Source organism: Oncorhynchus nerka, linkage group LG16 (assembly GCF_034236695.1).
Source record: "Oncorhynchus nerka isolate Pitt River linkage group LG16, Oner_Uvic_2.0, whole genome shotgun sequence".
NCBI classification, from domain to species: domain Eukaryota; kingdom Metazoa; phylum Chordata; class Actinopteri; order Salmoniformes; family Salmonidae; genus Oncorhynchus; species Oncorhynchus nerka.
In genome coordinates, this window is record NC_088411.1 from 20,238,203 (window position 1) to 20,382,381 (window position 144,179).

At 43.0% G+C, this 144,179-nt stretch overlaps 2 protein-coding genes across 2 annotated transcripts; one reads left to right on the top strand and one right to left on the bottom strand.

The window, feature by feature from the left end:
* Window positions 1-23,703: 23,703 nt before the first annotated feature.
* On the bottom strand, window positions 23,704-73,152 carry shisa9a (shisa family member 9a). The gene is made up of 4 exons (XM_029685540.2): window positions 72,076-73,152; window positions 70,539-70,645; window positions 31,167-31,295; window positions 23,704-26,340 (listed from the first exon to the last, which is right to left on the bottom strand). The coding sequence occupies exons 1-4, from the start codon at window positions 72,591-72,593 to the stop codon at window positions 25,136-25,138; spliced, it is 1,959 nt and encodes a 652-aa protein (XP_029541400.2). The 5' UTR covers window positions 72,594-73,152; the 3' UTR covers window positions 23,704-25,135.
* Window positions 73,153-82,331: 9,179 nt separating this feature from the next.
* Window positions 82,332-116,888, top strand: cpped1 (calcineurin-like phosphoesterase domain containing 1). Its single transcript, XM_065002313.1, has 5 exons — window positions 82,332-82,387; window positions 82,659-82,817; window positions 103,769-103,948; window positions 109,479-109,627; window positions 116,839-116,888. Exons 1-5 carry the CDS (start codon window positions 82,332-82,334, stop codon window positions 116,886-116,888), a joined length of 594 nt encoding a protein of 197 aa, XP_064858385.1.
* Window positions 116,889-144,179: the final 27,291 nt, after the last annotated feature.

A 144,179-nucleotide genomic window follows, 5' to 3' on the forward strand; every position in this document is an offset into this window, starting at 1 on the left:
TGTCTGTGTGTGTGCGTGCGTGCATGCCTGTGTGTGTGTGTGCGTGCATGCATGTCTGTGTGTGCGTGCGTGTGTGTGTGTGTGTGCGTGTGTGTGTGTGCGTGCCTGTGCATGTGTGTGTGTGTGTGTGCGCCTGTGGAGGGAGTGGGTTGGTAAGAGATGCATGCGATTCTGTTTGTCTTCTCCACTAAGCAGTCCCTGTGGAATAACACTTGATTATCACTCTGTGCTGAGCTTCGCTTTAGCTGCAGAGCAAAAATTAAGAGAGATAGGGATTGTGTGTGTGTATTTACATGTATGTGTGTGTGTGTGTTTGTGTGTGTGTGTGTGTTTGTGTGTGATAGTACCTGCATGTGTGTGTTTGTGTGTGGGGGGCGAGGGGGCAACAACCCATTCGCTAATGTCTGTGTAATGCCCACAATAAGGAGCATGGCTATATTGATTGAACATAGTGCTTTACCTTCTATTCTATGGTCTGGCTTATAGATAAAGGTAGAGGGCTGGCAAACCCAGTTACTGCATTAGCCTTGTGCCTGATTAAACCCCAACAGTCACAGTTAAAGGAGGAGGAGTGGGATGTTCAGAAAGATGCCTGATCCTGGGGTTTAAGTGGTGCAGTACCCTCATAGGGTATATGTAAATCTCCCTGAGATAACAGGGTTTACCTGACAGTTTAATTTTCATCGCCTCATTCAGAATATTCATGGTGAAGAGCTTCCCATTCCAAGGCTGCCGTTGGGTGCTGTATGTGTCTCTGTAGAGAGAAAACAACCTCACATGGATAGAAGCCGGGGGAACAAACTAATAAACGGCCCCAGGAGATTTTCTGAAAAGTTGGAATTGAGTCTTCAGCCCGTTCAGCTCTCTCCTAGGGTTTTCTCTGCAAGTTATTGTGCTAATCATGTCATATAATACCAGACTTGGATAATATTCACCCAGAGGTATAGATCCATCTTCCCCTGAAGATCTCCTGAATTCTGGTGTGTGTGTGTGTGTGTGCGCATGTCTTTATCCACTCTTCATTCTTTCTCCACACATGTACAGTACATTTGTAGATAGTGAGAAACTAAATGGCAAAAACGTTCAATCTAATCCACACCATTATCTAAATGAAGTCATACATACTCTATAATCAAGTAACAAATCACTGGACCTGAACAAAACGTAAGTTATATATTATAGAATAGATTCTACTGAGGAAAGAAGGAGTGTCTTAGTGGAATCTGTTGGTACGGGTAAACCAGTTTTATATGCGAGAGAAGAACTCACAACATTATTAATCAACTGTAAAATCACTGCTAAATTTATGCAATAAATTATCAAACAGCAGAATCCATTTCCTCTCTATATTAAAGAGCTATTGTAATAAAAAATTAAATAAAATAAAAAAATTGTCCCAATTAAAATCAACAGCTGTTCAGGCTTAATAAAGTTTTGATATGAGAGGTGCTTTGCCAAATGTAGGACGATGTCCCTTTTCCATCTACTAAAGGCTATATCATGACATTTTCTCAGAATGGTTTATGACGCATCTGTGAAAGTTTTATAAAGGGTTTCATAAAGGCTTCATGAAGCTTCTAAAGTTGTTTGTTTAAAACGTAATAATCTCTAGGGCTGTTGCAGTGACCATATTACCGCCACGCTGGCAGTTATGATTCATGACAGCAGTAAAATTCTAAGTGATGCTTGAGTCACGGTAATCTCCTTTTATGCACATAGTAGTAGCCAACTCGCTAACGACCATCAGGTCCTAATGGTCTGCTACTCAGGGCTCTATTGTCCCGCTAACCACTCTGACATCAATGCAAATACAATCTAAAAACACAAACACTTATCATCAAAACAGTATCATGCTTTTAAAACTCACCTCACTGTGATTGATCAATTTGAAGAAAGAAGTTCAACAACAGGCCGAAACTGAGTGGAAAACATGGTCGTTGTGGATGTTATTTCAAAGCCTAACACAACAAAAATATATTGTCCTATGCATAAGCACAGGCCTCTAATATGCATAAGCACAGGCCTCTAATATGCATAAGCACAGGCCTCTAAATGAGCCCAAGACCGATAAATATGCATAAGCACAGGTCTCTAATATGCATAAGCACAGGCCTCTAATATGCATAAGCACAGGCCTCTAAATGAGCCCAAGACCGATAAATATGCATAAGCACAGGCCTCTAATATGCATAAGCACAGGCCTCTAATATGCATAAGCACAGGCCTCTAATATGCATAAGCACAGGCCTCTAATATGCATAAGTACAGGCCTCTAATATGCATAAGCACAGGCCTCTAAATGAGCCCAAGACCGATAAATATGCATAAGCACAGGCCTCTAATATGCATAAGCACAGGCCTCTAATATGCATAAGCACAGGCCTCTAAATGAGCCCAAGACCGATAAATATGCATAAGCACAGGCCTCTAATATGCATAAGCACAGGCCTCTAATATGCATAAGCACAGGCCTCTAAATGAGCCCAAGACCATAAATAATGATAAATAATGATGGTGATGTTATACAATACTAGACATATTACACACGGCATAAACACATCAAAAACATGTATTTAATATCTTTGGTACATAATTGATAGCCTAAATTAAACACATTTTGAGTTGGCATACAATTAAAGTGAATTTGTATTTGATTTTGAATATCCTAGTAATAGCCCCCCCCATAATTAATATGCTGACACATTACCTTTAGCTACAGAATATCTCACCACGGTGCATTTCCATCTCCTCCCCTCTCTCCTTCATTGCTTTCTAAAGCGGACAGAAAGAGCAGCTGTCAACAGTTCAATGAAATATGTTTTGTTGTGAAAACATGCTACTGTCAATATTCCCAGACAGATTTAACTTGGTTTCCCAAATGAAACACTCTGCAGGAACAGGGTTGGCGAGACCATGGCAGAGTTTGGGTGGGGATATCACCTGTCACACAGCCAGAGGCTGCATGCTCCTGAAACAGTGGTTGATGCATGGAGTGAAATAACCGGAATAGCCTACCTGACATGAGTGAAAAATGAACCGGGAAAGTGGCCTCCATTCGCTATTCCAATGCATACAGATGACGGATTTTTTTCTCCTGCTCCTCTTTCTGCCCATTTGATAATGTGCCATTCTAAATCAAAACTAATTGTACATATTATTCAAGAGAAGATTCAATTGAGAATAGTCTGATTGGTGAAAATATGAGAGAACAACGTGTACAGCCTGAGGCAACGAACAGGCAAAGCTTTCTTTTGCGACTTTCTCAAATCAATAAGCTAAAGCCGCGTCACGCAGCACATACAGCTTTTGATTTCTGAGCCATTCTAAGGTTTGTATCATTCACAACTAAAGTTGCCAAATAACTCTAAATCTGGCATATAGGACCTGTTTCAAATGATCCCTTTAACGCTCAACATAGCCACTTCATATGCGTACTCGCTCTGGTATGGGAAAAATATCCTTTCTATTTTATTCAGCTCAGTTCAATTATACTTCTTCTTACTATAAAATCATATAATATAAAATAATGGCATGGGACTTCTAAGCATATCTTGTCTGCTGAATGAGCAAGCCTACAGCTGATGCCATGGTGCACAGCCAGATAACATACAAGCCATCTCATAATCTGTTCTTATAAAAACAAAATGTTCTTTATATCATAATGTTTCTTTAGACTTTTTAAAACGTTTGATTGAACCTTTATTTAACTAGGCAAAGCCAGTTAGAACAAATTCTTATTTAAAATGACGGTAGGAAAAATATCTCCTGCAGGGACGGGGGATTAAAAATACAAAAGAAATCAAATATAAATATCGGATAAAACACACATCATGACAAGAGAGACAACACAACACTACATAAAGAGAGACCTAAGACAACAACATATCAAGCCAGCAACACATGACAACACAGCATGGTAGCAACACAACATGACAACAACAAGTTAGCAACACAACATGGTAGCAGCACAAAACATGGTACAAACATTATTAGACACAGACAACGGCACAAAGGGCAAGACGGTAGAGACAACAATGCATCACGCAAAGCAGCCACAACTGTCACTAAGAGGGTCCATAATGGAGTCTTTGAATGAAGAGATAAAACTGTCCAGTTTTTGAGTGTTTGTTGCAGCTCGTTCCAGTCGCTAGCTGCAGTGAACTGAAAAGACGAGCGACCCAGAGATCTTAGACCTGCCTAAAGTAAAATAGATTTATTGTGATGGGACAAGGACATCCCATCCAGCCAAACCCTCCCTAACCTGGACAACGCTGGGCCAATTGTGTGCAACCTCATGGGTCTCCCGGTCGCGGACGGCTGCAACACAACTTTTTTAAATGTTCCAAAGGCAGACATCAGCTGCTTGTACGTGTGGAGGCCTGGAGCTGCTAAACATGTTTATGTTCTTTAACGGTCAATTACCGTGAGACCGGAGGTCTTTTGCATGACAATAAACGGCTGACAAAATGTCACAGCTCTTATTTTAATCATCCCCACAATAAATCTATGAAGGTTTTATCATGTTTTTTTTAAAGGTTTCATAAAGACTTTGAAGTTGTTGTTTGTTTAAAACGGAATCATCCCCGCAGTAAATCTTGTTTTTCATGTCCTATTCTATAATCTGGAAAGAGCTTTTGGGTTGACAGTCTCTTCAATAACTGCACATAAAAACACCTCAAACATCGTCAAGAACCATTGTATCTTACTCTTTCCCTCTGTAAGCTATATCATTGCACCTGACTTAATAGAATCTGCTGAGTTACGTTGCTTTGGGGGGTTGCCCACGCAAACAACTACTGAACATAAACAACACAGACATGGGAAGAAAAATCTAACCAAACCCAATAGCTCTACCCACTCTGCCCTCAGCCTCCTTCTCTCTCTCTCTCTCTCTCTCTCTCTCTCTCTCTCTCTCTCTCTCTCTCTCTCTCTGACTCTCTCTCTCTCTACAGTTGTTGCCTTGGAAACAATACAAAGAGATTTCTTCACAGGAGGCACAAGTTCGGTCACCCTGGCAACGGCTGGCTTTCATCCAGGAACTGTTGAGTCCTGCAACCCCTCTGGCTCCTCAAATTCAGCTGTCAAATTGACCACCAGCAGACACTCACACTTGACTGGAAAACACGAAAGAAGCAGTGGTATCTCTATTGATGAGGTTATAATTTAAGGGTTTGGAAACACTAAGAAACGCTGTGGGGGTAGGAGAGATTGATGGGGTAGGCTTGCACTGTACAGTTGCAGGGTATGAGTAGAGAACCACATTTAGCCACATGATTCTGGCCACTTTACTGTATATGTATAAGGTATTTAAACCAAAATGGAAAGATACACACAAAGTACATTTCCAGGTTTAAAGTTCAGCGTGGATAAAGACGGAAAACTGCACATGTTAGTATCACCCCCAGGTGGCTGTGTTCTCAGAGTTGTGTCTGTATGCATACATCACCCTCCACCCTGTCATAAAACCACAGTTAGCGTGACGCAGAATAAGTAGAGAGGCACAACATGAGTGCCTCCTTTAGAAATATGGAGTGTTCAGTCTGCTGACACGAAGCCAGCACAGGGGCACCTGGGTACCCTCGTCAGAGCGGGGTGAATAAACGATGCTGTCACCGTGACACTGAAAAGGGCACCACACAGGTGTGTCTGTGTGTCTGTGTGTGTGTGTGTGTGTGTGTGTGTGTGTGTGTGTGTGTATAAATAAAATGTGCTGTCACGGTGCACACAGGGCACAGTGGTGGCTGCCACCAAAGGACTTTCCCATTAGCTCCTAACTATACAGAGTCATTCAATATGTACTATAAGAGGGGAATAAATGCAGAGGCCTTTGGCATCTCAGTTGGGAAAATAGGTGTTGAAAATAACATGCAGAAAACTAGTGATAATAGTTTTCAATGGATTTAAGGCTTTAAAGAGCATTTCCTAAATAATTTCGCTGGTGTAGAAAAATACACTGCTCAAAAAAATAAGGGAACACTTAAACAACACAATGTAACTCCAAGTCTATCACACTTCTGTGAAATCAAACTGTCCACTTAGGAAGCAACACTGATTGACAATAAATGTCACATGCTGTTGTGCACATGGAATAGACAACAGGTGGAAATTATAGGCAATTAGCAAGACACCCCCAATAAAGGAGTGGTTCTGCAGGTGGTGACCACAGACCACTTCTCAGTTCCTATGCTTCCTGGCTGATGTTTTGGTAACTTTTGAATGCTGGCGGTGCTTTCACTCTAGTGGTAGCATGAGACGGAGTCTACAACCCACACAAGTGGCTCAGGTAGTGCAGCTCATCCAGGATGGCACATCAATGCGAGCTGTGGCAAGAAGGTTTGCTGTGTCTGTCAGCGTAGTGTCCAGAGCATGGAAGCGCTACCAGGAGACAGGCCAGTACATCAGGAGATGTGGAGGAGGCCGTAGGAGGGCAACAACCCAGCAGCAGGACCGCTACCTCCGCCTTTGTGCAAGGAGGAGCAGGAGGAGCACTGCCAGAGCCCTGCAAAATGACCTCCAGCAGGCCACAAATGTGCATGTGTATGCTCAAACGGTCAGAAACAGACTCCATGAGGGTGGTATGAGGGCCCGATGTCCACAGGTGGGGGTTGTGCTTACAGCCCAACACCATGCAGAACGTTTGGCATTTGCCAGAGAACACCAAGATTGGCAAATTCGCCACTGGCGCCCTGTACTCTTCACAGATGAAAGCAGGTTCACACTGAGCACATGTGACAGACGTGACAGAGTCTGGAGACGCCGTGGAGAACGTTCTGCTGCCTGCAACATCCTCCAGCATGACCGGTTTGGCGGTGGGTCAGTCATGGTGTGGGGTGGCATTTCTTTGGGGGGCCGCACAGCCCTCCATGTGCTCGCCAGAGGTAGCCTGACTGCCATTAGGTACCGAGATGAGATCCTCAGACCCCTTGTGAGACCATATGCTGGTGCGGTTGGCCCTGGGTTCCTCCTAATGCAAGACAATGCTAGACCTCATGTGGCTGGAGTGTATCAGCAGTTCCTGCAAGAGGAAGGCATTGATGCTATGGACTGGCCCGCCCGTTCCCCAGACCTGAATCCAATTGAGCACATCTGGGACATCATGTCTCACTCCATTCACCAACGCCACGTTGCACCACAGAATGTCCAGGAGTTGGCAGATGCTTTAGTCCAGGTCTGGGAGGAGATCCCTCAGGAGACCATCCGCCACCTCATCAGGAGCATGCCCAGGCGTTGTAGGGAGGTCATACAGGCACGTGGAGGCCACACACACTACTGAGCCTCATTTTGACTTGTTTTAAGGACATTACTTAAAAGTTGGATCAGCCTGTAATCAGCCTGTAACTTTAATTTTGAGTGTGACTCCAAATCCAGACCTCCATGGGTTGATAAATTTGATTTCCATTGATAATTTGTGTGTGATTTTGTTGTCAGCACATTCAACTATGTAAAGAAAAAAGTATTTAATAAGAATATTTCATTCATTCAGATCTAGGATGTGTTATTTTAGTGTTCCCTTTTTTTGAGCAGTGTATATTCAGAACAAGTTGAGAAAAGGCGAGACCAGATTGACGTTCATTTCAGAGGACAGACAATACCAATACAGGTCTTTGTATGTCTTTAGAAAACTGGGATTATTAGAAAAAGGTGTTTCTAAACAGCCTTTATTGATGTCATCCTGTCTCTGTAGCTTTTATGAAAGTCTCGGTCTGAGTGGTGTGAACAACAGCTGAACAACAGCTGGTGCACGAAATCTAAGGAAGTCTCTAGATTTTGCTCGCCTGAAGTAGAGTATCTTACGATAAACTGTAGACCACACTATTTGCCAAGAGAGTTTTCATCTATACTTTTCGTGGCTGTTTATTTGCCACCACAGACGGACGCTGGCACTAAGACCACACTCAGTCAGCTGTATAAAGAAATAAGCAAACAGGAAACCGCTCACCCAAAGGCGGCGCTAGTGGCCGGGGACTTTAATGCAGGGAAACTTAAATCAGTTTTACCTAATTTCTAACAACTTGTTAAATGCGCAACCAGAGGGAAAAAAAATCGAGATCGCCTTTACTTCACACACAGAGACGCGTACAAAGCTCTCCCTCGCCCTCCATTTGGTAAATCTGACCATAATTCTATCCTCCTCATTCCTGTTTACAAGCAAAAATTAAAGCAGGAAGCACCAGTGACTTGGTCTATAAAAAAAAGTGGTCAGATGAGGCAGATGCTAAACTACAGGACTGCTTTGCTTTCACAGACTGGAATATGTTCTGGGATTCTTCCGATTGCATTGAGGAGTATACCACATCAATCACTTGCTTTATCAATAAGTGCATCGAGGACGTCGTCCCCACAGTGACTGTACGTACATACCCCAACCAGAAGCCATGGATTACCGGAAACATCCGCACTGAGCTAAAGGGTAGAGCTGCCGCTTTCAAGGTGTGGGACTCTATCTTATAAGAAATCCCGCTATGCCCTGAGACGAACCATCAAACAGACAAAGCACCAATAAAATAAAGTGGTGATCTTAACTGACCTAAAACAGGGAATTTTTACTAGGATTAAATGTTAGGAATTGTGAAAGACTGAGTTTAAATGTATTTGGCTAAGGTGTATGCAAACTTCCGACTTCAACTGTACCTTTATTTTAAGAATGTGAAATGTCAGAATAATAGTAGAGAGAATGATTTCTTTCAGCTTTTATTTCTTTCATCAAATTCCCAGTGGGTCAGAAGTTTACATACGCTCAATTAGTATTTGGTAGCATTGCCTTTAAATAGGTTAACTTAGGTCAAATGTTTTGGGTAGCCTTCCACGAGCTTCCCACAATAACTTGGGTGAATTTTGGCCCATTCCTCCTGACAGAGCTGGTGTAACTGAGTCAGGTTTGAAGGCCTCCTTGCTTTGTAAGTATGCTTGGGGTCATTGTCCATTTGGAAGACCCATTTGTGACCAAGCTTTAACTTCCTGACTGATGTCTTGAGATGTTGCTTCAATATATCCACATAATTGTTCCACCTCATGATGCCATCTATTTTGTGAAGTGCACCAAGTCCCTCCTGCAGCAAAGCACCCCCACAGCATGATGCTGCCACCCCCGTGCTTCACTGTGTACTTCGCCTCGCAAGCCTTCCCCTTTTTCCTCCAAACATAATAATGGTCATTATGGCAAAACAGTTGTATTTTTGTTTCATTAGACCAGAGGACATTTCTCCAAAAAGTACAATCGTTGTCCCCATGTGCATTTGAAAACCGTAGTCTGGCTTTTTTATGGCGGTTTTTGAGCAGTGGCTTCTTCCTTGCTGAGCGGCCTGTCGATACAGATACTTTTGTACCTGTTTCCTCCATTATCTTCACAAGGTCCTTTGCTGTTGTTCTGGGATTGCACTTTTCGCACAAAGTATGTTTCTCTCTAGGAGACAGAATGCATCTCCTTCCTGAGCGGTATGACGGCTGTGTGGTCCCATGGTGTTTATACTTGCGTACTATTGTTTGTACAGATGAACATGGTACATTTGGAAATTGCTCCCAAGTATGAACCAGACTTGTGGAGGTCTACAATTTTTTTCTGAGGTCTTGGCTGATTTATTTTGATTTTCCCATGATGTCAAGCAAAGAGGCACTGTATTTGAAGGGAGACCTTGAAATACATCCACAGGTACACCTCCAGTTGACTCAAATGATGTCAATTAGCCTATCAGAAGCTTCTAAAGCCATGACATAATTTTCTGGAATTTCCCAAGCTGTTTAAAGGCACAGTCAACTTAGTGTATGCGAACTTCTGACCCACTGGAATTGTGACACAGTGAAGTATAAGTGAAATAATCTGTCTGTAAAAAATTGTTGGAAAAGTACTTGTGTCATTCACAAAGTAGATGCTTTAACCGACTTGCCAAAACTATAGTTTGTTAACAAGCTATTTGTGGAGTGGTTGAAAAACGAGTTTTAATGACTCCAACCTAAGTGTATGTAAACTTCGGACTTCAACTGTACATACTACCTCAATTAGTCCAACTAACCAGTGCCTGTATATAGCCTAGCTACTGTTATTATTCATTGTCTTTTTACTGTTGTTTTTTATTTCCTTACTTATCTATTGTTCACCTAATACCTATTTTTTTACTTAAAAATTGCACTATTGATTTGGGCCTGTAAGTAAGCATTTCACTGTAAGGTCTACCTACACCTGTTGTATACGGTGCAGGTGAATACGGGCAGTAAGGACCATGGGAGTGTGTCAGTGCACCTGGATACCACATGGCTCATCAGTGGGCCTCTCTCCCTGTCCTCTCTCTCAGGAAATGAGCCACTGTGAGCCAGGCTCCGACACAATTACTCCAGGTCGACTCGTGGAGGACCAGACATCAATAAAGACATGAATGAATGGCAAGAGGGAGAGAAATCCCTGTCTTCAGCGACATATTGCATAAACAGTTCAATGTTGTGTTATTTGGTGCATTGTAATGTTATTTACCTCACTGCTGTGTTATTTGGTGCATTGTTATGTTATTTACCTCACTGCTGTGTTATTTGGTGCATTGTTATGTTATTTACCTCACTGCTGTGTTATTTGGTGCATTGTTATGTTATATTTACCTCACTGCTGTGTTATTTGGTGCATTGTTATGTTATTTACCTCACTGCTGTGTTATTTGGTGCATTGTTATGTTATTTACCTCACTGCTGTGTTATTTGGTGCATTGTTATGTTATTTACCTCACTGCTGTGTTATTTGGTGCATTGTTATGTTATTTACCTCACTGCTGTGTTATTTGGTGCATTGTTATGTTATTTACCTCACTGCTGTGTTATTTGGTGCATTGTTATGTTATATTTACCTCACTGCTGTGTTATTTGGTGCATTGTTATGTTATTTACCTCACTGCTGTGTTATTTGGTGCATTGTTATGTTATTTACCTCACTGCTGTGTTATTTGGTGCATTGTTATGTTATATTTACCTCACTGCTGTGTTATTTGGTGCATTGTTATGTTATTTACCTCACTGCTGTGTTATTTGGTGCATTGTTATGTTATTTACCTCACTGCTGTGTTATTTGGTGCATTGTTATGTTATATTTACCTCACTGCTGTGTTATTTGGTGCATTGTTATGTTATTTACCTCACTGCTGTGTTATTTGGTGCATTGTTATGTTATTTACCTCACTGCTGTGTTATTTGGTGCATTGTTATGTTATTTACCTCACTGCTGTGTTATTTGGTGCATTGTTATGTTATTTACCTCACTGCTGTGTTATTTGGTGCATTGTTATGTTATTTACCTCACTGCTGTGTTATTTGGTGCATTGTTATGTTATTTACCTCACTGCTGTGTTATTTGGTGCATTGTTATGTTATTTACCTCACTGCTGTGTTATTTGGTGCATTGTTATGTTATTTACCTCACTGCTGTGTTATTTGGTGCATTGTTATGTTATTTACCTCACTGCTGTGTTATTTGGTGCATTGTTATGTTATTTACCTCACTGCTGTGTTATTTGGTGCATTGTTATGTTATTTACCTCACTGCTGTGTTATTTGGTGCATTGTTATGTTATTTACCTCACTGCTGTGTTATTTGGTGCATTGTTATGTTATTTACCTCACTGCTGTGTTATTTGGTGCATTGTTATGTTATTTACCTCACTGCTGTGTTATTTGGTGCATTGTTATGTTATTTACCTCACTGCTGTGTTATTTGGTGCATTGTTATGTTATTTACCTCACTGCTGTGTTATTTGGTGCATTGTTATGTTATTTACCTCACTGCTGTGTTATTTGGTGCATTGTTATGTTATTTACCTCACTGCTGTGTTATTTGGTGCATTGTTATGTTATTTACCTCACTGCTGTGTTATTTGGTGCATTGTTATGTTATTTACCTCACTGCTGTGTTATTTGGTGCATTGTTATGTTATTTACCTCACTGCTGTGTTACTGCTGTGTTATTTGGTGCATTGTTATGTTATTTACCTCACTGCTGTGTTATTTGGTGCATTGTTATGTTATATTTACCTCACTGCTGTGTTATTTGGTGCATTGTTATGTTATTTACCTCACTGCTGTGTTATTTGGTGCATTGTTATGTTATTTACCTCACTGCTGTGTTATTTGGTGCATTGTTATGTTATTTACCTCACTGCTGTGTTATTTGGTGCATTGTTATGTTATTTACCTCACTGCTGTGTTATTTGGTGCATTGTTATGTTATTTACCTCACTGCTGTGTTATTTGGTGCATTGTTATGTTTATTTACCTCACTGCTGTGTTATTTGGTGCATTGTTATGTTATTTACCTCACTGCTGTGTTATTTGGTGCATTGTTATGTTATTTACCTCACTGCTGTGTTATTTGGTGCATTGTTATGTTATATTTACCTCACTGCTGTGTTATTTGGTGCATTGTTATGTTATTTACCTCACTGCTGTGTTATTTGGTGCATTGTTATGTTATTTACCTCACTGCTGTGTTATTTGGTGCATTGTTATGTTATATTTACCTCACTGCTGTGTTATTTGGTGCATTGTTATGTTATTTACCTCACTGCTGTGTTATTTGGTGCATTGTTATGTTATTTACCTCACTGCTGTGTTATTTGGTGCATTGTTATGTTATTTACCTCACTGCTGTGTTATTTGGTGCATTGTTATGTTATTTACCTCACTGCTGTGTTATTTGGTGCATTGTTATGTTATTTACCTCACTGCTGTGTTATTTGGTGCATTGTTATGTTATTTACCTCACTGCTGTGTTATTTGGTGCATTGTTATGTTATTTACCTCACTGCTGTGTTATTTGGTGCATTGTTATGTTATTTACCTCACTGCTGTGTTATTTGGTGCATTGTTATGTTATTTACCTCACTGCTGTGTTATTTGGTGCATTGTTATGTTATTTACCTCACTGCTGTGTTATTTGGTGCATTGTTATGTTATTTACCTCACTGCTGTGTTATTTGGTGCATTGTTATGTTATTTACCTCACTGCTGTGTTATTTGGTGCATTGTTATGTTATTTACCTCACTGCTGTGTTATTTGGTGCATTGTTATGTTATTTACCTCACTGCTGTGTTATTTGGTGCATTGTTATGTTATATTTACCTCACTGCTGTGTTATTTGGTGCATTGTTATGTTATTTACCTCACTGCTGTGTTATTTGGTGCATTGTTATGTTATTTACCTCACTGCTGTGTTATTTGGTGCATTGTTATGTTATTTACCTCACTGCTGTGTTATTTGGTGCATTGTTATGTTATTTACCTCACTGCTGTGTTATTTGGTGCATTGTTATGTTATTTACCTCACTGCTGTGTTATTTGGTGCATTGTTATGTTATTTACCTCACTGCTGTGTTATTTGGTGCATTGTTATGTTATTTACCTCACTGCTGTGTTATTTGGTGCATTGTTATGTTATTTACCTCACTGCTGTGTTATTTGGTGCATTGTTATGTTATATTTACCTCACTGCTGTGTTATTTGGTGCATTGTTATGTTATATTTACCTCACTGCTGTGTTATTTGGTGCATTGTTATGTTATTTACCTCACTGCTGTGTTATTTGGTGCATTGTTATGTTATTTACCTCACTGCTGTGTTATTTGGTGCATTGTTATGTTATTTACCTCACTGCTGTGTTATTTGGTGCATTGTTATGTTATTTACCTCACTGCTGTGTTATTTGGTGCATTGTTATGTTATTTACCTCACTGCTGTGTTATTTGGTGCATTGTTATGTTATTTACCTCACTGCTGTGTTATTTGGTGCATTGTTATGTTATTTACCTCACTGCTGTGTTATTTGGTGCATTGTTATGTTATTTACCTCACTGCTGTGTTATTTGGTGCATTGTTATGTTATTTACCTCACTGCTGTGTTATTTGGTGCATTGTTATGTTATTTACCTCACTGCTGTGTTATTTGGTGCATTGTTATGTTATATTTACCTCACTGCTGTGTTATTTGGTGCATTGTTATGTTATATTTACCTCACTGCTGTGTTATTTGGTGCATTGTTATGTTATTTACCTCACTGCTGTGTTATTTGGTGCATTGTTATGTTATTTACCTCACTGCTGTGTTATTTGGTGCATTGTTATGTTATTTACCTCACTGCTGTGTTATTTGGTGCATTGTTATGTTATTTACCTCACTGCTGTGTTATTTGGTGCATTGTTATGTTATTTACCTCACTGCTGTGTTATTTGGTGCATTGTTATGTTATTTACCTCACTGCTGTGTTATTTGGTGCATTGTTATGTTATATTTACCTCACTGCTGTGTTATTTGGTGCATTGTTATGTTATTTACCTCACTGCTGTGTTATTTGGTGCATTGTTATGTTATTTACCTCACTGCTGTGTTATTTGGTGCATTGTTATGTTATTTACCTCACTGCTGTGTTATTTGGTGCATTGTTATGTTATTTACCTCACTGCTGTGTTATTTGGTGCATTGTTATGTTATTTACCTCACTGCTGTGTTATTTGGTGCATTGTTATGTTATTTACCTCACTGCTGTGTTATTTGGTGCATTGTTATGTTATTTACCTCACTGCTGTGTTATTTGGTGCATTGTTATGTTATATTTACCTCACTGCTGTGTTATTTGGTGCATTGTTATGTTATTTACCTCACTGCTGTGTTATTTGGTGCATTGTTATGTTATTTACCTCACTGCTGTGTTATTTGGTGCATTGTTATGTTATTTACCTCACTGCTGTGTTATTTGGTGCATTGTTATGTTATTTACCTCACTGCTGTGTTATTTGGTGCATTGTTATGTTATTTACCTCACTGCTGTGTTAGTTGGTGCATTGTTATGTTATATTTTCACTGCTGTGTTATTTGGTGCATTGTTATGTTATTTACCTCACTGCTGTGTTATTTGGTGCATTGTTATGTTATTTACCTCACTGCTGTGTTATTTGGTGCATTGTTATGTTATATTTACCTCACTGCTGTGTTATTTGGTGCATTGTTATGTTATTTACCTCACTGCTGTGTTATTTGGTGCATTGTTATGTTATTTACCTCACTGCTGTGTTATTTGGTGCATTGTTATGTTATTTACCTCACTGCTGTGTTATTTGGTGCATTGTTATGTTATTTACCTCACTGCTGTGTTATTTGGTGCATTGTTATGTTATTTACCTCACTGCTGTGTTATTTGGTGCATTGTTATGTTATATTTACCTCACTGCTGTGTTATTTGGTGCATTGTTATGTTATTTACCTCACTGCTGTGTTATTTGGTGCATTGTTATGTTATATTTACACTGCTGTGTTATTTGCATTGTTATGTTATTTATTTGTGTGCATTGTTATGTTATTTACCTCACTGCTGTGTTATTTGGTGCATTGTTATGTTATTTACCTCACTGCTGTGTTATTTGGTGCATTGTTATGTTTATTTACCTCACTGCTGTGTTATTTGGTGCATTGTTATGTTATTTACCTCACTGCTGTGTTATTTGGTGCATTGTTATGTTATTTACCTCACTGCTGTGTTATTTGGTGCATTGTTATGTTATTTACCTCACTGCTGTGTTATTTGGTGCATTGTTATGTTATTTACCTCACTGCTGTGTTATTTGGTGCATTGTTATGTTATATTTACCTCACTGCTGTGTTATTTGTTATGTTATATTTACCTCACTGCTGTGTTATTTGGTGCATTGTTATGTTATTTACCTCACTGCTGTGTTATTTGGTGCATTGTTATGTTATTTACCTCACTGCTGTGTTATTTGGTGCATTGTTATGTTATTTAACTCACTGCTGTGTTATTTGGTGCATTGTTATGTTATTTACCTCACTGCTGTGTTATTTGGTGCATTGTTATGTTATTTACCTCACTGCTGTGTTATTTGGTGCATTGTTATGTTATATTTACCTCACTGCTGTGTTATTTGGTGCATTGTTATGTTATTTACCTCACTGCTGTGTTATTTGGTGCATTGTTATGTTATTTACCTCACTGCTGTGTTATTTGGCTCGGTTGATCAGGAGGAGAAGGTAGCTTCTATGGTGGGATGAAACTCAGGTCTTCTTTTTTCCTGATTGATTGGAAAACCCAGGATTGCCTCTACAGCTGTTATTTTATAGCTTCGTAGCGCTGGCAGCATGCTGTAATTAGTGCATTGGAAATCTGGCAGTCTCCTACCTGCAAAGGTGAGGACAGTATTTGTTTTCTCATGAATCGCCGGTTCATTTGAAGGTAAAAGCAATGTTTATAACCAAACAGTATGGTTTGACTGTAGCTGGCAGCAATCAGCAGTTTTAATTCCAAGGACACATTAACTGACTGGCATGGACTCAGCGAGCTTGAAGAGGAGAGGAAGAGAGGAGAGACAGGGATAGTGGGAGAACCTCTTGGGGGACGATTAGGACAGAAAAACAGGACGATAAACAGAAAAAGAAACAGGCAGAATGCAGTGTTTTCAGAAGTGATGTACTCATATTTTTATTGCCACATAAGAAAGTTGAATATAGAACACTGATAGTAATCTGTAGATGACAAATGAACATTTTTCAACATCAAATGAGTTGTTGAAAAAAGAAAAAAAGAAGAAACTCCAGTCAATCCATAAACTAAAAAATACAAATTCATAGCAACACTATAGTAATATATTCTCGGACAAAACTTTGCTATATTTTTATTTTTTATTTTTATATATCTATTCATAATTTAACAGTAATACACCTACCCCATAACTGAACCTCACAAATCATAGGTCAGGACTGGCAACAGTGGGGCAGCAATGCATTCTTATAGCTACTGTTCAAACAAGAGTATGGGATAGGCCCTATAATAAAATATGCTTGACTAATAGTGGGCAGCACATACTATGCAGTGTTCAGTCCAATGTATAAATATACACATATGTACACTACTGTACAAATGTTTGGGGTCACTTAGAAATGTTTTTTTTTTTTAAAGAGAAGCACATTTTTGTCCATTAAAATAACATCAAATTGTTCAGAAATACAGTGTAGACATTGTTAATATTGTAAATTAGTATTGTAGCTGGAAATGGCAGATTTTTAATGGAATATCTACATGGGCGTACAGAGGCCCATTATCAGCAAACATCACTCCTGTGTTCCAATGGCACGTTGTGTTAGCTAACCCAAGTTTATCATTTTAAAAGGCTAATTGATCATTAGAAAACCATTTTGCAATTATGTTAGCACAGCTGAAAACTGCTGTTCTGATTAAAGAAGAAATAAAACTGGCCTTCTTTAGACTAGTTGAGTATCTGGAGCGTCAGCATTTGTGGGTTCGATTACAGGCTCAAAATGTCCAGAAACAAAGAACTTTCTTCTGAAACTCATCAGTCTATTCTTGTTCTGAGAAATGAGCGCTATTCCATGCGAGAAATTGCCAAGAAACTGAATATCTCGTACAACACTGTACTACTCCCTTCACAGAACAGCGCAAACTGGCTCTAACCAGAATAGAAGGAGGAGTGGGAGGCCCTGGTGCACAACTGAGCAAGAGGACAAGTACATTGGAGTGTCTAGTTTGAGAAACAGACACCTCACATGTCCCTAACTGGCAGTTTTACCCGCAAAACACCAGTCTCAACGTCAACAGTGAATAGGCGACTCCGGGATGCGGGCCTCCTAGTCAGAGTTCCTCTGTCCAGTGTCTGTGTTCATTTGCCCATCTTAATCTTTTATTTTTATTGGCCAGTCTGAGATATGTCTTTTTCTTTGCAACTCTGCCTAGAAGGCCAGCATCCTGGAGGCACCTCTTCACTTTCAAAAACAAGGACATTTCCAAATGACCCCAAACCTTTGAACAGTAGTGTATATAAATATCATAGAATGAGTTGAACATCAAAAACAGACTTTTATTGATTAATGCATGATTACAATTCAGATGATCTAATAAATGTAAGAATCTATTAAAGCATGTGGTTTCTATGGATTATATTTATATATTGTAGTTTATAGAAAGCACATGAATCATTCCATGGTAACTGTATCCATTGGCCCTTGATTGCAATAGAGTTCAAACCCCAGAAATATCAAACACACAGATTGTATGGGTTTGATACCCTTCCATTGATTCTGATATCAGCTAATAACTTAATGAGATACCTCCTATTGGAACAAACCCCTTAATCAGATGTAAGAGAAACTGCAGATGTTGTTTGATATCTTCCCCCTCATGATGTGTATACAGTACAATATTTAGTTTAGAAAGTTTTTGATAGAAGGCAGAATGACATAAAATCAACAGGTTGGCAGAGCAGACAAAAGCATGATTCAACATAGTTTCAATGACAGGGTGGAACTGGAATTAACTGGAATTTATTCAGCTCACCTCTTCTGGGTAACCAAATAAATAGTGTAAAATGTGTTATAGAAATCAGACCTGCAGAAGTCCTTTAATATCAGCCCATTGTATGTATTCTTTTTTTACTGCTTGATAAATACAGTTATGTTTCTCTGTCATACAGAATGGTGTAACAATAATTGCTGACATCCCCACCTGGTTTGCGTATCTGGTTAGTACAGAACGGTGGTAAAGAGTTCAGAATCTAATACACTTCCAATTTCTGTTCTGAGTATAAGCCTCCGTTATGTTTTAAGCTCGATGTAACCTGTGGAACATACTCAGTACAATCAAATCATACAAACATAACATTCACGGACAAATACATTTTTCAAAATACATTTGGTTGGGTAATCTGCTAAATTGATGCCGGTGACTATATTGCTCATTTTAATATTTTATAAGAATTTAGAGAACTTCCATTATTTTTCAGTGCTCACAATCCTGATACCTTTACTGATGCTGATTACTGTGGGAGTGTGTGTGTATGTGTACGTGTGTGTGTGTGTGTGTGTGTGTGTGTGTGTGTGTGTGTGTGCGTAGGTTGCAGATGTTTTCTGATTTTATATTATAAATGTCAATAATGGTAAGTAGTAATGGCAGGTATTTTAAGGTCAGGTTTAATCTCATCTGGTTTGTTTATCTTATTGGTTGAAAAAGTCCTCAAACCCCCCCCTACACCGAGTTTCCAAGATTAGTTTTATGTTGAGTTTCCAGGTGGAGTTTCTCCCTGTTACAGCAGGCAGCTGAAAGAACGCGAGAGTCTGATGTTGACGGTTTAGAGAGGTTTTTATTTTCTCCCTCTCTCTCTCTACAGATTCCCTTCAGTCACTTCTTTTCTGAGATGATAGGCGCAAGATTGTAATTATATGTAATTATCTCAACTTCCTCACTTCAAGGTTGTAGGAGGAAAATCAAATGAAACCACCAAATTAAGTTTGACAGAGAGAGAGAGAATAACGGTGTAGTGGCTTCAAACATCGTCCCAACATTCTAATGAGTCACTTCCTTTAGACACCTTTACAAGAATGGTTTCAACACGTTTTCAGGTTTCCAAGAAAATGAACAAAATCACATTTATTATACACACAAAATATTTCCGGGTTCACACAGGTCCTCTTTGAGTGACAATCGGTACTGTACACTTTTCCCTCAATTGCTCCCTCAATCAGGGGTAGTTTATGTTAATTGCTCCCTCAATCAGGGGTAGTTTATGTTAATTGGTCTCTCAATCAGGGGTAGTTTATGTTCAAGCTATATAGAAATCCAGGGTGATTGTTGTTATTAACGAGCAACACCATACTACACAATACTAAATCATATTCAGCTAGGCAGTTAATACAAGACTTCAGCTGCATGCCTGGCAGCCCTGATTGTATCGACCACCCGACTCCTTCGATCAATTTGCTACCGTGAGGCAAGAGCAGAGCGGGGGAACGGGAGGGTCTGATTCCACTAATTAGGCCACTTGCACCATCCAGTCTTAATTTCGCTCCTTTCAGCCGAGCAGAAACAATTTTCTTTGGCAGCAGGTCAATCAGGAACTAGGCTGGGTAGGCTGGAGCTGGCTGGCTCGGCGATCTGCTAATTTCAGACACCTGGCTTTAGAGGGGAAGAAAGGATCAGATGTGATGAGGGGGAATTAGGCTCCATTCCAATATCCAGACTGGCACACTTAGAATGAGGGAATGCATTGGCATGGCCATGCATTCTAAATGGTGTGCCAGTGTGGAATGGTCTGCTAGGGACCGTCACTTTGTCGGAGTGGGCCGAATCAAGCCAGGTAAAACTATGGAAATGATAAAGCTATGATATCATAACATTACTATAAGGACAGTCATGAGAAGGCAATCATTGACAAAGTAGTAATATACTACACTAGTAATACTCCAGTTTCTCCTGCCCTCTCAGTGTCTCAGAGCTGTATGACTGCTACTTCAGAGTGAGTCCCGCTGACCAACTGTGCTCTGAATGCACTCCGAGTCTGCTGCTGGGAAGAACACAGTGTGAAGGATGACTCTTCTCTATTAAGTTATGCTGAGTGCAGAATGCTGCTCAGACAAAATATGTTATGCTTGAGCTGCTTTGCCTCCCTGGTTTGCCTGCCTGCCTCTTCCTCTGCCTATAACCCTACCTGCCCGCCTGCCTCCCTCCCTGCCTCTCTGCCTGCATCCCTACCTGCCTCTCTGCCTGCCTCCCTACCTGCCTTCCCAGTGCACTGCTCAGACAAAATATGTTCTGTTTGAGTTCCTTTGCCTGCCTGGTTTGCCTCCCTCCCTGCCTGCTTCCCATCTGCCTTCCTGCTGCACTGAGAGCAGTGTGAACTATAATGTTGATGGTTTGGGGTTCATATTTCCAGATTTCCGCATAGCTGGATTAATTCAATTGAGTATTGTGATAATGCATATCCTGAAAACATTGATGTTATTTATCATGGCTTACACAATGTAGCACATGGGGATGTGTGAGACTTACTCCTAATCCTGAAGTGTCTCTACATGCGCCAGCGAATAGCTAGCTTTTCACGTGGAGCTGACTTGTAAATCGCTTCTAAGAGGATGGTCAGGTGTGAGGAGGATGGTCAGCCAGGCAGAGGTCCTGAGTTCGCGCCAGGTATGGGCCAACTTGGGAGGAAGTGGTACTGGCTAAGCAAGCAGCGTGACGTCCTTTACAGTGGTGCCTAATGACTCGGATGTACAGTTACGCTGGGGTCGCAGTTGAGTAAGTTTGGGGGTGAATGTAGCACATGGAGACGTGTGAAACTTACTCCTCAGCCTGAAGTGTCCCCACTTTCACCAGTGTATAGCTAGTTTTTCGAGTGGCGCTGACTGGTAAGACGCTTCAGGAGGGTGGTCACGTGTCCTAGCAAGGCAGAGTTTGCACTAGGAATTGTTTTTTTATTTGATTTAACTAGGCAAGTCAGTTAAGAACAAATTATTATTTTACAATGACGGCCTATCCCGGCCAAACCCTCCCCTAACCCAGACGACACTGGGCCAATTGTGGGACTCCCGATCACAGCCAGTTGTGATACAGCCCGGGATCAAACCAGGGTCTGTAATGACACCTTTAGCACTGAGATGCAGTGCCTTAGACCTCTGCGCCACTCGGGAGGCAACATGGTATGGGACCAATTGGGAGGAAGTGGCACTCGATAAACAAGCAGTGTGACGTCCTTTACATGAGCAAAGAAGAGAGAAGAGAAAGAAAAGAAACAAATGAGGGGTTTGTTTGCAATCAGAAACACATGGGGGATGTTTACAATCAGAAACACATGGGGGATGTTTACAGTCAGAAACACATGGGGGATGTTTACCATCAGAAACACATGGGGGATGTTTACAATCAGAAACACATGGGGGATGTTAACAGTCAGAAACACATGGGGGATGTTTACAGTCAGAAACACATGGGGGATGTTTACAATCAGAAACACATGGGGGATGTTTACAGTCAGAAACACATGGGGGATGTTTACAGTCAGAAACACATGGGGGATATTTACAATCAGAAACACATGGGGGATGTTTACAATCAGAAACACATGGGGGATGTTTACAATCAGAAACACATGGGGGATGTTTACAATTAGAAACACATGGGGGATATTTACAATCAGAAACACATGGGGGATGTTTACAATCAGAAACACATGGGGGATGTTTACAGTCAGAAACACATGGGGGATGTTTACAGTCAGAAACACATGGGGGATATTTACAATCAGAAACACATGGGGGATGTTTACAATCAGAAACACATGGGGGATGTTTACAATCAGAAACACATGGGGGATGTTTACAATCAGAAACACATGGGGATGTTTACAATCAGAAACACATGGGGATGTTTATATTTACAATCAGAAACACATGGGGGATATTTACAATCAGAAACACATGGGGATGTTTACAATCAGAAACACATGGGGGATGTTTTAGAAACACATGGGGGATATTTACAATCAGAAACACATGGGGGATGTTTACAGTCAGAAACACGTGGGGGATGTTTACAGTCAGAAACACGTGGGGGATGTTTACAGTCAGAAACACGTGGGGGATGTTTAAGTCAGAAACACAGAAACACGTGGGGGATGTTTACAGTCAGAAACACATGGGGGATGTTTACAGTCAGAAACACGTGGGGGATGTTTACAGTCAGAAACACATGGGGATGTTTACAGTCAGAAACACATGGGGGATGTTTACAGTCAGAAACACGTGGGGATGTTTACAGTCAGAAACACATGGGGGATGTTTACAGTCAGAAAACACGGGGGGATGTTTACAGTCAGAAAAACATGGGGGATGTTTTACATGGGGGATGTTTACAGTCAGAAACAATGGGGGATGTTTACAGTCAGAAACACATGGGGGATGTTTACAATCAGAAACACATGGGGGATGTTTACAGTCAGAAACACGTGGGGGGATGTTTACAGTCAGAAACACATGGGGGATGTTTACAGTCAGAAACACGTGGGGGATGTTTACAGTCAGAAACACGTGGGGGATGGGGATGTTTACAGTCAGAAACACGTGGGGATGTTTACAGTCAGAAACACATGGGGGATGTTTACAGTCAGAAACACGTGGGGATGTTTACAGTCAGAAACACGTGGGGGATGTTTACAGTCAGAAACACGTCAGAAACACGGGGGGATGTTTACAGTCAGAAACACGTGGGGATGTTTACAGTCAGAAACACATGGGGGATGTTTACAGTCAGAAACACGTGGGGATGTTTACAGTCAGAAACACATGGGGGATGTTTACAATCAGAAACACATGGGGGATGTTTACAGTCAGAAACACGGGGGATGTTTACAGTCAGAAACACATGGGGGATGTTTACAGTCAGAAACACGTGGGGGATGTTTACAGTCAGAAACACGTTTGGGATGTTTACAGTCAGAAACACGTGGGGGATGTTTACAGTCAGAAACACGTGGGGGATGTTTACAGTCAGAAACACATGGGGGATGTTTACAGTCAGAAACACGTGGGGGATGTTTACAGTCAGAAACAGGTGGGGGATGTTTACAGTCAGAAACACGTGGGGGATGTTTACAGTCAGAAACACGTGGGGGATGTTTACAGTCAGAAACACATGGGGGATGTTTACAGTCAGAAACACGTGGGGGATGTTTACAGTCAGAAACACATGGGGGATGTTTACAATCAGAAACACATGGGGGATGTTTACAGTCAGAAACACGTGGGGGATGTTTACAGTCAGAAACACGTGGGGGATGTTTACAGTCAGAAACACATGGGGGATGTTTACAGTCAGAAACACGTGGGGGATGTTTACAGTCAGAAACACGTGGGGGATGTTTACAGTCAGAAACACGTGGGGGATGTTTACAGTCAGAAACACATGGGAGATGTTTACAGTCAGAAACACGTGGGGGATGTTTACAGTCAGAAACACGTGGGGGATGTTTACAGTCAGAAACACATGGGGGATGTTTACAATCAGAAACACATGGGGGATGTTTACAATAAGTGAATGCAGTATGCTTTCTATAGGCTGAAATGGGACTATAAATTCAGCTTGTATAGATTTGACTGTTCGATTTGCTTGAAAGGTTTTGTCTTCTACTTTTAGACCATTATATATTTGGATACCCTAGCAACAGTATTTTCCACAAACGCCAGAGTGAAGAGATGGCCAAAGGTCAAGAGGACACAGTCATACAAAAATACAAACAGAAATACAAATGTTGGTACATTATATAAATCACAATACTGTGTCGCAATAATACAGGTGAGGGATATTTCTCAATCGGGTTTCATAGTTCTTATCAAGGGACTCGCCATACACTGTAGAACAGAACCGATTCAGAAACACTTTCTCTCTCTTTACCTTGTCTTTACCTGAAGGTTGCCTTTTCTCAGAGGGATAGAGAGAATGAAAGAGAGAGAAAAGGGGGAATATAAAAGCTTGCTGGTATCACTACAGATGGCCATGGTCTGTAGTCACATCTTTAAATATTGGATCACAGATTCTCTCTGATTCTATGTGTGAACAGCATTGGGACTGATGAGTCTTTCAGGAGTACAGTACTATCCTCTAGATGATGCTTCAGCCTCCTTGCCTTCGGGTCAGCTGTGATCAAGTACTCTACATCAAATATACAGGACAACAGCCTCCATTCTCTGTGTTGATGACCAAGAGACTTCTCAAGGCTACAAGCACAGAACAAAGCCCATAATGTTCGTAGCCATATCCCATAACCCTAAAACTGTGGCTGATTCAATGGCTTTGTAGGAGAGAGCCTCCTTAATGAATGTCTTTTCCTTCCCCCACAGTTTGTTGTTTCCCTGCTCAATGTTTTAGCCCCAGCCGTTGTGGTGTCCATAGATCTCATATTGCTTGTCAGATTTAGTAATGCAATCCATGGCAATCTCATGTTTCCTTTTGCTGTTGCTGGATTCACGTTTCACTGTCATTGGTCGATAATGTTGTCATTACACAGGAGATATTATAACACACACAATGAATTTGATACTTCTGTTGGACGTTGCCATGGTTATACAATCCCGCCCCCCGTTGCCCTCTGACTGAGGATCTGTGTAGGATTGACTGACAGTCACATGTGCAGTTACACACTCATACTGGACGGCACACGCAAGCACACTGCCACACCACCAGGGTGCACTATTCTGGCCCCCGCTCCCAGAAAGACACAAAACAACCTGGGCCTTACACACCACCATCTCTGTCCTCTCCCTCTTTGTCTATTGGGTGACTCTGCTTTGGGCAACCTTCGTCCCCTTCTCCCACTCTCTCACACAGTTACCTCCGTCTTACTGTTGGTCACAAAGTAAGGCTGAGTGGGCAGGAAGTGCTGACTGTGGCTCTGGGAGCGGGACTGACTGTGCAGCTTGTTGATCTGCTCCACCGTACACTGGGGCCTCTTGGAGCCGTAACCCTTCCTCCTGCCTACCGTCTCAGTCCCGTCCCAGCCCTTCAGACCCACCCCTCCCCCCATCCCCCTGGGGGCTGCGATGGTGTTGGAGCTGTAGGCCAGTGGGTGGTGTTGTTGCTCTTGATGTTGGTGGTGGTGTTGTTGTTGGTGGTGAGGCCCGGGAACCGTCCCGGTGTGGCGGTGAGGCCCCGGGAAAGTCCCTGTTCTAGTCATGCTGGACATAGTCATGGCTCCTGAACCTTTATTACTGACTCTGTCGCCGCCACAGCCACTGCTGCTGAGTCTTTGGGGCTTCTGTGCATTCTGCTTGGGCAAGGCTGGCATGGTGGAGCCCTGGTGGGAGCTGGATAGAATGGGCAAGCTGCTGGGCATCTCTGTGATGTAGGTGGCCACGGGCTCTGGGCCCAGGGAGCCCAGGGGGCTGATGGTATTCATGGGATTGTGGGCCATGGGGATGTTGTGGGCCATGGGGTTGTTGTGGGCCATTGGGTTGTTGTGGGCCATGGGAATGTTGTGGGCCATGGGGTTGTTGTGGGCCATGGGGATGTTGTGGGCCATGGGGTTGTTGTGGGCCATGGGGTTGTTGTGGGTCATGGGGTTGTTGTGGGCCATGGGGTTGTTGTGGGCCATGGGGTTGTTGTGGGTCATGGGGTTGTTGTGGGCCATGGGGTTGGTGTGAGCCATGGGGTTGTTGTGGGCCATGGGGTTGTTGTGGGCCATGGGGTTGTTGTGAGCCATTGGGTTGTTGTGGGCCATGGGGTTGTTGTGGGCCATGGGGTTGTTGTGGGCCATGGGGTTGTTGTGGGCCATGGGGTTGTTGTGGGCCATGGGGTTGTTGTGAGACATGGGCTTGATGTGGGCCGTGGGGTTGATGTGGGCCATGGGGTTGTTCATTGGATTGTGGGTCATGGTGGGGTTATTAATTGGGTTGTGGGAAATAGGGTTGTTGGTCATGGCGTTCATAGGTCGCATGGCGTTCATGTGTTGGAGGGGGAGACAGCCTTCAGATGGCAGTTCCACCATCAGACGCCGCTTGTTGTAGAAGTCGCCGTTGGCCTTGGCCGCTGCATGGAGATAGAGGCAGATGCACATGTTTAAGATGTTTTGTTGTTCATAACACTACAGTAATACTGCCCTATAGCACCTTTAGTAGCCTATGCTCCCAAAAGTCATCTCTGGTTGTGCACTTACCTTTACATTTGCACTATTGTAAAGTGGCTGTTCCACTGGATGTCATAAGGTGAACGCACCAATTTGTAAGTCGCTCTGGATAAGAGCGTCTGCTAAATGACTTAAATGTAAATGTGAATGTAACTCTTGGTCTTTCCCCTACTGTAATATCATACCAAAACAAACATGGAGCATTGTTCAGATCATAAGGAATCCACATACTTCAGCCATGCCGTTCAAGGTACATTCATCACATTCCAAACTTTATTACCAATGTTAGTTCCTTTATCGAGCACTGAGTCTGAAATAAAACATGTTTTCTACTTCACCCTGTTGGAGGAGAAACTTGCTCAGAAGGAATTATATTTCGCTCAAACTTTCCAACGGCCCAGGAATCACCCAGACAGCCTCCAACCATCAAATGAACATAGACTGCTTGGTTGAAACCCTATGATATAATACAGACACAGGCTACTACTTCTACACATGTAATGTAAATACCGTAAATGAGGAGAATTTAAATTGAACTTTGCTGATCAATTGATATGAGGACACTTCTAGGCAGGTGAACATTGTCTAGGCTATAGCATTCTCTGCCTCATATGCTTCCTGTCTCCCGAGACCTGTGCCCTCCAGCTAGCCTACATCAATCAATTTATTCACGTTAAATTGACCTCATTCATTTCTCTGTCGTTCATGTCGGCAATCTGTAATCGCTCTTATCACTGAGAAATGTGTCCTTTTTACTGGGTGATTCACATTCTCCGGTTCCCTCATTCATCTTTAACCTTAGCTGTTGAGAAATGAGCATCCTAGTGTGACTCTTAGGTTAAGGTGGATGGCCTTTCGCTTTTCACATCCTTGAAGATAAAGTTAACATACTAGGGGAGTTTGACTTGCCGCTGCAACTATGCATCTAGTTTATCGCTCTGCTCTCCTTCCAGTGCAGGAAAACGAGCCAGGAGGGCATGGCGAGGCACTGTGAACGGTGAGCTCGCCTCCCGTCTGCCTGTCTGCCTGTCTGCCCTGGTCTGCCTGTCTGCCTGTCTGCTTGGCTGCCTGTCTGCCTGGCTGCAAGAAAACCGCCTCTGGGATCAAACTCAGTCAGGCGACACATAAATCAATCTAGCAACAGTCAGCTCAACGGCACACACACATTCACAGGGAAACGTGATGAGAAACAGAATAACTACAGACAGAGAGAGTAAGTTCCACCGTCACAAAAGGCCACAGACGTACAAAAACAATTCAAATGTGGATGCTTGGCGTCGGGACTGTAGGGACTAAATTATGTGTCAACTCCAATTAGGCTACAATAGTATCTGAGAAATGCCAGAGATAGCCTAACTGTTGGTCTCTATGGTATTGGGGTGGTGGAGTAGTGAGACACAAATGCATTTGCAATGCCATACATAGTAATTGGCCATTTGCTCCAGTGAAAGATAGAGATATCCAAACCGTCTTCAGGGTTACGTTTTGGGTACCCTTTTATTAGTCCGTCTCTCCATGTCTGGTTTTAAAATCCAATAGCGTGACCTTATAGATTCGCTTGGGGACACTACAGATAGATATTGATTTGCAGAATTGTGGCTTATCAGCTCTCAGCCTAAGGATTCTGTAGCTTCCGTTGGGAATGTGACAGAAAGGCAATTAAAGAAAAAAGGGGAAAGCAACACTGTGGTTTCAAACTAGAGTGTTTCTTTCCTTTAGGCCACTTGTGATGAGTGGAATAAGGGCAGAGCAAGATGGAGGAGAGAAGAAAAAGTGCTCAGTTAAAGTTTCGCAATAACACAGCTCAAATGAAGACACCATTCATCGTCTGTCTCTGTGCCTCTCTCTTTCTCTTTCTCTCTCTCTCTTTCTGTCCCTCTCGGCTGCCCTCGTTATTGTGCGTCTCAACGTGCATATCATCGGTTCATGACTCCAGGAGATGGAGATGGTCTCTTGGGACTGTGCGTCCATTCCTTTCTAAAGCAGATTAAAATAGCTCCCGTGCCATCTCATTGGAGAGCGGCTCTAGAATGAGAAGCTATCAGTTAGGCTGTAGTCAAGGCTCTGAATACTGGGGGTGGGAGACCCTCTATTACAGACATTAAATCAGATAGAGTCCTGGGGAGCGGAAAGGTGAAGATGAGAAAAGGAGAATCAAATTGAGATTAGGCTTGGAGGTAGAGGGAGAGGAGCACGGGAAAGAGGGGGGGAAAGGATGATGAGGGGGAGAAGGAAGAGGAGGGGGAGGAGGAGGGGGAGGAGGAGGAAGAAGGGGAGTAAAGAGGAGGAGGAGAAAGAAGCAAATATAGGTGTCTCTAAAAAAGTTGCTGGTATTGTGGACCTCCTCCAGTATGCAGATAGCCTCATGAATACCAAGCTACCAAGCTCACTTTATTAGTCAAACATAGGAGATATGGGCCATATCAGTCAACATTTCCCATTCTTAATTGTCTCAGATTGAATTGCTAATGGTTATATAAACTGTGTGGCATAAACAGAAAACAGAAAAACACTTCATCTTCTCTACTCCCTCTGAATGCCCCAGCATAATGGAGTGCCTTTGTGTAAACAATCACAACAATCTGTTCAAAATGAGTCAGGGACGGAATGGTAAAGTGATGGATTGGGAATTGCATTTAAAATTAAGAGCTTTACTCCTACATTTAACATCTCAATGAGATGTGGGTATTTTGCATTCCCGTGATGTTGTGTTTTCTAGAGGTAGTGACTATGATTATACAGTACTCAGAGCCAGATGGATCCTATCATTTTGTTTCTGGGGGAGCTGCCTTTAGCATACCAAAGAAGAAGACTCAGCACGACTTCTACTCAAATAAATTGTTGTTTGCTTGGCTCGTATGTATTATGGTATTGAAATTGAAAAGTGGTTTAGGCTCTATTCAAATCAAATATGCCATCAGTGAATGGAATGTACAGAATGTCAATCACCAAACAAGTTGATTCTGTTTTGGACTGTGACTGTGAGACTTTTATATTAGACACCCACCGGTCTTTAACTCCAGCGAAAGTGGGCAATATACAGAAATGTAAGTGTACAGTTGTGGCCAAACATTTTGAGAATGACACAAATATTAATTCTCACAAAGTCTGCTGCCTCAGTGTCTTTAGATATTTTTGTCAGATGTTACTATGGAATACTTAAGTATAATTACAAGCATTTCATAAGTGTCAAAGGCTTTTATTGACAATTACATGAAGTTGATGCAAAGAGTCAACATTTGCAGTGTTGACCCTTCTTTTCTAAGACCTCTGCAATCCGCGCTGGCATGCTGTCAATTAACTTCTGGGCCACATCCTGACTGATGGCAGCACATTCTTGCATAATCCATGCTTGGAGTTTGTCAGAATTTGTGGGTTTTTGTTTGTCCACCCGCCTCTTGAGGATTGACCACAAGTTCTCATTGGGATTAAGGTCTGGGGAGTTTCCTGCCCATGGACCCCAAATATTGATGTTTTGTTCCCCAAACCACTTAGTTATCACTTTTGCCTTATGGCAAGGTGCTCCATCATGCTGGAAAAGGCATTGATCGTCACCAAACTGTTCCTGGATGGTTGGGAGAAGTTGCTCTCGAGGATGTGTTGGTACCATTCTTTAGTCATGGCTGTGTTCTTAGGCAAAATTGTGAGTGAGCCCACTCCCTTGGCTGAGAAGCAACCCCACACATGAATGGTCTCAGGATGCTTTACTGTTGGCATGACACAGGACTGATGGTAGCGCTCACCTTGTCTTCTCCGGACAAGCTTTTTTCCGGATGCCCCAAACAATCGGAAAGGGGATTCATCAGAGAAAATGACTTTACCCCAGTCCTCAGCAGTCCAATCCCTGTACATTTTGCAGAATATCAGTCTGTCCCTGATGTTTTTCCTGGAGAGAAGTGGCTTCTTTGCTGCCCTTCTTGACACCAGGCCATCCTCCAAAAGTCTTCGCCTCACTGCCATTCCTGTGCAAGCTCTGTACTGGTGGTGCCCCGATCCGGCAGCTGAATCAACTTAAGGAGACGGTCCTGGCGCTTGCTGGACTTTCTTGGGCACCCTGAAGCCTTCTTCACAACAATTGAACTGCTCTCCTTGAAGTTCTTGATGATCCGATAAATGGTTGATTTAGGTGCAATCTTACTGGCAGCAATATCCTTGCCTGTGAAGCCCTTTTTGTGCAAAGCAATGATGACAGCACATGTTTCCTTACAGGTAAGCATGGTTGACAGAGGAAGAACAATGATTCCAAGCACCACCACCAAGCAATTCCTTTTGAAGCTTCCAGTCTGTTATTCGAACTCAATCAGCATGATAGAGTGATCTCCAGCCTTGTCCTCGTCAACACTCACACCTGTATTAACATGATGTCAGCTGGTCCTTTTGTGGCAGGGCTGAAATGCGGTGGAAATGTTTTTTGGGGATTCAGTTAATTTACATGGCAAAGTGGGACTTTGCAATTAATTGAAATTCATCTGATCACTCTTCATAACATTCTGGAGTACATGCAAATTGTCATCAAACAAACTGAGGCAGCAGACTTTGTGAAAGTTCATATTTGTGTAATTCTCAAAACTTTTGGCCACGACTGTATACATAATGGTATACACTACTTAGTCGTTGGGCCATTCTGGCTCGAACAAGGCTTACTCGTCCTCGGCTTACTTACTTAGTCGAACCCAGGCCTCTACAGACACAGACAGCGTCAACAAAGCAGATAGGAGCAGACACTCACCGACGAGCTTGAGCGAGGCATACTTGTTGAGTTCCTTCCCAGGTTGTTGCTGTTCATAGACATGAGCCAGCTGGCTCAGAGCAGGGTAGGGGTGTGGCTGGCCCACGGTGTTGTTAATCTGACCTCCCTCTGAAGAGACAAGACACAAAATGGAGTAAGACACAAAATGGAGTTATGTTAGAGGGCTTTGGTACCAACATAGTCTCATTACAATAAGTCAAGATAGTGACATTTAACCATTGTAGTTATATGTCAATGACACACAAATATTAGGTATGTCACTTGTGGGGTCATATAACACATCAATGAACAGCTGTTCTCACTTTACAATACACATGCCTTGTCCCGGTATCAGCCCACCATGGGCCGAAATAATGAACCAATGGTAATTTTGATGTTTTTGTTGGGTAAGTACATGACAGGTCTGGTAGTGTCTTTTTTCTCGTGATAATGACAGTAAAAAAGAGCAAGCTCTCATTTAGAACCATCCTCCTACTGTAATGGAGATTAACGTTAATTGCCATCTTACTCAAGGTAAAGTGATACTTTATAAGAGACTACAGCCCTTGAAAGCCGGATTAAGAGAGGGAGAGGGAGAAGGAGTGGAGAGCAAGCGTGAGAGAGAGAGAGAGAACGAGAGTGTGAGAGAGAGAGAGAGTGAGAAAGAGCGTGAGCGAGAGAGAGCGATAACGTGAGAGAGAGCGTAAGAGGGAGAGAGAGAGTGTAAGAGGGAGAGAGAGCGAGAGAGAGAGAGAGAGCGTGAGAGAGAGAGAGCGTGAGAGAGAGCGAGAGAGAGCGTGAGAGAGAGAGAGAGCAAGAGAGAGAGCGAGAGAGATTGCGCAGGAGAAGGAGTTGAAGAGAGCGAGAGAGACAGTACATAGAGAGAGAGAGAGAGCGAGAGAGAGAGCGAGAGAGAGAGAGCGTGAGAGGGAGAGAGAGAGAGCGCAGGAGAAGGAGTGGAAGAGAGCGAGAGAGATACAGTACATAGAGAGAGCAGAGCAAGAGGGAAAAAATAAAAGAAGGGGAGAGGCCCGATAGAGAGCAAATACAGACGGAAAGAGTGAATGAGACAGAGAGCAGAAAAGAAAGAGCTTTGTATGTCTGATCGGAGGATTTACCCAGTCCTCATATTAATATTCCCAACCGACTCCAAGTAGCTTCGTCTAGCTTAAGTCTCAGAATCAAACAGAGAGCCCCACAGAGAGCTAAACGCTGCGCCGCCCAAGAGAGAGGAGAGAGCGGCAGGGGTCTTATTTACTTACGGCAGCGGCGACATCACCCTTTTGTCTTCCTCCCGTGACAGAGAGACAGACAGAGGAAGGGGAGCCATGTCAGCAACAAGCGCCTATTGATTCAGACAGTTGTTTCCCTCTGTTTCATCTCTTTGGGCTGTCAGAGTGGCGGAACAATCAAAGCACCTGTAACCTCCACGTCACACCTGTCAGACAGGCAGCTAAAGCTGTGACTAATTAATCATCTACCCTTGATGCAGTGTCTGTGACAGAGAGGGAAAGAGCGAGAGAGAGAGAAAGAGAGAGAGGGAGAGGGAGAATGACTGATTGCAGTCACACCGTAACTTCAAGCCCACTCACACACACTTCAGCAGAACCCCTCATAGTCAGAGGTTAAATCAGGATGAATGCTGTGAGAGGAGTAAACGCTTTTTATACCTCAATGTAAACAGCAATGTTTTCAATTTCCAGAGTGTACCACCGTATAGAATGGCTCAATGGTTGCTTCTGATCTGGCTCTAATCTACACACAACAGAGAACACAGGAGACTAACATTTACATTTTAGTCACATGAACGCACGCACACACACACACACACACACACACACACGCACACACACACAGTAAGTCTGTGACCTTGCAGTACCGTCCCACCTCGACACACATGTAGTCAGTAAGCATCTCAATCTCATCCACTGTGTATCCAAACCCCCATCTGAGTGACAGATGTCAGCCTGTCCATCAGCATGACGAGTCGGCCCAGTTAGAAGGCTGAGTTCAAGGGGAGTACAGTAACAGCACAACACATTCACATGGTCTATAGGTAGTAACAGCACGGCACATGATGCACTCTGCAGTATGAGAGCATTACTTTTCGTATCTGTACTCCTCTACTTGCCTCTGGGGTCTGTATGGAGTATCGAATGACTCACCTTCACACTGTTTCTGAATTGCATGAATCGCGGCACGAATACAACAGTACTCAGCAGTACTCAGTATCTGGACGTTTGCTCCGTCTCCGCTGAAACAGTAGCAGTGCAGTAAGAACATGTACATACTGAAGAAACTGACAGTTTAACAGCAGCCCAGTACATATGATCCATGTACATGGGAGTTATTTACATGCTTAGTGCTTGGCATGGCTTCATGTCGACTGCATGTGGAATTCAGTGTTTGTTTGGTTTGGTGTTTAAGAGCTGTGTCATAATAAACCTCCTCTCCAGGATTCAGCTACTGATTGCTTTTATGTTCTCCTGTTCTCACGCTTTCACTTTGTCATGGCAACATGAAGTGTGTGTGTGTGTGTGTGTGTGTGTGTGTGTGTGTGTGTGTGTGTGTGTGTGTGTGTGTGTGTGTGTGTGTGTGTGTGTGAGAGAGAGAGAGCTCTTTTCTGTCTTGTGTGCATCGCCCACACATACCAACAGGCTACAGTGTAGGCATACAGTAAATTGAGAACTCACGTAACTAAACTAAACAAGGAGAAGGAACTATACTATGAAACAAAGATAAATGACACAAAGAATGCTAGAAAAAAGCTCAGGACTACTTTAAGTGATGCTTCATTGAGGCAGATGGCTTGTTCATAACAAAACCCTTTGATATTGCCAACCACTTCAATCACTGTTTTGTTGAAAAGATCAGCAAACCTAGGCATGACATGCAAACAACAAACGATGAGCCTTCATATTCACGCATAAAGACCAAATAATGAAAGGCAAACACTGTAGTTGTGAGTTCCACAATGTGGGTGTGGAAGTGGTGAGAAAATTGCTGTTATATATTTTAAATAATATATATAAATACTTTTTTTAATTTCACCTTCATTTAACCATGTAGGCCAGTTGAGAACAAGTTCTCATTTACAACTGCGACCTGGCCAATATAAAGCAAAGCAGTGCGACACAAACAGCAACACAGAGTTACATACCACCCTGCATACCACTGCTGGCTTGCTTCTGAAGCTAAGCAGGGTTGGTCCTGGTCAGTTCCTGGATGGGAGACCAGATGCTGCTGGAAGTGGTGTTGGAGGGCCAGTAGGAGGCACTCTTTCCTCTGGTCTAAAAAAAATATCCCAATGCCCCAGGGCAGTGATTGGGGACACTGCCCTGTGTAGGGTGCTGTCTTTCGGATGGGACGTTAAAACGGGTGTCCTGACTCTCTGAGGTCATTAAAGATCCCATGGCACTTATTGTAGGGGTGTCCTGGCTGAACTCCCAATCTGGCCCCCAAACCATCATGGTCACCTAATAATCCCCAGTTAACAATTGGCTCATTAATCCCTCTCCCCTGTAACTATTCCCCAGGTCGTTGCTGCAAATGAGAACCTGTTCTCAGTCAACTTACCTGGTAAAATAATGGATAAATATATATATTTTTTTAAACATATGGAATAAACAAACATACAGTCAATAACACAATGGGAAATTATATATACAGAGTGTGCTAATGAGGTAAGATAAGGGAGGTAAGGCAATAAATAGGCCATAGTGGTGAAATAATTACACTTTAGCAATTAAACACTGGAGTGATAAATGTGCAGAAGATGAATGTGCAAGTAGAGATACTGGGGTGCAAAGAGGCAAAACAAATCAATAACTGTATGGGAAGGCATGACTCCAACACCCTCATTATAGATTGCAGACTACACAACAGTGGTAGGCCTGATCACCTATAGAGAGGAGGTCAGAGACCTGGCTGGGTGGTGCCAGAATAACAACCTATCCCTCAACGTAACCAAGACAAAGGAGATGATTGTGGACTACAGGAAAAGGAGGACCGAACACGCCCCCATTCTCATCAACGGGGCTGTAGTGGAGCAGGTTGAGAGCTTCAAGTTCATTGGTGTCCACATCAACAACAAAGCCTATTCCCCCTCAGAAAACTTTAAAATATTTGGCATGGGTCCTGAGATCCTCAAAAGGTTCTACAGCTGCAACATCGAGAGCATCCTGACCGGTTGCATCACTGCCTGGTACGACAATTGCTCGGCCTCCGACCGCACGGCACTTCAGAGGGTAGTGCGTACGGCCCAGTACATCACTGGGGCCAATCTGCCTGCCATCCAGGACCTCTACACCAGGCGGTGTCAGAGGAAGGCCCTAAAAATTGTCAAAGACCCCAGCCACCCCAGTTATAGACTGTTCTCTCTACTACTGCATGGCAAGCGGTACCGGAGGGCCAAGTCTAGGACAAACAGGCTTCTCAAAAGTTTTTACCCCCAAGCAATAAGACTCCTGAACAGGTCATCAAATGGCTACCCGGACTATTTGCATTGTGTGCCTCCCCCAACCCTTTTACGCTGCTGCTACTCTCTGTTCATCATATACGCATGCTCACTTTATCTATACATTCATGTACATACTACCTCAATCAGCCTGACTAACCGGTGTCTGTATGTAGCCTCGCTACTTTTATAGCCTCGCTACTGTATAAAGCCTCACTACTGTTATTATTCATTGTCTTTTTACTGTTGTTTTTATTTCTTTACTTACCTATTGTTCACCTAATACCTTTTTTGCACTATTGGTTAGAGCCTGGAAGTAAGCAGGCTCTAAGGTTGGGGGAAAGTAAGGTTGTATTCGGTTGTATCCTGTTGTATTCGGCGCACGTGACAAATAAACTTTGATTTGATTTGGGATGAGGTAGTTGGATGGGCTATTTACAGATGGGCTATGTACAGGTGCAGTGATCTGTGAGCTGCTCTGACAGCTGGTGCTTAAAGTTAGAGAGGGAGATATGAGTCTCCTGCTTCTGCGATTTTTGCAATTCGTTCAAGTCATTGGCAGCAGAGAACTGGAAGGAAAGGCGGCCAAAGGAGGAATTGTCTTTGGGGGTGACCAGTGAAATATACCTGATGGAGTGCATGTTACGGGTGGGTGCTGCCATGGTGACCAGTGAGCTGAGATAAGGCAGGGCTTTACCAAGCAAAGACTTATAGATGACCTGGAGCCAGTGGGTTTGGCGATGAATATGAAGCAAGGGCCAGCCAACCAGAGCATACAGGTCACAGTGGTGGGTAGTATATGGGGCTTTGGTGACGAAACGGATGGCACTGTGATATACTGCATCCAATTTACTGAGTAGAGTGTTGGAGGCTATTTTGTAAATGACATCACCGAAGTCGAGGATCGGTAGGATAGTCAGTTTTACGAGAGTATGTTTGGCAGCATGAGTAAAGGATTTTTTGTTGCGAAATAGGAAGCCGATTCTAGATTTAATTTTGGATTGGAGATGCTTAATGTGAGTCTGGAAGGAGAGTTTACAGTCTAACCAGACACCTAGGTATTTGTAGTTCTCCACATATTCTAAGTCAGAAGCGTCCAGAGTAGTGATGCTGGACGGGTGGGCAGGTGCGGGCAGCGATCAGTTGAAGAGCATGCATTTAGTTTTACTTGCATTTAAGAGCAGTTGGAGGCCACGGAAGGAGAGTTGTATGGCATTGAAGCTCGTATGTAGGTTAGTTAACACAGTGTCCAAAGAAGGGCCAGATGTATACAGAATGGTGTCGTCTGCGTAGAGGTGGATCAGAGAATCACTAGCAGCAAGAGCGACATCATTGATGTATACAGAGAAAAGAGTCGGCCCGAGAATTGAACCCTGTGGCACCCCCATAGAGACTGCCAGAGGTCCGGACAACAGGCCCTTCGATTTGACACAATGAACTCTGACTGAGAACTAGTTGGTGAACCAGGCGAGGCAGTCATTTGAGAAACCAAGGCTGTTGAGTCTGCCGATAAGAATGTGGTGATTGACGGAGTCTAAAGCCTTGGCCAGGTCGATGAATACAGCTGCACAGTATTGTCTCTTATTGATGGCAGTTATAATATTGTTTAGGACCTTGAGTGTGGCTGAGGTGCACCCATGACCAGCTCGGAAACCAGATTGCATAGGGGAGAAGGTACGGTGGGGTTCGAAATGGTCGGGGATCTGTTTGTTAACTTGGCTATTGAAGACATTAGAAAGGCAGGGGAGGATAGATATAGGTCTGTAACAGTTTGGGTCTAGAGTGTCTCCCCCTTTGAAGAGAGGTTGAACAGGCTAGTAATAGGGGTTGCACCATTTTTGGCAGATCATTTTAGAAAGAGAGGGTCCAGATTGTCCAGCCGGGCTGATTTGTAGGGGTCCAGATTTTGCAGCTCTTTCAGAACATCAGCTATCTGGATTTGGGTGAAGGAGAAATGGGGAGGCTTGGGCAAGTTGATGTGGGGGGTGCAGGGCTGTTGACCGGGGTAGGGGTAGCCAGGTGGAAAGCATGGCCAGCCTCAGAAAAATGCTTATTGAAATTCTCAATTATTGTGGATATATCGGTGGTGAAAGTGTTTCCTAGCTTCAGTGCAGTGAGCAGCTGGGAGGAGGTGCTCTTATTCTCCATGGACTATACAGTGTCCCAGAACCTTTTGGAGTTTGTGCTACAGGATGCATATTTCTGTTTGAAAAAGCTAGCCTTTGCTTTCCTAAATGCCTGTGTATATGGGTTCCTAACTTTCCTGAAAAGTTGCATATCGCGGGGGCTATTCGACGCTAATGCAGTACACCACATGATGTTTTTGTGCTGGTCAAGGGCAGTCAGGTCTGGAGTGAACCAAGGGCTATATCTGTTCCTGGTTCTACATTTTTTGAATGGGGCAAGCTTATTTAAGATGGTGAGGAAAGCGCTTTTTTTTTCAATTTAAAGTTTTATTAAGTTTTCTTGTTTTTCAATCAACCAACAAAACACATTCCACATTCACAGATGTGACAGGCTTTAAAAAAATAAAAAGTCAAAAAATAATAATACATTTGAAAAAATAAAAATACAATTAAAATGAATGATAAAGTCAAATAAAAGCATTTATTTTTCTTAATCTATATATTTTCCTTGGTACATATATATATACATACGTACATACATACACACATATACATACACACACACACATACGCACACGTACTCAAAAACTAAATTAAAATAAAAACACACAAAAAAACATATACCACTTGCAGCAGCACTATCAAGGTTCTTATCAGCTATTTCTAGCATTCGCTGAGACGACGGGACAATAATGAGTTTTAGGTTTTACAGTACCTTACACAACATGTATCTGCGCATTTCCCTAGTCACCCCGTTCACTCTGTCCAGTTTGAAATATAGTTGAATAGTGGAGACCAGAGTCTATCAAACTTGGGCTGTCTCTTGTGGAGGTCATAAGTGAGCTTTTCAAGAGGAAGAAAGTCAACAATCTGGTCAATCCACATTTTAAATGTAGGAAGGGTATTAGAGGCCCACAATAGAAGAATACATTTCTTAGCAAAGTATGTAATAGTCATAAGCAAATTTTCTCTGTCAGGATCAAGAACAAAGTCCTGCTGGGCATTAAGAAGATAGATACATGGGGTCATATCAAACTGTACCTCTAGTATTTTCTGTGCAGCAATATGTACAGATTGCCAGAATCTGGCAATCTTCCTACAGCTCCAAAATACATGCATATAGGTTCCACTTTCAGAGGTACATCTTTTACAGTTAGGAGACATATCTGTTTTCATTCTATGGAGTCTCAAAGGAGTATAATAAAATTTGTACAAAAATTTGTAATTAGATTCTTTCATTTTTACATTGGTAGAGGAGCAGTATACCTTGTCGCAAACCTCCGCCCATAACTCATCACTGATAGTCAGACCAAGGTCCTTTTCCCAGATTATTTTCAAAGGAGTAAAGGAGGAGCTTCCTTTCTCCGAAAGGAGTCTATAGATGTAAGATATTTTGCCTTTAATGGATTGTGCTGTGACAAGAAGGGTTTCAACTTCATTCAACTGAGTTCTAAACCTCCTCTTGGAGGTAAATGAGGAAATTACATGTCTAATTTGAAGATATTTTAAAAAATGGGCACATCGAATTCACTGCAGAGCTCTTGAAAGGATTTCAGTGTAGTGGTTTTCTGATGAAATAGGTCTGAAAAGGTCCTGATTCCTAGAGTATGCCAAAGATTAAAGTTGGCATCCCATCCCTCAAGTCTGGGTTGCCTACTATAGGCGAGTGAGAACATATTTGGGAGGAAATGCCCAGGTATTTCTTACAGTCCCTCCACGCTAGTAGGGTGCTGTAAATCACAAAGGTTTTGGCTATGTTGCCCACTTCACTAAAGTTATTAATGAATATAATTGAGCTTAAGGGCAATGAACCACAGGATTCAGCTTCTATCTGAATCGACATTAACTCTTGTCTGTTTGTGATCCATGTTAGCATGTTGCGGATTTGGGCAGACCAGTAGTACAATTGAAGGGAGGGAAGGGCAAGACCACCTTTAGATTCAGGTTTTGATAAAGTGGAAAACTTGATCCTAGGTTTTTTATTGCCCCATATAAATTTGGTGATGCTTTGGTTAGTTGTTTTGAAGAAGGAAACTGGGAGATAGCATGGGAGCATCTGAAATAAGTAGTTCAGTCTAGGGAGGACGTTCATACGGATTACATTCATTCTTCCTACTAAGCTAATTGGGAGGGAGATCCAGGTTTGGAGATCGTTCTTGATTCGATCCAGGAGTGGAAGATAATTTTCCTTAAAAAGGCTATTCAGATCTGGTGTTATGAAGATCCCGAGGTATTGAAACCCCTGTGTTTTCCATTGGAAAGGACAAAGTGTCTTCATAGAGCTGGTGAGTGTAATATTGAGAGAGCAGACAATGGATTTGTTAAAATTGATCTTATAACCTGAAAACTTGCCATACTGAGCAATTGTGTCTAACATGAGAGGGAGGGATTTCTCAGGGTTGGATATGTAGAGCAAGACATCATCCGCGTAAAGCGAAATCTTGTGCTGCAGGCCACCTGCAGAAACACCCATAATACTTGGATTGCTCCTTATCAGCTCTGCCAGAGGCCCGCCCCCACTGGCTTTTATAACCGTACAAGACCATGGTGCTTCCGCCCCAACAAGTAGAGCAGCGGGGACAGCGAGCACCCTTGTCTTGTGCCCGTTCCAGAGGAATCTGTCAGAGTTCAGTCCATTAGTAGTCACCATGGCATTTGGATGAGAGTATAGTGATTTGATCCATTTAATAAAATTTGGGCCCATATTGAACTTTTCTAAGACTGAAAACAGAAAGCTCCACTCCATCCTGTCAAACGCCTTCTCAGCATCCAGTGAAGCCAGCAGGACAGGGGTCTTCTGTGCGTTTACTTGATCAATAATATCAAAAAGACGGCGAATGTTATCAGAAGAGAATCTGTCTCTAATAAATCCAGTTTGGTCCGCTTTTATTATTTTGGGAAGAAGAGTGTTTAGTCTTTTGGCGAGCAATTTGGTAATTATTTTATAGTCGAAATCCAACAAGCTTATGGGCCGGAAGGACGAGCAGGATAGGGGGTCCTTGTCCTTTTTTAGCAACACTGTAATGCGAGCTGTGTGCATTGAGTCTGGGAGAACTCCGTTTTTGCAAAAATCCTCCAGCATTGGCATGAAGATAGGGCTGAGCTGGGGCCAAAAAGCTTTGTAGAACTCTCTGGGGAATTCATCTGGGCCTGGAGACTTATTAGGTGGCATGGAGGTAATTGCCTCCAGGATCTCCTCAGGAATGAAGGGGGAGTTGAGATCTTCCTGGTCGGTCTCTGATAGTTTAGGTAGCGAGATTCCCTCTAGGAAAGAGTGGAGTTCTGCCTCTGTGTGTTTTCTCTCAGAGGTATATAGTTTGCAGTAAAAATCATGAAAAGTTAAATTGATCTTTTTTGGGTCATATGTGACCTCGTCCTCTGCTGTTCGGATAGCCATGATTGTACGCTCTGACTGCTCCTTTTTTAATTGGTAAGCAAGCAATCTACTGGGCCTATTGCTATACTCATGGTATTTCTGTTTAGTAAAGAAAACCTTTTTTTTTATCTCCCGAGTGTAGTTCAAATTCAGTTTGGCTTTGGCTGCTTTAAGATGACTCCAGGAGGTGCTGTCTAGGGATTGTTTATGTATTTTTTCACAGCATTCCAGCTCCCTCTCAAGATCTAGCCTGTGTGCTTCCATTGCTTTTTTCTTAGAGGAAGCATATGCAATTAGATGACCTCTTAGTGTGGCTTTAGCAGCGTCCCACATTGTGGCCGGAGAAACAGGAGAATCTTTATTGTCTTGTGTGTAGTTGTCTATCCATGTAGTTACCAATGTATGGAACACGTCATTTGATAGCATGGAGGTGTTGAATTTCCAGCTCTTTGACCTCGGGATGTTTTTGCAGAGGTCAAAGCGGAGGTGGACAAAGGCGTGATCTGAAAGTGCTATGGGTCCGATTGTACAAGTGGCTGAATTTATGAAACTCTTTGGGATAAAAATGTAATCTATACGGGAGTAGGTGGTATGGACATTAGAGTACTATGTATAGTCCATCGATGAGCTATTATTCTCTCTCCAGATATCTATCAGTCCCATCTCTTTAGTAAGAGAGTTCAACATCTTTGCAGATCTAGGATTTGTGGTGGGGACTTGAGATGATTTGTCTAGGGTTGGGTTAAGGGTACAATTAAAATCTCCGGCCACCACGCCAAAGGAGACACAATGCTCATTGAACAGGGTTATAATTTTTGACATGAAGGCAGGAGTATCTGTGTTAGGGGCATATATGTTTAATATAGTAATTGGTTGACCATATAGTGACCCAGTTATCAAAATAAATCTCCCCTCCGGATCAGATATGTTTTTGTCAATTATGAATGGAACATTTGTATGGATAAGTATGGCTGTGCCTCTACTGTTTGATTTGAAAGATGAGAAATAAACCTGTCCCACCCAAGCTCTGCGGAGTTTGGCATGTTCAGCATCACAGAGGTGTGTCTCTTGTAATAGCGTGATGTCTGCTTTTTCCTTTTTTAGAGCACATAGTATCTTTTTTCGTTTTATTGCATGCCCTAGACCATGGCAGTTCCATGTCAATAGATTTAAGGTACTAGTCATCGTCATCGAGCAGTAATCGAACTTTAGTGCAAGTCATCGCTGGGTAAAAGTGGATAGTAATTACAGCTGCGTTCACATAAAAGGAAAATAAATGGTGTACATAAAATAATAATCTCTGAACACCCCAGCCGAGTTCCCAAACAACTCGACACATCCCGTTGGATCTATTACCCCCCCCCCGCTCAGTCTCAATTCTGTTCCGAATAAAACAAAAACCAGGAACAGTTAGCAACGCACAACGTCTCCCTCTCCCCACCAAAGAAATGCCTCATCCTCTCCACCCCGCATTGAGTAAATAACACAGTTGCCCTCGTCCAGACCACAGTAAAAGAGGGGAGAAAATCAAATCAATAGCCCAGCCTACATATACCTCCCCCAAGGAACATAGGGAACCCCAGGTAATAATAGCAACAACAAAAAAAAAACGGGAAATAAAAGTAGGCTGAAACATTAGTAGGCCTAGGTTAGGCTATACAGCCCATCCCTCTCAGTTAAAGGAAAATAAATATAAATTGGACGGCTATAATGACATTTAGGGGGTGGGTCTCTGGATATCGGCTATATGTCGTCTTACCTCCTTTAGTAATGGCATTAATCGCATTTAGTCATTGGTCTGTTTCTCATTGGCCAGGATTGTCTTTCAAAAAACGTTTTGCCTCTTCGGGAGTTTTGAAGTGTCGCAAGGCTCCTTGGTGAAGAATCCTGAGCTCGTTTGGGTATTTGAATCCCCTGAAGATGCCTCGGTCAATGGAGTATTTCTTCACTTCGTCAAATTCTCGGCGCTTTCGGCGTATTCCAGCTGACAGGTCCTGGTGTAAAGCGAGTTTGGCGTTTCCCACTGTGATGGTGTTGTTTTTCGCCGCCTGTAGGACTCGTTCCTTGTCGGTGAATCTCAGGAAACGTATGGTGATTTGGAGCGGTGGTTGTCTGGCTGCTGGTGGGGGCCTCAGTGCTCGGTGAGCTCTCTCGAGTTCTATGGGCCTGTCGGTGAACATGTGGAGCCACTCGGGAAGTTTGTCTTGTAGGTAGCGGATCAGTGGCATGTTTCCCTCTTCTTTTTCGCCCAGATTGAATAGAACACAATTATTCCTTTGCCCACTGTTTTCCAGGTCCTCTGTTTTCTCTTCCAGATGCTCGATTTTCTTTTTAGCATATGCTATTGTTTCCATGGCATCTGTCAATAAGTTTTCCATGGATAGGATTCGCCCCTCTGCCTCATCCAGGCGCCCCGCGTTTATGGTTATCTTGTTGTTGATGTCAGGCAAAGCGTTTTCCAGGATTGTCCCCTTGCCCCCTATCGCACTGAGCTGAGAGTTAATGGCATCTAATTTGGTGTTTAGTTCTGTACGTTGGGATCTCAACTCAGAAAGGATGTCTTCAACAGAGTGCGAGGTTGGCATTCATTGTGCCTCGTGGGGGAGCGGGTTCTCTTGCTCCTGGCTAATGGCGCTAGTTTTTTCTGAAGCTAGCTTCTTCTTGGAGGCTTTTTCCGTCGCTAATACTCGAGTCCGGGTAAAAATGTCACCTGTAGTGTCGCCTTTTGTAGCCGCCATGACTTTTTCTTACTAAAGCTAAATGAGTTTGAACTTGGAGTGGAGGTAAGATTAGGAATTGGAAACTACTTGTGCGGAGCTCTTAGTTCATGCGGCCATCTCGTTCAAGGGTCACGTGATCCCCCTAGGAAAGCACTTTTAAAGAATAACCAGGCATCCTCTACTGACAGAATGAGATCAATATCCTTCCAGGATATCCGAGCCAGGTCGATTAGAAAGGTCTGCTCGCTGAAGTGTTTTAGGGAGCATTTGACAATGATGAGGGGTGGTTGTGGGTTGTACCTGGTAGATTGTAGGATGGCTGGGATGTTAAGCATGTACCAGTTTAGGTCACCTAACAGTACAAGCTCTGAAGATAGATGGGGGCAATCAATTCACATATGGTGTCCAGGGCACAGCTGGGGGCAGAGGGTGGTCTATAGCAAGCGGCAACGGTGAGAGACTTGTTTCTGGAAAGGTGGATTTTTAAAAGTAGAAGCTCAAATTGTTTGGCCACAGATCTGGATAGTAAGACAGAACTCTGCAGGCTATCTCTGCAGTAGATTGTAACTCCACCCCCTTTGGCAGCTCTATCTTGTCGGAAAATGTTATGTTTAGGGATGGAAATTTCAGGGTTTTTGGTAGCCTTCCTAAGCCAGGATTCAGACACGGCTACGACATCCGGGTTGGCAGAGTGTGCTAAAGCAGTGAATAAAAGAAACTTAGGGAGGACGCTTCTAATGTTAACATGAATGAAACCAAGGCTTTTCCGGTTACAGAAGTCAACAAATGAGAGCACCTGGGGAATGGGAGTGGAGCTAGGCACAGCAGGGCCTGGATTAGCCTCTACATCACCAGAGGAACAGAGGAGCAGTAGGATAAGGGTACGGCTAAAGGCTATAAGAACTGGTCGCCTAGTACGTTCGGAACAGAGAGTAAAAAGAGCAGGTTTCTGGGCGCGGTAGAATAGATTCAAGGCATAATGTACAGGCAAAGGTATGGTAGGATGTGAATACAGTGGAGGTAAACCTAGGCATTGAGTGACAATGAGAGAGGTATTGTCTCTAGAGACACCGTTTAAACCAGGTGAGGTCACTGCATGTGTGGGAGGTGGAACAAAAGGATTAGCTAAGGCATATTGAGCAGGGCTGGAGGCTCTATAGTGAAATAAGACAATAATCACTAACCAGAACAGCAATGGACAAGGCATATTGACATTAGGGAGAGGCATGCGTAGCCGAGTGATCATGGGGTCTAGTGAGTAGCTAGGCGAGCTGGAGGCACGGTGATTCAGACAGCTAGCGGGCCGGGGCTAGCAGGCTAGCAGAAGGGCATTAGAGGGACATTGTGACAGAAAAATCTGTTGTAGCCCCCTCCTGTGGTTACATCTGCAGACCAGTCGTGATGGATTGGCAGGGCTCCGTGTAGTAAAAGGGTCCAGTCCAATTGTCAAAATAGGCATTGTAGCCCAAGGAGTGGCTGATGGACCTCTTCAGCTAGCCGGGAGATGGGTCTAGCCTAGGCTAGCTCCAGGATAATTGGTGCTTGCTTTGAGACAGAGACGTTAGCCAGGAGTAGCCACTCAGATACCAGCTAGTTAGCTGCGATGATCCAGGTGAAAAGGTCCAGAGCTCGCGGTAGGAATCCGGAGATGTGGAGAAAAATAACTCATGTATGCTCTGGATTGAATCGCGCTGTGCAGACTGGCAGGAGTTGTCCGGGCTAAAGGTTAGCTGATGACTACTAGCAAGTAGCTAGTTAGCTGGCTAGCTTCTGTTGGGTGTTCCGGTTCTAAAGTACAGAAAATAGCAGATCCATACCACATTGGGTGAGGTGGGTTGCAGGAGAGTATGTTGAAGTTGAGGTTAAGAAATAAATAAAAAATATATACGAAATATATGCGAAGAAAAATATATATACACGGGAGACGACAAGATGAAGACAAAGACGCCTGACTGCTACGCCATCTTGGATTCAGATAAATAAGGACAAGCCACCTGGTACCAACAACTGAACACAGAGGGTTTTCTTTAATTTAAAATGTTTACCCCTTTTTCATGATATCCAATTGGTAGTTACAGTCTTGTCCCATTGCTGCAACTTCCATACGGACTCGTGAACTTCTATACGGACTCGTGAGAGGCAAAGGTCGAGAGCCATGCGTCCTCTGAAACACGACCCTGCCAAGCCGCACTGCGTCTTGACACACTGCTCGCTTAACTCAGAAGCCAGCCGCACCAATATGTCGGAGGAAACACCGTACAACTGCCGACCGAAGTCAGCATGCAACAGGAGTCACCATCCAATAGGACAATGACCCTGCCAGAGGACACAGTCAAGACAACGCAGGAGTGACTTCGGGACAAGTCTCTGAATGTCCTTAAGTGCCCCAGCCAGAGCCCGGACTTGTACCCGATCTAACATCTCTGGAGAGACCTGAAAAAAGCTGTGCAGCGATGCTCCCCATCCAACCTGACAGAGCTTGAGAGGATCTGCAGAGAAGAATGGGAAAAACTCCCCAAATACAGGTGTGCAAAGCTTGTAGCATTATACCCAAGAAGACTCGACGCTGTAATCGCTGCCAAAGGTGCTTCAACAAAGTACTGAATAAAGGATCTGAATACTCATGTAAATGTGATATTTCTTATTTTTTGTATTTTATTTTATTTTTGCAAAAAAAATCTCAAATCCTGTTTTTGATTTGTCATTATGGGGTATTGTGTGTAGATTGATGAGGGGGGAATGCAAGTTAATCCAATCCAACAAAATGTGGAAAACGTCAAGGGGTCTGAATACTTTACAAATGCACTGTATTTGTATACTAAAACTTGTCCTCTAAGCCGGTTTATCTGCTCTGAGAAGTGTGAGGTCAGTGTGAGCGTGTGTGTGTGTTTGTATGTGGATTTATGTGTGTTTTCTCTATCTGTAAGAGTGTGAGTGTATACTTTATGTGTGTGTACGCGTGTGTGTGTTCGGCATTTCAGATGCCGTATCTTAATTTGAGCCAGTTTGATACAGCAGGTAAATAACCATACAGCATCAGGAAATGTGAATTCTAATGTGGATTATACATAATTTACATATTTTGTAGGGGTTTATACACTTTTTGTCTTAGGAAAATCAGTCTGACATTTTTAAGTGGAAATTACAAACTTTAGAAGCATTTTTAAACCTTGAATACACTACAAGTTTGGATTTTCTTCTGTGCAGGAAAATTCTCAGCAACAAAAGAGTGATCAAATTAAGATCCTACATCTGTATCCGTAAATGTGTGATTGTACAAATTGTGGTATTACTGTGTGTTCTATTTCTCACATAAAGGTGGCCATACATTGTTTTTGCGCATTTGACGCTGAATCTGTAATTTACAGTAGCCTCCTCCTGATATACTGTATGCAATCATTTGGAGTGTTGTTCAAGAGTGCACTTAACCGGACTATGCAGATACCTGTCTCTGCACTTATTCCAAGTGTACACTTATCCAGTAAGTGCCAACTGATCAGGAGTCTGCATAGGTGCTGTATAGCTTAAATTCATAGGTTCGGCAGTAGTCATAATGTACGTTGGCGAAGACAATGTGTGAGATCCACAGTACGGTGCTGTACAATACATGGCTTGTTTTCGAAACATTGTGGTGCTCATTATCGTCACCATATGTACATCTCTTCATCATCTGTCATTAGCAGGACAGGATGTATTCATGAATGAGAATACAGTTAAAGGAGACTCAGAGGGGAACAAGATACAGAACCTGACTGTGTTTTAAATTGCACCCTATTCACTATATAGTGCACAACTTTTGGCCAGGGCCCATAGGGTCCTGTCTTCTTTGAAATGATTTTCATCTCTCAGATTGCCACACATGTTCAGTTTTAGCTAATAATAAAAAAGAATCCAGCTTTTGTGGAGTGGTAGGTAATGATGTTTCGAGGTTGACTTGTCGATGTGTTTCGAGGGCCCCTGCTTCGAGCCCAGGTTGGGGAATGGAGAGGGACGGAAGCAATACTGTTACAGGAGCATACAAAATGTGCAGGGTTTCATATATTTGCTTAGAGTGAGATGATCACAGATAAAGCACTGGCTTCTTTTGCTTTCATTGTCCTGCCCGCACCTTTCATGCTATGATTAGTTGTCTGTGTCTTTTATGCTATGATACGAAGCGTTGGATCGCGCTATGAATTCCCCTTGGCTCCTGTCATAATATTCCACCCCTATTCTGTAGACCACATAATTATCTCCATTGTTCTACTCACTCACAATTGAATATCGTCTTCCCAGATGGATTCACAAACAAGCAGCCTTCTTCACCATTGTCTTGTCTGGTGAATAAGGAATTGGATAATGAGGGACCTAACCTAAATATGAGGGAAAGAAATATTATCTCTCAAAAAGGATGGTTTATAAATTCCAACAGACATTTTGTTATGAAATGTACACATCCAGTTTCTGTCATGCTAGGTGGTGACAAGTTTGCTTTCTGTCTCAGGTCATACTCTGGTTTCCGGGCAGGTAGGACACTGAACAGGAACCCCCTTCTTGTTTCCCCTGTGACTAGCCTTTGTGTCTCCTCCTTGACAGCCTCATCAGTCAGACAGATAGATAAACAATGGTCCACTAAACAATAGGATTGACAAAGAGCAGCTCGTTTATCATAGTGATGGACCACCACAGCACCACAGAGACCTGAGCAACAACTGTCCAGTTCGTATTGTTCAAGGTGTTCTCTCCAGGCCCTACATGTGTAGAAAAGGTCCATGGTTGTTTCTGTGAGTTTCTGTGAGTTTCTGTGAGTTTAAAGGGGGCCAGCCTGGCTGACAGTCACCCCTGTTCAGTTTTTCATCTTTGGGTTTCCCTGAGTGGTCTGCTGAGAGCATTTTGTTTTGGCCTCTTCTGAGTAGCTCTTTGCCACCGTCAGGGCGAGTTATATTCCCTGCCTGCTCAAAGTCCCTGGACAGCTGTATGAGTCAGCAGCCAGCAACCCTTCGTAATAACAGCTGATAAAAACATCCTACAGGTCTCGGAGAGAGACAGACAGGCAGGGATGAGATGTGATGAAAACATCCTCTCCGTCAGAGAGACAGACAGGGATGTGATGTGATGAAAACATCCTCAGAGAGACAGACAGGGATGTGACGAAAACATCCTCAGAGAGGCAGACAGGGATGTGACGAAAACATCCTCAGAGAGACAGACAGGGATGTGATGTGACGGAAACATCCTCAGCGAGACAGACAGGCATGGATGTGATGTGACAAAAACATCCTTAGACAGACAGACAGGCAGGGATATGATGTGATGTAAATATCCTTAGAGAGACAGGCAGGGATATGATGTGATGTAAATATCCTCAGAGAGACAGGCAGGGATATGATGTGATGTAAATATCCTCAGAGAGAGAGGCAGGGATATGATGTGATGTAAATATCCTCAGAGAGACAGGCAGGGATATGATGTGATGTAAATATCCTCAGAGAGACAGGCAGGGATATGATGTGATGTAAATATCCTCAGAGAGACAGGCAGGGATATGATGTGATGTAAATATCCTCAGAGAGAGAGGCAGGGATATGATGTGATGTAAATATCCTCAGAGAGATATGAGCCCTGGTTTTCTTTGGACCCCATCAGTCTGGCTCCTGTGAAACGACTGTGCGTTGAATAACTAATACCGACAGCCTCAGCCTGCATGGCCTTGTGTTGTAGGCCTTGGCAGGTGTGAGAGAGTGCAAAGCCCGTTCTCTGAGGGAGTTTCTTGGCCCTGAGAAGAGAAGACAGAGCAGAGTGGTTCGATTGCCAGCAGTTCATCCCAAGCTGGGCGCCCAGGTAGCGCAGCGGTCTAAGGCACTGCATCTCAGTGCTAAAGGCATCACTACAGACCCTGGTTCAATTCCAGGCTGTATCACAACTGGCTGTGACTGGGAGTCCCATAGGGCGGTGCACAATTGTCCCAGAGTTGTCCGGGTTAGAGTTTGGCAGGGGTAGGCCGTCATTGATTATTATTTGACCCTGCTGGTCATCTATGAACATTTGAAAATCTTGGGCATGTACTGTTATAATCTCAACACGGCACAGCCAGAAGCGGACTTGCCACCCCTCACAGCCTTATTTCTTCCTAGGTTCCTGCCTTTCTAGGGAGTTTTTCCTAGCCACTGTGCTTTTACATCTGCATTGCTTGTTGTTTGGGGTTTTAGACTTCTTTATAGCACTTTGTGACATCAGCTGATGTAAAAAGGGCTTTACAAATAAATTTGATTGATTGATTGTAAATAAGAATTTGTTCTTAACTGACGCGCCTAGTTAAATAAAATTAAAATATTTTTAAAAATCCCTCAGCAACAGAAGCTGGATGAGAGAGGCAAGTGATTATACGTGGGTTTATGGGACAAACAGGAATAATCAATAAACGGGCTATTATTATACTATTTACACAGCAACACTGCAAACTGATCTTTCACCAGGTCCAAAAAAAAAACTCTGTAATGTTTTCCAAAAAACGATTGATTCTACAAACTTGCTTCTTATTGCACAGTTTGAGGTGATAGGCTGGAGATAGCCTACAGTCCATTGAAGTATCATAATCTACTCATCAATAAATGCACCAGTGAATCTACATAGGGATCATAAAGGGTTTAGAAATGTGTGGTGGTAGCATCAAAACCCTAGCACTCAAACTCACATCAAATCATCTCTGGTAATACTCTCACTGCCTTTTAAAGTGTCCATGACCTTGAATAGACCTGACCCTCTGACCCATCTAAATGTACAGTATGTCTCTGGAAGAAGTCCTCTGAAATTGTAAATCATGAAATGTGTAATCAATTGAAATATGAAATATGAAAACTGGGAAAACCTGAATAAATACATATATTTTATCTCTGGTTAAAAAAAAACAGAGTGAAATCCCAAACAAGTGAGTCAAAAGCATCCGCTTGCCTTTCAGTACCAGGCAGATCGCTCAAGATTGACTTTAAAATTGGACGCCTGTCCGTGTCCTGAGGAAGTCAGGAAATGTCTTCAAAACCGACCACTATGGGCAACGGTGAGTGCTATTACATCAAGTAGGTTTGGATTTTGCTCGGGTGGTTAGGCATAAATCCATGACTCCAGATCCGAAAGGCTGCGTGTTTGATCCCAGTGATACACACACATTTGTTTGAACCCTATCCCAAACCTTATCCCAAACCTTAACCATTCGGAATGAATGCCTAAACGTAATGTTTTAACCCTATCCCAAACCTTATCCCAAACCTTAACCATTCGGAATGAATGCCTAAATGTAATGTTTTAACCCTATCCCAAACCTTATCCCAAACCTTATCCCAAACCTTAACCATTCGGAATGAATGCCTAAACGTAATGTTTTAACCCTATAAAAAAAACTCAACCCTTAACTTTGAAATTTGACGCTTGGAGAAACGTGGATAAACGTCAGAATCAAATTGGTAAAACCGTGAGATCTGACTTAGATAATACTGTACGTTTGTCCCCCTGTTCTTTAAACGGCACTGTCAATCTCTTCCTGTTCGGGCCCTCAGGCTACTTCATGCTTTTAATCTGTGTTCTGATGTTTTTCTAAATCAGCCCAGACAGGGTAGTTGGGTAGGAATCTTCTGGAGAGGTTTTACCCAGCATGGGGATTAGCGTTTGTGAAAGGCAGCAGTGAAACTATAATTAGCTGAAATTGAACATGATTAAGCTGCTCTTTTTACAGGTTCACTTTCCATTACTGAGAGAAAATGCTATTATTAAAAAACATCATAATAAGAGACACTAAACCTCAGGACTGTGTTTTAAGGGCATAGGGAGCTTGATGTGTGTGTGTGTGTGTGTGTGTGTGTGTGTGTGTGTGTGTGTGTGTGTGTTCACGTGTGTGACTACGTATATTTCTGTCAGCCTGTCCATGGGTGTCTACTTGTCCGTCTGTTCGCTTTGCTCTCATTTCTCTCTCTGTTTGGAAAGCAGTGATGGGCCACTGTGTGTTGAAGGTTGCTGCAAAGTCTGTTGACACAGAGAGACGAGGTCAACACTCCAGAAGCAGATACCTTTCCTTTCCTATAGCTCATAAAAGATGCAGAGGCATATCTTTCAGGAGGAGCAGAAGCATCCCAAAGGAATGCAGCAATGAGAAGGGCATATTAGCTCACCAGTGATGTCCACCCTGCATTGGACAAGCCTATCCATCTACATTCTAGATGGATGCACATTATTTTTATTATTAGCTAAAACTGAACATGTATCTTAGTGGCGATCTGAGAGATGAAAATCAATTCAAAGAAGACAACTATACTCCCTTGGAGAAAAATGCAAGCAGGCACATTTAGCAGAGAGAAAACTAGGTTACTGAACACAGCGTGTGGCTCTGTTGGTGAGGGCACAAACAGAATGAGCAGTAGTTTTGGGTGTGCTTTGCCATTGCGGCATCTTGGAAATGGTGAGAAAAATATATTGGTCCAAGACAAAGGATCTCCTTCTTCCTAACATGAAGCAGCGCCAGGGAGGGACTACTTTTTTTATGGAGGAAGAAGTGGGTCGCTAGGAAACCCCATATGGATCCCTGGGCCGTTCGGCTCAACCTCACTGCCTTCAGGGCTGCAGAACTAACTCAGCGCCTTCAGCAAGGAACTGTGTATGTACGGTATGCATGCTTTCATGCACACAAACATGAGTGTACGCACGCACAAGTGCACACATGCACGCACGCACACACACAAAGATACACACTCCGAGTGAACTAAAATTCTAAAATAGTTCATTATGAGATTCATCCCAGTTAACACCTGTTAGGTAATTAATGCCAATCACTGCCTCGGGAGAAAATGACGCGCTGTCACAACGGTAGAACTTCAGACTCTTTACTCATTACCATTCACAACCTGTGGCCTTCTCCTGCTGCTAGTAAATCGTTTTAGATAATAAACTAACAAATAAACAAACACTCAGCTGTCTGTTGTGGTCCAGGAGACGAGAGACAGAAGAATAGAGACATGCAACGTCCTTGTTTTGTATCGGGACGATATGTCAATGTAAGTTATGATACTGTATGTAATGAATTATAATTGGGTACATAAACATACATGCTGCCAATTTTGGAGATACTTGAGAAACATTGATGTTTGTTAATCATATTTAGATGATTACCAAACTGAGGGGTACACGGTAAGTACTGCAGTACTGTGCTATAGTGTTCATGAAATACAGAAAACCAGAGCAAGTGCACAATTCCTATGACAACATGTAAAATAATATTCCCGTTTCTCTTACTTCACCCAAGAAAAGTGAGTAATGCATTCAAATCTAGAGAGTTTCCACAAGATAAATATTCTAGGTCAAAAACAGAAACCAGACATACAGCACATGCTATGAATTATACATGATTTATGTTTTTATGAGGACTGCTGATCCTGGCACACAATCAGTCATTTACCCGAGATATGTGTGTGTGTGTGTGTGTGTGGGGGGAGGGGGATACAGATTAAAATCAATACACACATACACCTGCTAAGTGACTGAGGTCAGGATAGATGCAATTCTATATGATACTAAAATCATTTGCAAATTGCAAAAGCCCCTAACCCTAAACCTAACCCTAACCATAACCATAACCAAAAAGCCTAACCTTCACCCTAACCCTAAACTTAACCCTAACTCCTGACCCTAACACCAAAACTAACCCTAGCTCCTAACCCTAAACTTAATTTTTATTTTAATTTGAACCTTAACCTTAAACCCCCTAGAAATAGCACTTGACCTTGTGGGGACCAACAAAATGTCCCCAGTTGGTAAAATTGTTGTTTGTTCAATATTCATGTGGGGACCCCATAAGAATAGTTCACGACGTCCACAGACACACACACTGCCCAGCAGGCCTTGAAGGAATCAGTCATACAACTGGCTGCTATCTTTTCAAATGAAATTCTACTAGACTGACGCAGCCAGTCAAATCTACCTGTCAAATGTGTTTACACTTGACATACTAGGGATTTCCTATTGGGCTCGGGCAGTTCTTTACCTACTGAGAATCATTGACTAATTATAAACCCTTACAGAAAAACCACATGATTTCACATATGGAAAATCGTTTGATTTCATGTGAAATTTCATGTGAAAACGTGTTTTTGGAACACTTCTCATGTGATCACATGTTTTCACATGTTGTGTTACATGTTGTCACATGTTATCACATTAACTTCACATGAGATCACGTGATCACATGAAAATTAGTTTTTTTTTAACGTAAGGACAGTCGAAGCCGTCACCAAAACAACACCCATTGTGTCAGAATCCAGCACCAGGTGACCGACTGGGAGAATTATCTCCTGAGCTGTCAGGCACTCTGCAAAGCATGGCTCCCAGATCAATATTCCGAAGAGAGGTGCTCCTGAGGGTGTGTGACACGTCTTACTCCCCTTCGGGCTGCAAACCATATCGGGGAAAAAGATCCTTTCAAGTCCTGTGTTCTTTTATTTTCCAGGAATCCTAGGGGCAAACTCAATATAATTTCTAGAGAGAATGACAGTGACATCCAAGGTATTCTTCTCCCTTTGGAGCTCTTTCTCCCCAAGCTCTGTTTGAATTTCAACTGTACAGAGTACTTATACCTTTTCAGTCACTCTGTCCTATGATTTCAAGATGTCTAGATGTTTGATTATACGTTGTGTGACCGTGGGAGTGGTATACTTACTGCCTGCTTGAGTTTAGCCTGTGCATGTTCAGACAATGGGCATGTTTCACTTTGAGGAAAGGATAGAAATCCTAAAAGTAGGGTTGGAGTATTCTGCAGTGTGCCATACTGACAGATAGATAGGCAGATTCAGATGTTATTGATCCCCAAGGGGAAATTCGCTGTCAAGTCGCAGAGAGAAACATACTACTGACAAGACAGAAAAAATGTCAGAGTCAAAACGTGTCAATATGTCACAGTGCTGGATACAGTACGATGTGACAGTGCTAGATAAAGTAATTAGTCAACCTGCAATAATATCATATTGTACCAGTGGAGGCTCCTTAGAGGAGGAAGGGGAGGACTATCCTCAGTGGATTTAATTATTTTTTTAAATTGCAAAACATAATTAAAAAAAATCCTTTTTAGATAAAACTATACTAAATATATTCACAAATACCAAATAATTGATAAAAACACACTGTTCTGCAATGAAGGTCTACAGTAGCCTCAACAGCACTCTGTAGGGTAGCACCGTGGTGCACCATCAAAGGATCAGAGAATGAATCTAATACTGAAAGCATAAGCTACAACCGGCTAGCACTGCAGTGCATAAAATGTGGTGAGTAGTTGACTCAAAAAGAAAGAGAAAGACAATAGTTGAACAGTTTTGAACAAATTAATTTCTTCTAAAATAAAGGACAAGCTAGAGATATAGAGATATAGACGGCCATTTTTTTAAACTTTCAGTTTCACTTACTTAGCTAACAAATGCAGAGAGCTAGTTTAGCCCACTCAAACACCCTGCTCAAACAGAGAGATGCTATGTTAGCTAGCTGTCTATGAATATCCAACACAACACTGGAAGTCTTCCAAGTCAAGGTAAGCTTTTGGTTTTTCAAAAATATTGCACCGGGGCCGCCAGTGTAAGTTCTAAATTGCTTACCTACGGTACACTGTAATGTTACTGCATGGTTGTAGCGGGTTTACTAACTCGTTAGTTCTATTAGCTATGCTGACTGACGTTAATTTAGCTAATATGGTGACAACAATGTAGGCTGTCTGTAGCGGTTATGATATGGTTTGGCTTGGAATGTTTTTTTTGCCTGGTCACATACAGCTGATGTGTTGTGCATTGAAGTTCACAAGCAAAGGGAAAAGGTGAGAGGAGGAGAGCGCATAGATGCGAGAAGGAATACAACGTGGCTGCTATGAAAGGGAACTGTGTTTACCCGTGATCAGGGGTGTATTCATTCCGCCGATTCTGTTTAAAAACAAATCTTAAACGGACGCAAACGGAACGAAATGAGGATAAACTTACCTGAATTTGTCCAATATAAAAATTCTCGTTCGCAACTGTTCGACTAATGATTACACCCTAGATCAACTAGATGCAGAAAAGAGTATGCAAGGCGGTATTGAATGTGTCACTGTCTGTCCATGTGTCACTGTCTGTCAAATCAAATTTTCTCTCGACCTGTGTGCACCTACATTGTAAACATGTATTCATAGGCTAGGTTGTAGCATACTCATGATGGGTATAGGGAACATTGGTGTATCATGAAGTAGCATTTGCATATATGCATGAGACGAAATACAGTGGGTGACAAAAAGGCAGAGAAACTGCCAGCATTTCCAGAACAGTCACCAGATTCACAAACACACACTCAGAAATCTATTAGAAGAGTGAAGGGGATGATATACTGTACATGATAATAGATCAAGCTATGTAGAGATGATGATGGGTGGAGATTATATTATTTGATCTCATCTATTCAAACAGATTTCATCCCTGGATTTCTTTTGAAGGCAAGGTCGTATGAATGTCTTTGATGTTATACATGCAATCAGGAAGGGTAACATTAAAAACTTTGATACAATCTCTTTGATACTGCGTCTCTGTGAGTGATCGTCTCAGATTCAAGGAGGCAGGTATCATAGTTTCTGAAGGACAGTCCTGACCTTTGATAGAATTATTACCTGTCAAACAAAACACTTTTTTCACTCTGAGAAAATCTGGCTTTAAATTAGATACTGTTACGACCTGACAGTATGAAGAAATATTATTACTTTAAAGGACACTATAAAAATGTAAAATACAGTACATGTTTACTAGCTACTTAGAGCTTTGGATGAGTTCTGTACAGCTGCTATCTTGATTTTTGAACATTCCCAGACAGTCCTAACAAACTTCCGGACCTGTTACCATGCTGCTGTGCTATTTGTTGCTACTTGACCATCTATCTGCCAAACATTTCGTTTTTTTTCTCGCTCAACATTTTTAGTTAAAAGTTTTCACCCCGGACGCTATATATGTTTCTACAGGACCTCCACCCTCTGAAAAAGCTGAGTAGTAACATTAACACTATGTCATCCAATTGCAGTTGCTGTACTCATAATATACAGGAGAACTATCACCTTATGGTGAGGCTCAACCAGTGTCGCTCATTCAGTCGACAGGAACTTTCAACCTGTAATAATATCATATTGTACCATTAAGCAACGAGTTGGAGTCAGAGGTCGAGCCTTCTCAGCTCTCTCCTCCACCCGTTACGGGGTCTGAGCCTCCTGAAGCGGCCCGCCATTAGCTCTGACAAATTGAAAACCCTAGTCATTGGCGATTCCATTACCCGCAATAAAAATTCAATAATCATCCAGCGACCATACACTGTTTACCAGGGAGCAGAGCTACTGACATAAAGGCTCATCTGAAGATAGTGCTGGCTAGAGAGTATAGTAGAGTATAGTAGAGAGTATAGGGATATTGTTATCCACGTCGGCACCAATGATGTAGGGATGAAATAGTCAGAGGTCACCAAGAGTAACATAGCTTCAGCGTATAAATTAGCTAGAAAGATGTGTCGGCATCAAGTAATTGTCTATGGCCCCCTCCCAGTAAGTGGGAGTGATGAGCTCAACAGCAGTCTCAATAACAGAGTCTCACAACTCAATCTCTGGTTGAAAACTGTATTCTGCCCCTCCCAAAAGATAGAATATGTAGATAATTGGCCCACTTTCTGGGACTCACCCACAAACAGGACCAAGCCTGGCCTGCTGAGGAGTGACGAACTCCATCCTAGCTGGAGGGGTGCTCTCATCTTATCTATCAACATAGATGGGGCTCTAACTCCTCTAGCTCCACAGGCAGGATTAGTGGAGTCTGCCACTAGCACAGTCAGTGTAGTCAGCTCAGCTATCCCCATTGAGAACGAGTTTGTGCCTCAATTTAGGTTGAGTAAAACTAAACATGGCGGTGTTCACTTTAGCAATCTCACTGGAATAAAGACCTCCTCCCTTCCTGTCATTATTGAAAGAGATTGTGATATCTCACATCTCAAAATAGGACTACTTAATGTTAGATCCCTCACTTCCAAGGCAGTCATACTCAATGAACTAACTGATCATATTCTTGATGTGATTGGCCTGACTGAAACATGGCTCAAGCCTGATGAATTTACTTTGCTAAATGAGGCCTCTCCTCCCAGTTACACTGGTGACCATATTCCCGTCGCATCCCGCAAAGGTTTTGCTAACATTTCCGACAGCAAATTTAGATTTAGAAAAAAACATGTCATGAAATCTATGAAGCCTACTCAATCACTTTTTATAGCTATTGTTTACAGGCCTCCTGTTGTAAGGCTGGTCCTCACCAGACATCACCGTCAACAACGTCACCTATGGGCACAAACCCACCGTCGCTGCACCAGACAGGACTGGTAAAAAGGCCTGTACTCTGGAGCGAAATCGATTTGGAGGTGGAGGGTCCGTCATGGTCTGGGGCGGTGTGTCACAGCATCATCGGACTGAGCTTGTTGTCATTGCAGGCAATCTCAACGCTGTGCGTTACAGGGAAGACATCCTCCTCCCTCATGTGTTACCCTTCCTGCAGGCTCATCCTGACATGACCCTCCAGCATGACAATGCCACCAGCCATACTGCTCGTTCTGTGCGTGATTTCCTGCAAGACAGGAATGTCAGTGTTCTGCCATGGCCAGCGATCTCAATCCCATTGAGCACGTATGGGACCTGTTGGATTGGAGGGTGAGGGCTAGGGCCATTCACCTCAGAAACGTCCGGGAACTTGCAGGTGCTTTGGTGGAAGAGTGCGGTAACATCTCACAGCAAGAACTGGCAAATCTGGTGCAGCCCATGAGGAGGAGATGCACTGCAGTACTTAATGCAGCTGGTGGCCACACCAGATAACTGACTGTTACTTTTGATTTTAACTCCCCCCTTTGTTCAGGAACACATTACTCCATTTCTGTTAGTCACATGTCTGTGGAACTTGTTCAGTTTATGTCTCAGTTGTTGAATCTTATTATGTTCATACAAATATTTACACAAAATAAACGCAGTTGACAGTGAGAGGACATTTTGTCCCGTGGGATAAATATTGTGGATCTAAATGTTTTTCCACATAATCCTGGACTATCGGACCATCATTTTATTACATTCGCAATTGCAAACAAATAATCTGCTCAGACACCAACAAAGGATCATCAAAAGCCATTCTATAAATTCTCGGACAGCCCAAAGATTCCTAGATGCCCTTCGAGACTCCCTCCACCTACCAAAGGACGTCAGAGTATAAAAAACTGTAAACCACCTAACTGAGGATCTAAATGTAAACTTGCGTAATACCCTAGATGCAGTCACACCACTAAAAACTAAAAACATTTGTCACAAGAAATTTGCTCCCTGGTATACAGAAAATACCTGAGCCCTGAAGCAAGCTTCCAGAAAATTGGAATGGCTCTCCACCAAACTGGAAGTCTTCCCGACCATCTTGGAAAGACAGTACCATGCAATATCGAAGAGCCCTCACTGTTGTTCAATCATCCTATTTTTCCAATCTAACTGAGGAGAATAAGAACAATCCAAAATGTATTTTTGATACTGTTGCAAAGCTAACTAAAAAGCAGCATTCAACAAGAGACGATAGCTTTCACTTCAGCAGTGATGATTTCATGAACCTCTTCAATGAAAAGATCATGATCATTAGAAAGCAAATTACGGATTCCTCTTTGAACCTGCGTATTTCTCCAAAGCTCAGTTGTCCCGAGTCTGCACAGAACTGCCCGGACCTAGGATCAATGGAGACACTCACGTTTTTTAATCCTGCATCTGTTGACACATTCATGAAAATAGTCATGGCCTCTAAACCCTCAAGCTGCATCCTGGACCCTATTCCAACCAAACTACTGAAAGAGCTAATTCCTGTGCTTGGCCTTCCTATGTTGAACGTAATAAATGTCTCCCTATCCACTGGATGTGTACCAAACTCACTAAAAGTGGCAGTAATAAAGCATCTCTTGAAAAAGCCAAACCTTGACCCGGAAAATGTCAAAAAACGATTGGCCTTTATCGAATCTCCCATTCCTCTCAAACATTTTTAGAAAAAGCTGTTGAGCAGCAACTCACTGCTTTCCTGAAGACAAATAATGCATATAAAAAGCTTCTGTCTGGTTTTAGACCCCTCATAGCACTGAGACTGCACTCGTGAAGGTGGTAAATTGCTTTTTAAACGCGTCAGACCAAGGCTCTGTATCTGTCCTTGTGCTCTTAGACCTTAGTGCTGCTTTTCACATCATCGATCACCACATTATTTTGGAGAGATAAGAACACCAAATTGGTGTACATAGACAAGTTCTTGCCTGGTTTAGATCTTATCTCTCGGAAAGATATCAGTCCGTCTCTGTGGATGGTTTCCTCTGACAAATCAGTTGTATGTTTTGGCGTTCCTCAAGGTTCTGTTTTAGGACCACTATTGTTTTCACTATATATTCTACCTCTTGGTGATGTAATTTGGGAAACACAATGCCAACTTTATGTACTATGCTCACAACACACAGCTGTACATTTCAATAAAACATGGTGAAGCCCCAAAATTGCCTACCCTGGAAGCCTGTGTTTCAAACATAAGGAAGTGGATGGTGGCAAATGTTTTAATTTTAAACTCAGACAAAACAGAGATGCTAGTTCTAGGTCCCAATAAACAAAGAAATCTTCTGTTGGATCTGACAATTAATCTTGATGGTTGTACAGTCATCTCAAATAAAACTGAATGACCTTGGCGTTACTCTGGACCCTGATCTCTCTTTTGATGAACATATCAAGAATATATCAAGGACAGCTTTTTTACATCTTCATAACATTGCAGAAATCGGAAACTTTTTTGTCCAAAAAATTATAAAGAAAAGCTAATCCATGATTTTGTCACATCTAGATTAGACTACTGCAATGTAGTGCTAAACACGGCTGCTAGAATCTTGACAAGAACCCCAAAATGTGATCATATTACTCCAGTGCTAGCCTCTCTACACTTGCATGCTTTTAAGGCTAGGGCTGATTTCAAGGTTTTACTGCTAACCTACAAAGCGTTACATGGGCTTGCTCCTACCTATATCTCAGATTTGGTCCTCCTGTACATACCTACACGTAATCTACGGTCACAAGACACAGGCCTACTTATTGACTCTAGAATGTCTAAGCAAACAGCTGGAGGCAGGACTTTCTCATATATGGAATGGTCTGCCTATCCATGTGAGAGACGCATACTTGTTCTCAACCTTTAAGGCATTACTGAAGACTAATCTCTTCAGTAGGTCCTATGGTTGAATGTAGTCTGGCCCAGGGGTGCGAAGGTGAACGGCAGGGCCTTGCTGTCTCTGCCTGGCCGGCTCCCCTCTCTCCACTGGGATTCTCTGCCTCTGACTCTATTACGTGGGCTGAGTCACTGGCTTACTAGTGCTCTTCCAAGCTGTCCCTAGGATCTTCCTGTACAGTTTTGTGCCCCCTCTGGCTTGTGCAGTGGAAGAGATCGTCCAGGGGCTATAGTCAGCCTTGTCTCAGTGTAGTACATTGGTGGTCTGTTGATATCCCTCTAGTGGTGTGGGGGCTGTGCTTTGGCAACGTGGGTGGGGTTATATCCTTCCTGATTGGCCCTTTCCGGGGGTATCATCGGACGGGGCAACAGTGTCCCCCGACCCACCCCTGTCTCAGCCTCCAGTATCTACGCTGCAATAGTCTATGTGATGGGGGGATAGGGTCAGTCTGTTATATCTGGTGTAATTCTCCTGTCTTATCTGGTGTCCTGTGTGAATTTAAGTATTCTCCCTTTAATTCTCTCTCTCTCCCGTCGCTGCCGGAGGACCTGAGCCCTAGGATCATGCCTCAGGACTACCTGGCCTGATGACTCCTGGCTGTCCCCAGTCCACCTGGTCGTGCTGCTGCTCCAGTTTCAACAGTTCTGCCTATGGCTATGGAACCCTGACCTGTTTCACCGGACATGCTACCTTGTCCTTGACCTGCTGTTTTCGACTCTCTCTCTCTATCGCCCCTGCTGTCTCGACCTCTGAATGCTCGGCTATGAAAAGCCAACTGACATTTACTCCTGAGGCACTGACCTGTTGCACCCTCTACAACCACTGTGCTTATTTTTTGACCCTGAATGTTGGAACATCTTGATGAACAATATGGCCTTAATGGCCATGTACTCTTATTATCTCCACCCCTCAGAGCCTGGTTCCTCTCTAGGTTTCTTCCTAGGTTCCTGCCTTTCTAGGGAGTTTTTCCTAGCCACCGTGCTTTTACATCTGCATTGTTTGCTGTTTGGGGAATTTAGGCTGGGTTTCTGTATAGCACATTGTGACATCTGCTGATGTAAAAAGGGCTTTATAAATACCTTTGATTGATCGATTATCCATGGGTGGCAGGTATTATCGTCATACATGACTGATGAAAGAACTACTAGTTTATTAAAAACATCAATCAAAAAGGTCACACTTCAAACAAAGTACAGCATAACTTACAAATGCTTTATGAAACCTTCCTACAAACATCCCTACATACCTGGGGATCACCAACAAACTATCATGGTCTAAACATACCAAGACAGTCGTGAACAGGGCATGACAAAACCTTTTCCCCTTCAGGAGACTGAAATGACTTGGCATGGGCCCCAAGTTCTACAGCTGCACCATCGAGAGCATCCTGACCGGTTGCATCACCGCCTGGTATGGCAATTGCTCGGCATCTGACTGTAAGGCGCTACAGAGGGTAGTGCGAACGGCCCAGTACATCACTGGGGCCAAGCTTCCTGCCATCCAGGACCTATATAATAGGCGGTGTCAGAGGAAAGCCCCTAAAATTGTCAGAGACTCCAGTCACCCAAGTTATAGACCGTTTTTCTGCTACCACACAGCAATCGGTACCGGAGCACCAAGTCTAGGACCAAGTGGCTCCTCAACAGCTTCTACCCCCGCTTTTGTACACTGCTGCTACTCACTGTTTATTATCTATGCATAATCACTTCACCCCCACCTACATGTACAGATTACCTCAACTAGCCTGTACCCCTGCACACTAACTCGGTACCCCTGCCCCCTGTATATAACCTCATTATTGTTATTCTTATTGTTACTTTATTATTATTACTTTTAATTTTTTTCTACTTGGTAAATATCTTCTTAACTCTCCTTGAACTGCACAGTTGGTTAAGGGCTTGTAAAGTAAGCATTTCACGGTAAAGTCTACACTTGTTGTATTCGGCGCATGTGACAAATAAAGTTTGATTTGATACCTGATAATGCTTCCCAAATCAACTGCAAGCTAATTACAGATCAAAGTCTGTCAACACCAAAACCCAGAAAGCAGCAGGATTCAGTGTGTGTAACCACCAATCCTAAATAGATAAGATCAGCAGTAGACCTGTGAATGTGCCCAGCTCCGTGACGCACTTCTCACTGCCACCACATGTCCCTGTTTCCCGGGCTGGGCCAGAGCCCAGGAGGCAGACAGAGAGCTGCTGCCAGAGAATCTCTAGGCGGGGGAGAAGGGGCCAACTCTCCATAGAGCCGTGCCCTAAGAGAGAGAGAGGTGGTGCATCACAAAATTTGCCCTCAGTGGGTGGTCCCCCTGCCAATAATATGACATCGCTGGTGGCGTTAGTCAGTTAGCCAAAAGAATCTGCTGCCTGCCCCCAGGGCAAATCCTGAGGGAGGGAGAGTTTGAGTGTATGTGAGCTAGTGAGAGAGTGAGTGAGTGTGTGTGTGTGATTGATTGAGTGGGCAAGTGAGCCAAACGTCTCAGTCCATGAACAGAGATTGAACCAGAAGTGCCAGTATGTTCTGTAGCGTCAGAGCTTAGAACCAACATGAAAACTCTGTATAGTCTTTCTGCACAATACAATTTTGCAATGCAAACCTACATACAGAGGCGCTCATCAACATAATGTAAATGTAATGAATGGAAATTCAAATGGGATTTTGATGCAAGACATTAAGGGGATTTCTCACTGTGTAGCACAGCCACATGATAGGGGGACTAATACTAACTCAGCCACATGTTAAGCTAAATACTACTGTGTAGCCACATACAGAAGCTAAATAGTGCTAGAATGTCTCTCTCAGATTTGCCTCCCTTCACTATTTGTATTTTATTAGGATCCCCAATTGTTTGGACCCCAGAGGATCAAAACAGACATTTGAGCATCTTTTTTTTCTTTCAGTAGGAGCTACATTGATGTATTCCATATGCATCATAATCTGAGCCTCAATCAATAACAATTTTCCGCCCTAATTTCCTTGGGGTATTACATTACATTACATTAAAACTTAAGACATTTCAAATCAGAGGACATCTGGAAAAAATCATTTCCTTTTGCAGATTAAACACATAATCCTAATATTTGTGAAGATCTTAATTCAAATGAATTAAACTGTGTAATAAGATATACTCACTGTAGCATTTAATTACAATCCAAAGGATTCCCCACTGTTCAAACATACAAAGGAGGAATGCTCATCGTTTTATTGATATTGATGTAGATGGGTGTAGTAATACAAATGTCTGATGAGTCGCTCTCTCGAAGACATGACAGACTCTTATTCACTTGCCCTCCTCAGACCCAATCTACACACACACGAGCAGATACACATGCACGCACACACCCACTCACGCACGCACGCACAAGCCAAACACGCACACATGCAGAAGCCAAACACACACGTAAATATCTGTCAAAATTTTTATTTGAGTCTCTGGCTGTAAATGAACTGATTAGTATTCCCCATGGTCGTACAAGGACAGAGGGCAGTCTGCTGATTACACCCTGAGATATTCAGCCTCCTTAGAGCTTCTTTTGTTGTTACACCATGACAACAAGAGGGCAGATTATACAGTACATAGGAACAGAGTCATACGTTAATCAGTAATCAGTCAGATAGAGGACAATTAGGACATACAGGGGAACTTCCCTCCATGAAAAAAATCCTTAGATGGTTAATTAATCCCTAAAAGAATTTAAACAGAGTGTGGCTATTCTACTTCCCTTGTACAACTTTAGCTCACTTCCTTTTTCTATGTTTTCTACTCTACTTCTTCCAAAGAGCAGTGAGTCCCAGCCTCCCCATGTGTATGACTCTGATTACTGTGTCTGGTCGATCAGAGCCGTCTGAGGAGGCTGGGAGGCCCACAGCCCTAATGAACACAGCCTAATGGATCTCCGATGCTGCTGAGGGGACCCATATTAGTGTAATTAGCCTCAGCAAGGGCACGGGAACGAGGCTCGGGAGGAGCACGTCTGGACCTGGGTCTGTCTGTAGATTAAAAAACATTCTGTAACTTTTAGGAGGACAATGGATTAAAAAAACACAATGGAAGTTCACAGTATACACTTGTGACCTGTTCCAAGAAACTAGGCGTATGTCTCTCATTGCTACTTCACAGGAGAAGCATTTGAACGGTTTTCGGGTGGGGGGGGGGGGGGCCTTCTGGAACATGCAAACGTTCATGTGCCTTTATAACAAACGTGTATGCCATCTGTAAATACGAATCAAATTGGTAAATGATGAGCATAGTTGGTTTAGCCAAGGAAAAATACAGGCACCTTCCCGCTAGCCATGATTGGCTGAGATAATGGATGGGCTGGACATGCCAAGAGATGAGTTCGGATTGGTCTGCTATGTAGCATGTTTCTGTCTTTAACATGAGCTGCTAAGTATGTGTGGATAATCCTGTCTACAGTAGCTTTTTTTAAAGATATCATGAAGAACTGAAAAAGTTTTGCTACTGCTCTCAACATTGCTGCCCCGACGTTAATAGCGCTATCGACAGATCAGTGGGAAAACTTTGTGATGGACTACTTTCTGGACGATGATCGTGTCATGCTGACTCTCACCTGACTGAAAATGAATCAGAGAATGTGGAAATCCCTGATTTAGGTAAAAGCATTTTCATTGAACCAGACATTGTATAGTCTTCTAATGACAATGCTGGGGACTAAACGGTGTCGTTGTCAGGGAATAAGTTAACCGAGTTTTGAAATCAGTGGAATGCCCAGTGAAGCAGAGAGATGATTGCCAAATGCGGAGAGAGTCCAAAAAGAGAACATAGAAAGAAGGCTGTTGTATGAAACACCTGTCTCCAGATTACATCTTCAAACTAAGGGCAACCATGGCATCCATGACAGAGGGAGAAGCGTCCATCCATGTATAGGGAGGGGTAAGTCGCTACATTTTCAGATATTATACATTTCAAATTATGTCAGAAGTCATTTTCATTGCAAGTTAAAGCGTGCTGTTAGCTAACTAGCTAATGTTAGCTGACTGGCTCACTAGTTAAAGTTATGTGTATGATCTGTGTAGGAGCTCTAGAAAGAGGCTCGAGTTCAAATAGATTTTTCCCAGGTAAAGTTGTTTTCCTCTGACTTCCCAGTTGTTTTGAATGCGGCATTAGAGTTGAGATTATGGTTCATTGTTTAGCTAGTGTCACGTCCTGACCTTAGTTCTTTTGTTATGTTTCTTGTTTAGGTTGGTCAGGGCGTGAGTTGGGGTGGGCATTCTATGTGTTGTTCTAGTTTTGGTTTTCTATGTGTTTGGCCTGGTATGGTTCTCAATCAGAGGCAGCTGTCAATCGTTGTCTCTGATTGAGAACCATGTTTAGGTAGCCTGCTTTTCCCACTTGATTTGTGGGTAGTTGTTTTCTGTTTAGTGTATGTCACCTTACAGAACTGTTTCGTTTCATTCGCCGTTATTTTGTTTAGTGTTCTCTGTTTAATAAATATGAACATGGACACGTACCACGCTGCATATTGGTCCGATCTCTCCTACTCCTCCTCAGACGAGGACGACGAACGTTACAGCTAGCTAGCCAAAAAGACTCCGTTATGCAAGTAACCATTTCACTGTAGCATTTACACCTTCTGTATCCTGTGCATGTGACAAATAAACTTTGATTTGATTTGATATAGTGTGTGTTTACCAGAGATGGTAACGTGAAGAACATCATGACCTGCACCAAAGTCAGATTAGAATATAGGCCAAGGACTTGATAAAGTTTATTTTTACTGCTACTTTTTGCTACTACTTTCACTACTTGAAATGTTTGGTTGTTTACTACACTATGAATCCTTAAAGAGACGGGTGTGAACATTGCTGAATGGGTGTAGACAAAGAAGAGCTTCTCCAGTAGGTGTACCAACCTATTCACAGGCCATTTTCTCAAAACCGGGCTACAAGTTGGTCAACTTTCGAAACAGAATTACTTTCTCATTGTTCCTCAACTGCAGAGTATGATATACCATTTTCTAGCTCGGATTCTGTACTTTTATCCAATGTAAAAAGCTATTTCAAATGTTGCTACATAGGATCGAATCCAGGTGGTGGGTCACATTTTTTCTTTATTGTTGTTTTTGCCAATAATAAATAACTATTTTTGATTGGAACTCTTATTGTCCTCCCTAGAGTTGCTGAATATTTTTTATATATTTTTTTAGCTTGCTCCTGTTCCTGCACCTTGATTGGAAAATGACAATTTTCTTTATTTTCCTTTGCTTTGTGCCTGTCTGTAGCTGCTTCCCTGGATACCTGTCTGTGTAGGATTCAGGATGAAAGAGTGTGGAGTCTTAGGTGATGGGTGACTTAGAGGTCAGGGTAAAGTTGTATCTCTCAACAGAACTGTGTGATCTGATTTTTTTTAGACACACTCACACACACACACACACACACACACACACACACACACACACACACACACACACACACACAGACAGACACACACACAGACAGACAGACAGACAGACAGACAGACAGACAGACAGACAGACAGACAGACAGACAGACAGACAGACAGACAGACAGACAGACAGACAGACAGACAGAGACACACACACACACACACACACACACACACACTATAGCTGCAGGTGATATGTTTCAGCATAATTAATAAACAGTAGATGAGGTTAGAGAAATCAAGAGTGGAGAGTGTTTTGGAGACAGAGCCTTTCTTCATGCTTTGTAATCTCCAAGCAATTACTTATTAGCAATTTCATACTTCATATCTGGAGATGTTTAAGGGAAGATTAGAACTGCTGGGCAGGTAATTACCTTTGTGACCGTGAGTTGTAAATACAGATCACTCTCAGTCAGCTCACGGATGGAAAGCCTACCCTGCTCTCTTCCTGGGGCTCTCATGTAATAATATTTCATTTTTTTCAGAGTACCATTTCTATCTTCTATTTTTCTCAATGTCCCACCTCATGAGTTTAGGTTGAGGTGGGACAAATCTACCAGAAGCAGCAGTGACTTTATGTCGTTTGTATGACACTTTTCCCTTCACAGATGTAAACGAGGTTACATTCTGCCTGCAGTTTGTCAACTTTGTCACTCTAAAGATATTTGACTGTTGACATTGCACTGATCCTCTCCGACAGTCTTGACATGTTGTCCTCTCTCCTTTTCTCTCTCTCTCCTTCTCTTTCATTCTCTCTCCCCATTTCCCCTTCTCCTTCTCTGTGTCTCGCTGCCTCTTTATTTCTGTCTCCGTCTCTCACTCCATTTCTCACTTTGTGCTTTGATGCTGGAGGCTCGGAGACATGGGATTTTGAGCTCTTTAAGAATTTCTAAAAAGCATCCCATTTTGAGATGACATGAAAGTGTTATCACCAGCCCAGCAGGGCTTGGGAGGGCTGCTTGGTTCATGGCCGTGGAGCCACCAAGATGAAACTGTTAATGTTTCATATGTAGAGGGGTACAGAGCAGAGGCCCCAGTCCTCATGGGGTCTAACATAACATGGAGAGATCTGACGTATTACTCATTGATGTGGTGTGTGAGACATGTCTCACATGTGCGATACATGATAAAGGGTTTTTACGCATCACATCCCATATGATGTCAAAACAAAGACACGTAAGGAACAAAACGCTTGCTCTAGTCTTGTCCTTAGCTAATACTCAGAGGTGCTTGAAGAAAACGCTTGCTCTAGTCTTGTCCTTAGCTAATACTCAGAGGTGCTTGAAGAAAATGCTTGGGGGAGAAAGTAGCTCATCCCAAGCTGTTATCCACCATTGCCATGCTGAAAGAGGCATTGTTATGGCTGTCAGCCATACAAACTGCCCTCGTCATTCTTCTCCAAAGCTGGGTGAGGACAGCTAAGATGGGGATCTACTGATAATGTCAGTAATAGGGTAATCTGGCCATAAGCTATAATCAATAGATGGTCTACTCTAAAAATAGAATGTGATCAACAAGAGACGTACACAGCTGAACTCCACTCCTCCATCCCCCACTCTATGATAAATCCGTCTCCCGGCTGGTCGAGACCTCTAAACCCATATGAAGCCTCTCTGGAGATCTAATCAGATCATAGGGGTTAATAACACTCCACATGATTACCCACAAGACCCCAGACTAAAGAGTGGAGCAGGGTTCCACATCAATAATAATCACTATTTCACCAGCCAGGCCTCTCAGGTGATAATATCCTATTTCTGTGTTCCCTCACAGCAGCAGAAGACATATATTACTATGCATACTTCAGAGAGCCTGGCTTTAGACTAGAGACTTGTTTAAGATTTCCACACGTCTCCCCATGTTTGGTACTTCTATCTATATGTATTTAACCTTTATTTATTTTGAGGTAGACCTGGTGCATCTGCCTCTTCGAAACATCAGTGGCAGTTATTTATAGATATTGATGACAGAAGACACCAGCACCCCAGAAGACATTAGAGACAAAGGACACTACTTTAAAATGATTCGAAGGAGAGCTGTTAGGAGCCCAGTACAGTCACACCGGATCATAAGGTGTGTCAGTCAGATTGTGTTTGATAGTATCAAGAAAATAGGACAAATCCCACTGACAACAGCACTGTCAGCTACACTCTCCGTTTCAGTCTGCACGTCTCAAAATACATCCTTTCAAGTAGAAGGGGGCTTAGATGTGCCGCTTGCTTTGTGTTTTAATAATTTTTCAATTTTTTAGGATGAAACACATCCAGCCACAAAAGGTGGTGATATAATCACACTGGAATCAGAATCACTTGGTACAGCGGTATGGAATGTGTATGAAATACTCCAGATTAAGCCTCTCCTGTGTTTCTGAGTTGTTTACACAAAGCCCATAACTGTGCTGCCCACATGATGCAACAGAAATAGATGCCATTCACACCGCTCTCTCTCTTTCTCTCTCTCTCTCTCTCTCTCTCTCTCTCTCTCTCTCTCTTCTTTCTTTCTTTCTTTCTCTCTCTCTCTCTGTCTCTCTCTGTCTCTCTCTCTCTCTCTCTCTCTGTCTCTCTCTCTCTTTCTTTCTTTCTTTCTGTCTCTCTCTCTCTCTCTCTCTCTCTCTCTCTACCCCTCTCCTACACATTATGAATCATTGAATCATGATGTCATGGGACAAAATAAAACTGTGAATTACCAGTGGATTTCTAAATCATAAGGCAGTTTGTTTCCCTCCACATGACTCCATCTAAGATTATAAAATGAATGCCACACTTGAAACGAATACATCTGGCTATGATACAAGCATCATACCCATACCCTTACAGAGACCAAATGCTTCATTGAGAGTCCGTGTACAATATGCAACAATGCAACCTGCCCACATTACGTTTGCTATTATCTGTTTGGGGCTCTCATGGCCAACCCTCCCAATCTCAAATTTCTCTGAAATTGCAGATACATCCACACACAGCTGTCCACAACCATCACCACCAAAAACCTCTGCTTATAGGGGCCAAAACAGTGAAACTTACGGAGGTTGTTGGCCCTTGTGTCATAGTGCTGTGCCTGCATGCCAAGGGTGTCCTCCCCCTGAAACTGCTCACCTGGACAGCCGACCTGTAACACGCTTTGGACAGCCCTGTGTGTGTGTGTGAGAGGGAGAGAGAGAGAGAGAGAGAGAGAGAGAGAGAGAGAGAGAGAGAGAGAGAGAGAGAATGAAGGATTGTGCCTAATGCTTGATTTCATGCTGAACAGTGCTGTGCTGCAACCTGGTCTCAGAACATTTTGTATTATTTTGTAAGGAAATCTGAGACAATCCATTTAGTATGATATGCTATGTTTCGTATAGTATGTATTCATTTGTGTATGTCCATCAATCATTTTGTATATGATACGAATTACAATTCGTATTATATGTTATGAATTTGCAAAATGCACAATATGTTACAAATGTTCAAAACGTATGATATGTTACGAATAATAGCTAGGTGGTTAGGTGGCTAGGCTAGGGATTAGGGTTAGGGTTAAGTTTAGGAGTTAGGTTAAAGGGTTAGCTAAAAGGGTTAAGGTTAGGGTTAGGGGAAGGGTTAGCTAAAAGGGTTAGGGTTAGTGGAAGGGTTAGCTAACATGCTAAGTAGTTGCAAATTAGGAAAAAATAAGTAAGTCATTGAAAATTTGCTAAATAGCTAAAATTATAAAGTTGTCCGTGATGAGATTCGAAATCGCAACCTTTCAGTTGCTAGACTACCCTGACCAAACAGTAACCACCTGTCTTATGTAACCATACCAAACATAACATATCATGCTAATTTTAGTGTCTCAGATTTACATTTACTATGATATGTCTAGTCTATGAGACCAGGCACAGGGCAGGGAGTTCAAGAGAAAGCAAAATTTAACATTTTCAAATTAATAAGTTAATTTGACTAGTTAAGTCGCTCTGGATAAGAGCGTCTGCTAAATGACTTAAATGTAAATGTAATTGAATGGGTTCCACATTAATTCGAAAATATAAAATTCTAAGAATAAATAAGTGGTGATGATGAAAACTAATAGGACATAATTGGTCCATTGTTAGAGAAAGATCTCCAAATAAAGGCATAGCATGCGCATGTTGTGGAGGGCATTGTGGCCTCGCTCACAACTGTAAGAGACACACGCCCCCGTGCTCTCTGCGAGTGAAGCAGGCAAGCAACCCACACAGGTGAGCCAAGTGTCTGATGACATTATGCAATCTAGTCCAATTGATAAAATGTCGTTGACAGCTACTTTCTGTCCATCGAAGAGGTCTTATTGTGCGCGTAAAAGTAATTTATACGGGGGATTTCTTATTATAATTTTAAACAAGAGCCACATTTAGATTGGATCCTTCCTACTATCAGTAGCAAGGTCATTACAATAGAGTCGTTTACCAATATAAAACTGGCAAGCACGAGTCTAGACTCACGCTTTAAAATGATTGTTGCGCGCGCTCTAGCCTACATGTGCGCACCAAGCGAGCTCCTTGAAAACAAGCGCATGAAAGGAGCTCGCGGCGCGCTCAACAGCAGCAGAACCCCAGAAACCCACCTAGCCATATTCTCTCTCTGTGGTCGGTGCGCCTTTTCCAGGCCGAGTTTGGTGAATATCCCAACAAGTGCCATGATAGCGACTACTCCACAGATTATATACACGATTAAATTAGTTTTATCTTTGGTGGGGTCGTGCCGGAGGTCATTTTTCTTAAACGGGGTTTGACCTGTCATCATCCACACCGGAGTGTCGTAGTTTTTACAGGTGCTCTGATCCAGCCGCGAGGTCTTGTAGGAGCAGCAGAACCGAAAGCCACAGGTGCCGCAGCAATACAGATAATCGCCCGTTTTGCAAACGAACGGCGGGTCCCACTGGCCCATCACATCATAGTACCCCCGGCACCGGTCCTCGGTGTGTGGGGGCTCTGAGAAGCCTGCGCCCTCGTCCTCCCTAGATCCGTTGGAGGTCGTCATCATGACAAAGCCATCCAGTTGTCCTGGTTCTCCGTCCGCCTTGCAGACCAGCGCTATAACTTTGACCAACAAGTAACCGAGCAGAAAGTATTTCCCCCTCATTGTGTTGTCCTTCTCCCCCTTCCTTTCAGCTCCTCTAGCGCATTTCAGAAGACACCCGAAGAAGAAGAAGAAGAAGAGCTTACGGTCTTGGTATTATGAAAAGTCCAAAAACATAGATGCAAATTGCAGAACACTGCCATCAGTGTTGGTGAGCGTTTTCACTAATGTCCTCGACATCCACGAAGGTAAAGATAACCATTTGTTGTTATTTTTCCCAAATAAAACGTTGCATTTATATGGATATTGTCCTTCTTAGAATAGTTCCCCAGTGCACAATCTTTCTACAGGTGTTCTTAGAAAAATAATTCCATGATGTTATCAAATCTTGGCTACTTCACTTCTCACATCCATCAGCACGCTCTCACACACAGGAGTCGATGGAGCTAGAACTAACTGCACAAATGTTTTGAGCTGGAGTGAGCGAATAAGAGCTGAGGTGGGAGAGCATGGTGCGCAAAATGATAGGAGGAGAGAAGGTAAGGAGGAATTCCGAAGAAGAAAGAGAGATTACTGTATTGTTAAACATATCTGTGAGTCTGTGACAGCCCAAAACGCGCATTACGATTTGTGGATCGAGTTGTGCTGCCTAGCAATTCAGTTTTTTCCTTCTTATAATTTGCGCACGGACAAAACATGGTCACGGGATGCAGACATTTCCGTTATGGTAACTTCCCAATTAGATTAGAGAGAGGGTTATAGAGGGGTTGTTTTGCCAACCTGAGTTGCATAGGCTACACGTATGTATTTATTTTTTACACTCGAAGACTAATGCTTTTATACACTGGCCTGACTAAGAGTCCACACAAACACTCGTCTCTTTCCATGCACAGTGACATCATACACAGAGACGTTTCTCTATTCATCACAACATTATATTTGTTATGCCTCACAAACGTTGGATTATAGAGTTCTGTGGATTGATTTCCTTTAGGAATGATTTCCCATATATACAATTCATATTTCCCATATTCTATCACATTCTACTCACTGCCTTTCACCTGTTCAAAAAGCTCAACTCATCAAAATACTGTGCAAAACCATGTCTGTACCTGCAAAACACCAGTCTCAACATCAACAGTGACAGTGAAGTGCGTACTCTGGGATGCTGGTCTTCTAGGTAGAGTTGCAAAGAAAAAGCCATCTCTCAGACTGGCCAATAAAAAGAAAGATCATCAAGCTAGGCAAAATATCACAGACACTGGACAGAGGAACTCTGCCTAGAAGGCCAGCATACCGGAGTCGCCTCTTCACTGTTGATGTTGAGACTGGTGTTTTGCAGGTACTATTTAAAATGAAGCTGCCAGGTGAGGACTTGTGAAGAGTCTGTCTCTCAAACTAGACACTAATATACTTGTCCTCTTGCTCAGTTGTGCACCGGGGCCTCCCACTCCTCTTTCTATTCTGGTTAGAGCCAGTTTGCACTGTAATGAGTAGCACACAGCATTGTACGAGATCTTCAGTTTCTTGGCAATTTCTCACATGGAATAGCCTTCATTTCTCAGAACAAGAATAGACTGACAAGTTATTTGTTTCTGGCCATTTTGAGCCTGCAATCGAACCCACAAATGCTGATGCTCCAGATACTGTGCTAACATAATTGCAAAAGGGTTTTCTAATGATCAATTAACCTTTTAAAATGATAAACTTGGATTAGCTAACACAATGTGCCATTGGAACACAGGAGTGATGGTTGCTGATAATGGGCCTCTGTACGCCTATGTAGATATTCCATTAAAAAATCTGCCATTTCCAGGTTCAATAGTCATTTACAACATTAACAATGTCTACACTTGTGGGAGGTGCTTCAGGAAGCATGGGATGAAATCTCTTCAGATTACCTCGACAAATTGACAACTAGAATGCCAAAGGTCTGCAAGGCTGTAATTGCTGCAAATGGAGGATTCTTTGACAAGCGCAAAGTTTGGATACAATTATTATTTATATTAAAATCATTATTTATAACCTTGTCAATGTCTTGACTATATTTACAACTAATTTCAAGTATGTTTTTATGGAAAACAAGGACATTTCTAAGTGACCCCAAACTTTTGAACGGTAGTGTGTATATAAACTCAGCAAATCAAAGTAACAGTCCGTATCTGGTGTGGCCACCAGCTGCATTAAGTACTGCAGTATATCTCCTCCTCATGGGCTGCACCAGATTTGCCAGTTCTTTTTATTTTATTTTATTTTTATTTCACCTTTATTTAACCAGGTAGGCAAGTTGAGAACAAGTTCTCATTTACAACTGCGACCTGGCCAAGATAAAGCATAGCAGTGTGAACAGACAACAACACAGAGTTACACATGGAGTAAACAATAAACAAGTCAATAACAGTAGAGAAAAAAAATTACATAAAAAAAAAGTCTATATACATTGTGTGCAAAAGGCATGAGGAGTTGGCGAATAATTACAATTTAGCAGATTAACACTGGAGTGATAAATGATCAGATGGTCATGTGCAGGTAGAGATATTGGTGTGCAAAAGAGCAGAAAAGTAAATAAATAATAACAGTATGGGGATGAGGTAGGTAAATTGGGTGGGCTATTTACCGATGGACTATGTACAGCTGCAGCGATCGGTTAGCTGCTCAGATAGCAGATGTTTAAAGTTGGTGAGGGAGATAAAAGTCTCCAACTTCAACGATTTTTGCAATTCGTTCCAGTAACAGGCAGCAGAGAACTTGAAGGAAAGGCGGCCAAATGAGGTGTTGGCTTTAGGGATGATCAGTGAGATACACCTGCTGGAGCGCGTGCCATGGGTGGGTGTTGCCATCGTGACCAGTGAACTGAGATAAGGCGGAGCTTTACCTAGCATGGACTTGTAGATGACCTGGAGCCAGTGGGTCTGGTGACGAATATGTAGGGCCAGCCGACTAGAGCATACAGGTCGCAGTGGTGGGTGGTATAAGGTGCTTTAGTTCTTGCTGTGAGATGTTACCCCACCCTTCCACCAAAGCACCTGCAAGTTCCCGGACCTTTCTGAGGTGAATGGCCCTAGCCCTCACCCTCCAATCCAACAGGTCCCATACATACTCAATGGGATTGAGATCTGGGCTCTTCGCTGGCCATGGTAGAACACTGACATTCCTGTCTTGCTGGAAATCACGCACAGAACGAGCAGTATGGCTGGTGGCATTGTCATGCTGAAGGGTCATGTCAGGATGAGCCTTCAGGAAGGGTACCACATGAGGGAGGATGATGTCTTCCCTGTAACACACAGCATTGAGATTGCCTGCAATGACAACAAGCTCAGTCCAATGATGCTATGACACACTGCCCCAGACCATGACAGACCCTCCACCTCCAAATCAATCCCGCTCCAGAGTACAGGCCTCGGTGTAACGCTCATTCCTTTGACGATAAACGCAAATCCCACCATCACCCCTGGTGAGACTGGTCAGTGAAGAACACTTTTTGCCAGTCCTGTCTGGTCCAGCGACAGTAGGTTTGTGCCCATTCGTGACATTGTTGCAGGTAAGGTGAGGACCTGCCTTACAACAGGCCTACAAGCCCTCAGTCCAGCCTCTCTCAGCCTATTGCGGACAGTCTGAGCACTGATGGAAGGATTGTGCGTTCCTGGTGTAACTCGGGCAGTTGTTGCACTCCTGTACCTGTCCCGCAGGTGTGATGTTCTGATTTATTGCCCTGGCCACATCTGCAGTCCTCATGCCTCCTTGCAGCATGCCTAAGGTACGTTCACACAGATGAGCAGGGACCCTGGGCATCTTTCTTTTGGTGTTTTTCAGAGTCTGTAGAAAGGCCTCTTTAGTGTCCTAAGTTTTCATAACTGTGACCTTAATTGCCTACCATCTGTAAGCTGTTAGTGTCTGTGGAACGACCGTTCCACAGATGCATGTTCATGAATTATTTATGGTTTATTGAACAAGCATGGGAAACGGTGTTTAAACCCTTCACAATGAAGATCTGTGAAGTTATTTGGATTTTTATGAATTACCTTTGAAAGACAGGCTTCTGAAAAAGGGCCGTTTCTTTTTTTGCTGAGTTATATATATATATATATATAGAGAGAGAGAGAGAAAGTCAAGGTACAGCTCCCAGATGCAGTCAGTCAGTCACACGGGCTGATACAGAAAAGTTATGCAGCCAAGCAAAGTTAATAGATAGATGTAGATGATGTAGTCGATTCAACACGAGCGTCGAGTCTATGGCTGAATCACAAATATGAATTTCATGCTCGTTTTATTAATTCATTTGAATGATATAATTAAATTCACGAGTGTATTGTCACTCTCTGGAAGTCTCCCTCTGAGTTTTGTCAGCAACAAGGCCGGGGGTTGTTGTAGAAATTGTAGAACTAGGCAGGGGTTCGGACATTGTTGTTATGCTACTTGGCCAGATAGTGACTTTCACCTTGTTTGGGATTCACAAATACCTCATTGTACATTGACAAAAAAAGAACAACATCAAGACTGACTGAAGATAGCTACCTAAATCTAACCAACTAGCTAGCAAGCTAACTAACTAGCCGCCCATATAGTTGGCTAGCTAACATCCATTTGTTTTGCAATTTTGTTTTGCTGAATCCCTTGATTATGAAGATTATGATTTACAAATGCCTATGGCTGTAATAGTGCCCCCTAGTTTCAAGAGGTTATGATTTACAAATGCCTATGGCTGTAAATGTGAGTTGCGTTATTGCCGTTTAGCTACCTTATCATAACCCCAAAATCGATCTCTGCCCAAAACCAATGGCATATTACATGTGGTGTTGTATGGAAGACTTATTAACACATTAGGAATACCTTCCAATCATATTTTTTAAGCTAGAATCCCTAATTGAAATCATAAGAAAACATCCCCACCCCTGTTTTGTTAAAAAGCTAAGGGAAGGGCTGGAGAAAATGTGACCACTCTCAAATTCATAGACAGAGCTATGGATGCAAGTACTGACCTTCGATGATATCAAATGTATAAGCTAGTTTTAAACATGTTTTGAGGCTATGCAGTGTTAGTTTAAATTGACATGGTTTAGAAACATTAAAGAAAAATAAGCTTATATTTGGGGTTCTGATGGGGTATGACAGTTGAACTAATTTTACGAGGCATTTATAAGTCACATTCTTCAAGATTCAATGGGTATATATCATTAATTTATAAGTCCAAAAATGGCTGTAGCAACTTAGGATTTTAACTTTAAATAGGCCTATGTTAGGATTGGTTAGTCATCGTGTGATAGGAAGTCAGTCAGGGTGGGAGTTCTTTTCTGCTGGCCCGGGCTGAACCGGGCAATGGCTTGTCACATCATTGGGCGAAAGTGGGGAAGGAGGACTGCCCGTCTCAAGTCGAACAGTAATCTGCACCGCTCGGTCATGTTGTCAACAAGGCAGCATGGTGCATTGTCCAGATTTATAAACTGTCTGGTTTGAGCACTGAATGCTGATTGGCTAACAACCATGGTATATCAGACAGTATACCATGGGTATGATAAAACATTTATTTTTACTGCTCTAATTACGTTAGTCACCAGTTTATAATAGAAATAAGGCACTTGTGGGGTTTGTGATATATGGCCAATATACCACGGCTAAGAACAGCCCTTAGCCGTGGTATATTGGCCATATAGCCTCTGGCCTTATTGCTTAAACATACATCTACTCTTTTCTATCAAAACACATTTAGAATTTTCAAACTAGTTTTCATTGGGAAGGCAGATAAAGGGTTTTAATCAAAAGCAATCACTTTTTCATGTAAAAACACAGAATCCTACTAATTACAACACGTGCTTAATGACGTAACTTTTGTTTTGAGCAGTCGCCGTCGGAACAAAGCGGGGCACCTGGCTCACGCCCGGGAAGCAGCCCGGTTCCAAATTAAAATCAACTTTCAGCCGATGCAAAACATGGCTACACGGGCGAGATTAATCGAACCCGCTCACTGTCTATCGGTTCTCACTAGTTGCCACAGACACAAAGTAAAAATATATACTGAACAAAAATATAAATGTAACGTGCAACAATTTCAAAGATTTTATATAAGGAATTCAGTCAATTGAAATAAATTCATTAGGCCCTAATCTATGGATTTCACATGACTGGGAATACAGATATGCATCTGTTGGTCACAGATATCTTAAAAGAAAGGTAGGGGTGCAGATCAGAAAAACTGTCAGTTTCTGGTGTGACCACCATTTGTCTCATGCAGCGCGACACATCTCTTTCACATAGAGTTTATCAGGCGGTTTATTGTGGTTTGTGGAATGTTTCCCAGTCCTCTTCAATGGCTGTGCAAAGTTGCTCAATATTGGCGGGACCTGGAATACGCTGTCGAAACAAGTTGACCCAGAGTATCCCGAACCTGCTCAATGGGTGACATATCTGGTGGGTATGCAGGCCATGGAAGACCTGGAACATTTTCAGCTTCCAGGAAATGTGTACAGATCCTTGCAAAAGGGAGCCCTGCAATATCATTCTCAAACATGAGGGGATGGCGGCGGATGAATGGCAAGACAATGGGCCTCAGGATCTCATCACGGTATCTCATGTGCATTCAAATTGCCATCAATAAAATGCAATTGCGTTCTTTGCCCGTAGTTTATGCCTGCCCATACCTTAACCCCACCGCCACCATGGGGCACTCTGTTCACAACGTTGACATCAGAAAACCGCTCGCCCTCAAGACACCATACACGTGGTCTGCGGTCTATTACGACATTGGTAGAGAAATTACCATTAATTTCTCTGGCAACAGCTCTGGTGGACATTCTTGCAGTCAGCTTGCCAATTGCACACTCACTTGAAATTTGAGAACTCTGTGGCATTGTGTGACAAAACTGCACATTAGAGTGGCCTTTTATTGTCCCCAGCACAAGGTGCACCTGTGTAATGATCATGCTGTTTAATCAGCTTCTGATATGCCAAACCTAACAGGGATGTAAACAAATTTGAGCATTTTATTTGAGAGAAATAAGCTTTTTGTGCATATGAAACATTTCTGGGATCTTTTTTTTCAGCTCATGGAACATGGGACCAACACTTTACATGTTGTGTTCATATTTGTATATCAGTTATATATCAGCCATATCATAAAAATGTATGAAAACAAATAATTGCTATTTGGCATTAATTTAAGGTTAGGCATAAGGTTAGAAGTGTGGTTAAATTTAGGTTTAGCCTTAATAATGACTTTGTAGTTGTGGTAATTAGTGAAGACCCTATCTACCTTAGACATTTGACCTTTGACCAGTGAATGGACTGGGCTGAATTGTCCCATTTCTGGCCACGCTTACAGACTGAGGCATTTGAGTGTTCAAACTAATCAGATTCGCAGACTAATCTCTTCCTCTGACAGCTTTGCTGATTGCACCATCACATCTCTAACACATTGTTAGTTTTTCAGCACCTCAAACTGATGGTGGAATTAATAGGTTTTTCTCTTCACTGAAAATTCCATATAAGTTCCAAATTTCATTCCTTTTATTTTTTATTAAAAAGCCCCTCAGTGCTTCATGTTGAATTATGATTAACATTGTTTGAACATACCATCTACCACCTGAGAAATCTCTCCGATTTATGTTTGAAGTGGTGCTAGGTCAATGCATCCGCACAAAGTTGCGTGTACTTATCAGCGGTCTTGGGAGCTTTGGCTCCTTGTGTAAAAAACTATTTATGCTTTTTTTTAAAAATTTTAAGTTGCCTCTAAAATAGTTCACACAGCAGCGATTCCTGAGACGCACACTACTGTAAAGTTTGTTTAATGTTAAAAGGTACCAGGCTTGGCTAGAATGAGAGATTAAAGGCTAGTATGAAAGCTTTACAAATCATGCGTCTGTCTCATATGAGGCAGTAAAAAAGAGAGGGCTTAGCCTGTTACATATCTAGGGTTGGGAGGAAACACATATATCCAATTGGTGCTGGAGAGATCAGTGAACTAAGGCCCATATGCTGATGCAGGATATTCCATTATATTGCAGCATAAACCGTTACAGCATAAGGATTTTGCTGAATTGTAGAAGTTCAGGGAAGTTTTCAACCTATGAAAAGTACCCAAGCAACATTCTGTCTTCAGTGAAAATGATATAAACTTCGACTGAAAATTGTAATGTAAAAATTAGTTAGTATTTGCCAGTAATGAACACGAGGGAGACCGAGAGCTGGTTTCAAGTGCAGGGCACAGCAGGTGTTTATTGCAAAGGACCACAGGAGGAGGCAGGTAGCTGGGTCCAGGGGCAGGCAGAAGGTCATACACAGGGGGTCCAAAACGGCAACAGTACAGGCAGGGAAAAGGCTAGTAACGTAGTCTGGGAGATCAGGCAATAGATAGATAACAGGAAATTCAATAGGCTAAAGAACAGGCGGGGAATAGGCATCGTTAGTGAGGCAGGCAAAAACTACCATACACAGGAAGAGTAACTCACAGGAAACCCATCACTCCAAAAGCCATGTGTCACAAAACAAACAATACCTCACAGTGATGGGGTGCAAAGAACTGAACTAAATAGTGTGTGACAAAGAGATACAGGTGTGTGAACAGGTAATCAGAATTCAAGTGATTGGGATCTGGAGAGTGAGCTTCGTTCAGGGTATCTAGGTGTTTGAGAGTTTGAGCTGGAAAGTGGTCTGGAAAGTGAGCTGCGTTCAGGGGATCTACGTGTTTGAGGGTGTGAGTTGGAAGCAGACCTTACATTGCCTTAACCTTGATCCCTCCAAATACCCTGCAAGTAAGACATGTAATTGGTGTTGTGTTTAATAGATGTTAAGGCAATTCCAACTCTTTTCAACTTCATTTTCGTTATCTCCAGCACAATACCAGTGTCTACATAAATGAAAATTGTATATTTATACAATATTTTAAAAACAGTGATTTTCAAAGTATGACAATTCGTGGTGACTTGGGGAGCAAGAAAAGACCTCCCTCTGGCTAGAAGCTTGTTGCACGTTTTAAAAATCACTGTTTTCCTTACTTTTAATTCTACCCCTGTGAAGTCACAGAGAAGCATTTTTTAGGACCTTTCTTCTTATTATTTTTTACAACAGATCATAGAAACGTGCCGTTGTCACATTATGTAAACACTGGTATGGTGCTGGAGATAATGAATATGAGGTCAAAATGTAGCAGAATTGCCCTTACTGTTAACCATAGAAGCAGGGAATGTTCCCCATTATTTCCTAAACGAAGATACAAAGACTTGTTGTTCCAAGTACTGTGAATCACCATCACTCATTTGCTGCTTGTTAAACATTGAAGATTCTGATGAGAAAGGAAGTCCTGCTGTGTACGGCCATGTGTGTGTGTGTCTGTGTGAGAGAGAGAGTGTATACTGTACTGTATTGTGTGTGTGTGTGTGTGTGTGTGTGTGTGTGTGTGTGTGTGTGTGTGTACACAGTGTGTAGCTTTTTGAGCTTCTAGAACAGAATGAGGGATGCAGACCAGACTAGAGAGATGTTGTTTGTCCTTCCTCTTAACACATTGTACAAACAGCGGATGTCTGTTTCTGCTGGCCATTTTTATGCAACAAGGGCAATCCATTAAAAACAATGTTAGATCCATCTTAGGTCCTCCCGACTGCTACTCACTAGCGGCGCAGCATGCCTGCCTATCTCTGTGAAAACAAATGCCTTTTTAAATTAATATTTGAGTGAGATTATTGTAGGTTATGGGCACGTTATGTAATTTCCAGATAATTTAAAACACTTTGCCATGCACACATCAATATCCATAGTTCTGTTAGGCCCAATTATTTAAACGTTTTCTTTATTGAGAGGGGAAACACGACTATGACAATAACTGTTACATCGGTGTTGTTCTCTACTCCTGGCCCTGGACCCACAGGGTTTGTAGGTTTTTTGTTACAGACAGTAGTAACATACCAGACTAAACGATTCAAGGGCTTGATGATTAATTGATTAGTAAGGGCTAGAACAAAATCCCCTGTGGGTCTACAGGACCATTTTGTAAGAATACTGCTATTAGGACTATAACTCCGGCATTACTTTCACGAACAGAGGAGAGACTGGGTGTCAAAAAACGTATGTTGAGTGTATCTTTTATTCAACGACTCTGGCATGACTCTCCCCTGTTCTCCTGTTCCCCTACCTTCCCAGAAGAGCAGAAGGAATGGAGAGGTCCATCCTGCTTCATCCTTTGCAGACCTCCAGCTGGGCCGAAGAGGTCCAACTGACCCATCAGGCTGTGGAGGCCGTCAACAAGCTGTGCCGCAGGCCCAAGTTCATGGTGCTGTGTGGGGACATGGTCCGTGCAAGGTAAGACAAAGTTCAAAAGGAAAGACACCTGAGCCTTAACAGGTGTGAACATGAGAATATTTCCTCTATTCAGATGGTAGACATACCGTATAGAAGAGAGCAGTCCAGTCATGCTTTGACAATGATGGGATCCTTGTTGTGTCACTGTCCCCGACATGATGCCATCGTTTGTATTCATAACAACAACTGGGAGTGGACGAGTATAGTTTTGCTACGGCACATTTCATTGCAGTTGTGTGACCACAACAGTTTTATGTCCAGCAGCTATGCAGATGCACTGTTACTGACATTCTGATAAATCAGTTTGAAAGTCTCTGATATTATATGGGTCTATAAAGGGAATGGAATATGGCTGTTATATAATGATTCATGGATTCCCCTTCCCCACTGAGATTGTTCTGATTAAATGCATGCACTCTTGAGAACGTTAAGAGTGTTTGGAATCATTACAGAATGTTCTCTATGAGAGGCAGAAGAATGAGCCGCATCTTGATACCGGCGGACTTAACAGTAGACTCCCTCCCACTACTGTATCTGTGTGATGCTTTATAAAAAATATATGAGGGAAGTAATTTGCCTCTAGGAAATTTTTCACAAATGGTAGATCTTGGAAAAATTATGAGTTTTATCTACTCAAATAGATCTGAGTCTGGCTTGGGAGAAAGCAGAGGGCCTTAAGGAAAACTAAACTCCCATTTGTCAATGTAAGAAAAAATGCAGAAAAACCCCATCCTTCCCTGTGTGGTTTTAAAGAGGAGAACAAGTTTGAGTGGTGTTCTCTGTATGCCTGAGAGGCATTAGCGGGGAAACAGGTGCTGGTGGTGAATGTAATTAAGTGAGCGGCTATAGCTTGGTGAGTGTTTGATGTCCAGCTGACTAATTTGATAACAGGGTAAGAGGAATCGGAAGGCTAGACCCACTGCAGAGATAATATTGTTGCACGCCAACGTGCTGCTTCCCTACTACCTTTGCCTGACAATTAGGGACTGTGGGGTGCTTTGCCTTCCAAGGGTGGATCTGGGGAATATTTGGCTCTGATGTGCATCTGCAGAAGTCACCAGGCTTGTCTGTCTGTCTTCTCTGGGATGTATACTATATGTGTCCAATATAGTTCTCATGAACATGATTTTATCATGACTATATAAAAAGGTATCATTTTTCTGTAGTGTTTGTTCACATTTTGCAGAATGCACATTTAGCTAAATGACAAGGGAAAAATCTTACTTCTGCTTACATAAGAAATGCTGTGCATACAGATGACCCCAGAGCTACCCTCTTCCTCTCCTTTTGTCCATGCTTAGTAATAATGACCTACAATTTGCCTTGTACTGTACGTTCTGCTGACAAACACTATAATGGATACATTTATACATTAAACACATTCCACTCCTGCACAATCCTCTGAGTGCTCGGTAAGTAACTAATATTTTCCATGACTGTACAGTTTAATGCAGGGAAACTTAAATCAGTTCTACCAAATCTCTATCAACATATTAAATGTGCAACCAGAGGGAAAAAATTCTAGATCACCTGTACTCCACACACAGAGACGCGTACAAAGCTCTCCCTCCAAATGGTAAATCCGACCACAACTCTATCCTCCTGATTCCTGCTTACAAGCACAAATTAAAGCAGGAAGCACCAGTGACTCAGTCTATAAAAAAGTGGTCAGATGAAGCAGATGCTAAACTACAGGATTGCTATCACAGACTGGAACATGTTCCGGGCTTCTTCCGATGACATTGAGGAATACACCAGATCAGTCACTGGCTTTATCAATAAGTGCATTGAGGACGTCGTCCCCACAGTGACTGTACGTACATTCCCCAACCAGAAGCCATGGATTACAGGCAACATTTGCACTGAGCTAAAGGGTAGAGCTGCCGCCTTCAAATCTTACAAGAAATTCCCTCTGCCCTGCGACGAACCATCAAATAGGCAAAGCGTCAATACAGGGCTAAGATTGAATCATACTACAACGGCTCCGACGCTCGTCGGATGTGGCAGGGCTTGCAAACTATTACAGACTACAAAGGGAAGCACAGCCGCGAGCTGCCCAGTGACTACCAGACGAGCTAAATCACTTCTATGCTCGCTTCGAGGCAAGCAACACTGAGGCATGCATGAGAGCATCAGCTGTTCCGGACGACTGTGTGATCACGCTCTCCGTAGCCGACGTGAGTAAGACCTTTAAACAGGTCAACATTCACATGTGCTGACCAACAGGCAGGTGTCTTCACTGACATTTTCAACATGTTCCTGATTGAGTCTGTAATACCAACATGCTTCAAGCAGACCACCATAGTCCCTGTGCCCAAGAACACAAAGGCAACCTGCCTAAATGACTACAGACCCGTAGCACTCACGTCTGTAACCATGAGGTGCTTTGAAAGGCTGGTCATGGCTCACATCAACACCATTATCCCAGACACCCTAGACCCACTCCAATTTGCATACCGCCCACACAGATCCACAGATGATGCAATCTCTATTGCACTCCACACTGCCCTTTCTCATCTGGGCAAAAGGAACACCTATGTGAGAATGCTATTGATTGACTACAGCTCAGCGTTCAACACCATAGTACCCTCAAAGCTCATCACTAAGCTAAGGAACCTGGGACTAAACACCTCCCTCTGCAACTGGATCCTGGACTTCCTGACTGGCCGCACCCAGGTGGTCAGGGTAGGTAGCAACACATCTGCCACGCTGATCTTCAACACTGGAGCACCCCAGGGTTGCGTGCTCAGTCCCCTGATTAAAACATCCTTATGATTAAAACATCCTAATGATTGATTCTATACTTAGTTTGAAATGTTTCTTCGACCTGTAATATAACTTTTTGAAGTTTTTGTCCAAAGTAATGCTCAACCTGCACGAGCATTTGGATTTGTATACCTAACGCGCTAACAAAAGTAGCTACTTGGACATAAATAACGGACATTATCGAACAAATCAAGCATTCATTGTGGAACTAGGATTCCTGGGAGTGCATTCTGATGATCATCAAAGGTAAGGGAATATTTATCATGTAATTTCTGGTTTCTGTTGACTCCAACATTGCGGCTAATTTGATTATTTTTCTGAGTGCCGTCTTAGATTATTGCATGGTTTGCTTTTTCCGTAAAGTTTTTTTAAAATCTGACACAGCGGTTGCATTAAGGAGAGGTATATCTATAATTCCATGTCTATAACTTGTATTATCATCTACATTTATGATGAGCATTTCTGTTGAATCCATGTGGCTATGCAAAATCACTGGATGTTTTTGGAACTGGTGAATGTAACGCGCCAATGTAAACTCCGATTTTTTTTATATAAATATGAACTTTATCAAACAAAACATACATGTATTGTGTAACATGAAGTCATATGAGTGTCATCTGATGAAGATCATCAAAGGTTAGTGATTAATCTTATCTCCATTTGTGCTTTTTGTGACCTTTTCTTTGGCTGGAAAAATGGCTGTGGCTTGGTGGTGACCTAACATAATCGTTTGTGGTGCTTTCGCTGTAAAGCATATTTGAAATCGGACACTGTGGTAGGATTAACAACAAGATTACCTTTAAAACGGTATAAGATACATGTGCTGTATGTTTGATGAATTTTAATTTCAACAGATTTCTGTTGCTTTGAATTTGGCGCCCTGCACTTTCACTGGCTGTTGTCATATCATTCCGTTAACGGGATTGCAGCCATTTTAACCATACCCACATGTACATACTACCTCAATAAGCCTGACTAACCAGTGTCTGTATATAGCCTTGCTACTGTTATTTTCAAATGTCTTTTTACTGTTGTTTTATTTCTTTACTTACACACACACACCTTTTTCTTTCACACTATTGGTTAGAGCCTGTAAGTAAGCATTTCACTGTGTTCGGCGCACGTGACAAATAAACTTTGATTTGATTTTGATAAGTAGGGCACGATTTCCTCTCATTCCCCTTTATCCCTCCATCCCTCCCTGATCAGTTGCATTTATAGGTCACTGTGATTTCACATGTCCCTACCAAATGCATAGTGATAGTCTAACCGCCCAGGGTTTGGGGACATTTAAATGGCCTGCCGTCTCTCTTAGTTACCGTCAGGCAGCCTGAGCAGGTTGTGTGTGCCAGGTGCATTACAAGCTACATCCGTCACACGCACAGCCGTTTCCACGGCTCCCACTGCCGGGGGGGGGGGGGGGGGTGGCACTGCCAGGCAACACTCCCCAAATGACATTTGAAATCCCCAAAAAGCTGTTTGTGTTTATTTACAAACAGAAAAAAACTATTTTGCTGGCCAGGGGAAGTTGCCTGTCCACAAACAGTGCTGTCAGGGAAAGACAGGAAATTGGCTCCAAATGTCTCCTGGCTGGGTGTGTCTTTGAGTAAACATCTCCCTCCCTAACTTGTTTGCATACCTCACTTTATTGTGTGAAAATATCTCTTATTTCACCATTCTTCAGTCACCACGAAGGTAGAAGGCTATATAATTAATTAAATTATCTACTTGTATCCTTCAACAACGTACATTATCACTGTAGTGATCAGGAAAACACAGGGCCTTGAAGGACTCAGCGACTGACAGTTTGATCATCCATCACCTTTGTTAACTACCTGTGGTGTGCCACAAGGCTCCATGCTGGGCCCAATGAAAATGCCCATCCCTGACCCCCTACTCCAGAAATCCACAGGTCTCCTTCCCTAACTAGCAGCTGTCAGAGGAAACATATCCCCTGTCACCATCCCATTCCGTGCTGCTATTATTGACAAATCTCGCTGTGATCCCATGGCGGCAGGTAGCCTCGTGGTTAAGAGCATTGGGCCGGTAACCGAAAGGTTGCTCTTTTAAATCCCTTGATGTGCCCTTGAGCAAGGCACTTAACCATAATTGCTCCTCTAAATCGCTCTGGATAAGAGTGTCTGCTAAATGAGTAAAATGTAATCCCATCCCAGGAGAGACCCATCAAGGACTCTCACAGAGAATGAAGAGCCGTGAAACGTTCAGAGAAGGAAGGATGATTAGATTAAAGCAACATGCTGGACTAAACACACTCCTAATGAGCACTACAAAGGACTTCAGCGGTTGGTTAGGGGACGACAGAAGAGCACATGAATGGGGGAAGGGAAGAGTGAGGTTAGTCTCTGACTCCCAGTAGTATAGAATATAATAATATGCTGAATGCCATTTAGCAGATGCATTTATCCAGTCATGTGTGCATACATTTTATGTATGGGTGGCCCCGGGAATTGAACCCACAATCCTGGTGATGCAAGCACCACGCTATACCAACTGAGCCATACAGTCCCCCTCCACCCATGCGGAAGCCTTCTAATTGTAGTTGATGGCAGATAAAGTGGGACTCTGTGGAATTGAGCAGCAGCAGCGCATAATTTGGACAGGAGAAAGAGTGGGGAAATCAGGCTCTGTGTGTGTGCACAGCACAGTGTGTGTGTGTGTGTGTGTGTGTGTGTGTGTGTGTGTGTGTGTGTGTGTTTTGCTGATGGGGACGTCCAATGGGAAGAGCTTCTAATGGGTTTATGAGGGGTTTGGGGACAGTGGAGAGGAAAGGAGAGGAGGAGAGAGGAGACTATGTAGGGGGGGACCCCTACAGAGAAGAGTTAGAACTAACTCTCTCTGGTACATCTGTGTCAGAATGTACTGGCTGGCTCAGTTGATGCATAGTGAAGTCAATACAATACTTTGTAATACTGCCTGTGCCCTTGTTTTGTTATAGCTCTTGTGAATTGCCTATTATGTATTTATTTTTATATCGTTTTTATCTTTTAGACTAATTGTGATGCATATTTTTGTACTTTTTCTCAAGGACAAGGTTGTACGCACATGAAGTTAAGCACAGTATGCAGTCTGATGAATATGGATACATAGGTTATATACAGTATTTGGCTTGACTGAAGGACGAGCAGCTGGAGAACCAATCTCCTAAATGCTTGAGCCTACGATGTGGTATACAGTACAGGACTATCGTTTTCTCAACAGAGTCCTGTCGGAATGTGTTTATCCAGACCTGTCAAAATCCTTTCTTTCTCAGATATTCTCTGAGCTCAGCTCAGCCTATTAAAGTGTGCCTTTCGCTGTCTAAATAAAATGATACCATCATAGAAGCTAGTGGCCTCATAGAAGCTAGCGTTGCAATATTTGGTATTTAGGGGTATTTATTAGGATCCGCATTAGCCGCTGCAAAAGCAGCAGCTACTCTTCCTTTTGTCCACATACATCATAACTTTAATATCAGAAATCAATGGGTGAATGAAATCAGCATCACAGCTAGACATGTGGTTCTAGGTTACAGTTGCTGTCAATGCCTTAATGGGGTTGTCTCTACAGAAATCACAGCTCGCCATGGTTCATGAATCTCAATTGACGTGTTGGGCAATTTCATGGTAATAATGCTGAGACTCTGATATTTCACTTTAAAATGTATTACACATTCATTTTTTTAGAACAGTGCAGAATGCAAAGTTTGGTAACAGAATGATGGCACTAAAACAACACAAAGTGTCATCCTGTTACCCATCTTTGCATCGGCACTGTTCTTCAAGTGAACCTAAATATGTTTTTGTCAAATTTGCAGTGGAAATTGAAAAAATGAGTCATCATTTCACATTTTAGGGTACTAGGGGGGTAACTAGCCCCCTGGGGTAGCTGCCCCCCCCCCCCTCCTGTAATTCACATTAAGACCACAAGATGTCACCAAATTATTTCCCCAACACTTTCCCTGGCTGCCACTGCTCTTGCTCAACCAAAAATGTCATCTTTGGCATCACAACTTTTGGATATATTTCTACAAAATAATTTTGTGGTAAGTTGATCAATTTTTTATATATATTTTATATATATTTTTAACCACTCCACAAATTTCTTATAAACAAACTATAGTTTTGGCAAGTTGGTTAGGACATCTACTTTGTGCATGACACAAGTAATTTTTACAACAATTGTTTACAGACATATTATTTCACTTAACATTCACTCTATCACAATTCCAGTGGGTCAGAAGTTAACATACACTAAGTTGATTGTGCCTTTAAACAGCTTGGAAAATTCCAGAAAATTATGTCATGGCTTTAGAAGCTTCTGATAGGCTAATTGACATCATCTGAGTCAATTGGAGGTGTACCTGTGGATGTATTTCAAGGCCTTCCTTCACACTCAGTGCCTCTTTGCTTGACATCTTGGGAAAATCAAAAGAAATCAGCCTAGACCTCAGAAAAACAATTGTTGACCTCCATATGTCTGGTACATCCTTGGGAGCAATTTCAAAACTCCCGAAGGTACCACGTTTTTCTGTACAAAGAATAGTATGCAAGTATAAACACCATGGGACCACGCAGCCGTCATACCGCTCAGGAAGGAGACGCTGTCTCCTAGAGATGAACGTACTGTGGTGCGAAAAGTGCAAATCAATCCCCGAACAACAGCAAAGGACCTTGTGAAGATGCTGGAGGAAACAGGTACAACAGGTATCTATATCCACAGTAAAAACGAGTCCTATATCGACATAACCTGAAAGGCCGCTCAGCAAGGATGAAGCCACTGCTCCAAAATCGCCAGAAAAAACCCAGACTACCGTTTACAACTGCACATGGGGACAAGGATTGTAATTTTGGGAGAAATGTCCTCTGGTCTTATGAAACAAAAATAGAACTGTTTGGCCATAATGACCATCATTATGTTTGGAGGAAAAAGGGGGAGGCTTGCAAGCTGAAGAATACCATTCCAACCGTGAAGCATGGGGGTGGCGGCATCATGTTGTGATGCATTGCTGCCAGAGGGACTGCACTTCACAAAATATATGGCATTATGAGGGAGGAAAATAACGTGGATATATTGAAGCAACATCTCAAGACATCAGTCAGGAAGTTAAAGCTTGGTCGCAAATGGGTCTTCCAAATGGACAATGACCCCAAACATACTTCCAAAGTTGTGACAAAATGGCTTAAGGACAACAAAGTTGAGGTATTGGCGTGGCCATCACATACCCTGACCTCAATCCTATAGAAAATTTGTGGGAAGAAGTGAAAAAAACGTGTGCGAGCAAAGAGGCCTACAAACCTGAGTCAGGTACACCAGCTCTGTCAGGAGGAATGGGCCAAAATTCACTCAACTTATTGTGGGAAGCTTGTGGAAGGCTACCTGAAACGTTTGGCCCAAGTTAAACAATTTAAATGCAATTCTATCAAATACTAATTGTGTATGTAAACTTCTGACCCACTGGGAATGTGAAGCTGAAACAAATCATTCTCTCTACTATTATTCTCTCTACTATTATTTCACAGTCTTAAAATAAAGTGGTGATCCTAACTGACCTAAGACAGGGAATGTTTACTCGGATTAAAAGTCAGGAATTGTGAAAAACTGAGTTTAAATGTATTTGGCTAAGGTGTATGTAAACTTCCTACTTCATCTGTATATATATTCTTTAATTTGTTTTATTTGTTATTTTACCAGGTAAGTTGACTGAGAACACGTTCTCATTTGCAGCAACGACCTGGGGAATAGTTACAGGGGAGAGGAGGGGGATGAATGAGCCAATTGTAAACTATACAAGTAGGGAAGCCTTAAGATAAATAATCAACTTGTTTAGCCAGAAAAATGTAGATCATTTTTGAGTGAAGTAGTAATATGTTGGATGAGTGTGTTGGGAGCAACTCGCCCCCCTCTTCTAGGGGGTAACTGGCCCCTTGGGGCGTCAGTTCCTTACAATTCCTAAAATAATTTCATGTTTTTATTTGCAGTTGAGACCATACAAGAAGAAAACAGACTGTGGAAGCTATGGCTCTGAGGTGATACAACATGCCCGGGGGCTGCCAGGGTGCTCAACATTCCACCAAGAACCCTACAGCACCACAGAGGAAAGGAGGAGAAAAGCCCCGGCCAAATGGGTGGGGTGCCAGCCTTCTCTTCCACGCATGAAAGTGACCTTGTCAACCACATTCAACAAATGGAAAGAGCCCTATTTGGCCTAACATCATGGGATGTGAGAAGACTCGCCTTCCATCTGACAGAGAGGTTGGGAATCAAGCACAGGTTCAGCAAAGGAACGGGGTATGCAGGGCTCGATTGGTGCAGTGGCTTCATGAAGCACAACTCTCAACTATCAGTTCGAGTACTGTAAAGCAACCGGTCTTCTGAGGGCCGTGGGCTTTAATGAGCTTAAGGTTGACCAGTTTTTTACGGCCTATGAGGACATTTTAAACAGCGTCAGGGACATTTCGCCAATGAGGATTGGGAACATGGATGAGATGGGAATACAAAGTGTCCAGAAACCATTGCCTGTGGTGGCCACCCAGGGAGAAAAACAGATTGCACGGATGACCAGAATAGAGAGGGGCTTCACAGTGACAGTAATTTGTGCTATCAGTGCAGCGGGGCAGTACGTACCGCCCCTCTTCATCTTCCCCCGGAAGAGGATGAAAGAACAGCTGCTGGTTGGAGCACCTCCAGGGTCCGTTGGAAGGGTGAGTGACTTAGGCTGGGTCGACAGGACCATCTTTGTCGTCCGGCTCCACCACTTCACCCATAGTTTTGATTGCATCCCTGAGGAACCCCACATCCTTATCCCTGATGGGCACCACTCCCATTAGACCCTGGAGGCTATTCTGACGGCAAGAAGCCAGGGTGTGATTCTCATCAATCTGCCACCCCACTGCAGCCACAAGATGCAGCCGTTAGACCGTAACGTCTTCAAGGGTCTGAAGGCCTTTTACAACAGGGCAGCAGTGTATGACGACTCATCCTGGGAAAACGATAGGTATATACCAAATGTCTGGCCTCTTCGCGAAGGCCTATAACAAGTTGGCCAGTGTAGAGAGAGAATAGTGGGGGGCTTCCGGGCCAGTGGGATGTAGCCTTTGGAGAAGGACATCTTCACAGAAGCAGACTTCGTGTCCGCTGAGGTTATAGAGTGGCCCATTGCCGGTAAGAAAAAGTTATCTTTGCAACTTTGCAGAAGCAGCATGTACTTGGTAGAAAGTGTTTATTGTACTAACACCGATGTATTATTTTTGTTGTTTATTTTTATTTTTTTCAATTTAAAGTTTTATTAAATGAAGTTTTCTTGTTTTTCAATCAACCAACAAAACACATTCCACATTCACAGATGTGACAGACTTTTAAAAGATAGAAATACAAAATAATAATATATTATTTAAAAAAAAACAATAATAAAAATTAAAAATTAAATATATATATGTATATATATATAATTATTTTTAAAAACAATATTAAACTTGCAGCAGCACTAGCAAGGTTCTTATTAGCTATTTCCAGCCTTAGCTGAGACGATGAGCAAATAATTTGTTTTTAGATTTTACAGCACCTTACACAACATGTATCTGCTCATTTCCCTAATCACCCCATTCACTCTGTCCAATTTGAAATATAGTTGAGTAGTGGAGACCAGAGTCTATCAAACTTGTGGAGGTCATAAGTGAGCTTTTCAAGAGGGAGAAAGTCAACAATCTGGTCAATCCACATTTTAAATGTAGGAGGGGTATTAGAGGCCCACAATAGGGGTATTAGAGGCCCACAATAGAATAATACATTTCTTAGCAAAGTATGTAATAGTCATAAGCACATTTTCTCTGTCAGGATCAAGAACAAAGTCCTGCTGGGCATGAAGAAGATAGATACACGGGGTCATATCAAACTGTACATCTAGTATTTTCTGTGCAGCAGTATGTATAGATTGCCAACATCTGGCAATCTTTCTACAGTTCCAAAATACATGCATATAGGTTTCACTTTCAGAGGTACATATTTTACAGTTAGGAGAGATGTCCGTTTTCATTCTATGGAGTCTCAAAGGAGTGTAATAAAATTTGTACAAAAATGTGTAATTAGATTCTTTCATTTTTACATTAGTAGAGGAGCAGTATACCCTGTCGCAAACCTCCGCCCATAACTCATCACTGATAGTCAGACCAAGGTCCTTTTCCCAGATTATTTTCAAAGGAGTAAAGGAGGAGCCTCCTTTCTCAGAAAGGAGTCTAGAGATACAAGATATTTTGCCTTTAATGGATTGTGCTGTGACAAGAAGGGTTTCAACTTCATTCAACTGAGTTCTAAACCTCCTCTTGGAAGTAAATTAAGAAATGACATGACTAATTTGAAGATATATATTTTTTTTAATGGGATCTTGGCACATTGAATTCACTGCAGAGCTCTTGAAAGGATTTCAGTGTAGTGGTTTTCTGAGGAAATAGGTCTGAAAAGGTCTTGATTCCTAGAGTATGCCAAAGATTAAAGCTGGCATCCTTCAGGACTTTTGGCAAGTCTGGGTTGCCTACTATGGGCGAGTGAGAACATATTTGGGAGGAAATGCCCTGGTATTTCTTACAGTCCCTCCACGCTAGTAGGGTGCTGTAAATCACAAAGGTTTTGGCTATGTTGCCCACTTCACTAAAGTTATTAATGAATAAAATTGATCTTAGTGGCAATGAACAACAGGATTAGGCTTCTATCTGAATCCATGTTGACTCTTGTCTGTTTGTGATCCATGTTAGCATGTTGCGGATTTGGGCAGACCAGTAGTACAATTGAAGGGAGGGAAGGGCAAGACCACCCTTAGATTCAGGTTTCGATAGAGTGGAGACCCTGATCCTAGGTTTTTCATTGCCCCATATAAATTTGGTGATGCTTTGGTTAGTTGTTTTGAAAAAGGAAACTGGGAGATAGCATGGGAGCATCTGAAATAAATAGTTCAGTCTAGGGAGGATGTTCATTCGGATGACATTAATTCTTCCTACTAAGCTAATTGGGAGGGAGATCCAGGTTTGGAGATCGTTCTTGATTCGATCCAGGAGGGAAAGATAGTTTTCCTTGAAAAGGCTATTCAGACCTGTGTCTTCCATTGGAATGTCTTCATAGAGCTGGTGAGTGTAATATTGAGAGGACAGATAGTGGATTTGTTCAAATGTATCTTATAACCTGAAAACTTGCCATACTGAGCAATTGTGTCTCAAATGGGAGGGAGGGATTTCTCAGGGTTGGATGTAGAGCAAGACATAATCCGCGTAAAGCGAAATCTTGTGCTGCAGGCCGCCTGCAGAAACACCCGTAATACTTGGATTGCTCCTTATCAACTCTGCCAGCAGCTCCGTCCCCAACAAGTAGAGCAGGAGGGACAGCGAGCACCCTTGTCTTGTGCCCCGTCCCAAAGCGAATCTGTCAGGATTCAGTCTGTTTGTAGTCACCATGGCATTTGGATGAGAGTATAGTGATTTGATCAATTTAATATAGTTTAGGCCCATATTGAACTTTTCTAAGACTGAGAACAGAAAGCTCCACTCCATCCTGTCGAACGCCTTCTCAGCATCCAGTGAAGCCAGCAGGACAGGGGTCTTCTGTGCGTTTACTTGATCAATAATATCAAAAAGACGGTGAATGTTATCAGAAGAGTATATGTCTCTAATAAATCCAGTTTGGTCTGCTTTTATTATTTTGGGAAGAAGAGTGTTTAGTCTTTTGGCGAGCAATTTGGTAATTATTTTGTAGTCGTAATCCAACAAGCTTATGGGCCGAAAGGACGAGCAGGATAGAGGGTCCTTGTCTTTTTTGAGCAACACTGTAATGCAAGCTGTGTGCATTGAGTCTGGGAGAACTCCATTTTTGCAAAAATCATCCAGCATTGGCATGAAAATAGGGCTGAGCTGGGGCCAAAAAGCTTTGTAGAACTCTCTGGGGAATCCATCTGGGCCTGGGGACTTGTTAGGTGGCATGGAGGTAATTGCCTCCAGGATCTCCTCAGGAGTGAAGGGGGAGTTGAGATCTTCTTGGTCAGTATCTGATTGTTTAGGTAGTGAGATTCCCTCTAGAAAGGAGTGGAGTTCTGTCTCCGTGTGTTTTCTCTCAGAGGTATATAGTTTGCAGTAAAAATCATGAAAAGTTCAATTGATATTTTTTGGGTCATATGTGACCTCGTCCTCTGCTGTTCGGATAGCCATGATTGTACGCTCTGACTGCTCTTTTTTTAATTGGTAAGCAAGCAATCTACTGGGCCTATTGCTATACTCATGGTATTTCTGTTTAGTAAAGAAAACTTATTTTTTTTAATCTCCCGAGTATAGTCCAAATTCAGTTTGACTTTGGCTGCTTTAAGATGACTCCAGGAGGTGCTGTCTGGGGATTGTTTATGTATTCTTTCACAGCTTTCTAGCTCTCTCTCAAGATCTAGCCTGTGTGCTTCCATTGCTTTTTCTTAGAGGAAGCATATGCGATTAGATGACCTCTTAGTGTGGCTTTAGCAGCGTCCCACATTGTGGCCGGAGAAACAGGAGAATCTTTGTTGTCTTGTGTGTAGTTGTCTATCCATGTAGTTACCAATGTATGGAACGCTTCGTTTGATAACATGGAGGTGTTGAAATGCCAGCTCTTTGATCTCGGGATGTTTTTGCAGAGGTCCAAGCGGAGGTGGACAAAGGCGTGATCTGAAAGTGCTATGGGTCCGATTGTACACGTGGCTGAATTAATGAAACTCTTTGGGATAAAAATGTAATCTATACGGGTGTAGCTGTTATGAACATTAGAGTAGTATGTATAGTCCATAGATGAGCTATTAGTCTCTCTCCAGATATCTATCAGTCCCATCTCTTTAGTAAGAGAGTTCAACATCTTTGCAGATCTAGGATTTGTGGTGTGGATTTGAGATGATTTGTCTAGGGTTGGGTTAAGCGTACAATTAAAATCTCTGGCCACCACGCCAAAGGAAACAAAATGATCATTGAACAGGGTTATCATTTTTTACATGAAAGCAGGAGTATCTGTGTTAGGGGCGTATATGTTTAAGATAGTAATTGGTTGTCCATACAGTGACCCAGTTATCAAAATAAATCTCCCCTCCGGATCAGATATGTATTTGTCAATTATGAATGGAACATTCGTATGGATAAGTATGGCTGTACCTCTACAGTTTGATTTGAAAGATGAGAAATACACCTGTCCCATCCAAGCTCTACGGAGTTTGGCATGTTCAGCATTACAGAGGTGTGTCTCTTGTAATAGCGTGATGTCTGCTTTTTCCTTTTTTAGAGCACATAGTATCTTTTTCTGTTTTATTGCATGGCCTAGACCATGGCAGTTCCATGTCAATAGATTTAAGGTGCTAGTCATCGTCATCGAACAGTAATCGAACTTTAGTGCAAGTCATCGCTGGGTAAAAGTGGATAGTAATTACAGCTGCGTTCACATAAAAGGAAAATAAATGGTGTACATAAAATAACAATCTCTGAACACCTCCCCCGCTCAGTCTCAATTCTGCGTTCCGAACATCAACAAGAAGAGAGAGAGAAAGAAAATGGTGCAGGTTCTTCAAATAAAAGTTGTCTCAAAGAAGGTTGTTGCAGCACAACAAGCCACATCAGCCACCAAAGAAGGTTGTTGCAGCACAACAAGCCACATCAGCCACCAAAGAAGGTTGTTGCAGCACAACAAGCCACATCAGCCACCAAAGAAGGTTGTTGCAGCACAACAAGCCACATCAGCCACCAAAGAAGGTTGTTGGAGCACAACAAGCCACATCAGCCTCCAAAGAAGGTTGTTGCAGCACAACAAGCCACATCAGCCACCAAAGAAGGTTGTTGCAGCACAACAAGCCACATCAGCCACCAAAGAAGGTTGTTGCAGCACAGCAAGCCACATCAGCCACCAAAGAAGGTTGTTGCAGCACAACAAGCCACATCAGCCACCAAAGAAGGTTGTTGCAGCACAACAAGCCACATCAGCCACCAAAGAAGGTTGTTGGAGCACAACAAGCCACATCAGCCTCCAAAGAAGGTTGTTGCAGCACAACAAGCCACATCAGCCACCAAAGAAGGTTGTTGCAGCACAACAAGCCACATCAGCCACCAAAGAAGGTTGTTGCAGCACAGCAAGCCACATCAGCCACCAAAGAAGGTTGTTGCAGCACAACAAGCCACATCAGCCTCCAAAGAAGGTTGTTGCAGCACAACAAGCCACATCAGCCACCAAAGAAGGTGATGCGGAATGTATTTTCTGTGAGGAGCGGTTTTCAGTCACAGGACTGGATTAGGTGTGAGCAATGCAGGAGGTGGGCTCATGAGTTGTGCTCCAATTGTACTGGGGATAGCTTCATTTGTGACCTAGGTACAAATTAGAATTGTGCAATAGCAGAGCATAAGAGATGCAACATCAATGTTACACTGAATTAGTTAAGTTATGTTTTATTGTTATTGAATGTTATATTCCAATGTTATTTAATGCTATTAGTTATATTCCATTCCAATATCATATTGCAATGAATATATTTTTTTATGAATTAAAAACAACTATTGAAAACCTTTTGCTCCTGATTGTCATTTTAAAGGTTGCTGGGATTTAAAATCTTGCATTATTGAAATATATATTTAGTGCAATTGTACAGAATGGATTGTAAGGAAAAGAAACAACAAAGAAAATGAATGTGCCTGTGAGTTAAAAAGAGGGACTTGACATCAAATCTCCTCATAGTGCAGATATTAATAGTGACATGTGCAACACATTTTTTCCCCCAAATTTGATTAAAATAATTAAAATATGACAACTAGACTTAGATTTGAAATATTACTTACTTAAGAATTTGTAAATAACACTGATTAAATGGATTTAATAGCCATTTATGTCCCTTTATAGTTTATTCACCAAAGCATGACCTTCATCCAGATACACTTTTTTTCCTAAACATTACTTTTTTGTGCCAGCAATTAGACATTGTTGTTAGGGGCAGCTAGTTACCCCCTAGTACCCTAATGTGAAAAATCTTAGTCATCATCACTCACCGATACCGTGGTATTGACTTGTCTCAAATGCAGATTGATGAGGTATAACTGTAGCAGGACTGGAGCTACAGCTGCACAGAACCGATTTATTCATCCTGCTCCAGCACGCAACTTTTCATATGGCACCTGCCCACACCCTCTGGATTTCTGTCTGACGCCCACCACCGAGGTAAAGACAGATTCAGGTTGGATATTCACCTGTAGTTTCCCTTAGGTCTACCAACAGCAGTTAGGGACCGTCAACATAGTGACAAATCAAATTTGTCAAATTTCAATAGCTCTTTAACCATTACTCCTAAAACTTTCCAAACTGGTTATAGCTAACCCGACGGCATAGGCACGCATTGCACAGACCTTTTTTTTTGTCGATTTACATCTCACACTATTTTAAGTTATTTATTTACATTTTTGAATTTCAATAGCTCCTTGGTCATGTGACCTACTGACCTCAAACAAGGTTCAGAATGACCACTGACTACACTTCTATATTGCACACCCTTTAGTTTGTCCATTTTCATCTCACATCTTATTACATTACATTTTTTAACTTTCTAATTTCAATAGCTCCTTGGTCAGGTGCTTAACTGCCAGGTGCTTGTTCGCCCATGCATAGGCTAGACTACTCTATTTAATTGAGACCACACGCTAACAAGTTCCCACAGTCTCCCTGCAGTTAGACGTTCATCCACGTTCTCCAAAGGTCAAATTTAAGTGTTCCTGTTGCTCCTGCTGCTCTGTATCGTTCCATTTCTCCAAACGTCAAATTTAGAACTTAAGGGTTAAGTTTAGGCACTCACTCTGAATGGTGAACACAATCATTGTTGATCCAGCGTCATGGAATTATCCCCATCCACAACTGGGATTGAACACAAAAGCTTTTGATCCAGAGTCATGGAATTATGCTCAACCGCCACCCCATCCAACACCCACCTCCACAATGCCCTAGCAAAACTCAAGCCTACTTTATGCAGTAGCTCTCACTGTTGCCCCTATGGTTGGGCATTTCCCAACGTCCTCAATGTCGATTTTAGTCTTGAACGATCTCCCTGGATTGCACCTCAACTCACGTTGGTTGAGCGCCCTCCACTTCTGTCCATTAACACTATTTAGTTATAAACACTGTAGTAAACTATAGACTCATCATATTTAATTACATTTCCTTGGAAAGATAACTGCCATGACATTCTCCACCCATGCATAGGCAGCCTACTCTATTTCATTTAGACCACACATATACTGGGTTTACCTGATCTTGCACAAAAGAAAAATCTATATACAGCATGTGCAAATGAGGTAGGATAAGAGAGGTAAGGCAATAAATAGGCCATGGTGGCAAAGTAATTACAATATAGATATTAAATGCCGGAATGGTAGGATGTGCAGAAGATGAATGTGCAGGTAGAGATACTGGGGTGCAAAGGAGCAAGATAAATAAATAAATAAATACAGTATGGGGATGAGATAGATTGGATGGGCTATTTACAGATGAGCTATGCACAGGTGCAGTGATCTGTGAGCTGCTCTGACAGCTGGTGTTTAAAGCTAGTGAGGGAGGTAAGAGTCTCCAGCTTCAGAGATTTTTGCAGTTCGTTCCGGTCATTGGCAGCAGAGAACTGGAAGGAGAGGCGGCCAAAGGAAGAATTGGCTTTGGGGGTGACCAGTGAGATATACCTGCTGGAGCGCATGCTACAGGTGGGTGCTGCTATGGTGACCAGTGAGCTGAGAGAAGGGTGGGCTTTACCTAGCAGAGACGTGTAGATGACCTGGAGTCAGTGGGTTTGACGACGAGTATGATGCGAGTGCCAGCCAACGAGAGCATACAGGTCACAGTGGTGGGTAGTATATGGGGCTTTGGTGACAAAATGGATGGCACTGTGATAGACTGCATCCAGTTTGCTGAGTAGAGTGTTGGAGGCTATTTTGTAAATTACATCACCGAAGTCGAGGATCGGTAGGATCTTCAGTTTTACGAGAGTATGTTTGGCAGCATGAGTGAATGATGCTTTGTTGCGAAATAGGAAGCCGATTCTAGATTTAATTTTGGATTGGAGATGCTTAATGTGAGTCTGGAAGGAGAGTTTACAGTCTAACCAGACACCTAGGTATTTGTAGTTGTCCACATATTCTAAGTCAGAACCATCCAGAGTAGTATTGCTGGAAGGGTGGGCAAGTGCGGGCAGTGATCGGTTGAAGAGCATTTAGTTTTACTTGCATTTAAGAGCAGTTGGAGGCCACGGAAGGAGAGTTGTATGGCATTGAAGCACATCTGTAGGTTAGTTTTAACACAGTGTCTAAAGAAGGGCCAGAGGTATACAGAATGGTGTCGTCTGCATAGAGGTGGATCAGAGAATCACCAGCAGCAAGAGCGACATCATTGATGTATACAGAGAATTGAATTGAACCCTGTGGCACCCCCATAGAGACTGCCAGAGGTCCAGACAACAGGCCCTCCAATTTGACATACTGAACTCTATCTGAGAAGTAGTTGGTGAACCAAGCGAGGCAGTCATTTGAGAAACCAAGGCTGTTGAGTCTGCCAATAAGAATGTTGTGATTGACAGTGCCGAAAGCCTTAGCCAGGTCAATGAATACGGCTGCACAGTAATGTCTCTTATCGATGGAGGTTATGATATCGTTTAGGACCTTGAGCGTGACTGAGGTGCACCGATGACCAGCTCTGAAACCAGATTGCATAGCGGAGAAGGTACGGTGAGATTTGAAATGGTCAGTAATCTGTTTGTTAACTTGGCTTTCAAAGACCTTACAAAGGCCGGCTAGAATATCTATAGGTCTGTAGCAGTTTGGGTCTAGAGTGTCTCCTCCTTTGAAGAGGGGGATGACCGCTGCAGCTTTCCAATCTATGGGAATCTCAGACGATACGAAAGAGAGGTTGAACAGGCTACTAATAGGGGTTGCAACAATTTTGGCAGATAATTTTAGAAAGAGAGGGTCCAGATTGTCTAGCCCGGCTGATTTGTAGGGGTCCAGATTTTGCAGCTCTTTCAGAACATCAGCTATCTGGATTTGGATGAAGGAGAAGTGGAGGAGGTTTGGGCGAGTTGCTGTGGGGAGTGCAGGGCTGTTGACCGGGGTAGGGGTAGCCAGGTAGAAAGCATGGCCAGCCGTAGAAAAATGCTTCTTGAAATTCTCAATTATTTTGGATTTACCGGTAGTGACAGTCTTTCCTAGCCTCAGTGCAGTGGGCAGCTGGGAGGAGGTGCTCTTATTCTCCATGGACTTTACAGTGTCCCAGAACTTTTTTGAGTTTGTACTAAAGGATGCAAATCTAACAACAGTAGCCTTGTATGGTGTAGTGTAGGGGACCTAACAACAGTAACCTTCTATGGTGTAGTGTAGGGGACCTAACAACAGTAACCTTCTATGGTGTAGTGTGGTGGATCTAACAACAGTAGCCTTGTATGGTGTAGTGTAGGGGACCTAACAACAGTAGCCTTGTATGGTGTAGTGTGGTGGATCTAACAACAGTAACCTTGTATGGTGTAGTGTAGGGGACCTAACAACAGTAACCTTCTATGGTGTAGTGTAGGGGACCTAACAACAGTAACCTTCTATGGTGTAGTGTAGGGGACCTAACAACAGTAGCCTTGTATGGTGTAGTGTAGGGGACCTAACAACAGTAACCTTCTATGGTGTAGTGTAGGGGACCTAACAACAGTAGCCTTGTATGGTGTAGTGTAGGGGACCTAACAACAGTAACCTTCTATGGTGTAGTGTAGGGGACCTAACAACAGTAGCCTTGTATGGTGTAGTGTAGGGGACCTAACAACAGTAGCCTTGTATGGTGTAGTGTAGGGGACCTAACAACAGTAACCTTCTATGGTGTATTGTGGTGGATCTAACAACAGTAGCCTTGTATGGTGTAGTGTAGGGGACCTAACAGTAACCTTCTATGGTGTATTGTGGTGGATCTAACAACAGTAGCCTTGTATGGTGTAGTGTAGGGGACCTAACAGTAACCTTCTATGGTGTAGTGTGGTGGATCTAACAACAGTAGCCTTGTATGGTGTAGTGTAGGGGACCTAACAACAGTAGCCTGTTTGTCTATCTGTGTCTTTATGTGAGGGCTCCTTTTTTATAATTGTATTATTGTTTTGAAAATGTATTTAAGAGGACCGGAGCATTTATTTACCAGTTGTATTTAACATAATGACACACATTGTTGAAAGCCTCAGACCAGACTCCTTGTATTGTCCCTTTGCTCACAGCTGCTATCAGCAGTCAGTTGGCAGTCGTTGTACCTCATTTGATTGTTATTCTTTCCTACTTGACTGATTTTGTTGCTCTATATGATAAATGTTCCTCTCATCTAAATCATGTTAGTGTATTGTAACTATTAGTCCAGATGGCTCTCTGATTTGGTTTAGTCTCTCCGGTCTCCACATCAGTCATCAGATAATTAGATGCTCGTCCATTCCTTTCTGCAGGACATATGGGCTGATTGGCTCCCCACCCCACGAGGATCCCCAAATGTTAATAAAGTCAATGCATGCAGGGATTGATACAGTACAGACACCACAGCTGCTTGAATGGGGAATACAAGCACCAGATTTAAATGACAGAAGGAGCTATCCTAATTTCCCCATTTCCGTGTGTGTGTGTGTGTGTGTGTGTGTGTGTGTGTGTGTGTGTATGTGTCAGAATATAGAAAGGTTCACTTAATTATAGCAGGGAGGGTAAAGGTCACTTGCTTTTTTTTGCCGGAAATGCTCTTGTCTTATGAAACCAACCCTATCCAAACTTCTAAGGATTTTTTATCTCCAAAAGTAGGGCAGTAAAATAATTACTTAAATGGAAAAATAAAAACCCGGAAGAAAGGAAGGAAGAAATACTTTGCTATGCATTGATGGGTTTGTTTGATTGTAAATTATAAATAGACTTATTTTACTCTTTCTCCTTACTTTATTCACAGAGCAGATATATTCACTTTGTTCAATTTCTCAGTTTTTAATATGTGGATGGTAATGAATGTTGTGAACAGGCAGGGGGACATAATATCCATTGAAACTTTAAATGGAAAAAAACCTTGGAAGTTAGAAATAATACCACCAATTCTCAAGCCGGATAAAAGGCAGGCTTGGGCTATTTCAAGCCCACAGGTCGCCACTTGCCGACCCCTAACAGTGAGTGTGTCCTCTCTCCCCCATGCAGGCCCCCGTTCCGGGAGGGGCAGGAGCGGGACTTGAAGGTGGCTCTGAGGGGTACAGACCCCTCCATCCCTCTGGTGTTTGTCAGTGAGAACCATGACCTGCGTAACACACCCACCCCAGAGACTGTAGCCCAGTTCTGCAACGCCTGGGGAGATGACTACTTCAGCTTCTTGGTGGGTGGCTAGAGTGAGATGAAAACATACTGTAGAAGGAGATTATACAAAACCCTTACAGTCCCTTATATAAACACTGGTAATTTTGACCCAGATAGAAACAATTGGTCTATAGCATGAATGGCAGGGGCAGAGTGCCACCCCTTAGCTAACACTTTAATCCAATGTGAATTAGGCTACTACTGTTTTGTTTGTTTATTTGGATCCCCATTAGCTTTTGCAGAAGCAGCAGCTACTCTTCCTGGGGTCCACAAATAACACAACACATGACAAGTAACAAAAAACAGTCACACAAATGATACTCTGAAAGGGTAAAAAACCTAGGTGTCATTTTAGATTCTGAACTCTATTTCGATTGTGCGGCTGTTTCTCTAACAGAGATCACCAAGCGCAACATAGCTTCTGCGTGCATATCAGCTAGAAAGATGTGTCGGCATCGAGTAATTGTCTCTGGCCCCCTCCCAGTTAGGGGGAGTGATGAGCTCTACAGCAGAGTCTCACAACTCAATCGCTGGTTGAAAACTGTTTTCTGCCCCTCCCAAAAGATAGAATTTGTAGATAATTGGCCCTCTTTCTGGGACTCACCCACAAACAGGACCAAGCCTGACCTGCTGAGGAGTGACGGACTCCATCCTAGCTGGAGGGGTGCTCTCATCTTATCTACCAACATAGACAGGGCTCTAACTCCTCTAGCTCCACAATGAAATAGGGTGCAGGCCGGGCAGCAGGCTATTAGCCAGCCTGCCAGCATAGTGGAGTCTGCCACTAGCATAGTCAGTGTAGTCAGCTCAGCTATCACCATTGAGACCGTGTCTGTGCCTCGACCTAGGTTGGGCAAAACTAAACATGGCGGTGTTCGCCTTAGCAATCTCACTAGGATAAAGACCACCTCCATTCCTGTCATTACTGAAAGAGATCATGATACCTCACTTCTCAAAATAGGGCTACTTAATGTTAGATCCCTTACTTCAAAGGCAATTATAGTCAATGAACTAATCACTGATCATAATCTTGATGTGATTGGCCTGACTGAAACATGGCTTAAGCCTGATGAATTTACTGTGTTAAATGAGGCCTCACCTCCTGGCTACACTAGTGACCATATCCCCGTGCATCCCGCAAAGGCGGAGGTGTTGCTAACATTTACGATAGCAAATTTCAATTTACAAAAAAAAAATGACGTTTTCGTCTTTTGAGCTTCTAGTCATGAAATCTATGCAACCTACTCAATCACTTTTTATAGCTACTGTTTACAGGCCTCCTGGGCCATATACAGCATTTCTCACTGAGTTCCCTGAATTCCTATCGGACCTTGTAGTCATTGCAGATAATATTCTAATCTTTGGTGACTTTAATATTCACATGGAAAAGTCCACAGACCCACTCCAAAAGGCTTTCGGAGCCATCATCGACTCAGTGGGTTTTGTCCAACATGTCTCTGGACCCACTCACTGTCACAGTCATACGCTGGACCTAGTTTTGTCCCATGGAATAAATGTTGTGGATCTTAATGTTTTCCTCATAATCCTGGACTATCGGACCACCATTTTATTACGTTTGCAATTGCAACAAATAATCTGCTCAGACCCCAACCAAGGAGCATCAAAAGTCGTGCTATAAATTCACAGACAACACAAAGATTCCTTGATGCCCTTCCAGACTCCCTCTGCCTACCCAAGGACGCCAGAGGACAAAAATCCGTTAACCACCTAACTGAGTATCTCAATTTAACCTTGCGCAATACCCTAGATGCAGTTGCACCCCTAAAAACTAAAAAAATGTCTCATAAGAAACTAGCTCCCTGGTACACAGAAAATACCCGAGCTCTGAAGCAAGCTTCCAGAAAATTGGAACGGAAATGGCGCCACACCAAACTGGAAGTCTTCCGACTAGCTTGGAAGGACGGTACCGTGCAGTACCGAAGAGCCCTTACTGCTGCTCGATCATCCTATTTTTCCAACTTAATTGAGGAAAATAAGAACAATCCGAAATTCCTTTTTGATACTGTCGCAAAGCTAACTAAAAAGCAGCATTCCCCAAGAGAGGATGACTTTCACTTTAGCAGTGATAAATTCATGAACTTCTTTGAGGAAAAGATTATGATTATTAGAAAGCAAATTATGGACTCCTCTTTAAACCTGCGTATTCCTCCAAACCTCAGTTGTCCTGAGTCTGCACAACTCTGCCAGGACCTAGGATCAAGAGAGACGCTCAAGTCTTTTAGTATTATATCTCTTGACACAATGATGAAAATAATCATGGCCTCTAAACCTTCAAGCTGCATACTGGACCCTATTCCAACTAAACTACTGAAAGAGCTGCTTCCTGTGCTTGGCCCTCCTATGTTGAACATAATAAACGGCTCTCTATCCACTGGATGTGTACCAAACTCACTAAAAGTGGCAGTAATAAAGCCTCTCTTGAAAAAGCCAAACCTTGACCCAGAAAATATAAAAAACTATCGGCCTATATCGAATCTTCCATTCCTCTCAAAAATTTTAGAGAAGGCTGTTGCGCAGCAACTCACTGCCTTCCTGAAGACAAACAATGTATACGAAATGCTTCAGTCTGGTTTTAGACCCCATCATAGCACTGAGACGGCACTTGTGAAGGTGGTAAATGACATTTTAATGGCAACGGACTGAGGCTCTGCATCTGTCCTCGTGCTCCTAGACCTTAGTGCTGCTTTTGATACCATCGATCACCACATTCTTTTGGAGAGATTGGAAACCCAAATTGGTCTACACGGACATGTTCTGGCCTGGTTTAGATCTTATCTGTCGGAAAGATATCAGTTTGTCTCTGTGAATGGTTTGTCCTCTGACAAATCAACTGTAAATTTCGGTGTTCCTCAAGGTTCTGTTTTAGGACCACTATTGTTTTCACTATATATTTTACCTCTTGGGGATGTTATTCGAAAACATAATGTTAACTTTCACTGCTATGCGGATGACACACAGCTGTACATTTCAATGAAACATGGTGAAGCCCCAAAATTGCCCTCGCTAGAAGCATGTGTTTCAGACATAAGGAAGTGGATGGCTGCAAACTTTCTACTATTAAACTCGGACAAAACAGAGATGCTTGTTCTAGGTCCCAAGAAACAAAGAGATCTTCTGTTGAATCTGACAATTAATCTTAATGGTTGTACAGTCGTCTCAAATAAAACTGTGAAGGACCTCGGCGTTACTCTGGACCCTGATCTCTCTTTTGAAGAACATATCAAGACCATTTCGAGGACAGCTTTTTTCCATCTACGTAACATTGCAAAAATCAGAAACTTTCTGTCCAAAAATGATGCAGAAAAATTAATCCATGCGTTTGTCACTTCTAGGTTAGACTACTGCAATGCTCTATTTTCCGGCTACCCGGATAAAGCACTAAATAAACTTCAGTTAGTGCTGAATACGGCTGCTAGAATCCTGACTAGAACCAAAAAATTTGATCATATTACTCCAGTGCTAGCCTCTCTACACTGGCTTCCTGTCAAAGCAAGGGCTGATTTCAAGGTTTTACTGCTAACCTACAAAGCATTACATGGGCTTGCTCCTACCTCCTGCCGTACATACCTACACGTACGCTACGGTCACAAGACGCAGGCCTCCTAATTGTCCCTAAATTTCTAAGCAAACAGCTGGAGGCAGGGCTTTCTCCTATAGAGCTCCATTTTTATGGAACGGTCTGCCTACCCATGTCAGAGACGCAAACTCGGTCTCAACCTTTAAGTCTTTACTGAAGACTCATCTCTTCAGTGGGTCATATGATTGAGTGTAGTCTGGCCCAGGAGTGGGAAGGTGAACGGAAAGGCTCTGGAGCAACGAACCGCCCTTGCTGTCTCTGCCTGGCCGATTCCCCTCTTTCCACTGGGATTCTCTGCCTCTACCCTGTTACGGGGCTGAGTCACTGGCTTACTGGGGCTCTCTCATGCCGTCCCTGGGGGTGCGTCACCTGGGTGGGTTGATTCACTGTTGTGGTCGGCCTGTCTGGGTTGGCGCCCCCCCTTGGGTTGTGCCGTGGCGGAGATCTTTGTGGGCTATACTCGGCCTTGTCTCAGGATGGTAAGTTGGTGGTTGAAGATATCCCTCTAGTGGTGTGGGGGCTGTGCTTTGGCAAAGTGGGTGGGGTTATATCCTTCCTGTTTGGCCCTGTCCGGGGGGGTCCTCGGATGGGGCCACAGTGTCTCCTGACCCCTCCTGTTTCAGCCTCCAGTATTTATGCTGCATTAGTTTATGTGTCGGGGGCTAGGGTCAGTTTGTTATATCTGGAGTACTTCTCCTGTCCTATTCGGTGTCCTGTGTGAATCTAAGTGTGCGTTCTCTAATTCTCTCCTTCTCTCTTTCTTTCTCTCTCTCGGAGGACCTGAGCCCTAGGACCATGCCCCAGGACTACCTGACATGATGACTCCTTGCTGTCCCCAGTCCACCTGGCCATGCTGCTGCTCCAGTTTCAACTGGCCTGGGCCCTAGGACCATGTCCCAGGACTACCTGACATGATGACTCCTTGCTGTCCCCAGTCCACCTGGCCATGCTGCTGCTCCAGTTTCAACTGTTCTGCCTTACTATTATTCAACCATGCTGGTCATTTATGAACATTTGAACATCTTGGCCACGTTCTGTTATAATCTCCACCCGGCACAGCCAGAAGAGGACTGGCCACCCCACATATGCTCTCTCTAATTCTCTCTTTCTTTCTCTCTCTCGGAGGACCTGAGCCCTAGGACCGTGCCCCAGGACTACCTGACATGATGACTCCTTGCTGTCCCCAGTCCACCTGACTGTGCTGCTGCTCCAGTTTCAACTGTTCTGCCTTATTATTATTCGACCATGCTGGTCATTTATGAACATTTGAACATCTTGGTCATGTTCTGTTATAATCTCTACCCGGCACAGCCAGAAGAGGACTGGCCACCCCACATAGCCTGGTTCCTCTCTAGGTTTCTTCCTAGGTTTTGGCCTTTCTAGGGAGTTTTTCCTAGCCACCGTGCTTTTACACCTGCATTGTTTGCTGTTTGGGGTTTTAGGCTGGGTTTCTGTACAGCACTTTGAGATATCAGCTGATGTACGAAGGGCTATATAAATAAATTTGATTTGATTTGATTTTGATTTTGATTCTCTCTCAGGCTGATTTTTTTATTTTTTTTATTTTTATACCTTTATTTAACCAACCTTTCGGTTGCTAGTCCAACGCTCTAACCACTAGGCTACCCTGATACAGAGAGACTCATCCTTTTAACAATCCCAAAGCCTGGGACCAAGAGGCATGGAGAGGCAGCCTTTAGTTACTATGCCCCCAGCCTCTGGAATAGCCTGCCAGAGAACCTAAAGGGGCCAAAACTGTGGAAATTTAAAGAGATCTTAGTGTGCTTTTTAGTCGTTCAGTTTTTATTGTTATTCTTTATTTTTTTTCATCCTCTTATGTTTGTTTTGTAGTAAAAGTTTCAATGTTTTTTATTCGTTTTTTTCTGTGAAGAACATTGCTCTGCATTCCATGTCTGAAATGTTCTGTCTACAGCTTGATAACGACATTATCTAAATAACATTAACCTGTACTGTAATCCCAACCCAGCTGTTCTTTGGTGTGTCAGCCTGCCCGGACCGGAGAGACGTCCAGGAGGCCTGGTTAGAGGGCCAGCTGCAGAAGGCCTCCCAGGGGCTTGGGATCACTCCCAAACAAGCCTTTCATTTTTGTAATTTAACTTGATTTAAACTTTATTTAGGAGAGAATCCTAACTTCCACTAAAAACATATTTTAACTTCATGCATTGATGTCTGGTAAGGCTTTCCACTAGATGTTAGAACATTTCTGTTGGGACTTGCTACATTCAGCCACAAGATCATTACTGAGGTCGGGCACTGATCGGTATTCATCCCAAAAGTGTTCGATGGGGTAGAGGTCGTGATTCATCACTCCAGAGAATGCGTTTCTACTGCTCCAGAGTCCAATGGCGGTGAGCTTTACACCACTCCTGTAACGGTTGTCTTCGGTGGAAGGAGAGGAGGACCAAAGTGCAGAGTGGTATGTGTTCATGATATACTTTAATGAAATATCACTGGACACAGAAAACAAAAGGAACAAGAGAAATAAATTAAAACCGACACAGTCCCGTGTGGAACAAACACTGACCCGGAAAAATACTCACCCGCAAAACACAGGTGGGAAAAAAAGTATGAAAAAAGTATGATTCTCAACCATAGACAACGAACGACACCTGCCTCTGATTGAGAACCATACCAGGCCAAACACATAAACACAACATAGAAAAAAGAACATAGACTACCCACCCCAACTCACGCCCTGACCAAACTAAAACAAAGACATAGCAAAGGAACTAAGGTCAGAACGTGACAGTACCCCCCCCCCCCCCCCCAAAAAAAGGTGCGGACTCCGGCCGCAACACCTGAACCTATAGGGGAGGGTCTGGGTGGGCGTCTGTCCGCGGTGGTGGTAGTTTATATAATGTGACAATATAATTACTGTACTTGTACACCATCAGGTCACACTACTTCCTGTAGAACACTAGTTAAATATTCACAAAACATGATAAGACTTGGGACACAGGGCCTTGCATTATACACTCCTATATCACCTCTTATATGCTCTCTCTCTCTCTTCCGTACACTTGTTCATACATATTCTGGTGTTAATTATAAATTCAGACTACGTATAGGGCCTGTCCCTCTTTTTAATTATCGATGACAGCCTTCTGTTCTGTACAGTACAGCCTTCATCAGTTTGTATAATTAGTATGGTAGGAATGCAGAGATTTGATTCATGGCTGATGATGCCATTTGATTTAAAAGCAGCATGGACAGCCAGAATGTATTTCTCCTCCAGTACTGTATGTTCAACCTCTGTTGTCATTTATAAGGAGTCGTTTAAGTGCTTTTTTTGCTTACATTGCTCAGATGAAGAGGAAAGTTACTCCTCTTTGAAAAACGTCCAAATTAAAAGGGAAGATTGTAGGGATTAAATGACTTTCAACACTTCTATACAAACCATGAAGGAGGAAAAAAACAAGGAAGCAAAGATGCAAAAATATACTTCATTTAATCCATGCTCAAAATAATACTAAAGGCTAAAGTGCAAAGTGCTAAAAAGTGCTAAAGAAAAAGCAGCATACATTTAGGCTTTTACACCTTCATCAGTGCTGCACAAACTAATTAAGAGGAGACACATACTTAAGAAGACGCACCTGTGCGTCTCGTTACATGCACCTGTTGCGCCTGTGACAGGTGCGTCTTAAGTATGTGTCTCCTCTTAATTAGTTTGTACAGCACTGATGAAGGCGTAAAAGCCTAAATGAATGCTGTTTTTTTTGTTTGGCACTATGCACTTTCTCCGTTTGCATTCTTTAGAGCATGGATTACATAAAATATAGTTTGCATCTCGACCTCCTTGTTTTTTTTTTGTGGTTTAAGTGCGAGTACCTTTTGTACTCAGATATTTTTCTCTCAAGCACTGGCCACCATTCATTCTAGAGTGCAAACGTTCAACACTTCTATTCAGGAACAGATTGTGTAAGATTTAATTTAATTCTGATGTCAGGTTCTGCTGTCAAGCTCTTGTAAAAAATAATATCAAGAGGAGGTTATTCAACTCATCCGCACTAATGTTTCCCAAGCTGTTTAACTAGTACAGTGATAGACTAGAGCCTAGGGCATGGAAGTGTTAAAGGCCCGATGCAACCGCCTTTATCTAAATATCAAATAATTTCTGGGTAACATTTAAGTTCCTTACTGTGATTGTTTTCAATAAAAAAAATAAAAAAAATTGCTTCTTAGCAAGAGCAATGTTTGCTAGGAAAAAATCTTGCTTGAGCGGTCTAAGTGGAGAGAGGAAAACGGAAAACTACCTGTTATTGGCAGAGAGAGTTGTAACTCTTTCTTATTGGTCTATTAACTAAATTACCACCTGGTGATGTCACCAGGCAGGCCAAAACTCCATCCCACCAAAACAGGCAAAAATTGCAGATGTTCTTTTCAAACAGCTCTTACACTAAAAGGGTATTATCATATTTTTGACTATTTCACAGTATTATTACAACCTTAGTGTCGAAATATATGCATCAAATACAGGAAATCATGTTTTTGACTGCGCTGGGCCTTTAACTATCACATTCATACCACAGATATTTATAACTAAACTAAGATAGACCACAGCTTGTCATTTCCAATGGGAACAAATTAGTCATAGTGGGCAGAACAAGCAAGGAGGTGGGCAGAATCAAGTACGCGTTAGCGATATCCTATTGGCGCATTCTAGTATACATCTGCATATTTCCGTTAGGGAACTCCTACTCTGTGAAGTGTGCATATGCAATAAATCAATTCGCCTTTTCACTCCTAAACAGCATGGTTTTTAAAAACTTTTGCAAAAGATAAAGTCTACAAAACTTAGCTCACTCCGTTAAAACATAATTTAGTTTCGGGAACAGAAAACTGTATTGAGATCAAATGTTTATTCGATGAGAAAGAATTGCAGAATGTCGGCCAAAATCCATCTTATTCCCTCTTCTCCCATTGTCCGCCAGTAGGCTTCCTCTCGCTACCGTATTTGGTAGTGAGTGGAAACACCAACCGAATGCTTCACATTTTTACATCCAGTGAAATATCTGTCTCATTGTTCTATCTGTGCTCATACCCTTGTCCCTTTGGAGCCCTGAGACATACAGTATAGTAATATAACACACATACACACACAGCCAATGATGTGAGCCATGTTGTCTACTCTACTCTAGCTCCACAATGAGATAGGGTGCAGGCCAAGCAGCAGGCTGTTAGCCAGCCTGCCAGATTAGTGGAGTCTGCCACTAGCACAGTCAGTGTAGTCAGCTCAGCTATCCCCAAGAAACCGTGTCTGTGCCTCGATCTAGGTTGAGTAAAACAAAACATGGTGATGTTCCCCTTAGCAATCTCTCTGGAATATAAACCTCCTCCATTCCTATCATTATTGAAAGAGATTGTGATGTCTCACATCTCAAATATGGTTACTTAATGTTAGATCCCTCACTTCAAAGCAATCATAGTCAATGAACTAATCACTGATCATAATCTTGATGTGATTGGCCTGACTGAAACATGGCATAAGCCTGATGAATTTACTGTGTTAAACTAAGCCTCTCCTCCTGGCTACACTAGCGACCATATCCCCTCGCATCCCGCAAAGGCGGAGGTGTTGCTAACATTTATGACAGCAAATTTCAATTTACAAAAAAAAAAAACTTTGTCTTTTGAGCTTCTAGTCATGAAATCTATGCAGCCTACTCAATCACTTTTTATAGCTACTGTTTACAGGTCTCCTGGGCCGTATACAGCCTTCCATCAATGAGTTCCCTGAATTCCTATCGGACCTTGTAGGGTAATAATAAGATAATATTCAACTTTTTGGTGACTTTAATATTCACATGGAAAAGTCCACAGACCCACTCCAAAAGGTTTTATGAGCCATCATCGACTCTGTGGGTTTTGTCCAACATGTCTCCAGACCTACTCAATGCCACTGTCATACCATGGATAGTCCTGTGAAATAAATATTGTGGATCTAAATGTTTTTCCTCATAATCCTGGACTATCGGACCACCATTTTATTACATTTTCAATTGCAACAAATAATCTGCTCAGACCCCAACCAAGGATCATCAAAAGCCATGCTATAAATTCTCGGACAGCCCAAAGATTCCTAGATTCCCTTCCAGACTCCCTTCACCTACCAAAGGACGTCAGAGTATAAAAATCGGTTAACCACCTAACTGAGGATCTAAATGTAACGTTGCATAATACCCTAGATGCAGTCGCACCCCTAAAAACTATAAACATTTGTCACAAGCAATTTGCTCCCTGGTATACAGAAAATACCTGAGCCCTGAAGCAAGCTTCCAGAAATTGAAACGGAAACGGCGCTACACCAAACTGGAAGTCTTCCGACTAGCTTGGAAAGGCAGTGCCGTGCAGTATCGAAGAGCCCTCACTGCTGCTCGATCATCCTATTTTTCCAACCTAGTTGAGGAGAATAAGAACAACCCCCCCCAAAAATGTGCATACTGTCGCAAAGCTTACTAAAAAGTAGCATTCAACAAGAGACGATAGCTTTCACTTCAGCAGTGATAAATTCATGAACTTCTTAAATGAAAAGATCATGATCATTAGAAAGCTAATTACGGACACCTCTTTGAATCTGTGTATTTCTCCAAAGCTCAGTTGTCCTGAGTCTGCACAGAACTGCCAGGACCTAGGATCAATGGAGACACTCACGTTATTAAATGCTGTATCTCTTGACACATTCATGAAAATAGTCATGGCTCCTAAACCATCAAGCTGCATACTGGACCCTATTCCAACTAAACTAATTAAAGAGCTATTTCCTGTGCTTGGCCCTCCTATGTTGAACATAATAAATGGCTCCCTATCCTCTGGATGTGTACCAAACTCACTAAAAGTGGCAGTAACAAAGACTCTTGAAAAAGCCAAATCTTAACCCGGAAAATGTAAAAAACTATCGGCCTATATCGAATCTCCCATTCCACTCAAATGTTTTAGAAAAAGCTATTGCGCAGCAACTCACTGCCTGCCTGAAGACAAATAATGTATATGAAACTCTTCAGTCTTGTTTTAGACCCCATCATAGCACTGAGACTGCACTCGTGAAGGTGGTAATCTACCTTTTAATGGCGTCAGACCAAGGCTCTGGATCTGTTCTCATGCTCCTAGACCTTAGTGATGCTTTTGACACCATCAATCCTACATTCTTTTGGAGAGATTAGAACCCCAAATTGTTCTACATGGACAAGTCCTTGCCTGGTTTAGATCTTATCTGTCGGAAAGATGGTTTGTCCACCTTGTGTTCCTCAAGGTTCTGTTTGAGGACCAGCATTGTTTTCACTATATATTCTACCTCTTGGTGATGTCATTCAGAAACACAATGTCAACTTTCATTGCTATGTGGATGACACACAGCTGTACATTTCAATGAAACATGGTGAAGCCTCAAAATTGCCTACCCTGGAAGCCTGTGTTTCAGATATAAGGAAGTGGATATTTTTACATTTTAAACTCGAACAAAACAGACATGTTAGTTCTAGGTCCCAAGAAACAAAGAGAGCTGCTGTTGGATCAGACAATTAATCTGGATGGTTTTACAGTTATCTCAAATAACACTGTGAAGGACCTTGGCATTACTCTGGACCCTGAGCTCTCTTTTTGCAAACATATCAAGAATATGTCAAGGACAGCGTTTTTTCATCTTCGTAACATTGCAAAAATCGCAAAAACATTATACAGAAAAGCTAATCCATGCTTTTTTCACTTCTAGGTAAAACTAACCTGGATAAAGCACTAAATAAACTTCAGTTAGTGCTAAACATGGCTGCTAGAATCCTGACTAGAACTTAAAAAAGTGATCATATTACTCCAGGGCTAGCCTCTCTACATTGGCTTCCTGTTAAGGCTAGGGCTGATTTCAATGTTTTACTGCTAACCTACAAAGCATGACATGGGCATGCTCCTCCCTATCTATCTGTTTTAATCCTGTCGTACATACCTACAAATACGCTAGGGTCACAAGACGCAGGCCTCCTTATTGTCCCTAAAATTTCTAAGCAAACAGCTGGAGGCAGGGCTTCCTGCCTCCAGGAGCGACAAACCGTCATTGCTGTCTCTGCCTGGCTGGCTCCCCTCTCTCCACTGGGATTCTCTGCCTCTGACCCTATTACGAGTGCTGAGTCACTGGTTTACTAGTGCTCTTCCATGCTGTCCCTAGGAGGAGTGCGTCACTTGAGTGGGTCGAGTCACAGATGTGATATTCCTGTCCGGTTTTGCACCCCCTCGGGCTATGGTGGAGGAGGTCTTCATGGGCTATACTCAGCCTTTTTTCAGCGTAGTAAGTTGGTTGTCTGTTGATATCCCTCTAGTGGTGTGGGGGCTGTGCTTTGGCAAAGTGGGTGGGGTTATATCCTGCCTGGTTGTCCCTGTCTGGGGGTTTCGCCAGACGGGGCCACAGTGTCTCCGGACCCACCCCTGTCTCATTCTCCAGTATCTACGCTGCAATAGTCTATGTGATGGGGGGGATAGGGTCAGTCTGTTATATCTGGTGTAATTCTCCTGTCTTATCTGGTGAATGTAAGTATGCTCCCTTTAATTCTCTCTCTCCCGTCGCTCCCGGAGGACCTGAGCCCTAGGATCATGCCTCAGGACTACCTGGCCTGATGACTCCTGGCTGTCCCCAGTCCACCTGGTCGTGCTGCTGCTCCTGTTTCAACTGTTCTGCTTGCAGCTAGGGATCCCTGACCTGTTCACTGGAAGTGCTACCTTGTCCCGGACCTGCTGTTTTTGACTCTCTTTCTCTCTACTGCACCTGCAACTGACATTTACTCCTGAGGTACTGACCTGTTACACCCTCTACAACCACTGATTATTATTTTACCCTGCTGGTTATCTATGAACTGTAAGGACATACGCTTGGAGACGAGAAGCAAGTACAGGGAGCAGGCTGACAGTACCATCCCCCTCTAGGGGCGCCACCCGGCGTCCCACCTGAGCGAGCCTGATGGGCCGGACGAGCCAGCTGACGCGTGGAAGCCCAATGAGCCGGCTGAGGCATGACGTGGGATGAGAGCCTGATGAGCCGGCTGAGGCGTGGAACCCCGACGAGCCAGCTGAGGCATGAAGTGGGATGGGAGGCTGATGAGCCGGCTGAGGCGGGGAGCCCGACGAGGTGGCTAAGGCATGACATTTGATGGGAGCCTGCCGAGCCAACCGAGGCAAGGAAACCTCTCGAGCCAGCTAAGGCGCGGAAGCCCGCTGAGGCACCCCTGGTTCCCCTGGAAGCGGGCACCCGGACCCGACATCACCAACAAAAACTAAAAACTAAAAAACTCCCTGATGCTTCAAATTGTGGTGTCAGCATTCTGTAAGGACAGCAGCTTGGAGACGAGAAGCAAGTACAGGGAGTGAACTTTTAATTAATAAACAGACATGAAACAGGACAGCGTCTGGACATGAAAGACATAATGACATTAATGCTGACACAGGGAACAAACTGAGGAGCAGACAGATATAGAGGGGCACTCAACAAAGCAATGGAGTCCAGGTGAGTCCAATATTGCGCAGATGCTTGTAATGATGGTGACAAGTGTGCGTAATAATGGACTTGCTGGCGCCCTTGAGCACCAGAGAGGGGGAGCGGAAGCAGGCGTGACATGAACATCTTGAAGAACAATACTGGCCTTAAATGGCGATGTACTCTTCTAATCTCCATCCAGCACAGCCAGAAAAGGACTGGCCCCCCCTCAGAGCCTGGTTACTCTCTAGGATTCTTCCTAGGTTCCTGCCTTTCTAGGGAGTTTTTCCTAGCCACCGTGCTTCTACATCTGCATTGCTTGCTGTTTGGGGTTTTAGGCTGGGCTTATGTATAAGCACTTTGTGATATCTGCTGATGTACAAAGGGCTTTATAAATACATTTGATCGATTGATTGATTGATGTAGAATGCGACTATATTGTCTACTGTACATATTGTCAATTCAAAGGCGCCTGTCTGTTCTGGCCTGCAGGCATAGAGCAGTGATCAGCCTCCTCTCTCTGTGTGTTAGCCTGTCTGTTCTGGCCTGGAGGCATAGAGCAGTGATCAGTCTCCTCTCTCTGTGTGTTAGCCTGTCTGTTCTGGCCTGGAGGCATAGAGCTGTGATCAGCCTCCTCTCTCTGTGTGTTAGCCTGTCTGTTCTGGCCTGGAGGCATAGAACAATTTGTTCCTGTTATTGGGAAATTAGCGAAGTACATATGAACCGTTTTTCACTGCAGGGCATGATGTGGGCGTCTGGTAAAAAATATCCTGACCAACTGACCAAACTTAAACATTTTTCTGCTTGGAAAAACAGCTAATTATTTAAAAGTAACTAAATAAAGCACAATTTCTAAATAAGTGTTATGTTCCATATGTTTGGAAAAACTGCAGAGGGTAAGAGAGTGTTGGTTCGTGGTAAATAGCCTGCAGTATTTTTTTTTTTTGTGTGTGTGTTATTTCTTCCATTATTAGCCCAGAACATTTTTTTGTGTTGTTACATACAGTCGGAAATAACTTTTGGATATCAGAGCGGCGGTAACTTACCAGCATTACGATCAGGAATACGACTTTCCCGAATTGGATCCTTTGTTCGTTCCCCCCCAGAGAAACTGAACTTATTCCAGAGGCTGCACCAAAACACTGGCGACAGAAAAGAGGTATTCGGAGTGGACTTCTAGTCCGACTCAGGAGGCTTGCACAACATCCACCCCTTCCGAGTATATTACTCGATAATGTTCAGTCTCTGGATAATAAAGTAGATGAGCTCAGGGAGAGGATCTCCTTCCAGAGAGACATCAGGGATTGTAACATACTCTGTTTCACTGAAAAATGGCTCTCTTGGGATATACTCTCCCCATCCTTACATCCAACTAGGTTCTCAGTACATCGCGCAGACAGGAATAAAGTACTCTCTGGGAAGAAGAAAGGCGGGGGTGTATGTTTCATGATTAACTACTCATGGTGTGATTTTGATAATATACAGAAACTCAAGTTCTTTTGTTCACCCGACCTAGAATACCTCACAATCAAATGCCGACCATATTACCTCCCAAGATCATTATCTTTGATTATAGTCACAGCGTGTATATTCCCCCTCAAGCTGATACCATGAACTACACTGGACTTTATGCAAACTGGAAACCACATATCCTGAGGCTGCATTTATTGTAGCTGGGCATGTGAATAAGGCACATTTGAGGAAAACACTACCGAAGTTAGACTGTAGTACTCACATTGACTGTAGTACTCACTCTGGAAAATCATTGGAACATTGCTACTCAACTTTTCAAACCGCCTACAAGGCCCTCCCCAGCCCTCCCTTCGGCAAATCTGATCATGACTCCATTTTGTTCCTCCCTTCCTATAGGCAGAAACTCAAACAGGAAGTACCAGTGCTAAGGTCTATTCAACACTGGACTGACCAATCGGAATCCATGCTTCAAGATTGTTTTGACCACGCGGACTGGGATATGTTCCGTCTAGCCTCTGAGAATAACATTGACGAATACATGGATACGTTGACTGAGTTCATCAGGAAGTGTATAGGAGATGTTGTTTCCACTGTGACTATTAAAACCTACCCAAATCAGAGATAGATGGCAGAATTCGCGCAAAACTGAAAGCGCGAACCAGCGCATTTAACCATGGCAAGGTGACTAGAAATATGGCTGAATACAAACAGTGTAGTTATTCCCTCCGTAAGGCAATCAAACAGGCAAAATGTCAGTACAGAGACAAAGTGGAGTCGAAATTCAACGGCTCAGACACGAGACTTATGTGGCAGGGTCTACAGACAATCACAGACTACAAAGGGAAAACCAGCCACGTCACAGACACTGATGTCTTGCTTCCGAACAAGCTAAAAATCTTCTTCGGCCGCTTTGAGGATAACACAGTGCCACCGACACAGCCCGCTATCAAGGACTGTGGCCTCTCCTTCTCCGTGGCCAACGTGAGTAAGACATTTTAAGAGTGTTAACCCTCGCAAGGCTTCCAGCCCAGACGGCACCCCTAGTCGCGTCCTCAGAGCATTCGCAGACCAGCTGGCTGCTGTCCCCACTTGCTTCAAGATGTCCACCATTGTTCCTGTACCCAAGAAAGCAAAGGTAACTGAACTAAATTACTATTGCCCCGTAACACTCACTTCATCATGAAGTGCTTTGAGAGGCTAGTTAAGGATCATATCACCTCTAACTTACCAGACACCCTAGACCCACTTCAATTTGCGTACCGTCCCAATAGATCCACAGACGATGCAATCTCCATCGTACTGCACACTGCCCTATCCCATCTGGACAAAAGGAATACCTATGTAAGATTGCTGTTCATTTATTGTAACTCAGCATTCAATACCATAGTACCCTCCAAGCTCATCATTAAGCTCAGGGCCCTGGGTCTGAACCCAACCCTGTGCAACTGGGTCCTGGACTACCTGATGGGCCGCCCTCAGATGGTGATGGTAGGAAACAACATCTCCACTCTGCTGATCCTCAACTCAGCCCCCTTCTGAACTCCCTGTTCACCCATGACTGCGTGGCCACACACGCTTCCAACTCAATCATCAAGTTTGCAGACGACACAACAGTAGTAGGCCTGGTTACCAACAATGACGAGACAGCCTACAGGGAGGAGGTGAAGGCCCTGGGAGAGTGGTGTCAGGAAAATAACCTCTGACTCAACGTCAACAAAACAAAGGAGCTGATCGTGGACTTCAGGAAACAACAGAGGGAGCACCCCCCTATCCACATCGACGGGACCGCAGTGGAGAAGGTGGAAAGCTTCAAGTTCCTCAGCGTACACATCACTGACGATCTGAAATGGTCCACCCACACGGACAGTGTGGTGAAGAAGGCGCAACAGCGCCACTTCAACCTCAAGACGCTGTATAAATTTGGCTTGGCCCTGAAAACGCTCACAAACTTTTGCAGATTCACAATTGAGAGCATGCTGTCGGACTGTATCACCGCCTGGTACGGTAAATGCACCGCCCGCTACTGCAGGGTTCTCCAGAGGGTGGTGCCATCTGCCCAATGCATCACCGGGGGTAAACTACCTGCCCTCCAGGACACCTACAGCCCCCAATGTCACAGGAAGGCCAAAAAGATCATCAAGGACATCAACCACCTGAGCTCCAGAAGGCGAGGTCAGTACAGGTGCACCAAAGCTGGAACTGAGAGACTGAAAAACTGCTTAAAAACAGGATATCATACTGTTAAATAGCCATCACTAGCTGGCTTCCACCCGGTTACGCAACCCTGCACCTGAGAGGCTGCTGCCCTATATAGTTAGACTTGGAATCACTGGACTCTTTAATAATGGAACACTAGTCACTTTAATAATGTTTACATACTGCTTTACTCATCTCATATGTTAATACTGTATTCTATTCTACTGTATTTTAGTCAATGCCACTCCGAAATTGCTCAATCTAATATTTATATATTTCTTAATTCTATTCTATTACTTTTAGATGTGTGTGTATTGTTGTGAATTTTTAGATACTACTGCACTGTTGGAGTTAGGAACACAAGCATTTAGCTAAACCTGCAATAACAACTGGTAAATATGTGTACTGTATGTGACCAATAAAATTTGATTTGAGTATAACACATACATACTGTTCAGCATATAACATACATACTGTTCAGTACATAACATACATACTGTTGAGTATATCACATACATACTGTTCAGTATAACACATATACTGTTCAGTATAACACATACATACTGTTTCACGTTTCAGGTTAGACCCAGATGCAGACAGTCGAAGTAACCAAAGTGTATTACTAATACACAGGAAAAACAATAGGTCAAGGGCAGGCAGAGGTCGGTAATCCAGATAGGGTTCAAAAGGTCCAGCATGGCAGGCAGGCTCAGGGTCAGGGCAGGCAGAAAGGTCAGACCTGGAAAAAACTAGAAAACAGGAACTAAAACAGACAGGAGCAATGGGAAAACCGCTGGTAGGTTTCACGAAACAAAATGAACTGGCAACAGACAAACAGAGAACACAGGTATAAATACACTGGGGATAATGAGGAAGATTGGCGACACCTGGAGACAAGCACAAAGACTGGTGCAACAGATCAGGGTGTGACATACTGTCCAGTATAACACATACATACTGTTCAGTATAACACATACTGTATGTACATGTAGGTAGAGTTAAAGTGACTATGTATGCATAGATAATAAACAGAGTATTTAATTTAATTTTTGTATTTATTTTTTATTTAACATTTATTTAACTAGGCAAGTCAGTTAATTTAAGAACAAATTCTTATTTACAATGATGGCCTACCAAAAGGCAAAAGGCCTCCTGCGGGGACGGGGGCCTGGGATAAAACATTTTTTTTTAAATACAATATACATATAGGACAAAACACACATCACAACAAGAGAGACACAACACTACATAAAGAGAGACCTAAGACAACAACATAACAGAAAAACATGACACAGCATGGTAGCAACACAACATGACAACAACATGGTAGCAACACAACATGGTAGCAGCACAAAAACATGGTACAAACATTATTGGGCCAAGTCAACAGCACAAAGGTCAAGAAGCTAGAGACAACAATACATCATATAAAGCAGCCACAGCTGTCAGTATGAGTGTCAAAGACTGAGTATTTGAATTAAGAGATTGAGATAAAACAGTCCAGTTTGAGTGTTTGTTGCAGCTCGTTCCAGTTGCTAGATGCAGTGAACTGAAAAGAAGAGCGACCTGGGGGTGTGTGCTTTGGGGACCTTTAACAACTGGCAGAATGGGTGTTGGCAGAACGGGTGTTGTATGTGGAGAATGAGGGCTGCAGTAAATATCTCAGATAGGGGGGAGTGAGGCCTAAGAGGGTTTTATAAATAATCATCAACCAGTGGGTCTTGCGACGGACGGGTATAGCAGAAATGCAAATAGTCTGGGTAGCCCCTTGATTAGCTGTTTAGGAGTCTCATGGCTAGGGGGTAGAAGCTGTTCAGAAGCCAGAAGGATCAGCGTGAAGGATGTGTTGTTACCTACGCTTACCACCTGGGGGCGGCCCATCAGGAAGTCCAGGATCCAGTTGCAGAGGGAGGTGTTTAGTCCCAGGGTCTTTAGCTTAGTGATGAGCTTTTGAGGGCACTATGGTGTTGAACGCTGAACTGTAGTCAATGAATAGCATTCTCACATAGGTGTTCCTTTTGTCCAGGTGGGAAAGGGCAATGTGGAGTGCAATAGAGATTGCATCATCTGTGGATCTGTTGGGGCGGTATGTAAATTGGAGTGGGTCTAGGGTTTCTGGGATAATGGTGTTTGTAATATTTGTGTTGTGGAGAAATGACCAGGCAGGAGACGGGAGTACAGTTAGTTGTCGTTTAGTCAAAAACCCCTCGTGCTCTACAGTTCCCGGCATTCCAGTGCGCATGTGCATTTCCTATTAGGTGTAGTAACGTAACACTGCCGTAATGCATTACTGCTTAGTAACAGCACAGTAACTAATATAAATAGATGTAGATCCCAGATACTACAGTGTTGATGTGAGCCATGACCAGCCTTTCAAAGCACTTCATTGCTACAGACGTGAGTGCTACGGGTCAGTAGTAATTTAGGCAGGTTACCTTAGTATACTGCTCCTAACCCAGTTTCTATTCAGCTGTAATAACAATTGTGGTTCTCAATCCCCTTTGAAATTGTATTAGTGCTGAATTTGAATGGAAAGGTCTCTATTATTCAAATAAAAAAATATTTTCTAAAAAGTAGGGTTCAGGTCGTTAAAGTCTCATATATATATTTAGGCTAATTTCCCTTTAGTATAGTCAGAGCCACCCACCCCTTCCCTCCACATGCAGAGTAATAATAAAGATGCCCCCAGCAGTCTCGGTAGGATCTCTAGCTCCCATCACAGATTCATGCTACCTTCGTTAGCATTCAGCCCTGTTGTATTCTTTAAAACACATTGGAATTCCCAACATAGCTAACGGCGCTAGAGTTGCATATACAGTAACTACTTAGCGGAGATAGATAAGCCTGTTCTAAGTCTATTACCCTGCTATCTCCTCCTTTCCTCTCCTATCCACCCTACCCTGCCACGGGTTCCCAGGCTGAGCTAGTCTGCATCCTTAACGGCACCCTATTCCCTACATAGTGCACTACTATGGGCACTGGTCAAAAGTAGTGAACTATATAGGGAATAGGGTGTCATTTGGGACGCAGTCCTAGTCTCTATCAAACAGCAGGGAAACCTTTTCTCTTAACTAAGGTAAGATTTATCATCCCCAGGGATTTGATTAGAGGCAGGAGATAAGACTTTAAACCCCCTTGTTTTAAGCCTGAGAGGGTGAGGGATGGAGTTAGCAGGTGCAGAGCCGTGGGAACAGAGATGGAGGTTGGTGATAATTTAATGTTTAGTGTCACACCAGGTTGTGTGTCAGAGCCCAGAGGACGGGAACCAAAATTAAGCTGTTAAATGTCCAGTGTCCTCTTGGGAATGTGTCACTTGTTGCACGCCCATAGACTCTCACTGTTTAATTTAGGTGATGGACGCTTCGTTGTGTTTACGGATCGGGAAAGATGAGGGTTCTCTCTCTACTGTATTGTGTCAGACTCTAAAGTAATTTCTATTGTAGATGCATGAGCATTGTTGTTCCTCGCGCTCTCAGAATGGGGGACATTATAAGGGATACTGCAAGACTTTACTTACCCAGAGTCAGATGAACTCGTGGATCCCATTTTTATGTCTATGTGTGCTGTATGAAGGAAGTTAGTGGTAGTTTCACGAGCCAATGCTAACTAGCATTAGCGCAGTGACTTGAAGTCTACAGGTACTGTAGCATTGCTCGCAGTATCCCTTTAACTATGTATAATATGATGTAAGGTTTTAGTTGAATCCATGTTTCCTTTGTGTTGTCAAGCATGATGTGAATTGACACAAGGCAAGTACTACTACTATGAACAAGATGAGTTGTGTGTTTACCCATTCATATCTCATGTTAGTATGATTTTGTATTCGATTTAGTATTCATGAGGGCCCATAATACCTGGCCATCTGCCCTCCTGTCACGCCCTGGCCTTAGTATTTTGTGTTTTCTTTATTATTTTGATCAGGCCAGGGTGTGACATGGGTATTTATGTGGTGTGTTTTGTCTAGGTTTTTTTTGTAGGTTATGGGATTGTGGTTTAGTGAAGTAGTCTAGGTAATCTATGGTTGCCTAGAGTGGTTCTCAATCAGAGGCAGGTGTTTATCGTTGTCTCTGATTGGGAACCATATTTAGGCAGCCATATTCTTTGAGTGTTTCGTGGGTGATTGTTCCTGTCCCTGTGTTTGTTTGCACCAGATAGGGCTGGTTCGGTTTTTCACGGTTATTGTTTTTGTATACTGTTCGTATTTTCATCTTTATTAAAGATGTTTATAAATAACCACGCTGCATTTTGGTCCTCCTCTCTTTCGACGGAGGAAAACTGTAACACCTCCCTAAATCATTGCATTGAACGTTTCAGCAGCCTTCCATAACTGCAGCTCTGTGGGTGATAAATGTATTGACAATTTTGATACCTTCTGGAATCAATCAAAGATTTGGGTTTCTGGACCCTTTCACACCATTATAAGGCTGCGTTGAGACAATTACTTATCAATGACCCCAGCCCAGCTCAGTAAATCCATACCCTTGTGTCACTGAGTTGACATAATACTTCAGCAAATGTACATTATCCCAGGGGCGTTGGAAAACACAATGTAAGTAACCTAATTTAAGTCCCTCTAACTTCTAACTGCCCTGAATGCCTCTGCTGATCCCACAGCTATTTAATGCAGTTGTCATGTGCCTATGAACCAGAGTTATACTGTTAGCACTGAGGCAGTGTGCCCTAGTGTCACGTTCTGACCTTTATTTCCTTTGTTTTGTATTTATTTAGTATGGTCAGGGCGTGAGTTGGGTGGGCAGTCTATGTTTGTTTTTCTATGTTTTGGGGTATTTCTATGTTTCGGCCTAGTATGGTTCTCAATCAGAGGCAGGTGTCATTAGTTGTCTCTGATTGAGAATCATACTTAGGTAGCTTGGGTTTCACTGTGTGTTTGTGGGTGATTGTTCCTGTCTCTGTGTTTGCACCAGATAGGACTGTTTTTGGTTTTCCACGTTTATTGTTTTGTAGTGTTCATGTTTATCTGTTTTTATTAAACATGAATCAATATAACCACGCTGCGTTTTGGTCCGCCTCTACTTCACCACAGGAAAACCCTTACAGAATCACCCACCACAACAGGACCAAGCGGCGTGGTAACGGGCAACAGCAAAAGCAGCAGCAGGAGAAGCAACAGAGGCAGCAGCAGCAGGAGCAGCAGCAGCAGTGGGAGAGGCTGCACTATTTGGAGGAATGGACTTGGGAGGGAGAATTGGAAGGTAAAGGACCCTGGGCACAGCCTGGAGATTATCGCCGCCCCAAAGAAGAGCTGGAGGCGAAAAAGGCGGAGAGGCGCTGGTATGAGGAGGCAGCACGGCGGCGTGGATGGAAGCCCGAGAGTCAGACCCAAAAATGTATTGGGGGAGGCACACAGGAAGTGTGGTGAAGCCAGGTAGGAGACCTGCGCCAACTTCCTGTGCTTACCGGGGGGCTGGAGAGACCGGGCAGGCACCGTGTTATGCTGTGAAGCGCACGGTGTCCCCAGTGCGGGTGCATAGCCCGGTGCGGTACATTCCAGCTCCGCGTATCGGTCGGGCTAGAGTGGGCATCGAGCCAAGTGCCATGAAGCCGGCTCTACGCATCTGGTCTCCAGTGCGTCTCCTTGGGCCGGCTTACATGGCACCAGCCTTGCGCACGGTGTCCCCGGTTCGCCTGCATAGCCCAGTGCGGGCTATTCCACCTCGCCGCACTGGCAGGGCGACCGGGACCATTCAACCGGGTAAGGTTGGGCAGGCTCGGTGCTCAAGAGCTCCAGTGCACCTGCACGGTCCGGTCTATCCGTCACAACCTCCACGCACCAGCCCTCCAGTGGCAGCCCCCCGCACCAGGCTGTCTCTCCGGCTCATCCTTACAGAGGCTCCCGCCTCTCCAGCGCTGTCGGAGTCTCCCGCCTGTTCGGCGCTACCAGAGCTCCCGCCCCTCAGTCCAGAGGCACCAGAGCTACTCAGTCCAGCGCTGTCAGAGCCTTCCTCTCCAGCGTTGCCGGAGCTTCCCGTCTGCCCAGCGTTGCCGGTGCCGCCAGTCTGCAAAGGGCCGCCAGTGCCGCCAGTCTGCAAGGGGCCACCAGTGCCGCCAGTCTGCAAGGGGCCGCCTGTGCCGCCAGTCTGCAAGGGGCCGCCAGTCAGCCAGGGGCCGCCAGTGCCGCCAGTCAGCCAGGGGCCGCCAGTGCCGCCAGTCAGCCAGGGGCCGCCAGGGGCCGCTAGTCAGCCAGGGGCCGCCAGTCAGCCAGGGGCCGCCAGTGCCGCTCAGCCCAGAGCCGCCAGAGCCCCTCAGCCCAGAGCCCCTCAGCCAAGAGCCCCTGCCCCTCAGCCAAGAGCCCCTGCCCCTCTGTCCAGAGCTTCCGCCCCTCTGTCCCGAGTTGCCCCTCAGTCCAGTGGGGTCATTTAGAGGGGTCGCCGTGGTTAGGAGGCCACGGAAGCAGACAATAAGGCGGACTAAGACAATGGTGAAGTGGGGTCCGCGTCCCGCGCCAGAGCCGCCACCGCGGACAGATGCCTACCCAGACCCTCCCCTATAGGTTAAGGTTTTGCGGCCGGAGTCCGCACCTTTGGGGAGGGGAGGGGGTACTGTCACGTTTGTATTTATTTAGTATGGTCAGGGCGTGAGTTGGGTGGGCAGTCTGTTTGTTTTTCTATGTTTTGGGGTATTTCTATGTTTCGGCCTAGGGGCAGGTGTCATTAGTTGTTGTGGGTGATTGTTCCTGTCTCTGTGTTTGCACCAGATAGGACTGTTTTTGGTTTTCCACGTTTATTGTTTTGTAGTGTTCATGTTTATCAGTCAACCTATCAGGGTAGTTACAAACAACACAGGAAGGAAATCATCAAGCTGTACTGTTCACATCTTACTAACTACGCTGCAGAAATGTGCTTTAAAGCAGTATCCAGATTCATCAAATGTAGTGATCACAATATAATAACCATATCTGGGAAAACCAAAGTTCCAAAGGCTGGGCCTAATATAGTGTATACAAGAAGTGATTCTTATGTTGATGTGAATAATATTTTCTGTTCTGTGGTGTGTAATGAGGAGCAGCCAGATGCTGCACTTATGAAATAGCTTATTCCAGTTACTAATAATCATGCACCCATTAAGAAAATGACTGTAAAAACAGTTTAATTCCCTTGGATTGATGAGGAATTGAAAAATGGTATGGTTGAGAGGGATGAGGAAAAAGGAATGGCAAATAAGTCTGGCAGCAAAACCGATTGGCAAAAGTACTGCACAATGAGAAATCATGTGACTAAGCTGAATTGAAACAAGAAGAAACTATGCTATGAAACAAAGATAAATGATAGAAAGAATGATAGTAAAAGGCTTTGGAGCACATTAAATGATATTTTGGGCAGAAAGGCAAACTCGGCTTCATCATTCATTGAACCAGATGGCTCATTCATCAAAAAACCCACTGACATTGTCAGGCCCTGATCTGTTTCACCTGTCTTTGTGATTGTCTCCATCCACCTCCAGGTGTCACCTGTTTTCCCCATTAGTCCCTGGGTATTTATTCCGGTGTTCCCTGTTTGTCTGATGCCAGTTCGTCTTCAAGTCAACCAGTGTGGTTTCCCGTGCACCTGCTTTTGTATCTCTCTTTTGCTAGTCTTCCAGGTTTTGACCCTGCCTGCCTTGACTCTGAACCCGCCTGCCTGACCATATGGCCTGCCCTGACCTCGAGCCTGCCTGCAACTCTGTACCTCCTGGGCTTTGACCTTGTTTATGATATTTTTCCTGTCCATGAACATTCTCTTGCTTGCCCCTTGGATTATAATAAATTTCAGACTCGAACCATCTGCCTCCCTTGTCTGCATCTGGGTCTCGCACTGTGCCCTTATAAATATTGACAACTCCTTTAATGTTTTTTTTCATTGGCAAGGTTTGCACACCTAGGCATGACATGCCAGCATAAATTCTGACACTACACATCCAAGTATATCTGACCAATTTATGAAGGACAAGTATTGTATTTTTGAATTCCGTAAAGTGAGTGTGGAAGAGGTGAAAAAATGATTGTTGTCTATCAACAATGACAAGCCACCAGGGTCTGACAACTTGGATGGGAAATTACTGAAGATAATAGTGGACAATATTGCAACTCCTATTTTCCATATGTTAAATTTAAGCTTACTAGAAATTGAGTCCCCTCAGGCCCGGAGGAAAGCAAAAGTAATTCCGCTACCTAAGAATAGTAAAGCCCACCTTTACTGGCTCAAATAGCTGACCAATCTGCCTGTTACCAACCCTTAGTAAACATTTGGAAAAAATGGTGTTTGACCAGATACAATGCTATTTTACAATAACAAATTGACAACAGACTTTCAGCAGGCTTAAAGTGAAGGACATTAAACAAGCACAGCACTTACACAAGTGACTGATTGGCTGAGAGAAATTGATGACAAAACAATTGTGGGGGCTCTTTTGTTAGACTTCGGTGTGGATTTTGACATTATCGATCATAGTCTGCTGCTGGAAAAACATATTTGTTATGGCTCTACAACCCCTGCTATATTGTGGATAAGAGGTACTTGTCTAACAGAACACAGGATGTTCTTTAATGGAAGCCTCTCAAACATAATCCAGGTAGAATGAGGAAGTCCCCAGGGTAGCTGTCTAGGCCCCTTACTTTTCTCAATCCTTACTAACGGCGTGCCAGTGTGTCTATGTATGCGGATGACTCAACAATATACACGTCAGCAACACTTAAAGAGCTGCAGTTAGTTTCAGAATGTGTAGCAAGGAATAAGTTAGTCCTAAATATTTCTAAAACTAAAAGCATTGTATTTGGGGCAAATATTTCACTAAACCCTAAACCTCAACTAAATCTTGTAATGACTAATGTGGAAATTGAGCAAGTTGAGGTGACTAAACTACTTGGAGTAACTCTGGATTGTAAACTGTCATGGTCAAAACATATTGATACAACAGTAGCTAAGATGGGGAGAAGTCTGTCCATAATAAAGCGCTGCTCTGCCTTCTTAACAACACTATCAACAAGGCAGGTCCTACAGGCTCTAGTTTTGTTGCACCTGGATTACTGTTCAGTCAAGTGGTCAGGTGCCACAAAGAGGGACTTAGGAAAATTGCAATTGGCTCAGAACAGGGCAGCACAGCTGGGCCTTGCATGTAAACAGAGAGCTAACATTAATAATATGCATGTAAATATTTCATGGCTCAAAGTGGAGGGGAGATTGACTTCATCACTACTTGTATTTATGAGAGATATTGACATGTTGAATGCACCGAGCTGTATGTTTGAACTACTGGCACACAGCTCGGACACCTATGCATACCCCACAAGACATGCCACCAGAGGTCTCTTCACAGTCCCCAAGTCCAGAACAGACTATGGGAGATGCACAATACTACATAGAGCCATGACTACATGGAACTTTGTTCCACATCAAGTAACTGATGCAAGCTGTAGAATCAGATTTAAAAACAGATAAAAATACACCTTATGGAACAGTAGGGACTGTGAAGAGACACAAACACAGGCAGAGACACACACACACACACACACACACACACACACACACACACACACACACACACACACACACACACACACACACACACACACACACACACACACACACACACACACACACACACACACACAATAACTATACACACACACAAAATAACACTATACACACACGTACACATGGATTTTGTGTTGTAGAGACATGGATTTTGTGTTGTAGATCACTTAATGTGTTGTGAATAATTGTGTGAATATATTGTAAGATTTTTTTTAATGGAATAAACTGACTTAATTTTGCTGGACCCCAGGAAGATTAACAGCTAATGGGGATCCATAATAAATGTTTCACATTTACCAGACACTCTTATCTAGAGCAACTTACAGTAACAAGTGCATACATTATTCATACTTGTTTTTCTCTGTACTGATCCCCCATGGGAATTGAACCCACCACCCTGTCGTTGTAAGCTCCACACTCTACCAACTGAGCCACACAGTAGTGCTCCCTCAGATATGAACTTTTTTTCATTTCTCCCTGGTCTTTCATTGATGTTACTGAGAGTGGAGAGCCGGATAATGTACATATCTGGTTTCCCAGGCAGGTGGAAATGTATACTGTTTTCTCTAACACTGCATTGATGTTACTGATAGAGAATAGAAATCAGAAATCACATAGGAATCAGTCTCTGGATAAAAGGCAAGGACGGAAAACAGCTGGTCTGCAGCCTTCAAGGACTGAAGCTGTGCACCTCTGATCTAGACACCACAGTAACACACAGTACAGTAGTAGTTACAGTAGCAGTGTGTGTGGGGTGAGGACATTGGGAAGGGATCCTGAGACAGAGGCTGTGTCCCAAATGGCACTCCATTCCCTATATCTTGTACTACTTTTCATCATGAAAAGGACTGGTTCAAAGTAGTCCTCTGTATAGGGTGCCATTTGGGACACAGTAAGAGAGTGATATGTTGGATGAGTGATTTATCTGTCAGGCCCAGGCTATAGATGAGAATCCCCACACTAGCTATTTCATTTTGTACCTCCCCTGTACCTCCCCTGTACCTCCCATCTACAGCTAGACACGCTTTCATGAATTATTATTACATAATTATTTCCTGTTCAATACTCTAATGACACCCACTCTACCGCATACACACAGGGTGCGAATGCACGCACATTCACACACACGCGTGCACACACACACTCTGCACACGTCTTACAGATGTGTCAGTGACATCTCTGTTGGGAGTGAACAGTGTGAGAGCGGGAGTTACAGGGTCCTTACTTGGAGAGTATAGAGATGGAGGTAAGAGATTTCACCTTGAAGAAATCACTGATCTGAACAGGTTGGATCACTTATTTATCCAATCCTTTTAATGAAGTGGTCCCGAGCTGGTCCCGAGCTGGTCCCGAGTGGTCCCGAGTGGTCCCGAGCTCCCGCTGTGCCACTCGGGTGGTCTAATGCACTGCATCTCAGTGCTAGAGACGTCACAACAGACCCTGGTTCAATTCCTGGCTGTATCACAACCGGCCATGATTGGGAGTCCTATAGGGCGGAGCACAATTGGCCCAGCGTCGTCCGGGTTTGGCCGGGGTAGGCCGTCATTGTAAATAAGAATTTGTTCTTAACTGACTTGCCTAGTTAAATAAAGGTTAAATAAAATAAATAAATAAAATAAAAAGAGGTCAGGAAAACCTCCTAAGTGAAAGAGCCAGAGCTCTTGAGTTTCCCTGTCTGGTGACGAGTGGGACTGTCTGACTAAGACATTAGAGCCAGTGACTAATAACACCTGTGAGTGCAGACCGACAGACTGAGTGTGAAAAAGTTTATCAAGTCATTATATTTTTCCCAGCAGGCCTGACTCTAGCTGGAGATATGAATGAGCAAGTAACACTGGCTGTTGATAAGTGATCACCTTCAATTAATCCGGATTCTTCACCACGCTATCAAGAAGAGCAGAGCAGAGTAGGCTGAATGCTCCTTCTTAACATTGACAGAGATATTAAAAGTGGCATGGATACTTTTATGCATATTAATTCATTCTAATCATTTTTGTTTATGAGCTCTTTACATGACAGTGTAAAGCTGATATATTCAAATTAATTTAGGATAATTCTATTGTAACAAGAATAGATTTTTATTTTAGGGTACATAGAGTTTTCTTAACTCCAGTGTTCCAGACTATGATAGGATGGTTGTGTAAGGTTTGTGACAGCCAAACCCTCAGATCGTGAGACCCTTCAAGCATTCGGCAGGTTAGGCACAGTTCCTGTCCTGCTGTGCCAACTGAAGATAGAAAACATACTAATAGAGCTCTTACGACTCCCTATTCTCAACAACAATGAACTACAAATAATGTTTACAATACATTTCTATCTGAACATTCTGAACTGGTTCTGTCTCACTCAAGGTAGGACATCACAATGGGAAACATCTTTCACGCAAAGGAAGAGAGAGGGAGAAAGAGAGAGAGAGAGATGTAGAAAGAGAGAGAGATGTAGAAAGAGAGAGATGTATAGCTGATTCAGACTGGGCTGGCTGGTTGCCTGCTGTCATTAATAGCTTACTGCACTGCCTTTCCCTTTCCTAGCTTTCTCTCTATCTCCCCATCTCTTCCCTCTCTCTCGCTATCTCTCCCTCCCTCCTTCCTACCTCTCCATCTTTCTCCCTCCCCCTCCCTCTCTCTCCTTCCTAGCTCTCTCTCCTCCCTCTCGCTCCCTCCTTCCTTGCGCTCTCTCTCACTCCCTCTCCCTCCTTCCTAGCTCTCTCTCCCTCCCTCTCCCTCCTTCCTAGCTCTCTCTCCCTCCCTCTCCCTCCTTCCTAGCTCTCTTTCTCTCCCGCCCTCTTCCCTCTCTTTCTGATGTGTTTAATTACGACAGTCTTCTGGATTCAGCTCTACTGAGATGGTCCTCAGAGGAAACTATACTGGTTTAAAAAGTTTTTCTTCCTTCGTCTAGCTGATTCACGTATTATTCCTCCTGATAATAACTTTTTTTTATTTCTCTGATGCTTACGTCATGTTGCTGTCATTTGCATTTTCTTAATCTATTAGGGCTGCAGAAAGGTTGAGAAATGCATACAGTACAGTACTTGTGTGCTGGTTGATATGTTGATGAGTGATGTTCAACTTTTGAGAATGTTTCCCCCCAATGTAATTACAGTATGATTCACCCTAGTGATTAAAATCGAGATCAAACGTCATCCTCTGTTGTTTTCGGTTTCTCTCTGTTAAGGTTTGGAAGGCTTGTCTAATTGTAATTCTGTTGGACTGTTAGAGGACTGCAGTATTGGCAGTACACACACACACACACACACACACACACACACACACACACACACACACACACACACACACACACACACACACACACACACACACACACACACACACACACACACACACACACCTTAATTGGCAGACCCTCTGTGGTTGAGTGTGAGCTGCCGTAGTATCCTAAATGACTGTTCTGTGGGGTACCACAGGAAAACAGAGGGGTGCATTGGCATAACTGTATGCTAGAACCATAGCCTCTGGGTTTTGATTGCAAATGAACAAATGAAATAAGATGTTAATCATCAATTTTCATCAATGTTCGATTAATTATTCAATGGTGCAGTGTATGCACCCACTGTTTTGTTATTTACATCGTTTATATTTTTATTCTCTGTGATAATCCCCAGGGTGTTTTTGGTGATATGCACTGTGCAGGACAAATGTCTGTAGAATCTGAATGTTCCTGACCAGAAAACAAAGGCTGTTCTTGGGAAGCAACTCTGGGGTTTTCTGGATGTTATTTTAGTGTTACGGATCGATTTCCAGGACATGGGTGATGTCTTCATTTGTACTGTAGACCGGAATTGAGGTTCTTTGTTGCCAGCTTCTGCCCGTTTTCATTATATCCTTGGCATTTGTTGTGTTTATGGTGTATTACTTCAGAGGAATGGCAGCAAGTGAGAAGAAGTCTAGCTACTGCTCTACTGTTAGAAATGGAACATCTTACTTCCTCTGTCTGCCAAAACCTGGATTGAACTCACAGTAGAGCACGCACACACACACGCCCATACCTCTACAAAAAAGTGAAGAACTCATTTACGCTTCTTATTCAGACTGGGGCTTGCTTGGCCAACCAGTGTGAGTGTGCAATCAGTTCACTGCCTTCTATTTTGCTGCAGAAACAGAGCGCTGCAGAAACACCGCTTCAGGGGAAGCGATAGCAATCATTTCAATAATGACGATGACGACTGTGATGGAAAATAAATTGAAAAGAAAAACTTAGCCCCGAGTAAAAGTTTCTAAATTTTTCCAAAAATATTCTAAATATGAGTTCACTTTCTCTCTGTTTGCTCTCGCTCTTTCTTTCTCTCGCTCTCTCAGACTCCCCTCTCCCTCCCTCTTTCTTTCTTTCTTTCTCTCTCTCTCTCAGACTCCCCTCTCCCTCCCTCTTTCTTTCTCTCGCTCTCTCAGACTCCCCTCTCCCTCCCTCTTTCTTTCTCTCGCTCTCTCAGACTCCCCTCTCCCTCCCACTTTCTTTCTCTCGCTCTCTCAGACTCCCCTCTCCCTCCCTCTTTCTTTCTCTCGCTCTCTGACACCCTCTCCCTCCCTCTTTCTTTCTCTCGCTCTCTCAGACTCCCCTCTCCCTCCCTCTTTCTTTCTCTCGCTCTCTCTGACTCCCCTCTCCCTCCCTCTTTCTTTCTCTCGCTCTCTGACTCCCCTCTCCCTCCCTCTTTCTTTCTCTCGCTCTCTCAGACTCCCCTCTCCCTCCCTCTTTCTTTCTCTCGCTCTCTCAGACTCCTCTCTCCCTCCCTCTTTCTTTCTCTCGCTCTCTCAGACTCCCCTCTCCCTCCCTCTTTACTTTCTCAGGCATTCATTTGCAGTCTATCTGACAGATACGGCATAGCCAATGATCTCATTATGCAATTATATTGAGCTAATATTAATATATTGCTATTATATGCAGAGTAGATACCCTTATCAGGGACAATTTGCATATGTTACATTTAGCTCTGCATATGCATGTAGACAGGATGCAGACTGGAGCTGTAGGGAGGAACAGAACAGGCTTTTCTCCAACCACACCAACAGAGATAGACACCCGCCAGACACCATGTCGCCTAAGGTTAATCAATGCTAATAAATGATTCATTGATACTGTCAATGATAACCCTTCTTCTCCTCACACTCTCTCTCTCTCTGTGTTGTGCTGTGTAGGAGTGAAGGTGGTATTCTCAGGCCACTACTACCGTAAAGCGCGGGGGGGCAAAATGGCCTGGACATGCTGGTGAGCTCCGCTATAGGCTGCCAGGGTGGTGGTAGTGACCGCCGACCAGATCAACCATCGCTACCACAGCCTGGAGCAGCTCAGTGGGCGAGGCATGGGCGAGGACCTCAGGAAACCACTGCAGGTCTGAGCCAATCAGAAGAGAGGACACACTCCGGACCATAAAACACCAGGGCCCATTCATAATGCAGAATAGGAGTGCTGATCTAGGATCAGGTCCCCCTGATCAGCAAAACGGGTCCTAGATCAGCAATGCGACTCTGACTGTGAATACAGGCTGAGGACCAGAACTCCAGAAAGTGGAGATAAAGTCTGAGAAGTCTTAAGACCTACTGTAAATAAGCACTGGCCCATTGTATTGTACAAGGTCATCAGTCGCAGAATGGATTTCACTTTACTCCAGAGAGAAAAAACTTGCTTCATGTCCAAGTCACACTAAAGTATAGAAAAATAGTGTTGTCGCGATACAAACATTTTACTAACGAAACGACATAGGCCAAGTATCACAATACCGAGTAGTATTGCATTGAAAATAACTGCGACATTTGTAAGGGTGCGTTTCCATTTGACTATCTTGTGTCGATTAAACTGATGTCACCCCCCCCAAAAAAACTACACTGTCGAATAAAAATGTAGTGGTTGAAGTGTTTCATTACCCATTTAGGCAAATTGTGCATTAATAAATTGGAGACAGCCTGTATAACCCCTCCCACCTCAGGTTTCATGTCTCAGAAAGCCAGCATGGATAGAATGGAATAATTGACTAATATTTGCCATATTCTAATAATAATAATGTGCCAAGATATTTTCAGGGTCTGTGCAATGGTGAAACTTGCCAGCCAACCAGAAAAGCAAGGCGAAGCAACTCAAGCATTCTTGAAAGTCAAGACAATCCTTGTCCTGCAAAGAAAACACTATTTTATCGTGAAAAGATGTAGGCATTTAGAATGAATTATGGAGTGGATCTTTATTGTGACCGGTGACATCACGTGCCCCGCGCAGTCCTACCTTCAAAGTGATTCGGCAATTTCCATCATCATTTGTCGCAATAAAGAAAGTTCGACACAAGAAAAATCCACCCTTGTCAAAAGCTAAACAAATTTTGTAGATCTTTAGAAAATCTATCCTTTATCTTCCGTTTCCATTACACATGTTTTTTGCGACATTGTTTTTATAGAATAAAACTGGGTCAATGGGGTCAATGGAAACCTGCCTAGTGACGTTCACACTTGTCACAAATTCCCGTGATACTGCTGCTTATTCCGTGCACCACAAATTCCCCTGATACTGCTGCTTATTCCGTGCACCACAAATTCCCCTGATACTGCTGCTTATTCCGTGCACCACAAATTCCCCTGATACTGCTGCTTATTCCGTGCACCACAAATTCCCCTGGTACTGCTGCTTATTCCGTGCACCACAAATTCCCCTGGTACTGCTGCTTATTCCGTGCACCACAAATTCCCCTGGTACTGCTGCTTATTCCGTGCACCAGCTCCGGAGGTTTATATCACCGGCCTATAGGCGTCACTGAACTATTTCATTACGTACACCTGGTTCCCATTCCCCCTGATTAGTAATTGTATATATGTGCTCTCTGTTCACCATTGTGTTGTCGGGTTAATGCTCCCATGTCCGTTGGTCTTGTAAGTACCTGTGCTTTGTTGTTTTGGCTTTTGTGTATTGTGTACTTGTTATTACGTGTCTCGTCCCATGTATTTATTAGCAGTTTTGTTTGGGTTGCATCCCTGTGTTTTTGTATACGTGTTGGTTTTGGGCTTCGACCCCGTGCCTTTTCATGGCATGTTGTATTTTTGTGTGAAGTATTAAAACTCCCTATTACGTATTTCTGCGCCTGTCTCCAATCATTTATACAATTTGACAACACTTCTACTCAAAATAAGCTGTTATTGAATTTAACTTCAGAATATTCACTATAATAGAATACTGCATAAAATGGCTGATTTTCTAAGGCCTACCTGTGATTTGGCAGGCGGAATGGGAGAAAGGAATATACTGGACATGCACAATGATCTGCATGTCAGTAGCTTGGTTTCCATCCAATTTGTGACAGATTTTCATGCAAATATTCTAAAATCTGCCTAAAACAACATGCACATTTTCCCACCAGAGCTGTGCTTCCAACAAACTGACTTTTTGCAGATAAAAGACAGTAATGTTATAATATTACCAGAATAACATACTCAATATTTATTGAAAAGGAGCATCAAGCTCATCACCTTGCACATTCACCACCCTGTGAAGTACATCATAAATGATTTAATCTGTAGCCTACTAAACTGCATGCTTCCCAACAAGTCGTAGTGGGAGGACCACACAACATATCATTGAATTACTCCATGTCTTCTTCGATTTGATGGTTATTATACTGAACAAAAATATAAACGCAACATGCAACAATTTCAAAGAGTTTACTTAGTTACAGTTCAAATAAGAAAATCAGACAATTTTAAATTAATTTATTAGGCCCTAATCTATGGATTTCATATGACTGGGCAGGGGTGCAGCCTTGGGTGGGCCTTGGAGGGCATAGGCCCATCCACTGGGAGGCAGGCCCACCCACTGGGGAGCCAGGCCCATCCAATCAGAATGAGTTTTCCCCACAAAATAGCTTTATTGCAGACAGAAATACTTGAGAGAAATACTTTTTTGTGCATATGAAACATGGGACCAACACTTCACGTGTTGAGTTTATATTTTTATTCAGTGGTATATCAATATTTGAGCATAAAGGCGTTTTCCACAGCCATTTCTCGCATAGTATATTTTACCGACACAAAAAGATCCCACCATGCCGAATGAACAAATTGTCTGTTGGCATTTCTAAAATGTTGGCATTTCATCAGCCTGGTTGTGACTTTTTTTTATGCCTCAGGTAATTAATCTGCATGAAATGGTTGGATGGAAACATGGTTAGTATGGCAGTAAGGAAAAAACACTGAAACCTGCTCACTTTCTCACTCACACACACACACCACTCTCTCTCCCACAAACACATAAACACACTTCTCCCAACTTTAAAAACTTAACATTAGACACCAAACAGAATGTAAGAAGCACAAGAAAGGGATTGATTTTGATATACTCATAGTTTAGGCTTACAGTGCTTTTGGGAAGTATTCAGACCCCTTGACTTTTTCCACATTTTGTTACATTAGACCTTTTTTAAATTCATTAAATAAAAACAAAGCAATCTACACACAATACCCCATAATGACAAAGCGAACATTTATTTTTGCACATTTATTGAAAATCAAAAACAGAAATACCTTATTTACATAAGTATTCAGACCCTTTGAGACTTGAAATTGAGTTCAGATGCATCCTGTTTCCGTTGATCATCCTTGTGATGTTTCTACAACTTGATTGGAGTTCACCTGTGGTAAATTCAATTGATTGGAGATGATTTGGAAAGCACACCTGTCTACACAAGGTACCACAGTAGACAGTGCAAGTCAGAGCAAAAACCATTCCATGAGGTCGAAGGAATTGTTTGTAGAGCTCCGAGACAGGATTGTGTCGAGGCAAAGATCTGGGTAAGGGTACCAAAAAATGTCTGCAGTATTGTAGATCCCCAAGAACACAGTGGCCTCCTTTTCCTCTCTGGCACTGCTGCGTGACAGCGATCTTGCAAAGCCTACTCAGACTGACCTGGGAACTGGTTATACCAGGGATGAATTTATATACCATGTATCATCTTTGCTTGCTCTCCGTGCTGCTCCTACAAAGGTAACAGAATAGTGATCAGGGATCAGGGTCTGCATCTCCACTCGCCACCACAGCTACATTATATTTTAGAAACTGATGGAGAAATAGATGAGCAGGAAGAGTGGATGGATAGAAGCAGGTGAGTGATGGCTGGAAGTGGATGCTGCTCGCTGTTGACAGCTGCACTGTGATATGCACATGAAAGTGAAGTGGACATTATTGGATCAGTGCATACAAGAGACTAGTTGCTGTTGCTTCATTTTTTTAAACTGAATTTATAAACAAAACTGACTAGAAATAACTAGTTCTTTAGACTAATTTATCTGAATAGGGGAAAAACACACCACCCACTTCACTGAGAATACATGACATAGGATGAAAAAACAATACTCCGAACTGTAGCTCCATACTACTTGTCAAACATACAGAGCTGATACGATATACTCATTGTTGGGGTGGGATTGATGTGGGTGTGGTTAGTGGCTTGCATGACATGGAACAAACCTTATGTCTTACAAAGCCACTGTCTTTAACACTCATTATGCAAACTAATCCAATGACCATGTCTTGTGTTCGTTGTCATTTGTCTGTATTTTTAATATCAAGCCTGAGAATTCGCTTGGGTGGGTATATTGTTTGTCTAGTCTAGTAGCAGCACTGAATGTCTTTACTGACGAGGGGTACTAGTCAGTGGAGGCTGCTGAGGGGAGGACGGCTCATAATAATGGTTGGAACGGAGCGAATGGAATGACATTAAACCATGTGTTTGATGTATTTGATCATTCCACTTATTTCGCTCCAGCCATTACCACGAGCCCATCCTCCCCAATTCAGTTGCAACCAACCTCCTGTGGTAATATTATGACTCTCGACAGCCCTAAGACGACTCCCTGTATGGCTCTATCTTCAACCCCACTCATCCAATCCTCCAACTCAACAAATCGTCATGGCAACAGCCGTTGTCCTCCTTGAATGGGTTTGATGGTGGTGCTGGGTGGGCCAACAATAACTCATGACCTCTGCAATGAAGAGACTGTAATAAGATAAACAATACTTTTTAGTTCCCTTTACAGCAATGTCCTGTCTGTGAAAGTGATGTTCTGTACTACTTATTTTTTCAAGCCTTTCTTCTTGACCTCATTGAAAACGTGTTGTGTTAGATTTGTGAATTGATTTACTACTTAATAAGTTGGGGTTTGGTCAGGATAACTCCCTAATGAGTTTGTTTACTCGCACTACAATTCCATTTAATGTTCTGTTGTATTTTTGAAAAATAAACATTGGAGTTTATTAATAATAATAATTATGTAAGTGATGTTGCTGAATTGTTGATCATCAGTCCATATCTGCTACACACACACACACATACACATGTTTTCTGCACCATTCCCTCCCCAGTGCACCCACCCATCTTCTCCCAGTAAAGGTATTGTACTGTGTTCTGTATTGATCAGGACTGGCCTGTCTCTGTGCCCCAGACCCCCTAAACATATCACACATGAATTACTGGACCAAAACACCACAGCAGCTTTTACCTGAACCTATTAGGCGGAGCGGCAATGGTGAACCCAAGAGCAGACTCGGACAAGGACACGGGGATGAAGTAACCAAAGAAGACCAGGTGCGGAGGCTGAGGCTGGAGCGAGAGAGGTTGAGACAGGGTAAGCAGGTCCGGGGATGAATCCAGGGGAGTAGTGAAGTGGGGAATCCAGGACAGAGTAGCAGGATGACGAGACGTGGGACAGGAGACAGGGACCAGAGTCAGAGCGGGCAGAACTGTAGTGGAGAGGAAAAAAGCGTCAGGCAGGGAATCAGGATCTGAGTAGTAACAAATACCTAGAGGCGTAGACTGACTGAGCAGAGATTACGATCTGGCAGCGTGGAAGTGGCAGAACTGAGTATTTGTAGAGGTCTTGATTATGGAACAGATTGCAGCTGGTGGGGATCTGCTCTGACTCCAGCACACTTGTCTCCACCCACACAATCACACACTGGGAGAGACTACTGGGGGAGAGGTGGTAGGTCAAGGAGACACAGGATGAGCAGTAGAGGGCGTTGCAGGAGCAGATGTGACAGGGTATGGGAAGAAGGCGGAGCAGACCAGAAGTGGGTTTAGTGGAGGTTTTGTTGCGGGCACAAATTAACAGGCTGAGACAAACTCCCAAACATCTCTCTCCATGGTGGGCCACCAAAAGCGCTGATGCAGGAATGGCGAGGGTCCAGTTCATACAAGGGTGACAAGTGAGGTGGGTGGAATGGCCCCACTGAGGAACATCAGAACGAACATAATCTGAAACAAACAGAGCATTACTAGGACCATTACCCGGGTCAGGCTGGTTCTGCCGAGCCTGGCGGATACGGGACTCACGATGGTTTCTGGCTCGGTACCCATGTTGTCGGTGGTGAACTGGCAAGAGAGGGCATCAGGCTTGGTATTCTTCGAACCGGGGCGATAAGTGAGTGTGAAACTGAATCTACCGAAGAAGAAGGCCCACTTGGCTTGCGGGAGTTCAGACGTTTGGCGGTCTGGATGTAGGACAGGTTTTTATAGTCAGTCCACACGATGAAGGGAGTTACAGAGGCCTCCAGCCAGGGACGCCATTCCTCCAGAGCCAGCTTAACTGCCAGGAGTTCCCGGTTTCCAATGTCAAAATTCCTCTCTGCAGGTGAAAGCTTACAGGAAAAGAATGCACAAGGGTGGACCTTCTGATCAGAGGGTGAACGTTGAGACAGAACAGCACCTACCCCGGTGTCAGAGGCGTCCAGCTCCACGATGAACTGGAGTTCTGGGTGGGGCTGAGTAAGGACCAGAGAGGAGGTGAAGCGACGCTTGAGTTCCAGGAATGCTGCCTCTGCCTCAGGAGTCCAGTGGAACGGAGTGGAGGTGGAGGTGAGAGTGGTGAGAGGTGCTACTAGACGGCTGTAGCTGAGGATGAAACATCTGTAAAAATGTGCAAACCCCAGGAAACGCTGTAGCTGCTTCAGGTTGGAGGGCGCAGGCCACTCTGTGACTGTCATGACCTTGGCGGGGTCCATACGTAACTGTCCCTGTGCAATAATATAACCCAGGAAAGACACTGAGGCAGCATGGAACTCACATTTTTCAGCTTTATCAAAAAGCTTATTCTCCAACAGCCATTGAAGAACTTGGTGAACGTGTTGCTGGTGAGCCTCAGGGTCCTTGGAAAAAAATCAGGATGTCATCTAAATAGACAAAAACGAAGCGTTCAATCACATCCCTCAGCCTCAGCATGTCATTGACTAGGTTCTGGAAAACAGCAGGGGCTGCAAGACCAAAAGGCTAGACCAAATACTCAAAGTGACGCAGTGTTGTGTTGATTGCAGTATTCCACTCATACCCCTCTCTTATTCGGACAAGGTGGTTTGCATTCCGGAGGTCGAGTTTGGTAAACACTGTGGCACCATGGAGGGGGTGAAAAGCAGAGCTGATGAGTGGCAGGGGGTAGTTGTTCTTAACAGTGATATTATTCAGCCCACGGAAGTCTATGCACGGCCTCAGTGACCCATCCTTCTTCTTCACAAAGAAAAACCCAGCATCAGTTAAACTGGCCTGACAGTGGTGGTGATGAGTGGGATGAACAAGACTCTTCAGTTCAGTTTTGTCCTGTCTGGGAACTTGATGGTCCCTATTACTTATTTATTTATGTCTTAAATCTTCTTGACCTAATTGTGAACGTGTTATATGAAGCCCTGTTTAAGGCTATAACCAGTGCTAGCATGTGTCCTTTGTCCTGATCTTGTTCACAATACATGCTGACTACACCAGCAACATGAGTGGGTCCGTGTGCCCCATCACAGATGTTGATTTTATCCATCCACACCAGAGGCCATCTTAACACGCAGGTTAAAATATCAAAACCAACTTTGAACCAACTATATTCATTTGGGGGCATTATGAAACATTAATGGACCTTTATCTTACTATTGCTAACTAATTTGTCCTGGAAGATGAACATTGTGTTATTTCACCTGTAATGTATATTGTCCTTTTTTTAGCTGGATCTTTGTAAAAATTTGGCCCAGAGTGTCACGCCTTGGTCTTAATATTTTTGTGTTTTCTTTAATTATTTGTTCAGGCCAGGGTGTGACATGGGGTTATTGTATTGTCTTATTGGGGTTTTTGTAGGCATTGGGATTGTGGTTGATTAGGGGTGTGTCTAGTATAGGCTTGGCTGCCTGAGGCGGTTCTCAATCAGAGTCAGGTGATTCTCGTTGTCTCGGATTGGGAACCGTATTTAGGTAGCCTGGGTTTCACTTTGTATTTCGTGGGTGATTGTTCCTGTCTCTGTGTAGTGTTCACCAGATAGGCTCAGTCACTTGGTTTTTTTCTTTTCAATTGTTTTGGAAGAGAAGAGAACGAGCGCCATTCTCCTTGCGGAGATGGTGCTAAATACATCAACACGGTCAGTCCCTGGGATTGGGCTGGCCAACACGATTCGGTTTGCTTGGAAGGAAAAGGAGTTTGAGCCTTTAGGACGGGAATCCTTTGGAAGGATAATATTGATGGGGATTCTAAAGCTGACGGTGAAGGACGTGTTTTGTTTCCAAGGCAACTCGTTGGAGGGAGCATACGACGTTGCACTATATACAGAGGAAAAACACGATGATATCCTGAGAAGGGCAAGAGCAGTGGGAGGTGAGAGGCCGATGTGCCACTACGAAATAACAAGCCTGGCGAAGAATAACTTTAGGGTTGTAACTGTTAACATTTACAACCCTTACGTTAGGACGAAGAGGTGAGGGCTTTTCTGGGGAGATACATGGATAACGTCTCCTCAGCAAGGCACCTCAAAGACTCCCTTGGGTTTTGGAATGGGAGGAGAGGCTTCCAGGCCCTCCTCAGAGAGGACCCAAGGGGACATGGTGGCTACCTCCATCCTCCTGCTATGTTCTCCCTAGGGGCTGACAGGGGGACGTTGTATTATGCACGTCAGCCCCCATTTTGCAGACGCTGTATGGCCTATGGTCACATATTCGCCTCATGCAGTGCAAGAAAATGCAGATTTTGTGCATCTG

What these genes read in the sequence shown, in the direction of transcription:
- shisa9a (XM_029685540.2), bottom strand. Translation starts at nt 72,593, where the DNA reads ATGAGGGGGAAATACTTTCTGCTCGGTTACTTGTTGGTCAAAGTTATA. An exon ending in CAGAGAGAGAATATGGCTAG is followed by an intron (nt 70,646 to 72,075) that starts GTGGGTTTCTGG and finishes ACACACACACAG; the next exon opens with GGCTGTCCAAAGCGTGTTAC. An exon ending in CACAAGGGCCAACAACCTCC is followed by an intron (nt 31,296 to 70,538) that starts GTAAGTTTCACT and finishes TTGTCTCTTCAG; the next exon opens with AGGGAGGTCAGATTAACAAC.
- cpped1 (XM_065002313.1), top strand. Translation starts at nt 82,332, where the DNA reads ATGACAATAACTGTTACATCGGTGTTGTTCTCTACTCCTGGCCCTGGA. An exon ending in GGGGACATGGTCCGTGCAAG is followed by an intron (nt 82,818 to 103,768) that starts GTAAGACAAAGT and finishes TCCCCCATGCAG; the next exon opens with GCCCCCGTTCCGGGAGGGGC. An exon ending in CAAACAAGCCTTTCATTTTT is followed by an intron (nt 109,628 to 116,838) that starts GTAATTTAACTT and finishes TTGTGGTGTCAG; the next exon opens with CATTCTGTAAGGACAGCAGC.